Source organism: Boleophthalmus pectinirostris, unplaced genomic scaffold (assembly GCF_026225935.1).
Source record: "Boleophthalmus pectinirostris isolate CB_2022bp ecotype Guang Dong unplaced genomic scaffold, ASM2622593v1 HiC_scaffold_23, whole genome shotgun sequence".
Taxonomy (NCBI): domain Eukaryota; kingdom Metazoa; phylum Chordata; class Actinopteri; order Gobiiformes; family Gobiidae; genus Boleophthalmus; species Boleophthalmus pectinirostris.
Window position 1 is genome coordinate 13,952,411 of NW_026571207.1, and position 144,179 is coordinate 14,096,589.

At 38.2% G+C, this 144,179-nt stretch overlaps 1 protein-coding gene across 1 annotated transcript; it reads right to left on the reverse strand.

Moving 5' to 3' along the window:
• Window positions 1-940: 940 nt before the first annotated feature.
• ankrd50 (ankyrin repeat domain 50) lies at window positions 941-105,625 on the reverse strand. Its single transcript, XM_020917597.2, has 5 exons — window positions 105,441-105,625; window positions 102,188-103,209; window positions 52,965-53,197; window positions 3,061-6,581; window positions 941-2,923 (listed from the first exon to the last, which is right to left on the reverse strand). Exons 2-4 carry the CDS (start codon window positions 102,700-102,702, stop codon window positions 3,064-3,066), a joined length of 4,266 nt encoding a protein of 1,421 aa, XP_020773256.1. The 5' UTR covers window positions 102,703-103,209; window positions 105,441-105,625; the 3' UTR covers window positions 941-2,923; window positions 3,061-3,063.
• Window positions 105,626-144,179: the final 38,554 nt, after the last annotated feature.

Below are 144,179 nucleotides of genomic sequence, written 5' to 3' on the forward strand. Positions count from 1 at the left end.
TTTAAATTGAAATTTGAATAGATGAACAAAACTGATAACTGAGGAGAATGCTTTCTTATAATAGAGCCTTGTAATAGACATTTATCAAAGTAATCTATTTAAAGATGCAATATGTAACTTTCCAGGTGGAGAGTCCATTACCCAGAGATGGAAAAATAAATAAATAAATGTACTCCAGTAAATGTACAGTTAGAAAGATTTACTCAGTTATAAATACAAGTTATTGGTTCCACAAATGTATTTAAGTAAAAGTAAAAAGTATTACTCCGAGTAAAAGTTACTAGTTACTTTTTAACAGCTTTAACCAAGCTGTTATGCGTCGCTGTAAAAAAGAAGCCATGGATTAGAATGATTGGGAACATGAATTTAAATGTAATTAATAATTACAATTACATGGCTACAATTACGCTCCATCACAAGTACAGGTTTAAAAATCTACTAAAAATAAGTACAGTTACCAAAAAAAATCTACTCAGTTGCAGTAACGTAATTGTAATTAGTTACTTTCCAACCCTTCTCTTATTTGAACCCATTACTAGCCTTGAAAGTTCCATATTAAACAGCAGGGAATACCACCAGACAAAGTTACAGGTCAAGACATGTTGCTGAATAAATGCAAAATAATGCCATTCTGTGCAACATTTTGGGCATAGTGATAACATCTCCACAAAGACGAGATGACACTCCTCCACAAATAGTGCACTTTTAAATAATATAAAACCCTACAGTGTTAGCAAGAGACCTTCTCGGGCATAGCAAAGGAATTTCCACTTCTATAACAAAGCTTAGTTTCTTATAATGGCCTGGTAATTATGCACTTAGCTCAGTTAATGATTGAACCCAGACGTACTATTAACCATTATTGAATAAAGACACTACCTTCCAGCAGTAAAGCAAATATGTTTATTAAGCACTTTAATATACATCAGAAAATCCCACTTCATATAATACAGGAATTCTTTTTAAGATGAGACTTCAATGTACATGGTAAGCTATATACAATCCAACCACTGACAACTCAAAGGTGGCAGACACATCGGACAAACTTGATACCTCCATAAGACTGTACAGTATGTTTTCTCTCTTTTTGCAGATCTAATTCTGGCGTGATTTCCTTCCGTCATCCCTTCATGACCCTTTCCTAGCTGCTTTTGTCGCTCTGGAGCTTTGACTACGGCTTACGAGTGTTTGTGCATGCTATAGACATTTCGCTCCCCTCCCCAATATCCCAGAAATCGGCAAAAATAGCTCGCTGTTAACATTACGAAAAGCCTGCAAAAATATGACACAGCCCCGTAAAAGCTAGCACAGCTCCACGCGGTTCATGAGAAACAGATGTGGAAGTTCTCCCAGCCTCCCTCCCTCCGTCTCCCCAAAGGGTTAACTCCGGCTGAGCGAATATCCAGGAAGGAGTGTGTATAGACTTTGTCGCTTCAAACTTTGGCTTTGGAGCTCTGCCTTTCCAAAACCGTGACTTGTCTTGTTGGTTTGGGCTGTTTTTAGTTGTTCTTTTGTCATGCCTTCTGAAAATCTAGCAGGAATAACCGAAAATAACCAAAACTAGACTAAGCTGGGGCATCTTGCGTTACAGTAGGTTTAACATATATCTTTTTGCAAATATTATTTTTGAATCGTCAATAGGTTGCGTTCACGTTCTATAATTTGATGTTAACATAATTTCAGATGGAGGGCAGGGGCTTATGTAACTCAATGAGAGAATCACAATTTTGGAAATAATCCAAACTTATGATCTACAAGCCTTTTGAACCTGATTATTATTTGTTAGGAATTGGCTCCACAAACTTGCAACGTGGCTTAAAGTCCGTCCAACTGACAACAATCAAGTCTTTGGAGTTGAATCATAGGACCATTTTCTGAGGCTACTGTGACAATTTATTATTATTTTTCTCTTGTTTATTTACACTAACAGACAAGATGTTGAACTTTGTGCCAATTTTTGTTTCATGTGGATAGGCCCAGTAATTGCAGCGATATTACCCATTAACCAGGTCAACAAATATGACATCTGAATTCTGTTGTGATATCACGTGAATACAGCCTACTGTATTTAGCACCAAACTTTTGCAGAAGGTACACAATGGGTAATTAAATATATATTTTTAACACAGAAAAAACATAAAATGCACAACTCATAAAAATCCCACAGGGACAAAATGAAAAATTTTTAGTTTCAGTGAAGCCTCCCTCTGAGATACTCGTATTAAGTTGTAACACACAAAGCAAAAAATCAGGGAGTCTAAAAATAACTGCAGGCAACTTCTGAACACAGCACCATGGTTGAGTGTAATGCAACCCAAAATGCATCAAAAGTGGCTTGTTTCCAAAAAAAAATAAAAAATAAATATGCTTGCCTAAAGAATGTTGCCACAGCTTTTGTCACAATGCAGGTTTAGCACACTGATAAGGTTAACACAGATTATTTGGGGTCTCTAGGAAAGGCAGACTATCAAATCCATTAGCATGACATCAATTATTATGCCATGTTTTTGTCACAATGCACTCAGCGGTGCATTGCAGTCAGTGTCAAATCAAAAGTTGCCAAAAAGACATTAAATAATAAAGCATTGGTATGTTTCATCAGTTACTCAAATATGGATGGATACAACGATAAAACATAATACATGACTGTTGTCTTTTAAAAAGTGCATACACTGTTCATTAAATATCAATACATTAAATAAAAAGATGCATTTGCATGGATATATGAAGAAGGCTGCAACACATGTAGGCACATCGAAGTATCAGTTCACATAAGCCTCAGGCAGCAATTGTCTTCCCCACGGGTTTTCTCCAGGTCCCCCGCTGATGAGCACAAATGCAGGATTTTATGCAAATGAAAAACAGTTGCTTTGGCACATTCCCTCTGATGTCTGCACGATGAATGCATCCACAACATCTGAAACTGAAAGAATCATTTGTGTTAATGCAAATAAGAGAAAAGTTCTGATTTATTAAGACAGAATACAGAATAAAAAGCACAATAATAAAGTATGATGAACAATGTTAAGAATAAAGTAAGAGAATGAAAGTGCTTCTTACCAGCTATAAAGGTGTTTCCTTTTTGTAGTTGAAGCCTGGGTCAGATCCTTCTATCTGCAGTTTAAGAGCCTGTTTGAGGCTGAGCTCTGTCTCTCCGATGGGATAATTGTCCAGCACATCCTGGTGACCTCTGTTCTGAGCATTCCGGGGAACGGACACCCTCCCCAGGAAAACCTGATTACCCTGTAAGTGATAGTTTGGATTGGTCATGATGCCATTTCTCTTTTTCTCTGCCAGGCTCTGCTGCTGGATGAAGTACTGATCTTGGTTGGGCTGAATGGGACTGCCAATCATGATTTTACAATGAGGATCCTTCACTGCGATGTTTGCAACAGTTTTATTTAGAGCTATTCGCTTATCAAACTGAGTCATCTCATACTCCAGAACTTGGTTTGACCCATTGTTTTTGTTTTTCTTTTTGTCTCCCAGAGATGTTTTGCCATTTGAAGATGAAATTTTACTTCCCTTTGAGGCCTTATTAAGACCTGGTTTTAACTGTGACCAGTCAAAGTCACTGGCTGGCGAAGATGGCTGCTGGCCAATGGACTTTGTTGTAGAAGAAGGGGATACGATAGACTGTCTACTGCGACTGCGAGGCAGTGAGTGCTGCTGGATCTGTTCTGTGAAAGTCATTCCATGAAAACTGTCAATGGGCACAGTCTGAGCAGTGGCGGTGGAGGATGTGGTTCTCAGGGAGGAGTTCTTGGAGCTCTTTAGGGAGTTATTAGAGAGGGAGGATTTCTGCCTGTCGACAGTAGAGTCTGGAGACTCAGAGGGAGAGCTGAACGCATGGACAGGTCCATTGGTGAGACATCGGCCAGATGACTGCATGTCACCGGCTCCTGTGCTGCCTGAACTGCTAGATTTGATAGTGAGGGACTGCATTTTACCAGTTACAGAAGATGTTTTTTCTTCCATGGTATGTACAGGAGAGGGGTTGCACCCGTTCAGTGTTGAGGCTCCATATTTTTCTAGCAGTTTAATGATCATTGCATGGCCTCCTTTAGCTGCGACTCTCATTGCTGTGCGCCCAAACTGGTCAGCATGGTTTGGGTCAGCACCATTCTCAAGAAGGATTTGAACTACATCAATATGACCCTCTTGGGCAGCTATGCCCAGTGCTGTAGCACCCTGGTTACATGTGTGGTCTACCCGGGTGCCATTTTCTATCAGATACTGCACCACTTTGGTATGGCCTTGCCACGCAGCCGACTGGAGGGCAGATCTCTTCTCATTGTCACACGCATTTACATCAGCATGGTAATTAATAAGCAGACGCACCATTTCGAGATGCCCTTGCCAGCAGGATACATGGAGAGCAGTTCTGCCCTCTGTGTCACAGGATTCAACATTGGCACCATTTTCAAGAAAATACTCTGTCATGGCCAGCTGGTTTTCAAGTGCCAGAATGTAGAGAGTGGGGCGCCCATCTGCGTCTTTATAGTCTATATCAGCTCCATGGCTCAGCAGCAGCTCCACTATGTCCCTGTGGCTCTCCAGTGCAGCCACCCTCAGAGCATTCCTCCCATCATATCCTCTCTGGTCCACAGGGGATTTGTTTTCCAGAAGAATTTGAACACAATCATAATGTCCTTCTTGTGCAGATAATATTAACGGTATTCGACCGTCATTATCAACTTCTGTGCAGCGAGCTCCTTGCTCAATGAGGGCATCACACACCTGTCTGTGGCCTTCAAAAGCAGCCATGTGCAGAGGCGTCCAGCCTGCATCGTCCCTGTGATTCTCATCCAGACCTCTGTCCAGCAGAGTCCGCACTACTTCCACATTTCCCTGAGCAGAGGCAATACTCAGCACAGTCCTTCCCTCGCTGTCAATGCTGTCGACAGCTGCGCCCCAGAACAGTAATGTGTTGACGACAGAGGCATGGCCCATAGATGCAGCAGCCAGCAGAGGGGTACGGCCATTGTTGTCTGTGTGATCCACGTCAGCACCACCTTCTAAGAGCAAATCCACCACATCCACGTGTCCTTCATAGCCAGCCACGAGGAGAGGGGTCATGCAGTCTTTGTCACAGTGGTCAACCTCCGCCCCCCTTTCGATCAGGAGGCTTACTACTGAAGCGTGGCCCTTACTTGCGGGGACACAGAGGGCCGCCACCGAGAGCGCTGTCCTCCCATCCACATCTTCATGGTTCACTTCAGCGCCGTGGTCCAGGAGGTGCTCCACGATCTCCCTGTGCCCCATATACGCCGCCGCAATCAGAGCCGTCCTTCCTTCATTGTCCGCCTTGTTGACCTCCGCGCCATGCTGGAGGAGGTTCAACACGATGTCTTCATGACCGCCCCATGCAGCTGCCCTCAAAGCTGTTCTCCCGTCGGCATCGGCACAGTTCACTTTGGCACCAGCGTACAGAAGAGCTGATACAACTTCCGAATGCCCACCCCAAGCTGCAGACCTAAGAGCTGTCCATCCATCATGATCTGTGTGGTTTATGTTGGCCTCACAACCTATTAGGCAGTTGACGACTTTAGTGTGGCCTTGCCTTGCAGCGAGTGTAAGTGCTGTTTGTCCGTGGTTGTCTTCTAATTCCATATTTGCTCCTCTGGATATGAGCAAGTTCACAACATCAAGGTTTCCACTGTATGCAGCATTAGCCAACAGAGTTCTGCCACTTGAGTCATATTGATTTACAGAGGCACCATTATCCAGTAAAGTCCGTATAGAGTCCTCTCTCTCTAGGGCCTGCTGTACAATGCAGGAGGCGTGGTCGTCTTCGTTGTTAACATGAGCTCCGGCTTTGACTAAAAGCTGCAGTACTTCCTGTTCTTTTGGTATTGAGATAGACAGGGCATCTTTAGCAGGGGTGCCATTCCACACCATCCACAGAGCAAGATTAAAAGGTTCAATTTGCAGATTTGAGTTGACGAGGTGCAAAGCGAACTCCTGAACTTCGAGTGGTTTGAGCTGTTTGGCCCTGCAGGTGTAACTCATGGCTAACATCCGATGCCCTTCTGCTGCATTGCACAAGTATTTTTGAGTGCAGTGCTTGACGTCGAGCAACCACTCCGCAAAACTGTAGTGGAAAAGTATTTTTGTATTCCCCAATCCGTCCACCAAGAGTTTGGATAAAATGTCCATCTTTTTCTGAAAATCCTCCATGGTTAGTGTCATGTTTTTGGTCCAGACTGCATGGTACAGTTCTTTGACAGTGAGCGGGCGGCACGTTGCCAGGATTACATTGAGAATAGGCTGAACTTTGGCAAACTGTTTCCTGACAAATAGTCTCTGACAGAGCCACAAGTAGAGGCCGTTGAGGGTGCCAGGGATGTCACGGATTTCGCGCAGCATGATAAAGTTCTCCACCACTCCATCCAGGACGCGTTCCAAGTAGAGGAAACAGCCACTGCTCTTGATGTGGAGTTGGTTGAGCATCTCGGCGGTCTCCTTGGTTAGATGTTGTCTCAGGGCCTCCTCCTGGTCCAGCCGGTGGAGGATGTACTGCTGAACATCTTTGACGATGTAGGCCTTGCGCAGATCGTCCAGGCTGATTTTCCGGAAACCTTTGAAGAACAAAAAGGAGAGCATATTAGTTAAATAAAAACAATAAAACATAATAAACAATAATAATAAACAATATGACAACTAGGAAATACTAGGGTTGGGATGACACATGTTGACATAATTATGAAGTAATTAATGTTTTTTAACTGCTTTTTGGAACTGCAGCGACTTTAGAGGAGTAACTAAAAAAAAAACAAAAAAACTTTAAGCAAAAACTTCAAAATTCAGGAGAATACAAGAATACAGTGTAATATGTAGTATGATTTTATTATGGTAGTTTTACTAATTTGATTAATTTTAGATATTGCTGCTGTTTTGTACAAAGGCAATAATTATTTGTCTAATCTAAATAATTTATTAGTGTATTTGATTAAGAAAATTTGTTATAGATTACAATAAAGGTGCACTGTGTAACTTTTCTGGTGAAGGGTCCATCAATCGCTTGTCTCCGTAAGCGCTTTGTGTTGCATTTTTTGTATGAAAAGCACTCTATAAATAAAATTTGATTGATTGATTGAGATGTTGTCACTTCGTAGAGAATGTTTCACAGTATGGCATTAAACCTTCAGGGAGACAAAAACAAGATTAAGTTACAGTAAATTAACTTCTTAGTCTGGAGCATTCCAAGTAGAGCTGGTGATGGACCCCCAACCAAAAAGTTACATAGTGCACTTTTAAAAATGATTACTTTTCTCAAAAAGTTTGCTACCTAGATCAGAAGCAATTTTAGGACACAGATCTTACTGTTGAAAATAGTCCTTTCTAAGCTCCACATTCCTGAGGTGCTAGACAATCAGAAGCAAAGCAATGTCTCTAACGCTAGTGCAGCCCGGTGCATCTTTAATGACGAATTGCAACAAAACAAGTGCTGTGGGTTATCAGCGCACACAGGTTCCCACAGACATAATCCGCCCGGAGCTACAAAGAAATCTCTGAAAGAAAATAATTTCCTTCGACGCAGGAATCTGATTAAAAGTTCATTCATAATTCTCACTGACTGACTGTAAAGGTCGTTAGGCTCAGCAGGTGCAATTCTTCACTGTGAGCTAAATAAGAGTCAAATGGAGACCGAGGGAGGCTTAATTTCGCTGTCTGCATCTCTTCAATGGTCTGATACATCACCACGGCGACTTTAGAAAATGGCCTTGGAAAACATATTATCACAGTGGGTCCTAATGATTGGTCTTAAATGGTGGTGAGGTATTTCTCTAATGGGCATACAGTGACTATTATCTATGCGAAACCACTCGACTCTTGGTAGTCCATGACCCGAGCTATTTATTTAGCATATGATCATTTACATACGTCAGGGTTACCGGGACAGCCACTCACATTATTATGGATATGTGGTATATCAAAAATGCGAGTAAGGTTGTAGCATATTATTCAGGAATAAGAAAGGAAGCTTTTGAAAAAATCAAGATTTCAAACATGGATTCAATTACCTACTACTACTCATGTAACAGGAGCTTTTCCCATTTAGTTTTTATTTGAGATGTTTTCAACTGTATTTCTTGATTATGTTATTAAATTTTCATGAAGTGAAAAATAACAACAACTAAAAAAAGATTTGTTGGTGTGGATAGCGTTCTCTGCTGCTAAATGGAATAAGCGTTTACTTTAAAAGGTGCACTATGTAACTTTTCGGTTTTGGGTCAATCACCTTCTTATTTCTATGGATATGTCATTGCTCTGCCTGGAATATTCCACAGTATGTCAATAAACAGCTCTACTTTGCATTTATTAAATTACAAGTGGTTTTATAGCTTAAAAATATCTAGAAAAACAAACATTCTGACTGTGAGCGGAGTCGCCTCTCCACAGATCTGACCTGTAACTTGGTCTGTTTTTTTCTGCATGAAGATTTAATGTCATACTGTGAAACATTCCAGACAAGGCAATAACATCTCTATGGAGAAAAGCATTTGATGGAAGATCCACCAGAAAAGTTACACAAAGCACCTTTAAGTCCAAGATAGGGCCATTTCCTTGGAAAGACGCTACTGGGAGTCCTTCGAATTTAAAGTTGTACATCATTATTCATCTACAGCCTTAAAGGTGCACCATGTAACTTTTCTGGTTAAATGTAAGCCACCTGGTTGTCTCCATGGTGATATTATTGCATTGCCTGGAATGTTCCACAGTACAGCATTTAACTCATCTATCGTCACTAGAGCCGAGTATCATTAAGAAGTTGCTGATACGATACATACGTCGATACATAGGACATGATACGTACATATCTCGATACTGTGCACTTTCAGTTCGATACGATTTATATTTCAAATTGCTTCGAAATGGTTTAATAAAGAATAAAGGCTAAATCGCGGCTGTGATACTAAAAGTCTTTGTTAAACCACTTCTAGTGCAAAGTTAAAATGAAACACACATTTTTATCATCAAAACAGTGAAAATATCAAATGTGTCGCATGAACGAGTTTCCTTCCTCTGAACAAACAACAAAACTGCAGTTCTGTAACAAAATAAATGAGTAAAATAAACCACAAATACTCTTAGCGATATATATCGATACAGACCATGATATCAATACTGTATCATCACATTAAATGATACGATATATTGATACTTCGATATTTTTGCACACAAGCAAGTGGCTCAACCTGGCCAAATTACAAGATCAGATCATTCACAGTAAGAATGCATGTTCATTAAGTTATTTTTCGGCAATAAAAAGCCCTGCAATTGACTAAATACAAAACAAATGATTTTAATTCGATACTGTGAAACATTCCAGCCACAACATCTCCACAGAAACAACCACAGACCCCCCGCAAGAAAAGTTTCATAGTTCTCCTTTTTGCATCACACCATATTTCACATCTGAAAACCTCTCATACCTTCAACGCACAAGTCGAATCCGAACGCTTTGATTACATATTACATTTCCGCATGGATAATATAGCTCGCGCTCTTAGCCCGAGGCAGGGCTGTGTTCATGTGAGTGCCATTATGTGGGTAGAAGAAAAAAAGCCTGTTAAAAGCTATTCCGCAGAGGGGGCTAGCTGCTAACCACACCTGCACACCAGATAACCAAGCCAGATGAGGGTAGCTTGGGTTCCCAAACAGCCACTGACAGTTTGGACAACAGATGTAGGTAAACACAAGGGGACGCCGCAATGGGATTTCTTTATCATGGGCCTCTAGGTTTGTTTTAGATAAGAGCTCCTACACTTACGGCTCTGCGCAGTAATGGCTTTTTTTTTTTTTTTTTTTTTGGCGGGCCTTGAGGGTCCCACGTTATAATCAGACAAGTGATAAAAGACCAGCAGTCTACCACAGCGGAGTTTAAAAAGAGCGAGTATTGTGTCTCAAAATTTACAAAAAAAGAAGATGAGAAGTGAGCCAGTACTGCAGTTATTTGTCTTGGTATTATCGACGTTGGGTAATCACAAGGAAAACAAGCAATTCAAGTGAGGATGAAAAAAATGTATTATTATTATGTTTAGTATGTCAGTTTTGAGCCAAAAGAATAGATTTTTCAGTTCTACTCCCACTACTACAAATACCTCTACTGTTAATTATTACTATTGCTACTACTACTGCTGTTGCTACTAGTCTAATACTACTGCTAAAATGTTTACATGGAAAAGAAGGTTCAAGGTTCATGTCCCTATTACATGACACTACCACTACTACTAATATTTACTATAATCACTACCCAGTGCCTCCGCTTAATTTCATTTCTCTCCAACGACTAGGTCAGGAATCAGAATACACTAGACAGATTGTAGGAACCCCAGAAGTGCGAGTCCGGGTACCAGCCAATCAGCGAAGAGCCATACATTCAGTGTTGGCAATGGTTCCCAAGATCGAGGATTTAAAGCCGGAGCAAAAAGAATGTTCGGTGAATTTTATCAAGGGGAAAAACATTATTGCCCTTCTTTCTATGGGATTTGGGAAAAGCTGAATATTCCAGTTAGCCCTGTTAGCGGCGCATTACATACGTCACAACAAAATAGCAGCAATTGGTTAAATTGAAAAAAAAAAAGTACCCGCCTACAGTCGCGCGAACGAATCCTAATGCTGAGAAGTCAGAGGGTTTCTACGAAGTGACCGGCTGATGAATCAGGCTAACAGTTTAAGGCTGTGCAATTAATCGAATTTTGATCGCAATTTCGATTTGTGTGTCAAAAGATATCCAAACTCATGTAAACAATTTAAAGCTTAACAAAGGTTATTTTGGGATATTTTTGTATATAAATAAGTATAGAGATTGTAAAACAGCTAAATAAATAGTTTATTTTTAGATACATTTATATATTTCTATGCCTTATTTCATATCCATAGTATATTTTATTTTATGTTGTATACATTGGGAAAAAACATATTTGTAGTATATATATATTTGTATATTTATTTTCAATTTGAAAGGTTTGTGTAAATTATCAATAACAGTATTTTTTGAGAGAGAATTGCTGAATAAATGCATCGTGTAACAAAAAAAAAATTGTGATTTCAATATTGACCAAAATAACTGCGATAATGATTTTTTTCCATAATCGAGCAACCCTTATTACTACTGTTACTTCTACTGCTGCTGCTACTACTATCCACTGGTAAAATGTTTACATGGAGAAGAAGGTTCAAGTGTCCCCATTACATCCAAATGCATTTGATTTCTGAGCAGGCCTGGTTTTGACAGCAAGTAGAGCAGACCATACAACAAATGATAAAAAATATATATATCCAAATACTATTTAGAAGTGTTATGTTTCATCCATGAATGTGCACTACTCAGAACTATTATAATTCCTAGGTATTCATAAACATGTTTTGCTCTGATCTAGACTGTAATCACTAATGCATTAACGTATACAGTACATGGTTTGATTTTCGAAGGCACAATTCCATTAGGGCTATTGTCAGCGCACTACTCTTTGCTTTCACGTACTCCAGTATATATAATTCCAAACAAGGTTACTGGAGCGTACCTCTTTAGTAACGAGGTTTTAGACATTGTCACCAGCATCCACAAGGGACATTAAGAAATTTAGGTCATGCCATTTCAACCCTGTTTTCTATCAATGGTGCTGTGCTGTCTTTGGAGGTCAACAGAATAGAATGTAGGTTTAGGTCAACCTTTTGTTAAAACAAAATAGCATTTTTAAAAAGCTCATAATGGAAAAACAATAATAATAATTTGGATCATAACTGAAATTGCAATTGCAAAAAGTATTTTACATACTGGCCAATATGAACTTATAGTGGGAAAGAATAGATTTGTTGTTATTTTAGTAGTAATATTTTTGACACTGTTTCAGAAAAATGGTTTGCTCGAGGTTTTTGGGGGGTGGCAGAAAAAGCACCCATACCCCATACCCCCAATTCAAAGCAGGAGTTAGTGAATTGTCTTTTCAATTACAAATATTTGAATAGGTTAAATCGTTATGAAAACTGGATAATTGCACACTCTTTAGTTTTATCAGGCTCCTTGCAATAAAACAGTATCTACATTGCATTAAGAACTAAGGCTACAGGAGTAATTGAAATCGAAATGGCAATTTGAATGAACGTAATTAGCAAATCGCAAAGGCCACAGTTCCCGAAGTACCACAATTCCCTCCACAAACAGCAACATACTTTGTCTTATTCTGCATAAAAACTGCTGATCCTGTAGATTAGAGCTGTACAAACGTGTTCTGAAATGTGATTCTTGTATTAGTTTCAGTTTGTTTTAGTCTTTTTGTCAATTCTTCTGGTTAAATGTGAACTTTGCTTGTCAGAAAAATCTCAATTAGATATTCCTCCCAAATTGGCCCTGTTAAGAACCTAACATTTCCCAACCTTTACTTACTGGAACTGGAAAACAAATGCGCAAATCACCGAGCTAGCCTTTAGCCTCATTTCGCACATTAGTCTGCTATCTCTTTGCAGCTAATAACACTAAACGGATTTACGAGAGACATTACCGTCAAACTATGCAGTACAGCCTAGGTCTCCAAAACACTCAACGGAAACGTGGCTTTAAACTCGATCAGAGAACGCAGATACCAGGCAGATGGAAGAACAATTCAACCAGTTAACTTTGAGATTTATGGCGACGCCTCTGCTCCCTATCTGCTCAGCGTATGAATCTTCACAGGTGTCATTTAGTGCACGGCTTAGGCAGCTGTGCAAAGAATGTATCTAATAAAAGTGTAGCGCATTACGATCCTCTAATGTACACTGTATAAAAAGGCACTGGTAGTAGCAGCAACTCAGTGACCCCGGCTCCTCATTGTTCAGAGTGGGACTGTCTTTGCAGATAGCCCCTCCCCTCCGCAACTTTGTGACCTTCCGATCTAGTTCCCACACAACTAGAGCGATGCAAAACGGAGAGTAGTTTTGCAATTAAAAGGTTGCTGAATGTTGGGTGACTTTTATAGTTTATACAAATACTATGCTCTGATTTAGAGTTGTACTTATAACGCTACAGAGAAAAGGGTCATGGCTAAAACGACCTGTACTTGACATTGAAGTACACAGATCCTGTCTGGTTCTATCTCACAATGGCCAAGTTTACATGTTGTTTTTTAATTCTGAATTAATTAGGGATGTAACAATAACCAAAAAAAATTGTGGGGTGTCACAATATATCGAATTACAAGTTCCTTTGCTTAAATGTATTGTTTTGTAGTAGCAGAAGCTAATAAACATGGAGAACTACATATCCCATGATTCTTTTCGGTGCAGACAACATGAAGAAATATGTTTTTTACTTGAATTCTTGGGATTATGACAGTAATGATTCGCACCAAATCTTGTCAAGGTATTTTAAAGCAAAAAAGTGTCCTATCTACAATTATATTACCTCCAAAATATCGCAATAACACATATCGTGAAAAGTACTGAGCTATTGTTATCCCTAGAATGAAGTGTTCTTGAATTAATTTGGATATCCTTCGAATTTACATGAAATTCATTTACTGAAGGGTTCTGATTTCGTATTTATTCACGGAAACACACACTTCAGCTGCTACCAGTGTTTTTGTCATCTCGGTTTGTCGTTACGCCACGGACACAAACATGATACAAACTTTTTTTGCAGTTGTTGGATAATTAAGCAACAGCTCGGGAATTCTATCATCACACTTTACGTACAGTATGTGAGCTGAGGAGGAGAAGGGAAGAGTTTTCTTGTAATGGAGCTGTATTGTTTTGCCCGAAATGTTCCACAGTAAAACATTAAACTCAAAACTAAACTCATGAAACAAAAACTAGGCCAAAATACAGGTCAGATCTGTGGAGCGGTGTCTCAGTGTATCGTAAGAATACCTGTTTTTCAAGGTATTTTTAAGCAATAAAAACACCTGTAATGGAATAATAAGCAGGTTAAGAAAAGTTACACAATGCACCTTTAATGTTCAAGTAGCCAAGCCCAATATTGTAGTTGAACAGAAGGTCTATATCGTAAAAGCATATTAAAGGGTCAACATAAGACTGCTGTGTAAAACTTGCATCTCATAATTTAAGTGTTGCATTATCAGAGAAAAAGGAAGTGCGCTGGTAGCATGTTAGTTGTTTTTAGTTTTACCGCGAAAGCAAAACTCCGCTCTGGCCTTTCAAAGTTGTGAGTTGCAAACAATTTATAAAAAGAAAACGTTCTATTTTCACATTTTTAATGCGGTCAAAATAAAGCACAGCGTCTTTTATGAGTATATTCCAAAATGCTGGACTTAAACTGATCTTCTAGTTTGAGGGTAAATCAAGCCATAAAAATTACACAATATGGTAAAATACATAATTAGTATCTACTTTTTTTTTAAATGATTTTATTTATTTTAGGGTGTCTCAAAGTGGGCTCTATATCTGTAGCTATTGAACTTCCAACCTTCAGGTCAGGGGGCAAACTCAACCAACTAAGCTACAACTGCATGGATTTATTAGAACATTTCCAGCAACACAATTTTCAAAGTCTTATATTACACAAAATGGATTCTTCAGAGTTTTAGGCCATGTTATAATGTATCCTCATCAAAAACAAATCCATTCACACATGTTTGAGTAATCCTGGTGTATTCTCTGTCTACATCTCCAAAGCATTAAACTTTAGTTCAGTAGAAATTTAAACAAAACACAACTCCAGGTATGCTTTTGATGAGGAAACCACATTATAACAGATCGGAAAATAGTGTAATATGGGCCCTTTAACGTACTGTATATGCACCATTAGTCAAGCTATAAACCCACTGACCTCACTTCTAACATGTCAACCTTTTTCTTCTTATGTCACCACATTTTTCTAATCAGAGCAGTGGAACTTGATGAACTTGGGGTGACTGGGTAAAAAGAATGAAAGAAAAGTAAAGTCCCCAGACAGTAATTGTACAAAGGGCAGACATTGTGCTGGTGATGTGACTTTCTCATGTCATGGAGCCACATTCCCGTTCTGGACCCAATCTTTGTGGGACAGGAAACCCACCAGCACAAAGGGGAAGAGGCCATTAAGGGGGAAGAACCAGGGCGCATGGACTGTACAGTAGAGGGAGGAGCCACTTCTCACATACAACAACAAGGAAAGATGAAATATAGAAGTTGCACTCCGTTTTCCGGAGAAAGCTTTATCCATATACCAGGGTTATTTTCAATTATATTTTGAAATATAAATAAAAATAAATACTTTTCATATTGTAAAGTGCAATAGTGGACCATATTCAGGACTGTATGTAATTATTTAAACAAATTAAAGGTGTACTACGTGATTTTTCTGGTGGGGGTGTGCTACCTGCTTGTCTCCATGGAGATGTTACTGCTTTGTAGGGGTGTGCATTGCCTTGAGTCTGACGATACATATCATAATTCACATGTCACAATTCAATATATCCTGATAGATCCCGATAACAATTAATGATATATTGCGATTAATCAATAATCACTTCAAGAGAACACAGTTGTACAAAATATAATTTGTAAATTGTTTAAAATTATGAGAACAGTGATTGAAAAAGGCAGATTAAAGATTCCTTCTTCACTATTACACTAAACAGACTCTTGTGAGCTTTAAGCCATGTTAGAATGTTATTTCTTCCTCAAAAACATATGTGAAGAAATTATCCAAACGATTCAGGTGAAGGTGTGTGAAGTTTAAAAACACAGTGGAGCTCTTCCTGTATTACCATATGACATCACAAGATGGATCAGAGTGTTTTCTGTGTTTGTGAAAAAATGTGTGAATAAAACAAAACACAACTCCAGGTATGTTTGTAACAAGGAAAGATCAAAAAATAGTGTAATATGGGCACTTTAACCTCATGAGAGTGTAATCTGTCTTTAAATAAAAATTGTTTGCTAGTACTTTTTATAGTTATTTTTGCATTTGTCAGATAATAGATATATGTAATAGTTTTGACAGCTGCCACACCCCATTTTAATCCAGTATACGATCAAAAGAACATGTCTATCGATTTGGATCCATTTTGAATTGATTCGAGAATTGTGCAATGAAGTATCATGATATATCACAGATTTTTTTCTTACACCGCTACTGCTTTGCCTGGGATATTCCACAGTCTGGCAGTAAACTTGTCCATCTGGCATTCATTCACTTACAGGTGTTTTTATCCTTAAAACCACATTGAAAAACATCAATTGCTACTGTGAGCAGAATCGCCTTTGCACAGATCTGACCTGTAATCTGGCCCGGTGGCATCACTTGCATAAATCCATAGAGGTAGAAAAATGAATGTCATACTGCGGAACATTCCAGACAAAGAAATAACATCTCGATGGAAACAAGTATGTGGTGGACCCTCCATCAGAAAAGTGACACTTGTCAACATATATAAAGTAATAATATTTTAAATGAAATTGATGGATGAAATAAAGCCTGCTGGGTTGCCTGTTAGTGCAATGTTTATTTTTCTGTGTGATTCACAAGGCCAGGAAACCATGGCACAACCATCTCTCCTAAAAACCTGCCAAGGTCATCCTCATGTGGATGTTTGGCTCTGGATCCACTGAAAGAGAGCCACTGCAATAAGCATATACCAAGGATTTCATTAAACATATTTCCCCAGGAGATAATTCAGTACATATTTGCTTTGCTGTTTGATCATCACTACATCATTATAAAATCATTAATCTTACAGTAACAAAGCATCCCAACATCTCCCATTGCTTTATCCCATACAGACAGATGATCCTCTTGTTTTCCTATAATTTGGGGAAAATAGACAACTGCGATATTAATGACAAGATTTGCGATTGTGAAAGTCATTTTTGAGTGTCCAGAAAAGCACTGTATAAAACTGATGCATTATTATATTATTAGTAATCACAAGAATTCATACAGTGGCGTGCGTTCTGCTAATGAAACTACAGCACATCACATCAGGTTTGTGAAATTGTAGTGCATTGTTCTGTAGCTTTTGTAAGGAAGAGAGAGTAAGGAGGGTTTGAATAGGGCCTGAGAGAGATCACAAGATTATTCAAACATGCATTATGAAATACAACACCTTATCAGGCATGTTTTTGATGTTTACAAACTGCAGCCTTTGCGTTTTGCTAATTGTATCTGTTCAAAGGTTCATTAAAAGCCGATTAACCTCGCAACAACAATGACAATTGTTGTAACACATTTTTGGCTACAAGTTAGCTTCTACACACACACAGCACCAAAGTGTGAGACGCAATAAATTTACTTATATTTCTCCAACATAAACTGGTTCGACATAGTGCGCATAAAAAGGCCCAATTATGTAGATAGTTGCTTTTCCTTTTCTCGGGGGAGCCGAGAGTAGCGTGCATGTGAGGAGTTGCTTATGATAAACAGTTGTCTCCTGCATTCCACGCTCGCTTGACACGCCAATTATGAAGATAGAGAAAAGTCTGGAGGAGGACACAAAAGATTTGACTGTCGCGCCTCTGAAATACCGCCTCAGTGGAGATTAGCTTTTAAAAACACAATGGAACACTCAAAGCCAGAGACTGACGCTTTCTGTTCGGCAAATCATTCATGGGTTTTGGAGTCCTCAAACCATGTGGCAAATCTTAACCCACGGTGATGGAAGAAGCACTAAATAAGAATGTGCTTTTCTAGGAATTGGAACAATACTAAAAGATGTTTGTATCTATGTAACACTTCTGGTGTGAGGTGTGTGCTTGTCTACATGGAGATGTCCCACAGTATGTGTGTAAAATCCCTCTGTCGTTCAGGTAGAATCCAAGGCTTCAGTCCAATTTGTCAACTGGACAAAAGTTTATTTGGTCAAATATGTTTCGCAGCTCATCCAATCTGCTTCTTCAGTTCTGGTCAAAATGCTGGTGGATGCTTCCTTATATTTGCCTGAAGGGAGGAGCTAACTACAATGAAACTACTCTGAAATGAACACATCTACATGTTTACACTTTCTGTTTGGCCGATTGAACTTGCACTGAGTGTGGGGTCATATTAGAATAATCATTCAGGGCAATAATGGAGCTCACACCTCACACCATTCACACCTGGCTATCTCTATTGTTTTCTTTGCTAAGTTTAATGCTATACTGAACATTCTAAGCAAAGTAATAACATCTCCATGGTCCCTAGCACTTAGCGGGCCCTCCACCAGAAAAGTTACATAGTGCACTTTAATTCCAAAAGCTGACATTTCAAGTTGCACGAATTTTTGGATAGTGTACAGGACACCAGCTAAACGGCTCCATCAAGTTTTCGAGCAGTGTCCAAAAATGCCGATTTAGCATGTAAATGAAGTATAAACTATTGGCTACAAGTGTGTAATAAGTTTCCAAGGACAATTTAACTCCTGGCCGGACCAGAATAGTTTAGACTTGGCTTGAGAAGGAAAAGTTGAGTCTGGCGTATCGTCAACATTTGAAGTGTAGGGCTAGCCAGCAAGCAACAAATCCAGTAGAAATGCATGAATATAATTTAGCACATCTGGGGATACAATGCTATGAATACATTTTAATATTGTGACAGTTTACGCAAGGAAAACTGGACTCCACAGTGGAACAGCTGCAACATTATACACACTAACACATTCTAAAGATGATGTGATACGAAGATATGTCTATTGTTGTGTGTGGTCTTTAGTCTATAGGAGGCATGTCCAAACCAATTTTTCTTGGACCCCAGACAAATTGGCCCATACTGTTTGGTGTGTTCTATTTACAATGTAAACATGAATACAGGTCAAGAGGCTCATTCTATATAAACCCACTATTGACCACCAGTCTATGACCCTCAGTTGGGTTTCACTTTGGTGTGTGTTTTGATATACTGCCCTTGATGAAATCGCAAAAAACTCTTTCTGGGTTTGATTCATAGAAAACTTTCTCACGTTATGCAAAATTGGCTGAACTAGCTAAATTTGCCAAGTCTGTAGTTTGTTTACTTCCATGCCACTTCTTCAGACAGCCTCATAACGATTAGTGAAACGCTGTGTGATGTAAAGCTGAATTCCCCCATGCATGTAAAGCCCAACATGTGCACTAGTCCCACTTTGATGACCAAGTCTGACCAAGCTTTGCAGTTTGCTCAAACAGCACTACACAAGAACACAAGTTAACACCATCAGGTACAATTTATTTTTAGTAGTGATGGGAGATTTCAGATTTTTGTAATAAAATCCAGATCCTAAAATTGATTGAGACTGTTATCATCTTTGCTTGAACTGATCTAAAAATGAAATATATGAGAAGATAAACACAAATATAAGCAATGCATTAAAGAAACAGGTTGACTAAAATTTTTGACAGATTTTGAGAAACATAACATGAGAACATTTGTGAAACATTATCTTATGAGGGTTTGGTCAGAAAAGAGTTAATAGCTCTTGTGAAGCTGTGCTACAATGACAGAAAAAAAAATTAAAAAACATAAATCTAAAACTGTAATTCCAAAAAAAGCATATTTATTATAAAGTATGTCAAATCTCATCTCATCTCTCATCTTCCCATTGACAATCTCGTCTTTCATTTTATATTGTGGAAATTGTGTCTCATTCCTCCCCTAATGTCCATATATTTAGAATCTGCCCATCACTACTTTTTTAGGGACTTAGACAAACTTTATTGATCCACAAAGGAAATGACTTGGACACAGTCGCTCACACATCACAATACATTATAATAACAAAGAGAAAAAATATATAAATGGTGATAATTCTAAATAAGTAGCAAAAATAGCAAGAGACAGATATTAAATAATGTATATGTACAAGTAAAAATAAAATAAGTAGATGTCATAAGGAAAACAGTGCAAAGATGATATGATTGACAGGACATAGGGTTATCTGTTCCAAAAAGGTGAGTTGTCAACAGTTGTCAACATCACAAAGTTTGCAATAAGTAAATACATCAACTTTTTTCAGAGCATGAGAGGCTAGTTGAGCCTCTGAACAAAAGCAAATGGCAAACAAGCTACAAACGTCACATTCATGGGCGTGAGGGATCCAGGCCTCGTCACCAGCTGCTGCTCATTACCCAACTGGAAACTAGCCACCAGAGACGCACCGACGCACAAAAGAGGGACTGTTCGCCGTCGAGATTAATATTTCAGATGACAAATGAGGCGTGCGTGTATGTGTCCAACAGTGAGGGTTTGGGAATCACTGGGCTGAAGTTGCAAGATATGGGCAGAAGTTGTGAGATTCTTAAAGGGCCCACGCTACACTAGTTTCTGATTTATGTTATAATGTTCTTTCCCCATCAAAAAAAACACTCTGTAGTTTTGTTTTGTTTCATTCATTTAATGCACAAATCCTGCTTTATTTAGGCTGAGTTCTTTTCTCAAACAGAAAACACTCTTGTAATGCGGATTGTCATGCAGTGATACAGGAAGTGCTCCAGCGTTTTTAAACTCCATGCACCTTCACTGGAATCATTTGGATGCTTTCAGCTTTGGAATTGCCAAAAATTGCCAAAAAGATAGTTGCTAACATGAAAATTACTGCTTTCATGACAAGACAAGGTGGAACAGAGCATTCTGAGCTTTAGAGACGTAGACTAATAAACCAGGGTTACTTAAACATGTGTGAATGAAACAAAACACAACTCCAGGTAACAAACTTTAACTAAAACTCTTGCCTAGTTATTTCTAGTTTTCAAATTTTGGCAAAGTTTCAAATTTACTTCTTGCTTAAACATGGACAGAAATACAGAGGTAATTCTATGACTGTTACTTAGCAACCAACAAGGGCCAAAACTGGTCTAAATTTTGTTTTTACATTTATGATTAGACCATTAATCTGTCCAAAAAATGTGTTCCTTGTGTGTTAATTGTCCCTGCACTTTGGATTGAAAAGATAAAGGTATTTCATTTTTAGAACTCTTCTGTTCTTCCTATACTTTTGTACTTTTCTTTCAACTTTTTTCCAACCCCACCACCATAACTCGTATAAAACTGTGATAAATATTTACCACTTGCACCCTCCCACCAAATCAAGTAATTAGAAAAACGTGTAAAACCTCTCATATGAACTTTAAAGACAACAGAAACCCAAGCCTAAGTCAAAGATTCTTAAACGCGTGTGGGACAGCTGCATGCCTCCCCGCTCCTGAAAACACATGAACGCTAAGTATGTGCACAAGAGTCGTCTCTGGCTCTCTGTAAATAACAGCTCTCCCCCAGCTCACAGTGGTTCAGCTCAGACACACACAGCAGTGTTGTTTCATGACTCCCCTCTCAAGGCTGCAGGCACGCGGACTCAAGTGTCTCAAGAGTATACAAGCGAAGATTAAGAATAAGGCACAACATGTCAATCTTGGCATCATGGAGTACAGAAAAGAGGTGTGCTGAGAAAATGGGACATACGTAAGCACATTGGAAACAATTGATTCAGAAAACATTTAATAATTGTATTTAAATCTCTTTCAATCTTCAAGAAATCTCACATTGTTTTGTTTTGGCAACTGATGGTGATATGCACGGTGGAGTTATATTTTGTTCATGCACTTTCTTTTTATTAAACATATGTATACTTGGGGAATTTAGGTCCAAATCTGGCCTTGTTCCTATTATTGTTTAAAGATGCACTGCGTAACTTGTCTGGTTTAGGGTCCGCTACCTGCATTTTTCCATGGAGATGTTATTGCTTTGTCCAGAATATCCCATGGTATTACACTGAACATATCCATTTGGCATTTATTCATTATTAAATTACAATCTGTTGCTCAAAAATACAAGAATTCCTTCTGTGAATAGGGGCGACTCTCTGCAGATCTGAACTGTACTGTAGCCTATTGCTGTAATCTGCTTGTTTAGGTCCAGCCTCCATGAAAAGCTCAGGTGATGCCATGAGGCCAAAATTACAGGTCAGGTCTGTGGAGAGGCAAGCCTACTCACAGTATTTCTGAGCCATTAAAACCTGAATTTGAACAAAGACGTCAAACAAAAGAAAGTTACTGCTAAGGTAAAAACTAATGGTGACCTCCTTATGACCTCTTGTATAACTGAGAGCTGCATTTGTATAACTATATTTGTATATTTTATTTATCTACATTATTTGACACCAGTCTTGTTATTTTTGCTACTTAATTTGAATTGATTATTACCATTTATATTTTTGCTCTTTGTTATTAAATATTATAATTATATATTGTGATGTATGAGCTACTCTGTCCAAATAATTTCCCTTTTCAATAAAATATGTCTAAGTCTAAATAAAGAATAGAGGAACATTGCAGGCAAAGGGTTCATTTCTCCATGGAGACAAGCATGTTACAGACCCTGAAAAAGTACAGCTCCATGGCGTACCTATAGTCACTATATATTACATGGCCAGCCCATATCTTCACTCTTACATTTTCCTGTTTTCCTGAATCATGCACAGTTCACTCATTACAATGCTCCACTGCACTCACAGATTCTCATTTGTGCCTCCTCACAGGTCTGTGCACCTGCTGATATCCGATTAACAATGTCAGAATGATTAGCAGCACCCAGCCACAGCTCACTCCGCCTAAAATACAGACGCATAAGCTAGAAAGAGACATAAATTACATGGTGAATTTCAACTAAGATCAAACTTGATATATTGTTTTTTAAAAGTTGCCAAATAATAATGTGGGCTGTCACAATATATTAAATTATAAGAGCCTTTGCTTAAATGATTTGTTTTGTTTCAGCAATAGCTTAAAAACAGATGGAACTACATCGACCATGATCCTTTGCTGATATAGATATCAGTGCAGACAACGTGACTAAATAACTGCTCTTTATTACACAAAATGGTAAAAAAAAAAAAAAAAAACATATCAGGAGTTGTTTTTGTTTCATTAAAATGTTTGAGTAATACTTTATTATTAGTCTGTCTACATCTCCAAAGCTCAGAATGCTCTGTTTCATCTTGTGATGTCATGAAGCTGTAGTTTTCAAGTTAACATTAACCTTTTACCTTTTGTTCAGGAGAGACTGGTAATTCCATGGCTGAAAACATCTAAATGATTCTAGTAAACACATATGGAGTTTGAAAACACAATGGAGCATTTCTGTTTGAGAGAAGAACACAGCTTACGTGTGTAGGAAGGTTATGTTAAATATGTGTGAATGAAACAAAACACAACCCCAGCTATGTTTTTGCTGAGAATACATTTTAACATAGATCAGAAAATAGCATAATATGGGACCTTTAAATGAAAAACTTGTATTTCTACAGTTCTTTTCAGCTATCGCACTGAATACCGTGATACCATTGTACTGTGACATTTGTGTATCATTACATCCCTACTACAATCAGACAGTCTCTAGAACACAAAATAAGTCTCCAACTTCACAACAAATGCATTCTTTTTAATCCAAAGATACAATCATTTAGATCACAAAGTTTGTGTGCACTGATGCTTTGCAAAGTGGCCACCAGGGGAGGCATTAAAATGATTACAGTTGAAGAATTAATTTGTGTCAAGCTACAGGCGAGTTACAAGTGAGCGGCCGTGCCCGAACATGCCCCTTGTTGCATTTCAAAAGGGCTCCCAGTCAGACCTGTTGTGTGAATTCAAAAGGACAGATAAGAACGGGGGAAGGGTGAAGACAAGCAACAATGTCTTAACTACTGTCGAACTCGCTCTTTATTTAGACGGTTATGCCCTATACTGCACAATGTACCGCAATTAAATTGAAAAGCTGAATCTGAATTGGCACAGTTAGCAGATTTTATGTTTTGGGTATGAGCAGGTTCTTTATTTTTTAATAAATGAGGAAAAAATAAGTTAAAGAAAAGCTTACTTCAGACTAAAGCTCAAACTCAAATTCACAGAGGGCCAAAATTAAAAAGTGTCGTGGGCCAAACTAAGTATTTATTAAACATTTTCAACAACATCTGTATGTTTTCTCTTCTTTCAAGATATGTAATGTTAAACCTTTTCTTAGTAACATAAATGTTTAATAATAGTTTTGCTTAAACATTGAATCCTGAACAAGCATAATATAAACTAGGGATGGGCATTGGATGAGATTTTCTTAATCGATTGTCGGAAGAATTAACGATTGATTATCGATTAATCATTAACGTTTTTATATTAAAATGATCATCATTATTATTACTATCTGCAGTACTAATTTGCATAAATAAATTCAACTTTACGATGTATAAACCGTACTGACTCTAGAGCCACATCAATCAGTTTGACATTATAATGTGTTTAATTCAGTTTTATGCAACTCTCACAGAAACGAAACTTTAAACCGCATCGCTAATTTGCATAAACTAAGCGAAGATAAAACTGCAGCTCTTGTGTCGCTGATGCGGTCAATTTCTGTCGGATTAAAAGACATGACTCAGTGGAATACAGGTTAGTGTGATCATATTTGCGTTTGTCAAGACCAGGACACAGGGAGGTGGGCATTCGTCATCGACATTGCTCTACTCTCACCTGGCAAAGCTTTTTCCCACTGGACACCGAAACATATGTGCTGCTTTGTACACTGTGCACATGGACTCACACTTGTCCCGAACGCAACGGAAAGCGTGGAATTTCTTGTACAAGTCATCGTTAAATACGCATATGCACTTCAGTACGTTGCAGACTGACCGACTGTTTGTGTTTGCTCGCTCCTTCTGATGCAGAGAGACACATGTACGAACCCCTGTTTGGTCACGCTACGCACAGCAACCTACATTCGGTTTGTCGATTAAAATTATCGTAATCGATTAAATTCTTAATGATCAATTATCGATTAATCATGCCCATCCTTAATATAAACTAATAACACAATTTTAAATAAATAATGTCCTATCTGTAGCCGGTGGGCAGCTCTAATACATATTTGATATAATCTTGCCGGCCAAAAATAATTATATCACGGGCCAAATTTTGCCCCACGGGCCTGAGTTTGACATGTCTGATCTAAGTTTTCTGGTGGAGGGTCTGTCAAATGTTTTTCTCCACGGAGATGTTATTGCTTTGTCCAGAATGTTTCACAGCATGGTATTAAACCTTTCTATCTTTATGGACACCAAATGAGACCAAGTTACTGATCAGATCTGTGGAGAGGCAACCCCACTCACTGCCAGAATGCCTGCTATAAAACCACCTGTAATTGAATAAACGTGAGGTAGAGCTGTTTAATCTTATATTGTGGAACATTTTAAGCAGAGCAATGACGTATCCACAGAAACAAGAAGGTGACAGACCCTCAACCGAACCTTTAAACCTTCAACCTTCAACCTCACCCATTGCACAGACATTCATACACCAGTGTACGCAGACACCAGGGGCGACACTGGAGTTAAGTGTCTTGTCAAAAAACACAACAGCATTAATCTGTGGGAGCTGGAAATGCACCGTCAACCTGTGGGTCAGTGGATCTGACCCCTCAGCTAATGATGTTTACGTTGAGAGCGGGTTTCGAACTGCCAATCTTTGGATCAGTGGGCACAACCCTGTATTAGTTTAGCTGTCTTCTCTCAGATATTACTGCTTCGTGGACGTCTTTAAAATGTGCATTGTAAACAGAATCCTATATTTATAATTAGGGACATAACAATAATCAAAATATCGTGATATCCTATCGTCAGAGTTCTCAAAATAATATCGTCTACCATCACAATATATCGAATTAGAAGTCTCTTTGCTTAAATTAAGAGTTATAGTGCAGCAACAGCTAAAAAAGACAGAGGGAACTACATAGACCATGATCCTTTGTTCCATTTCAGTGTAGATTAGATGAAGAAATGACACTTCTAGACATTTTAAGAAAAAAAAAAAGTTGCATATTAACAGTTTTGTTAGCCTCCACAAAATATCGCAATTAATATCGTACCGTGAGATGTATATTGTGAAAATATCGTACTGAGAGATTTGGATTTTATTACATCACTAATCGTGAGCCTCTGCACCATATATTGAGCTTTCCCATGATATTGCAATAAACATCGTACCGTGAGGTTCATACTGAGACGATGTCGTATCGTGAGACTTGGATATCGTTACACCCCTATTTATAAAATATTTTTGCAAAACTAACCACAATATTACAGTCCTACAGACCTACTGCATGTTGTAATGTTGTCTGAACTTATGGCATAAATTAATAATTAAAGAAATGTTCTCATTTGATATCTCAATGGATTCTTTTTTTTTTTTTTTTTTCATAACTCGATTTGCTGTATTTTCTGCGTTTGCTGCTGCTGTATCTGCTGCCTTCAAACAATATAATTAATTGGATGATTAGAGATTCATTTCCACAGTTTTGATTCCATGCATTTCATCAAGACAATGTGGATGAAATAGAGTTGGAAATATGTATTCTATTCTTTTCATTTATAGTTGAATATCATGTGCAATATATTAATTATTGCATGTATCATCATATTGTAATATTGTTTCACAAGTCATGTATTATGTATCTTATCGAATCATGAGAAAACCTGTAAATCCCAGACAGATCTTTTGTCTAAAAAGTGCTCTAACTGTTTTTTTCAAGTCCATACATCTATACTGGTCTTATTTCGGTGCTAAAATTGTCGTCCACAAATCACCAAACTGCTAGCATCATTGCAATAGTCAGACATGCTGTTTTCACCATTCCAGACACCTAATCCAAGTGTTCAATTGCGAAGCTTTCAGTACAAGAACACCCTAATAATATGAATGAAATACAGGCACAAAGATAAACCCAAATTACTCCCAAATCCTCAATAAACCGTGATAAAAAAAAACACCTGTTGTGTGTGAACGGAAGAAATGATTGGGTCTCTGTGAATGCAACTGCTGATTTACTCGGTGTTCTTTGAAAGACAGGAGCTCATTAGACCGCTGACAGGAGCCTGAGTCATGAGGCGCTGCACCTGGCCACATCTGTGCCTATCCCACAATGCACCGGGGTGACTCGGAACAGAGATGTCACAGTATATCAAGGAGCTCCGTGCAGCTGCAGAGGCCCGGGAAGTCAGTGATTCCAAAAGAGGAGTCGGATAACAGCAGACTATTTTCCACATCTAACAGATATGTGAAATGATGTAACTGATACTGATAAATGAGCAGGACACAGAATGACCTCGTCTAAGGCGCGAGTCTCACTATGGTCGAAATGTAGCAGCCAGACTTTGATTCAAGCCGGTTGTTTCAGGTTGTACATAAAATGGTAATCATAAAATTATTGTGTCTCTATTTACTTTTAAGGGACACATATTAGTTACAATTTTGAATTCCCCAGGATTGTTACATCATAGGTAAAAATCTGAAGGTCTTTTGCGCTGTTCTTAAACTCATAAATCAATCATCAGCAGATGCTTTCTAAGAATTTCTGATGGCAAATTGTTTTACATCACATTACATTACAACTGCATACTTCTGTTAGCGTGTCATAAAAGTTCCTAACCCTAGTTCAGGGATCACCAAGATTTTTTTTCTCTGGGGGCCACATTATCGCCCTGTGATGGGGGCCGGGGTTGGGTAGGCCGTATAACAGAATTGTATGAGCCTGATGACGCAAATTATATTCTTAGAAAACTACCACACTTTCTTTAAATATCAGAGAAACTGCACGGTCTTTACACTGAACAAAAAAAATAATCGGTCATCCACTGTCCACTCCTTTTTCGTACTTTAACACGAGCCATTTTGCTGTTTGTAACTGCACTACAGTACTCTGTGAGTGCGTTTACTGTCACTGTTTGATCTCAAGTTTGTCAGATGACAAAAATTTGGCAGCAAACTCAGCGAAAATTCAGCAGCATTGCAATTCCCTCTGCTGCGCTAAGAGATAAGACAATAACAATATCTTCTTAGTGGTTAAAGCACTGACCACTAACTTTAACGCAAAGTTACACAGTTAATAATAATCATTTTCTGTGGGTAAACTGTATTGGATTCATATTGACAAATTTGTTTGTGCACTGTTATGACAGATGACAAATAAGAAGTTTTAGGTTTTAAAACCATGGTATAACTTAATAGAGGTCCAAATAGCATACAAAACATCTTGTGTAACTGCATTACAGCTAAAATAATACTGAGTGTGTTGTTGTGAAGAAGCAGCTTTTAAATTGTCTCCAACATCTTAATGGACTGATTCAATTTGCTTCAGTAAACATCGAGGAAAAATGGGAGAATCTATAACAAATGGCTGGATATAAAATATTTTCCCTCTATCAAACTTGTGTTCCATACATAGTCGTTTATAACTGGATAACGTATACAGAGAAACTGCATGCTCATTTGCCACATGTTAAAGAGCCTGTACCTGATTTTAATTTATTTATTCTTAGTCAAGATCATTTTCTTTCCATCATGCATTATATGATAAATTAAACTGTCAAATAAACAAAAACGAGACTATAAAATTCAATGTATTCATTTTTAAAGTATTTTCTTGGGTAATAAGTAACAGAAGCGACAGGGGTTGCTTTTTTTGTCCAATCAGGCACATTGTTACTAAGACTCATGGGAATCTAACTGTCTGAAACACTCCCAGACACTTGATTCTCTGTCATGATGCATTTTCAAGGGTGACAAAAAAAAAAATAGTAAGCAGAGATTGGAGAACTATATGGAAACAAATTATGGGACTTGTGGCTCCTTTAGGGGATCAGAATCTTTTGGATCTGTTCATTTCAAAGAGCCTTCTAAAAGACTGGCTGTTTTTATAATTGTTTATATGACAGAAACCAATATAAAATGGTTCAAACTGAGAGTGGGAGTGTGTTTACCCGCTGAAATTATGCATGATCTAAATACAGCGATACATCATTTTTTTAAACAAACTATTATTATGATGTCAAATATGTTTTTTTGTGCACAAAGCTCTCGCTCGTGTTGCCTGCCCTGCTTCTGTCTTAATTCTTGCGTCGGTTCAGAGGTAATTAGTATAAATATGAATAAAAATGAGAAAAAACAAGATTCTGTTCTTTAAAAAATGATCAAGTTTCAACCAAGTTTCGCATGTAGGAACCGTTCAAAGAGTTGACTCATTCACAAACACCACATCACAAACGGAAACAACTGCATGACACTATCGCAGACGGCTGTTTCTGTGTCACGGCCAAAAGACCTAAGTGAGTAGGACTAAAAGTTCAAACTAAAGCATGTTCCTGACTCACGTTTGAAATGGGGTACAGGCCTTTAATAGCAGAGATAGCAGTGCCTCCCTCTTTAACTGTCACGCTGTCTTCCAGATGATCATTCACCCAAAGTTCCTGTTTGAACAATGGCCCAATTTCAGTCAATTTGTACCCATGCTTCTCCTAGTCGTTACACTGGCTGACCCCACGATGCCTCCTTGTAAATCACCACGCCACATGTTTCTGTTCACCTGCACTGAGTTTAGCATGTCAGTCATGTTTTATTAGCCATCGAGCTCAACCAGCCTTATCTGGTGTCACGGGCCAGGGCCAAAATGTCTGGAAGAGTTCAGACCTTTTAACAGTGTGGAGTCGGAGGGTGGAGGTAACTGCGGAGTCATCCCAGGCATCCAAGTACAGAACATTCCGAATACCATCTAAATATATCGTAGTACTTTTGCCGTCTTGCATATACCATATCATCGATCAGGCTTATTTAATTGATTCAAACTAGAAATTGCTTAATAATCATACAATTTTCAAACTGGAACTCGCAACAACAATAGTCAATCACATTTTTGTAAAGATTTGAACTTTCTTCTTTAGAATAAGCACCTACTGATACTTCTCTTTATATGATGACGATGTCTGGATAGAAGACGCAAAAGTGGTGTTGTGTCTTCACTTTTTATTCCGCGTTTAGACAACCATTTTCGGGAGGAAATCTACGTGCCTATGGTGACGAAAGTGTGTGGAATTCGATTGGGTATGCATGCCAGGCGGCTAGGTGGTGACACGAGGTGGTGATGTATGTGACGTAAACGCATACATGACATGAACAGATCTGACCAGAGTTTTGCGTCTTGGGCAATGTAGACAGAAATGCTACGGCGGAGCATATTCAACTTTTCCACTCTGGAGGGTGGTTTCAGATTTTAGCACTTTTAAGCCCCAAAAATGCCATCACCATCTAAACAAAAAGCACTTTACGATAAAATATTTTGTAATTTTTACCCTCAAGTGTTCTCGTGTAAACAGGCCCCAAAAGCACGACTCTCTTACAAGCACTGTTACTCAAGTTAGACTGAATATGAGTTTTATTTTCAGACAGTCTGACCAGAAAAGGCTGAGTTGTTTGGAACTACAACAGCTGAGATGATTTGTGCTGTTAAACAAGTCTCTCACACTTACAATTACAGTCACAAGCCGCATATCTGCTTAAAATATCTTTAAAAAACTTGCATTCTTACAGTAAGCATGGTCGCAGCTCCACAGATATGACCTGTAACTTGGCCTTGGTTACTGCTTGTCTGTATGGAGATAAATCCAATGCCAGAACATTTCGAATGAAGCAATAACACCTCCTTGGAAACAAGCAGATAATGGGTCCTGCACCAGAAAAGTTACATGGTGCCTTTAAAATATACATGGAAAAAGATGACATAATATAGTTATATAGTATATAAATAGGGCCAATAGGGCCAAGGTTTTTTTTTTTTTTTTTTTTTTTTTGAGTTTACTACAGTTAGGCCAATCATCATCTTGAAGTTGTCTAATATCACATTGTTGGCACTTTTCATGAAATCCAATGAAAGTATGGGGGGCAGCTATTATGTTTAATGTGGGATAGAACCCTATGCACCCTTCATAACAACTACTTTTTCCATAATTCCCCAAAAATTAACAGTACCATCCAAACAATGCCAGGAATCTCATAATTCACACTTTTTCATTAACCAACCCATTCATTAAAAACTGACAAGTCTTGCTCTGTTTCCTTGCCCAGAAAAAAAAACCAAAAAAAAAACTGTCTATAAAACTTCAGACTGGGGCACGGCGCATACCGAAGGGCATCACCTGGCAATGAAAGAGGCCAGCACGCTCAGGCCGCCATTTTTGGGCATCATGTTACCATAGGAGCACAAGGTGTACCACATGCAGACACGGTAGACCTGTAATTTGCCACACTGTCAGACTGCGCCATGGTAAATTACTGCTCTCAGCCTGGATTAAGGTGTACAGTGCATCCAAAGAGCGGCTAAGCTTTCCACCTCATGAATGGTATCCTGTGCAGTGAAGTAGGAATAAATCAGATGATTTGAATGACAGGTTTAGACGTTTTCCTAGTTTATACTCAAAGATGCACCATGTAAGTTTTTGGTTGGGGGTCCGTCACCTGCTTTTTTCTATGAATATATCACTGCTCTCTCTTCAGTGTTTTACAATATGACATTATAGAGCTCTACTTTACATTCACTCAATTACAGCTGGTTTTATTGCTCAAAAATGTAGAAAACAAGCATTCTGACTGTGAGCCAGGTTGCCTCTCCATAGATCTGACCCGTATCTTGGTCTGGTTTGGGCTTCATGAAGAGAGAAATGTTTAATGCCATACTGTGAAACATTCCAGACAAAAGCAATAACATCTCCATGGAGGAAAGCATTTGACGGACCCTCCACTAGAAAAGTTACACAATGCACCTTTAAGTTGGTGGAATGTGATATAGTTTTACACTAATCAAGAAGCAATTTGTGAAAAAAAATTAAAATAAATAAATAAAATTATAGGAAGTATAGAAAGTTAAACTAAAACATAACAATGATATCACACTAGAGAGAATTTTATCCAAAAGTTGTCACAATTTATTTATTTATTTTATTTAATCTAAGAAACCAAATTTTTCCAGATAATTAAACACTGTTTCGACAAAATAAAGGTTTTTATTTATAATATTATTTGTCGTATATAATAATTTCTGTATATGGTTACAGAGTTTTGACGTAGTGTAGAACATTGTTATGGAAATCCCCTGTGTGATATCATGATTTCCAACAAGGAAGTGCTAGTCAAATTTCAAACTTAAAAGTGGCCAAACTGGGAAAAAAATTGTAAATTTTAACCACAAACATTATGATCTTAATTGTGTTTTAGTCAATTGTGTAGTCTGCCATATGCACTTTACAGTCCTTTCTACTGACAACCATCGCAGAGCTGGAGTTGTGTGTTCCAAAAAAAAAAAAAAAAAAAACACACAAAAGAAATTGAACTTTGTACCAATTTTTGTTTCACATGGATAGGACCATCAATAACAGAGATATTAACCATAAACCAGGTCAACAAATCTGCAGTTAAATGTACACAGTATGTACATATGTACATACACGTACATATGTACATACACGTACATGTACATATACATTTATGTACAAATGTACATATACATTTATATAATCATGCCTTATTTGACACCAATCTCTTGCTACCTTTTTTGCTTCTTATTTAGAATTTATTATTACCATTCCTATTTTTTACTCTTTGTTATTATATTATATTGTGATGTGTGAGCTACTGTGTCCAAATAATTTCTCTTGTGGATCAATAAAGTTTGTCTAAGTCTAAACAGCAAATTCGTACCTGTCCTCCAGCTCCATTTTGAACTATAGGGATTATAGGATGTTGTGAAGTCACGTCAACCCAGGCTATCTCAGAAATAGCAGGGTGTACGCAATAGAATATAGAGGTTTACAAAGTGTTAGCTGGTTGTGGAGGATTACTCTGAATCAATAGTGAAGATTCCATGAATAATTGGGTGCACAGGGCCTCCATTAAGCTCTTGTGCTGGTGCTTATTTGCTGGATAGGTTCTCAGGAGATGTGTAGTTTTGTCTGCTCATAGATACAAGTGCAGGAGAGAAGAGAACAAATTTGTATGTGTATTTTTAAAAGGAATAGGTGGATTCTCTTGTTCTGTTCAAGATCCAGAATCATAACATCAAATATTAGCTAATTTCACTATGTAATAGATCGATATCTATCTATGTCTATCTATATTTATATCTATAATTAATTTATTCTCATCTTTTTAGCTTTGATATGTACTTAAATATGCTTTCAAAAGATAACTACAAAAAAAATATATCTTTCTAATAATACAATTAGTGAGAATAACAGGGTTCCTCACAATTTGAGTTTATCCGCGGTTCATGGTGCAATAATATCACAATTTTGCAATACTTCATATACTGTGCATTATAATTTGGCTTCCACCAGAAATTTTACTCAGTGCATCTTTAACAACAGCATTTCTTTGTTAAATCACTACCTGAGCAGAAGCGCCTGTGTACTTAACCGTACTTGCCTGTACTTTCCATGTAAACACACTGACAGACAACGATGAGCCTGCTAACAATAGACCGCAATTACATCTTTTCAAAGCAAAAAATTGTGCCTTTTTATACTTTGTTTGGGCAGCGGCATTTAATTTCACTGTTTATTCCCAAACCCAACCTCAGTGTTCACAAACCTCCACATGCAGCCGTCTAATTGAACCCACAGAATGTCATTTAGAGGAGCACATCTCAGTCTCCCTCCACAGCAGAAGAAGAAATAAATGTCTGTCCGGCTTTACAGTGTTGTTTTGGTTGTCTCTGGGCCAGGCATTCTAGTCGTGGCTGTGCTTGAGGTCTAGCACCGGACCAAAAGAAAGCACACAAACACATGTTCAAAGTTTGGGGTGACCTTTCCGCGGCGGTCTGGCTCACCCGGATCCCATCAGCACTACCGGGACAAAGGGTGGTTCTCAGAGGTGGGGTTGAGGGTGAAGGGAGGGGGTGCTCTGGTCTTTTCGGGGGGTTTGTCGTGGCTGGCGGTAAATCAGGCCCCTTTCGTGGTAGGTGGGCATAAAAAGAGCTATTCATGACGAAGTGGAGGTGGGATGGGTTGGGAAGACTTAGTCAGCGGAGAGGCAACTGAAACCTAAACTTTGGAGTGGGTGTGAGCTGTATATTTTTAAAGGTCCTATATTAGGCAAAATTGGCTCTTTTGAGCTTTGAGCCATGTTATAAAGTTATGATTTCATCTCATTTTCTTTCTTTTATGCATGTTTGGGTAATCCTGCATTATTAGACCTTGTTATGTTATGCAGTGGTAGTTTTCATGTTAATTGCAACTTTTTAGCTTTCGTTTAGTAGAGACTGGGAATTCTAGGGCTGAATGACTCTAGTGAAAGTGTATGGAGTTTAAAAACACAGTGGAGCACTATATTACCATGAATACTGGCTCGAGTGTCCCCCTGGCTTGAAAGTCCCAGCTCGAGTGTCCCTTTCTCTCGGCTGGAACGTCCCCCTCCTCGCTCCGGGCGCTCCCTTCTATTGAGCGGCACACGAGTAACTGCTGTGCCCAGGAGAGGGGGGACATTCTCGCTAGCCTTTTGTAGGCCGAGTCAAGCACTGTGATGTATTGAGCTAGAAAATCAGCATTCTATATCCCGAAGCGGCACATTTTTTCAGTATGTAATATCAATATAATCCTCATTTGCTCGTAGAAGTTTACTATGAAATCGTTTCCCATGTCCTACAGCATTTGTAACTGCTGATATGGGAAGAAATATTGATTATTTCTTACCTGCTTGTCATGAATGTAATCAACTCATGTCAGGTGTCATGTCACGCAAGGGGATACAACCTGGGTGCTCATGCTTCCCAAATCAGAACACTTGCTTATGCTCAACATGAACAAATGTGTTGAGATATATTAATACAATATATATATATATAATGAAAAAAATGTGTGTGTGTGTTAGGGATGGGCATTCGATGAAATTTTCTTAATCGATCGTCGGAAGAATTAACGATCGATTAATCATTAACGTTTTTATATTAAAATGATCATCATTATTATTACTATCTGCACTACTAATCTGTATAAATAAATTCAACTTTACGACATATAAACCGTAACGACTCCAGAGCCACATCAATCCGTTTGAGATTATAATGTGTTTAATGCAGTTTTGCGCAACTCTCACAGAAATGAAACATAAAACCGTATCGCTAATTTGCATAAACTAAGCGAAGATAAAACTACAGCTCTTGTGTCGCTGATGCGGTCAATTTCTGTCGGATTAAAAGACATGATTCAGTGGAATACAGGTTAGTGTGACCAGATTTGCGTTTGTCAAAACCAGGACACCGTACGGGGAGGAAGGTGGGGACTCGTCATCGACATTGCGCGAATCTCACCTGGCAAAACTTTTTCCCACTGGACACCGAAACATATGTGCTGCTTTGTACACTGCGCACATGGACTCACACTTGTCCCGAACGCAACAGAAAGCGTGGAATTTCTTGTACAAGTCATCGTTAAATACACATTTGTGCTTCGGTACGCTGCAGACTGACCGACTGTTTGTGTTTGCTCGCTCCTTCTGAGTGTGGAGAGCTACATGTACGGACCCCTGTTTGGTCACGCTACACACAGCAACCTACATTCCGTTTGTCGATTAAAATTAACGTAATCGATTCCAGATTTTTTTTATGTATATAGACGAACTAACTTAGTTTCATAAAGAGTACAATTCAGGGGGACTTTCCAGCTGATGTCCATTACCACATAACACCCCAAGGTGGAACAGCGTATTTTCTGTTTGAGAGAAGAGCTAAATATGCAGGGTTTGTGTGTTAAATATGTGTGAATGAAACAAAATACAATTTATATTATAACACTGATCAGAATATAACATATGACCCTTTTAACTTTGACTTGAAGAATTTGTGGTCCTTGCTATGGATTTCAAAAGCTTAATATCGATGTCAACAAATATTGGTTATCAGCCACAAAAGCAAGATAAATATTGTATCAACTCAAAAAAAAAAAGATCTATGTCGAACCATGCCTAGTCCATAGACAAGGTACAAAAGCCAGTTACAAATCCTACATTCAAATAGATGGAGGTGATAGAATTAAGAAGGGCATCTGATGTAAAACCTTTGCTTGCTATTACTCATTCATGCCCAATTTAGTTATTGGCAACTGAACAGTGTTGGGAAGGTTACTTTTAAAATGTATTCCCCTACAGATTACAGATTACATACACCAAAATGTAGTTTGTAACGGAGTCCATTAAATTACGTAAAGTGAGTAACGTAATCTGAATACTTTGGATTACTTGATATTGTCATGCTTTTTAAAACTACATGAAAGTAGTGACCACATCCTGAAAATTCATGTTTGTTCTCTTCAAATTCTCTGTTCAGCCCAAGTCTCCATGAACAGACTTTTGTTTACTGTAGAGAAGACGAGGATCTTAACATAAGATTTAAGATTTATCTGCTCAAAGACAATAAAAAGACCAGACTTTACTTAACTATATTTAAAATATTATTGATAGAGAAATTATTTTTATATGAGATCACCTTAAATTATGTCCAGCCAATTGTTAGTGTCATATTCTTTAGACCTGGTTTAGTCCTGGTTTTAGTTCTGGTTTTAGTCCTGGTTTTAGTTCTGGTTTAGTCCTGGTTTTAGTTCTGGTTTTAGTCCTGGTTTAGTCCCGGTTTAGACCTGGTTTAGTCCTAGTTTTAGTTCTGGTTTTAGTCCTGGTTTAGTCCCGGTTTAGACCTGGTTTAGTCCTAGTTTTAGTTCTGGTTTTAGTCCTGGTTTTAGTTCTGGTTTAGTCCTGGTTTTAGTTCTGGTTTTAGTCCTGGTTTAGTCCCGGTTTAGACCTGGTTTAGTCCTAGTTTTAGTTCTGGTTTTAGTCCTGGTTTTAGTTCTGGTTTAGACCTGGTTTAGTCCTGGTTTTAGTTCTGGTTTTAGTCCTGGTTTTAGTTCTGGTTTAGTCCTGGTTTTAGTCTGGTTTTAGTCCTGGTTTAGTCCCGGTTTAGACCTGGTTTAGTCCTGGTTTTAGTTCTGGTTTAGACCTGGTTTAGTCCTGGTTTTAGTTCTGGTTTTAGTCCTGGTTTTAGTTCTGGTTTAGTCCTGGTTTTAGTTCTGGTTTTAGTCCTGGTTTAGTCCCGGTTTAGACCTGGTTTAGTCCTAGTTTTAGTTCTGGTTTTAGTCCTGGTTTTAGTTCTGGTTTAGACCTGGTTTAGTCCTAGTTTTAGTTCTGGTTTTAGTTCTGGTTTAGACCTGGTTTAGTCCTGGTTTAGCCCAAAATGTGAAAACAGGAACATACTGCAGTGTAATCCATTTATTTCAACAAAGTAACTGTAATCCTGAATACAGTTACTCATAATTTGTACTCTGATTACGTAACTCCAGTACATGTAATCTGTTACTCCCCAACACTGCTGAACAATAATATGTTGAGCTATTTTTATCCCACTATGCTAACAGTACCATTTTTATATTACAAATTACAATGCTAAACTCAGGAAAATTATACTTATTATACTAGATAGATGTTATACTGCCACTCATTTGGTTACATTCAGTACTTAGCTGACGCAAATGGAAAAGTTGGTTTCCACGTTTTATAAATATTGAGCTGGTTGTTTGGGATGTAACCATGCCGATTTATTCAAGTCACCACAAATTACCACATTTTGTTTATATACTTGATTATTTTATACTTTTTTTTTTTTTTTTTTAGGAATTGGTTAGTTTAACTTTTTCTTGTATTGCAACTATCCCTATAAGCCCAAGTATTCACCTGGATTCCTGAAAGTCCTCTGAAACTCACTTGAATCTATCCCAGATTTGGATGAGTCAACATTCTTCTCCAAGAACCCTCCTCAGAGTTCAACCACTTCCTCCAAATGTTGCTTTTATCCTAACTAAATGCTTTGGAATTTACAATGTCTTTTCGCTGGCCTGCGCACCATGCTTGCCGACCCCCTGAAACCCTAGGTAGCATGTGTCATCTTAGCAAAGGAAATGACTAAAACCTATTCCGTGCCACCTCTACAAAGTGGTCCAAGCTTGTGCATTCCTCAAACTAAGCCAAGAATACCACCATCTTAATTACACCACATTATACGGGATGTTTTATGGGCGCTTTTGTGCGGCTGGCTTTTTTTTGGCATAGTCACCCTAAGCCCCCTCCTCCCCGCCCTGGTGCCAGCCAAGTACCCCCTCCGGGACGAAGTACAAGAATTGAGATAAATCTGCCAAAGAATGCAAAATGATGACTGTGTTTTCATATTATGGTGTAACACAGTGAAGCTATGTGACTGTTTATGGGAGCTGTAATCTTTCAAGGCCCTTTCACGTGTTGCTGTATTGCTAAAAGTACTGCTTCACACTCAAGCAAGTTGTAAAGAGACAGTGAAGTTGTCTATTCTGTCATTGTGTCCTTAGGCAAGACACATCGCCTACACAGCCAAGTATGAATGTCAGTGGTGGAAGGTAACGAAGCCCAAAAGTTAAAGTACTTACTTTTTAGGTTAGGTTTTTATCTGTACTTTACTTAAGTTCAATTTACAGTGGATACTTTTTACTTTTACCCCACTACATTTGAGAGCAGGTATCTGTACTTTCTCCTTCACTACATTTTAGATCTGGATTGAAAAGTAAAAGGTTTGAGACCTGCAGAAAAAGAGACTTTTTCAGCGCATTTAATTTGAGTTAATGTCCCATCTTTGAGCAAACCAAATACACAAATACACAAAAAACAGCTAGAAAAATTAAGAAATCAATTGAATAGCTTAAAATCAACTACATGCTTTAACAAAATCCCTACATTTGATGCTTTAATTGTACTGAAAATGTCTGCAAAATAGTTTTACTTTACACTCTTAAAAAACATTTTTAAACAGGTATTTCAATAGTTTTACCTAAGTAGGTTTTTCCATATGATACTTTTACTTGAGTAATCTTTTGCCCTTGCATCTATACTTTTACTTAAGTAACAAAATTGAGTACTTCATCCACAACTGATGAATGTGGTATGTGTGAGTGTTAGTAGCGGTCGGAGGATGGCGCAGATTGTCAGCCTCGCTTCTGTCAGTCTGCCCCAGAGCAGCTGTGGCTATAGTAGCAGCATCAAGTATGGAGTGGATGAATAAAGCACAAAATTGTAAAGCATCTGGAAAGCACTATATACAACTAATGCACTATTATTATTATCTTTTGTTGCAAGGATTTTTAGCTTGTCTTTTAAAATAATTTGATGTCATTCTTGTTCTGTAAAGCACTTTGAATTACTTTGTGTACAAATTATGCTCACAAATAAACGCTTGCCACTCATATTAGTTGCACTTTGGCAGATGATTCCATTGCAGCAAAGTTGGATAGGGCCATAAAATCTGTGACAAACAAGAAGCAAGAAGAATCCATCTCCAGAGGGTTAAGAGTAGCTCGCTGGAAGACAAGCCAACTCTGCCAAGTATAAAGTTGATAGGAAAAGAAATCCACACTGAATATTGAGAATTTATTTACCAGTTTAAGGTGCACTTTGTTAGCTAGGCTGGAGACATGTAGTGCCTCGGCTCAATTTCATTACTCTCCTTCATTACTATGTCAGAATTGGAATACACTATACGGTTTGCAAGAACACCGGAAGTTGTAGACGGCGCATCGGCCAATCAGCAAAGAGCTGTGAAGCCATGACGTCAAACTCGTCGCACCTGTCTGAGTCCCTTTTGTACAGCACAACAGTAAACAAAGCAGTCAAGATGGATGTAGACAAAGCCATACATTCTGTGTTGGCAACGATTCCCAAGATTGAGGGTTAAAAGCCGAAACAAAGAGAATGTTTGGTGAATTTTATCAAGGGGAAAGACATTATTGCCCATCTTCCTACGGGATTTGGAGCATTGCATACGTCACGACCAAACAGCAGCGATTGGTTAAATAATAAAAGTACCCGCCTAAAGTTAAGGGAACAAATCCTAATGCTGCGAGGTCAGACAATTTCCATGAAGTGCAACCGGCTGATGAATCAGGCTAACACATTGTAGTTTTTTCTGGGGAAGTTTAGATAAGTTTAATGCCATACTGTGGAACATTCTAAGCAAAGCAGTAAAGTCTCCATTTAGACAAACACGTAGCTGACAATCCACCAGAAACATTACGGCCAAAGAGAGAGCCAACAAAAAATACTGTTGAAATTTGGCAGCACATTTAATAATGCAATCTCTAAACACAACACAGTCATAATCATGGTTAATTAGCAATATTATAGAACATTGTAGCCAACTAATCTAAAGTACATGAGGCATGAGAGGTATCCAAGAAGTAGATTACATTTAGAAGCCCCAGCCCCATTTCCAACCTCCCTTACTCCTTGCCCACCATCCTGCCTCGGGCAACGTTAAATTGGCACACATTCTACTGGCTTCCAACCTCAAAATCGCTGCCTAAGTGTTTCCACTCCAGTTGCTCCATGCATCTGTACCCACACTGTATAAGTAGAAAAAAACTTGCCTACACCACATGGGACATTAAGCTTACACTACATGACCCAAGAGTATGACCTGCATTCATTAAGACTCTGAGTAAAGAGTGGTTTCAAAGAGGAAGAGACTTAATCATATAATGTGAGTCAGTCAAAGATAATGTCCAACTTCTCCTCCTCCTCCGTGCACACAGAAGAAGTCTTTGTTTGGAAGGAATTAGCCAAACGGATGCTAGTATGAGTTTGGGCAGCAGAAGTTAAAATGCTTGCTTCTTCCTGCTCGGTCTCAAAGGTGTTGACAACTTCCCAGAGCACATTCCACGCCGAGAAACACACAGAAAATAACATTTGAGAAAGGAGAGAGGAATCTGCTCCGCAAGAATGAGTAGACGAATGCGTATATATGGGCTGTGAGTCAATTGAAAAACTCTGCACTGTTGGATTTGAATAAACAAGCTTTGTATGGATTTGCTATAGACATTCTTCTACTAGACTAGAGTAAATAGAAATTCAAAGGTTTTAAAAACAATTCAAAATAGCTACACATTTCTGCCAAACTAATTAGTCATCAGTAACACATCCAGACACACTTGTCAAAAGTATTGAAATCAAACAATACTAAAACTAGTATCAATACTAGATACTCATTTGAGCAGGTATTGATACTAAAAAAGCCACATTCACAAGACCGAAATGAACCTTTCCTGAATAGTTTTAGAATGATCTTGAGCTGTATCAGAACAAGTATAAGCAGGGGTGAGGTGGGTGTGGTACGCGGGGGTACGCAGGGGTACACAGGGGAACACCGTCCACCCACTTCCCCAACGTGAGATATAAAAAAATAACAAATATAAAATAGCCTAAAAACTTAAATGTCAAACCGTAGCTATTGGCAGTGGTGAAAACTTCATAGGCTCATGATATCTGCAGTACTGTCCTATAGTGACCTGCCACATGAGGGACCAGGACAGAACCAGGACCAAAACAGTTCTAAACCAGGAATAAACCAGAACAGAACCAGGACTGAGTGTCGGGACGAGCCCAGAGGTGCATCCGCGTAGACCGTCAGGTAACCGTACGAGACCGGCTAAGTGTAGCCAGCTCCCTGCTCTGCGGGCTTGGGGTTCTCTCGTTTAGTCCTGGTTCAGTCCTGGTTCAGTCCTGGTTTTGTCCTGGTTTAGTCCTGGTTTAGTCCAAGTTCAGTTCTGGTTCAGTTCTGGTTTGGTCCTAGTTTAGATCTGTTTTAGTCCTGGTTCAGCCCTGGTTTAGACCTGGTGCCAGTCCTGGTTCAGTTCTGGTTTAGTCCTGGTTCAGTCCTGCGCACGTGTTGTAGCCTATGATTCATGTTTTTTAGATAATTATGAACCTGCTGGCATTAATGTTAATAACATGATTCCACATCATGTTGAGTAAAAAAAAAAAAAAAAAAAAAAATCAAATATTACTGGGCTGGCACCTTTACGTTTGTACTGAAAGTGATTTATTTATTTTTTTAATAGGTAGGTGGGCGGGCGGGATTCATCACATCAATGACTATTATATACAGCCATGGACCTCTATGGAACCTACTTGGACTAGCCTAAAGCCTAAATATGCAGGGTCTGTGTGTTACAAAACAAAACAAAACAAAACTCCCGGCATGTTTCAAAAACATGCATGGAGGAAACATGATAACATAGATCAGAAAACTGTGTAATATGGGCCCTTTAATACATGTGATATTCCCTGTTTTCTTCTTTCTATCAATGTATATCTATATATGTAAAGTCAACAGTTAAATGTTAGGACTAGCTCATTTACAATCTATTACCACACTTGATCATGAAGTAGAGCAGACAAAGCCATCCCATAATATCGTCGATCACCACAGTAAAATGCCAGGCTACATCTCCCCAAATAAACTTCAGTATTGACTTCTGCAACTGGCTGAAAAGTTGTCTACTTTTATGGATGGCATCAAAACGTCGGACAAAAGCCACAACAAAGCCTGGGCCCAAATTGCCGTATTGATTTTTTTTTTTTTTCTTTCGACAAGTCCGAAATCTCCTCACCTTGTCTTTTCTTTTTAACTCCATTTTAAAACCACACAACAAAACATCAATTCCAACTTTGCCTCTTTGGAACGGCCTTGCGGTCAGCAGTCTGTCCCTTGCACTTTATTGACACTATTTTGACAGAACCGCAAAGTTCCCATCCAAAAGTACACTCGGAAAGCCATACCGCCTCCGCCCAGACAAAATAGACTTGGCTTGGCCTTGCTAGCACGGTCGCTGGCATTTGCGGCTTGTAAACAATATGGCGGATATTTTTAGTGACACTGCAGTTGAGTCGAAATCGCAATTAGAAATGGTGGACCATAATTTCCTCCACAAACAATAAAATATCATATCTTATTCTGCATAAAACTGTGAACCCTGTAGTTTAGATTTTGACAAACCATATGTATAAAGACGTGGACTAAGGGAGTGTGACGTCACCCATAGCTTACAGCTCCAGTCAAATGAAACTCACAGAGGCAAGCAAATCTGTGTATCATTCATTCATTTGTTTTTCAAAATAAGACCAAAAGTTCATTATTTGTCTCCAAAACCAAAATGAAAAAAAAAAAAAAAAAAACAAAACAAAAAAATGATAACAATTTCCCAAATATGCACAGAAATTGTCCGAATGTGGCGCAAAAGTGTCCGGCATCGCAGTTTAAGCCATGGAAACGGGAAGCGGCTGTTATGTTTTTTTCCATTATTCATTTAAACACAAAATCAAAAACTGAAAAAAAATCAAATTGTTATTGTTTTTTTTTTTTGTTTTTTTTTTTGATTTAGGAAACAAATAGTGAAGAAAATAGTCTTTTTTTTTTCTTATTTTTGGTTTTATTTTGAGAAACGAATGAACAAATGATACACAGATTCTAGCAGTTATGGGGCAAAATTGAAGCTGAGTTCCATGTTAGAAATAGGAATAAACATTTTGAAACACAATTGTGAAATCAAAACACCAGGATCATGCAGTGTGGGTTATTATGAAGCAAAAAAATTAAGGCCAACATGACGAGACTCACTGCAGCCGCTAGAGAAGAGTGACAATTTTTCAATGTAAAGGCAATTGGAGCCAGAGTAGGTGGAGCCGGAAGCACCCCTATGGCCAAATGTCCATTTATATATATATGGGACAAACTTTGCTGAAATGTGATTCTTGTATTAGTTTGTCAATTAAAATGTCAGTCTTTTTGCCAGTTCTTCTGGACGCATTTAAAATGTGAACTTTGAACAGACCCTTATTATTAAAACATAAATGTAATAATTATTTTCCCGAACTTATTATTGGAATTCTGTAATTTCAATTTGCTAAAAACTTACTCACAGACAACAAAGCTATAATAAAACTGTGTAGTCACGTTTTGTGCAGTTTTCTCTCACATTTAAGTCTTCAAATAAAGCATTATGTATATTCTATAGGTACTAGGGATGTAACGATATTAAATATCTCACGGTACAATATTTATTGAGATATTTCGAAGAGGTTAATATAATTGTAGATGGGACACTTTTTTGCTTTTAAAATACAATGACAAGATTTTGGTGTGCATTATTTCCATGAATTCAAATAAAAAACATTTCTTCATGTTGTCTGCACTGAAATGAATCATGGGATATGTAGTGTTCAATGTTCATAAGCTGTTGCTACTATAAAACCATGCAATTAAGCAAAGGAACTTGTGATTTGATATATTGTGACAGCCCACAATATTATTGTGAGACTTTTGACGATACGATATCATGATATTTCGGTTATTGTTACATCCCTATTAGGTACCAAGGCAGCCAGAACAAAATATTGGCCTGTGATGAGGATTTAAGGCCAATAGCCAATAAGCTAAAAGTGCAAATATCAACCCGATATACTGCTCTGTCTCTACTGTTTACCTCTCAGATTGCAAATTGTTGACCTGGTTAATGGTTAAAAAGTTTGTAGAGCCAATCCCTAATAAATAATGATACCGTTTATGGATGAAAAGTTCGTATATTTCTTTCAAAAACAGTGAATCGCCCATAAAGTTATAATGGTGGTTTTCAGATTCTATTGATAACATTGTACTTTACCTTGAAATATCCCAAAGGTAAATTCATAAATGTTAATCCTGATCCTGTTTTTATCAGTGAATAGACCCAAGAACTCACTGTATTACAACAAAAAATGCATTCAGCCACATTCACTTTAGTCTGTATTAAATAATCTAGGTATAAAATGTTGCGATGTCATCTGAAAACCCACCAATCTGCCCATGCCAGATCAGGACATCAAATACTAGGACATGAACGCAACCTACAATACATATTTCGCAAATCACTCAAGCTTGCTTTGATTCTGAGAAGCTCTATTTGCGATGCGGCGTGAATGAGACGTGATCAAGCCTATGCTAAAAAACTAATGGAAGAGAGAAGTACGTAGGTGAGTGCTTGTGGCTATCTGTGAAGAGGGAAAAAACAAGCAGTCTTCCAGAAGAATTTCCAGCGCACAACTAAAAGTGGAGAAGTGAAGCTAGACAAAACAGAACGCCACTAAAAGCATGGCCCAAGGAGGAGAGACTAGAGAGAGGGCTATTGTGGGTCTAAAGGAGTCTTAATGCACAAACTGAATGGGATCGGACCGAGGCTTTCAAAAGTGCAGCAAATAGGTTGACGGTCTAGAGTGTTTGTTGAAATAAGATAAACAAGTGGATTCAAGTGAGACATCATCATAATTTCACTTGTTTGTTGTAAGTAAGAGCTATATAACATGAGTACAAGGAACTTTACACTTGTTTAGTCTGGATAAATATGATTATGTAATATGTTTTTTTATGTGTTTGCTTGACATTGATTCAAAGATAATATTTAGGTTTTGAGATAATCTATTTCAATGTACAAAAAACAGACAAAAATTGATTAAACTTTCATTTTATCCTGAATGTGCATTGTGTATTTTCTGGTGGAGGGTCCTTCAAATGCTTTTCTTCATGGAGATGTAATTGTCTTGTCTAGAATATTTCACAGTATGGCAATAAATCATCTTAGAGACCAAACTCGACCAAGTTACAGGTCAGATCTGTGGAGAGAAACCCCCACTCACAGTTAGAATGCCTGGTATTTTTGAGCAGTAAAACCACCTGTAATTGAGTAAATGTAAGGTAGAGCTGTTTAATGTCATACTGTGAAACATTCCAGAGAGCAGTGACGTCTCCATAGAAACAAGCAGGTGACGGAAAACCAACCAAAAAGTTACATAGTGCATCTTTAAGTGTGACAAGCGACTCAAGCTCGATTTGCATTATCACTAAAACCATAATCTTGCAAAAAAGAAATGCGAGCGCAGAGTTTTGCTGTGATGGTAACACGAACGAACAACAACTAGCATGCTAATGCACACTTCCTGATTAAACACGTGCAAATTAGATGCGGACAGCCCACGGTGGACTTGTTTTGACCTCAACAGCTGCTTATACAATATATCTGTAATAGGCCAAGATGAATTGCGTTCAAATACATGTGAAAAAAATCAAGATACAGTGCCTTTAATTGAACTTTCCACTGAGTTATCCAGCTCAGACGACAACAAAGTACAGTAAGGTAACAAAACTATTCAAAACATTATTCAATTCTAAAGCCAAAAGCAAAATAGAGCTGATATAACACAGCCCCCTTTATGTCTTTATTTTAACCAAATGTCAGTTTACGACAAGATTAGAGGAGCTTTACTAAGAAAAGAAAAGCCACAATTTTATAATTCCATTTTACAATCCTCTTTTGAGTGTTCCTTGTCAACCAGCCAAAAGAAAACAATGCAGCATCTTAGTTCCAGCACTTAGTTCCAGCTCTGGTTGATGTTGAAACAAAGAGTGCTCAAATATATGGTACATTTACAACAAAACTATTTCGAGTGCCATAGTTTTCAAGATATTTTCCCAAAGACAAAAAAAATAAAATTCAACACCAATCACAATGAAAGCCTGGCTATCATCAAAGTGTCTGTCAAGATGAAAATTATCAGATTGTTTCAAGATTTAATTTATTTTTCAAAGTTTAACAGATAAAAAAGCCAGGTAGTTTATTTGGTAAGATGTGCAAAAGGAGACTGGGGCAATCACGGAGCTCCCTTCAGAAATACCTGTATGAAAGAGCTGGCAAATAAAAAAACGAAATACATATTTGCACATCAGTGATACCGATTCTCTAAAGGCTAAGCTGTCACCTCTCTGAAGCTTCAATACATTCTTACAACTCGCATAGCTGCATTCAAAAATAGGCTTTAATGCAAATCCCACTGAGAATAGATTGGGTTTAGGTAACATCAAAACATTACAAACGGTGCTTAGTTTAAAACTGAACTGGGTGGTAAAATTGGCCTTTTATCTGTAAAAATGCAGTTTATGCTTAATACCTGTGCTATAAAAAGGCCTATCCACATGAAACCAAAAATATTAAAGGGACAGTTGAGAATTTTGGACACAGGACCTCATTTCCTAGTGAGCCAGAGTGTTGGAGACGTGTGGAGATATTCCATCCAGTCCTTGTATTTGCTGAGGTTGCTGGTGCTAGGCTAGTGCATGTCAATGGCCATAGTTAGCCTGCCACTAAAAACAGTCTTACCCACTCCACAAAGCACCCGAAACAGATCTATTATTACGCCAGACTGTCGAAGTAAATGTCTGTGTTGATAGAATAATATTAAAAGTAAAACCAAAATGCATTAGAAGGATTTATGTCTGAGAAGCAGCAGTGAGTTGTACTTCCTGATAGAAAGCTTGGCAGCGGCGGACTGATAGATGAGAAAATAGTCCCTCAACATGCAACGATTCATGTGATGCAAGGTTAGTTTATTTCAAACATTATTCTATCAACACAGGCATTTATCTTGATAGTCTGGTGTAATAATATATTTACTTTGGGTGTTTTGTGGAGAGGATAAGACTATTTTTAGTGGCAGGATAACTATGGCCATTGACATGCACTAGCCTAGCACCAGTGACCTCTGCAAATACAAGGACTGGATAGAATATTTTAAAAAGTGTCTCCACATGTCTCCAACACTCTGGCTCACTAAGAAATGAGGTCCTATGTCCAAAATTCCAAATTGTCCCTTTAAGTCTTCTCTGTCAGCTCAAACAAAAGAAAGTGAAATTGTGCTTTTTACTAGTAATGAAAGGTGTTAGCAATATTCAAATACACATCTGATTGACGTAATGACACAAGATTAATATGTCAAATTTGTGAACTCAACACCTAACAAAAATTCTAATTTCAAAATATGTGAACTTGTGGTCTTTTTTATTTTTTTCAAAACCGTGAATCTGGCACAAATTTACGGACACCCCTCCATCTATAATTTCACCCAAATTGAGAATGCAATGCAAACTATCGAAGAGTTTCATAATGGTAAAAAACAAAGACATTGCCATAGCGATTAACAATTTAAAGCTAAAAAGTTTCTCTCAGAGTCACATTTAACAGGAAACTCATATTTGCATCCTTCTGCTTAATGTTTACCGGCACCATTTTGAGTACTTTTCACAATTTCAAAGATATTTAGTTTTGAATTATAAATGGCGATGACAACAGCGCAAATTTGTCATCACTCTGAATTCCTCTGGCTTTAATGTTCTGTAAACGCTATCTTAAAATGTTTAGGGAGGAAACACCAAGGAAATGTGTGCAGTGTGTGAATGATCCAGCTCTCTCGCACAGACTTTTGATGTTGAAGAGGATGGAGTGGGCGGCCATGTCTGAGCGATTTGGGAGTGGGCAGCTTGGATCACAGTTGGTTTGTGGAATTCGACGCGCGACATCCCACAGCACGCTCTGAGCAAGCAGTGCTGGGCTAGTGTCAGCTAACATCACGTCCGAGACACACTTAGGCTGATCTGACAACCAAAAAGAACTAAGGCTTTTTTATTTGCGACCGTAAGGTAAATGGCTAGTGGTAGTTGCCTAAAGGAGGTGGTTGGTCTTGGTCAAAACTGTTTTTACAGGATGAGAAAATCGGTTAAGGAAGACAAGACCTATTTCTTTCGGGACAATAACAATGACTGACTTGATTGTCAAAACAAACCACTTTAAAAGAGACCAGCTAGACCAGATCAGCTGAAAAAAAAAAATGTTAAAGCCATAGTTTGTCATTTGTTAGAAAATAAAAGCATGTTTAGTTTTGTTTTTTGTTTTGGTTGTGTTTATTGTATTGAAAGATATTGTAAGCGGGCTTGCATCTCCACAAACCTGACCTACTGGTGAAGGGTCTGTCACTTGTAGGTTTCTATGGTGATTGCTCTGCCTGGAATGTTCCACAGTGTGGTATTAAACCTTACATTTATTCAATTACTGGTGATTTAATTGCTCAAAAATCTCAAGAAAAACATGTATTCTGACTGTGAGTGGGTTCACCTCTCCACAGATGTGACTGTAACTTCTGGTTTGGTCTCCCATGAGGATAGAAAGGTTTCACACCATACTGTGAAACATTCCAGACAAAGCAATAACATTTCCATACTGAAGAAAAGCATTTGACAGACCTCCACAAGAAAGTTTTAATGCAAATGCACCTTTAAATAGAACAACTTGCCGTTTACAAAAATAAATTAACAAAATACAATACTAGAATAGCCAGGTTGGTGCCACCTAGTGCCTTTGCTCAATTTATTTTCCCTCCAGCGACTAGGTCAGGAATTGGAATACACTAGACGATTTGCAAGAACCCCGGAAGTTGTAGACCGTGCATCGGCCAATCAGCGAAGAGCTGTGAAGCTATGACGTCAAACTCAAGCGCCTGTCTGGGTCCCTTTTGTGGTACAGCACAACAGTAAACAAAGCGGTCGAGATGGATGTAGACGAAGACAGACATTCTGTGCTGGCAACGATTCCGGAGATCAAGGATTTAAAGACGGAACAAAGAGAATGTTTGGTGAATTTTATCAAGGGGAAAGACGTTATTGCAGTTCTTCCTACGGGGTTTGGAGCATTACATACGTCACAACCAATTAGCAGCAATTCGTTAAAAAAAGTACCCATCTATCGTGGAGCAAATGAATCCTAATGCTGCGAAGTCAGACGAAGTGAGACGGCTGATGAATCAGGATAATACTAGATAACAATAGCATCTGAATAATGATGTTACATAATATACATCTAATTCACAGACTTCCAACACAAATAAATGTAATATAATTTACATTGTAATTTACATCTACAATGGCTCATTAGCACACCCATAAACAAAATGTTAACTAACCCTACACTGCATACTAATCCTATAAAATCGTTTAGAGAAAAGCCCAGCTGGCCCGGCCTTGAACCTGCATCTGCTGCGGATACGATTACATAACCATTTACAAGGCGTTCCAAGGTCACGAGCGGCTCCCACACTAACCCAAAAAAAAAAAAGAGAAAAGGTAGAAAGGGAGCACCCACGAACTGTCCGCCCTCGCAGTCCAGCTTTGATTCATGCACTGCCAGCTCACCGGCGCGTAGTGGGCTCCGGGCCTGGCAGCGAGGTAAAACGGTATCATGGGATGTCCGAGCTGGGCGGGAGAGAGGGAGGGGTAGAGTGGTCCAAAGCGGTGACCCTAATCCTTATGGGCATGTCCTGATGTGGTACAGCGTTTTCAATTAGCACGAGCTGAATATGCATTATAACGGCAGAGAGGGAGCGCAGTGCAGGTGAAATAGATCATATTATATTGGGGAGGGGGGAGAGCAGCGGTTTGCCAGACACACGCTGTGAGTAAAAGTGACAAGTGCAAAGACCGGCTTGTATCACGGTGTCGACTCGTATCAGATCACAATAAGGCAGGGAGCTAACAAGTCTGAATGTTTTTGTCTTTTACACAGTTTGATTTGTTTAGGAAAAATTATTACATTACAGTAATAATACTGCATTACAAAAGCTGAACGCTGTAACATCATTAATGTCATTTTGGGGGTATTTGGGACCTCCTTTATGATGTGAATAAATATCGTGAAAAATACTGAGCTCAAAATTGACCCTTAACCCTTATTTGTCAGTTCCTATACTCTGCCTTTGTATCATGATCCAAAAATAAGGAGTCGTGCAAAGGCAACAGGTTTGTTTTGTTTGTGATTTAGGTAGTATTTTTTTTTTATTTTTATTTTAAAATCCAACCTCTCGCCTTCTCTTTTTTGCAGCCTTGGCACAGGGTTTTAACACATTAAATAAATATACCTTTGTATTCAATATATACTATACTTACATACACTTAAATTATCTTTTAAGTAAAAGTATTTAATGTATTTATTAGGGGTGTCAAATTATCGCGTTAATTGCGATTAATTAATTACAGTCATATTTAGCACGTTATGTTTTTTAATCGCGTTAATCTCATTTTTAATCTCTAACTTTAGTGTTTCTGTATGCGAGTTGCTTTATTATAAAACCTGTTTTTTATGTGTTGTTGGGACAACAACAACACACACACACAAAAAACATATTTATAAATTTTTTTTCACAATGGACGAGGTGGAAGAGCCAGTAGAACAGAGGCAGCAGTGCACAGGTAAAAACGCATTCGTGTCTTGGAAATTATTCTGCCGACGTGAAATATAAAAGAAAATAACAAATATAAAATCGCCTACAACTTAAATGTCACTGGTGAAAACAACCTGCATAGGCTCATGATGTCTGCACTACTGTCCTATAGTGACCTGCCACATGAGGGGGCACACACAAACACACACAAACACAACAAACACAAACAAACACAACACACACAACACACAAACAAACACACACACACACACCTTCATCATCGTCATTAACCTGAGAACGCGCGGACCACGTTTCCTTCCGTAGTTACTGCGGACACCGACGTGCTCCCGTGCGCCGCGTGTGGATCGTGTTTTCTCGCTACGCTGCGTAAACTGCGCTTCCTCCTGTGAGCCTCTAAACCAGAACTAACACCAAGACTAAAACCAGGACTAATCCAGTCCAGGACTAAACCAGGTCTAAACCAGGACTAAACCAGGACTAAACCAGAACTAACCAAAAAACTAAAACCTAAAACCAGGTCTAAACCAGGTCTAAACCAGGTCTAAACAGAACTAACACCAGGACTAAAACAGGATTAATCCATTCCAGGACTAAACTAGGACTAGGACTAAACTAGGACTAAAGCAGGTCTAAACCAGGACTAAAACCAGAACTAAAACCAGTGATCTCATATCTAAAGCATTTCTCTATCAATAATATTTTTAATATGGTTAAGGAAAGACTGGACTTTTTATTGTCTTTAAGTAGACAAAAGTTATTATGTTCAGATTTCCTCGTCTTTGCTACTTTACAGCAAACAGTTTCTTATTCATGGAGACTTGGGCTCAACAGCCAATTTGGAGAGATTTGTTAAACAATAAATGACTTTATAAAGTCACTTTTTTAAATCTATATCAGTCTTTTGATCTGCCACAATAATGTAATAATGAATTTAAATGAAAATACCTCAAATTGAAGGCTTTTCTCAGCAATTTTTAGGTGAGATTAAAATGAGATTAATTAGATTAATTAATTACAGATCATAATTTAATTAATCTCTAAATTTTTTTAATCGCATGACAGCACTAGTATTTATTCATATTGTACATACTATACTGCAAAGTAATGTCTGTCAAACTGTTTAACTGTGAAACTGTCGCCGCATGATCCTGATCAGCATTAGATAGGAAATCCAAAGGTCTTTTACATCATTTCAAACAAGCACAATGATGACTAGACCTTGGTGAGATGTTCTTATAATGGATGAAAGTCTTGTGAAAATCAAGCAAATAATGATCATGTCAGTTCCTGCCTTTTGCCTTTGAACGACTCCTTATTTTTGGCTCGTGATACAAAGGCAGAGAACAGGAACTGACAAATAAGGGTCAAAGGTAAATTTTGAGCTCAATATTTCTTTATTATAGCAACTAGTTGTGAAATTTTGGGAGCCCTACCTATTATACTTTTGTCTGGACAAAACAGAAACTTTGAAGTCATTTTTTCTCCATTTCACACTTTGGCGAGCTTCCTTTGCTTGCCTTTGTAGGGCAGCATACACATATAATGCAATGTCAGTCAGTCTCAGCTTCTTTACATTTCAAAACAACGCTATTCTGTTTTTTCTGTCTCTGTACACTGACTTTTTAAAGGTGCATTATGTAACTTTTCTGGTTTGGGTTTGCCCATGGAGTTTGCCCATGGAGATGTCATTGTTTTGCCTGGAATGTTTCACACAATGGCATTTAACTTAACACAGGATGCATGCTTATGTATTTTTCTAACAGTAAAACACTTGTTTCTGAATAAATGCGAGGTGGCTAAGTTTAATGCCATGCTGTGGAACTTTCAGAAGCAATGGAGACAAGCAGGTAACCAGTCTCCTACCAGAAAGATTACACTGCAGCACCATTAACAAATGTTCCATAGCCTTGCCGTAGTTCAACCAATCCAACAAATGGTGTTGTTAAAAGTGTTGTCAAAAGCATCAAAAATCAGATACTTAACTTAAAAACAAGTATCAATATTGAAAAAAAATTAATAAATAATCGCACAAAACTGGATACAATTTTACCTTTTACCTACCAGTTTCATCTAACCTAATCTAATCTGTCAACAAAAAGTTATTACAATTTTCATTTGGGTAACAGAATTGGTCGAATATGGAGTCTATTCTTTAGTGTCAAAATCAAGTTTGAAACTTTTGTACTGTAACAGCACTTTTTTTTTATAAGTTAACACAAACACATTAAAAAAAAGAAAAGAGAAACATTGACAACTAATAATAAACCAGCTGATAGAATAATCATCTCTACCTGTGAATAGTTTGGTTATGGCCTTGTTCTGCCTCCGAGCTGAACAGATGAGCAGGAGCCAGGGGGGCAGGAACTCGTGATGAGCAGCCAGCAGCTCTGCGATGGTCCTGGGTGAGGCGGGGGTGGTCCTCTGCTCCCCGTCCCCCAGCTGACAGCCCTCGTCTATGGAGTCCACCAGCAGGAAGAGGGCCTGCTGTGGAGGCTTCACACTGAGGAGAGGAACTAGGATGCATCTGAGAGAGAAGGACGAGAGGAGAGACGAGTGAGCCCCACCACCAAAAAGTCTGTGCTCATACTTGTCATGATTGGTTTAGTCCTGGTTTACTTCTGTTTTGGTCCTGGTTTGGTCCTGGTTTAGTCCTGGTTAAGTCCTGATTAAGTCCTGATTAAGTCCTGTTTTAGTGCTGTTTTGGTCACGTTTTGGTCCTGGCTTAATCTTGGTTAAATCCTGATTAAGTCCTGATTTAGCCCTGGTTTAGTCCTGGTTTGGACCTGGTTTAGTCCTGGTTTGGTCCATGATTTCTCCTGGTTTAGTTCTTCTAATGCTGACTTGGTCTGGTCTTGCTTAAGATCTGGTTTAGTCATAGTCCAGTTTTTTTCCCAGGTTTAGTGTAAATTTTAATTTCATTTGTGGGCAAAGGTGTGTGCGGCTAACCAACAAATCTAACAATGCTGACATTTTACCCAAGAGGATTGCATTTTTAACATCCTCCCTACTTTTGTCACCTCTCTGTTGCTGTCAGCTACAACCATTCCTATAAATGCACTATCTCTCTCACCAACATTTTAGCTGTATGCTGCAAGACTCAAACAATCGCTCATCTCCACTGCTGCAGCAGAACCATCAGCCTCCTCAGCCTCTCTATCTCATCACCACGTCTAGGCTTGTATAAATGGTTGGCTGGTGCAATTCCAGCTCCCACAGATGAATGCTACTGTTGTTTTGTCCTTGGGCAAGACACTTCACCCACCTTGCCCCCTGGAATCCGACCTTATCAAGAGTTCGAACTGCCAACATTCGAATCAGTGGACAAACCAAGCTACTGTTGTACATTATTTGAATGCAATTTCAACATAAACCAGCTTGCTTCTTCTCTTAAAAATCCAACTGAACCCAACACCATCCCTCACTTCGTTCCAAATCGCAAAAGAATTAAAACAGCTGGCCGTCTAGTCTAGTTTAAACGCAACAACATCTCCGACTGCGCATTCTCCGATCTGCCTCGGTCTCCTTCCTGTTAACCATGCTTATCTCCCGATGCTGCCTCCTGATAAATCTTGCCTGGCTTGACGCAACACCCCATGGTCGAGCTGAAAACCAGAATGATTTTCCTGAGGCACGCTGCTGTCAGTTCATCAGTCTCAATTGAGGGGAGTGCGTAGGCGTTTAAATACGAGCCCATCCAAAACGCATCTATTAGCAGGGCCACGGATATGAGCACTGAGGAAGCATTTGCACAAGACACCCTCATTTATAATTCACAAGGACTGTTTGACAAAAAAATAAAACGAATCCAACCGAGTGCGATGTTTAGCCTTGGGAGAAGGTAAAAATAACAGCTCCTACACAAAACTCCCGTTGCTATTAAAGGCAATGGGAGCTACTGACTTAAAGAATGTGAAGAAGAGAACAAGTTTAAAGGGCCTGTATCATATTATGCTTCCCCATCACAGAGTTGTGTCTTGTTTCATTCAGATATGTTTAACACACAAGCCTTACCTTGGTTTGGGGTGGTTCGGTAATAATAACATTGTAAAATGAGTGTGTAATTAAGAAAAAACATTTTCTGCACTTGGCCCATTTTATTCAACATCTGAGTCGGTATAGTCACATTTTCTTTGCGTTTTTGTCAATTTTTTTTTCAACTTTTCTGTATTTTACCTAAACTTTGGTGGGTATCAAATTGGGTAAAAATAGGGACAACTGGGACGATTTCTTGTATAAAACTGGGACAAATCACTGGTTTTGGATAAATCTGCTGGGACAGGGGACACCGGGCTCAAAAGTGGGAAAAGCTGGGACTGTCCTGGGTAAATTGGGATGTTTAGTCACCCAAAACAGAGCAATTTGAGTTTTGGAGATGAAGACAGACTAATAATAAAGTGTTACCTCAAACATGTGTGAATGAAACAAAACAGAACTCCAGGTATGTTTTTGAGGAGGTAACAACTGTTTAAAGCTCAGATCAAGGTCAATGAGTCAATTTTGCATAATATAGGACTTTTAAACAGTTTGCAGTGGTCCAAAGTTATTCCTCGCTTATCTAACATTCTAATTATTGACCACGATGACTTTAAAAGTGCTTTTCACAGCTTTCAAAGACCAGAGTGGAGTTTGGCCACAGACTGTAAAAAGAAGTGGACCAAGCGAATGTGACGTCACCCATAGAGTTCAGCGGCACTCAGGTGAATCAGACTTTTTTTTAACAAACAATATAGCGAAAAGAAAAACAACAGGGTCATGTAGAGCGGGTTAAAACGAACATTTTAAAACCAAAAGGAGATACCAAGAAAAGGGCGTCAATATTCTAATATAAGTCAATGGGAGCCAGAGTCAGAAGAAGCCGTTTATATATACAGTCTATGATTTGGCCGTCACGATGAAGCAAAAACGCAACTAGCATGCTAACTGTGTACTTCCTGATTATCGTAAAGCATAACCGCTTTATAACTAGATGCAGACCATACACAGCAAACTTATTTTGACCTCAAGAGCTGCTCATACAATATATCTGTACCGGGGAACGACACATTTTCCTCAAACACATGATAAAAAACATCGAGTTCAGGCCTTTTCATATTGATGTGTAAAAAGATTGCAGAGAGGTTTGGTATTGTGCAGTAAAGCTGGATAATTTCGTTTTTTAAAGTCGCATCAATACTCAGCCAAGTGTAAAAATGTAGTGCTTTAAATGCTACATTAACTTCTGTCGATGTGCACCACAAGCCAAGCGGTGTTTAACTTTATGGACAAGCAAATAACACACATTTCTTCTGAGTAATGTAGATGTATTTTATGGAATATCATTTTGTTGGCTCAAGTAAAATCCTGGATCCACTATGATGATGAAAACAGACAGGTACTGAAATAGACAGATGTCCATAATGAAAAAAATGGACCAAGTTATAGGTCTCATATTATGCTGCTTTCTGATCCATGTCATAATGTTGTTTCCTCATCACAAACATACATGACATTGGTGTGCACTTTCTGTTTCATTTCACAAGTCACACATTTAACCTGCAAATCCGTCATTATTAGTCATTTTTAGAAGTACTCCACTGTTTTTAAATGACATACACCTTCACTATTATCATTTGGATGATTTCAGTCCTGGATATTTCCAATCAGTCTCTACTAACCAAAAGGTAAAACGTCTAACTAGACAACTGTTGCTTCATGACATCACAAGGTGGAACAGAGCATTTTGAGCTTTGGAGAAGTAGACAGATTAATAATAATGGGTTACTCAAACATGTGTGAATGAAGAAAAAAACAACAACACAACTCCAGGTATGTTTTTGTTGAGGTAACAATATTATAACATGGCAAGAGTTAGTTTTTTGTAATACAGGACCTTTAATACTGAATTATCTTATTAGTTATAACTGCCTTTTTTCAGTGTTAGAAAGTGTGTCTAGATATGAAGTGTTTTGTTCATTACCAGAACCCTACATGCTGCAGCTCAGCTTTGTTCTTATTCAGTGTTTTGTCAACAGTAGAAGAGTGGGTGTGGTGCTCATAGTGGGAACTGAAACATCGAACAACAAAAACAAGGAAGTTGGATGCTTGCTAAGTGGCATTTTATCACCCTTATAATAAAACCAAGAGAATTGTACACGCTCAGATTTTGAGTTATTCTGGAATGCAGAGCCAACAACGCCCGCTGCTAAAAGATGGTTTGTGCAAAAAGAAAAAAGAAAAAAGGCTTCATTAATAATTATGATGTCCACAAGTTTTTCTCACTTTCAGAAAACTAACGCATTCTTTGTTTCCTAATCATTAACGACAATAGGTTTATAAGCACATGCACACCTTTCAGAGGCTAAAGCAGTTTTGCCGGCACATTAATGCAGCAAGTACTAGCATGCAAACAGAGCATTTCCTGATTTGTTGGGGATAAATTGCTTCATTTATTCATTCATCATCGTCATCATCATTATCATTCATCAGCCGGTTTCACGTCATGGAAACCGTCTGACCTTGCAGCATTAGGATTCGTTCGCTCGACGGTAGGGGGGTACTTTTTTATTTAACCAATGACTGTTATTTGGTTGTGCCGTATGTAATGAACCGCTAACGGGGCTAGCTGGTATATTAAGCTTTTCCCAAATCCCACAGGAAGAAGGGCAATAATGTCTTTTCCCTTGATAAAATTCACCAAACATTCTCTTTGTTCCAGCTTTAAATCCTCGATCTCAGAATCATTGCCAACAAAGAATGTACGACTTCATCTACATCCATCTCGACCGCTTTGTTTACTGTTTACTGATTGTTTACAGGCGCTTGAGTTTGACATCATGGCTTCACAGCTCTCCACCGATTGGCTGGTGCATGGTCTGCAACTTCTGCGGTTCTTGCAAACCGTTTACTGTATTCCGATTCCTGACCTAGCCGCTGGAGAGAATTGAAATTTGAGTGGAAGCACTAGGTGGCCTCAGCCTGGTTAGCAGTGTACAGCATCCACTTTAATTAAAAGGCCGATATTACGCATATTTTTGGTCCATGTCAAGATGCTGTTTCCTCATCGTAAACATACTTGGAGTTGTGCTTTGTTTCATTCACACGTTTAAAACACAAACCTTAGCCTGAGCTCAAACTCAAAACACTCATGTGGTAATACAGAAAGTGCACCACTGTGTTTTTAAACTCCATGCATCCAGCTCTGGAATGTCCAATCTCTGCTAAACAAAAGGTAGTTGTTAACTTGAAAACTACGACTTCATGACATCACAAGGTGGAAGAGAGCATTTAGAGCTTTGGAGATGTATGCTGAATAAACCTTTATAATTAGTCTAACATGTGTGAATGAAACAAAACACAACTCCAGGTCTGGTAAAAGCATTATACCATGGCTTAAAGCTCACAAGAATGCATAATATAGTACTTTAAGAAAGAAAATACTCAAACTGTCTGTTATCTTTAGTTACACTACAAGTCCAAGTATCAATTGTTTTCATATAGCAAGTATAAAATGAAACAGGTTGAGTGTAAGTGTCAACAATACTTTGTCTTATGTTTATTTCAGTGGAATCATTAAGCGCACCATTTTACTTTAAGGTTAACTTTCATAGCCTTAATTAAACCTAACCTGACCTCCTCTAGCACTCCAGCGGAAACAACGCAGCTTTAGTATTGTCATTTCCCAACACCACACGACCGATTTCAGCTCGACTGGCCATGATATTGCATCCAGAATCTCATTTTAATCTGGCAGTGGGTTCATTAAACATTTAAAAGTTGTAGAACAATTCAATTAATCCGCATGAAAACTCATCTGAGCGCCGCATATAAACCCCCGGGGCATCTGCGGCTCTTTTACAGGCAAAACGGGTCACCTTCTGCTCGATGGGACAGTGTCTTTAACTACCACTCCCCCTTAATGGAGCCCACACTGCTTGTAAGCTTGTCATAAAGTACTTAAATTTGGTTTTAATGAGGGTTCTTTTTGGATGCTCAACGGTCTGTTGCTAACCCTGTAGCTCCGAAAGCATTTTCCGGCTTTTTAGACATCTCCCATTTTCAGCGTGCATTTCAGCAAGTTCATTATCCTTAAGTATATGAGGAGTCGGCCTGGCAGGGAGGAGCGCTCACAAACTTACAAAGTATAAGGACGGCAATGTAATTTACAGTTCTAACTTTTCGTGAGATGTGGAAATTGAAAATGAATGAGTAGAGGCTTGAAAACAGCTATCACCTTGTGTTTAAGTCTGTTAAGTTACAGTTATGTATTTTAAATGGATACTAAACTTTGAAATCTGACTCGCTCTTGTTTTCCAACTATTAGCTTCACGACAAATATACAAGTGATCGTAACATACTATTCTGTCTGACCTTCTTATTTTACAAAGAGTTTATTGACCCCGTAGGGAAATGTGTAGGGCTGGGTATCATTAAGAAGTTGCGATACGATACATATCTCGATACACAGGCCACGATACGATACGCTTTTCAATAGAGTGCACTTTTGATTCAATACAATTCGATACGATATATTTCAAATAGATTCAATACGGTTCAGTGAAAAACAAAGGCTAAATCGTGGCTGATTCGAAAAGTCTTTATTAAACCACAAAGTCTGTGCAAAGTTAATCTGAAAAACTTTACTCAAAATTGTGAAAATGTCAACACAGCTGTAGCTCTTACACAAAATAATTGAGTAAAATATACCTAAAAATACTCTTGGTGATATATCGATACAGCAGCCCACGATATCGATACTGTATCATCACATTAAACGATACAATATATCGATATTTCAATATTTTTGCACACCCCTAGAAATGTGTCCCGCATTTGACCTATCCTTCAACCAGTGCCTCTGGGAAATCTGTCAGAAGCAGTGGGCAACCTCCGTCCAGAGCCCAGGGACCCCTCACTGTATCTTGAGGCTGGTTCTTGGTCATCAGTTTGGATTTGTCTATACTGTTCATGTTTTGATGGGGGAAGAAAAAGCCCATCTTCTTGCTGTGAGGTCATTATTCCTCCAGGGAGCCTTTTAGACAACATGACTAGAGATCGACAGCTCTTTCACAGCTCTTTTTGGCACAAACTTTTGAGAAAGCTGTGTAGTCTCAGTTATACATTTGTATTACAGTGTTAAAATAAAACTTAATATGTATTTTCAGCAGCAAATCAACCAAAACAAAATATCTGCCTGTAAGGGAGAGATTTAAGGCAGGTCAAAATATTGGCCAAATACATCGGACTATCTCTAAAACATGGTGCAGAATAATAAAACAGCTCGCCTTTACATGGACATGCTATGGAGTTAAAAGAATGAAATGTTTCTAGATCGAAAAGTTATGTTAAGTTATGGTTTTCAACATGACACGATTCGTTTTTAGCACCGGAATTCCAAAAGTTTGTGTTTCTGTTTTCAGTGAATTTCTAATGGCAAACAGAATCTCCCAATATTTGCCTGAAATACTGTTACAAGCGATCACAGAAAAATTATTGTTTTGAAGAGACATTTTCACATTTCAACTTCTCCTGTTACAATCTATTGAGACAACCCAAATATCAGTATTGAAATGTGGCTGAAATCTCATAATTTCTTTGAGTCAAACTGCAGAAGTTCACCAAAATGTGAACTGCTTGAAATTACTACTTCTATCCAACAGAAATTACTTTTAGTCCCAAAAACAAAACAAAAAAACTACACGCAATTTTGAACTCTTTGGATCGACAGTAAAACCTCTTCCTCAAAACAAGTCAGTACAACTCTGTCCACTTGTCCAACCACTCCATCAACTTCGCATCCGGGTAAAGAAAGTGAAAGCCGCCCCAGGAAAATCTTTCAACCACGATGATTCATGCTACTTCTGTCTATTCTCACACACACCCCATCAGCCTTTACTGCCCACAGAGAACCTGCAAGCACCATCTGGGAGCCCCGCCAAAAGGCATGTCCATCCAAAACACAAGTGTGAATGGAGACCTCTTTGCCTGAACAACGTCACACACTGAGACAATCAAATCCACTCTGACAGTGAGACAGACAAACAAAAGGTCATTCTTCTCTGGCAATTCTGCATTTTTCTGGGGCTGCCGAGAAATCAAAAGACAAAGATGGCGGACAAAGGGACGTCTGAAGAGCTTGTAGAGTAGTTTGTCAGAACTTAAGTATGTTATAATCTAGTGTTGTCAATTTTGAACTTGATTTTGATACTAAGGAATAGACTTGATCCTCGATTCTGATATCACGTTAAGAATTAAAAACACAAGTTCTTTGGATAAAAGAATGTGGTTTTTAACATTAAATAATAGTACTGTATTTTTCGGACTATAAGGCACACTTAAAATCCTTTAATTTTCTCAAAAATCAACAGCGCGCCTTATAATCTGATGCACTTTATGTATTAATTCTGGTTGTGCTTACTAACCTCGAACCAATTTTATGTGGTACACGGTGCTCAAAAATCTGTTAAAATATTTTAGTACGACTTTGGTAAGCTACGAAGCCGCACCGCTTGATAGATTTTCGGAGCATTACGGCTACCATAGTCAGAAGCCTCGTGGAGTCTGACAAAGTCCAACAGAAGCTGACTGCATCAGGACACAAAAAGTAAGCTGTTTTTTCAGTGCTATTTTTTATTTATTTATTTTTTTCAGTATAGTTTCAGTAACATGTAAACAAATGTGCACAAAGCTGCATTAAACACATTATTACTCAGTGTATATTTGAGTCCTCCTTGTACGAAAAAAAAAAAAAAAAAAAAACTACTTAAATTATCCACAAAGTCATAATACACATTCACAAAGACGGGGAGGCAACGCTGGGAGAGTTACGCCACAATCTGCCAATGGATCGTGGATGCCTGGGCTAAGTTATCAGTCTCAAGTGTCGTCCGTTTGTTTCGTTTAATGCGCCTTATAACCCGGTGTGCCTTATAGTACGAAAAATACGGTACTTTCTTTTATATTACCGTGTGTCCTTATATCTGTGTAATCCCTCAGTGGTCCAGGTAGGTCCCATAGTGGTCCATGGGCGTATACTAGTCTATGTGCTCTTACACTTGTTCTGATACAGCTCAAGATCATAATTAAGCTGTTCAGGAAAGGTTTATTTCTGTCCTGTGACTTTTTTTTTTTTTTGTATCGATACGTGCTCAAATGAGTATCTAGTTGTGGTACAAATGTTAGTATCTGTAAGTAAGTATCTGATTTTCGATATTTTTGACAACCTTAGTATGATCTTGACAGTATTTTCGCTTTGGCATATGGACAAGTGGAAGCCAAGTGTTAAGTCTAAAAAAGGAGGAGGTAAGGCGGTTGGAGGTTGGGAGTTTTTGGATGCCATCTGTTGTAAGCAGTCTAGTTGGGCATTTAGTGAACACGTCTAGAGTGGGCACATCAAAACTGGGCACCCTTCCAGTAACAGAAATGGTGACAGCTCATTTGATATCCTGGTAATTGAATGCCACAATCCCAAGTGGTGACACGCATGGCAAACATGCATCGCTAAGAGCTTGGTTGCATACATCTATGAGTATCACAGTTTATTTGTGGTCAAGATGAACCAATATGTTCTTTTTTCAAGGTCGATGTTGATACTGATTATTTAGAATACAGATTTCTACTTAATTTGGTGCTATAAAATCTGTTGTAAATATAAATTATAGTTTTACACCAACTGAGAAGCAGCTTGTGAAGAAAAGTTTAAATGTTTTTTTTTTTTTTTTATATTACAGGAATCTCACAAGGGAGAATTCTATCAAAAGATTTTTCTGAAAATTTTAACATGAATTCAACAAAATAAAGGTGTTTTCTCATCATTTTATTTGTCAAATAATAATCTCCGACTACTGTACATCATGGTTGCTAGGTAACAGTTATAGAGGTCCTTTAAAATGTAAAATTTGAAACATACAAATGATCAGACTGGGAGAGAAAGAGTCAAATGTTTTGTGAAATCTTAAATATAATGATCTTAACTGTGCTTTAGTAAAATGTGTAGTCTATCCTGTCATACGCACTACTGATATATTTGGGCCAATTTTGATTATTTTCACCAAATTATGTAGTTTAAATTTACTACAAACTCACCCCACGCCCGTTTTTCACCACAAACCAATAAGTCAGCTGTGTAGTCGCATTTTGTGCAGCTGTCTCTTCGTATTAAAGGCATTCTGATTGTGAGCAGGGCTGCTTCGCCACAGATCTGACCTGTAATTTGGTCTGGTTTGGTCTCCGCGAAGTTAGAAATGTTTAATGCCATACTGTGAAACATTCCAGACAAAGCAATAACAAAAGTATTTGACAGAACCTCCACAAGAAAAGTTAAACAATGCACCTTTAAGTCCAAATATCGGCCCGATATGTTGGTCGATCTTCAATTTGTAATAGCAGATTTTCACTGTTGGAAAAATGGAAAATATTGATGAGTCCGCAATGAATCGGGTGCTGTATAAAAAAGTATTATTGAGTCCCATTGAATAGGTACGTTCTTTCTGTAATAGGAGTTTGACATTTACATGGATTATTAATGTCCCACGGTGAAACTAAAGCAATATTTCAATTCGGCTACATAATGAATGCTATATAAAAGTATTTTCCCCCCGCTATTCACACTGTAAATCAATCAACAGACTTTAAATGCCATGTGGAACAGTCTTGCTCGTGGCAATGTTAAAATGACTATTAGTCATCAGTGCAAAAAAAGTGAGTCAGTGTTTGTTTTGGCGGAAAATATGCCTTGAAGAGTATGTTTGAAGATGGACATATGATTTCATGATAATTATTAGTGCTGTAGGCGTTTAGCAATTTAGTTGATTAAGCGGTCGATGGAGTTTCAGTCAACGAAAATTTCTACTACTTCTGTCTTCTGTTTAATTTTTAAAGATTTATATGGGACAGCAGCAAAATGGAGAAGGTACTAAGTGAGTAAGCAGAAGATTTGGGAGTTGAATCTACCTTTTTACATATATCATTTTTCTACATATATTGCTGTTTTTGCAAAGACTCCTGTGCAGCTGTAATCTTGTGAGTGCAGTTTGAGGCTAAGTTTATATGATGAGGGTCTGAACAGAAGACGCAAAAGTGGCGTCACTTCGTCACTTTTTATTCCGCGTTTAGACGAGCATTTTCGGGAGTAAATCTGCGTGCATACAGTGATGCAAAAGTGTCGATGTATATTTTTATGCCAGGCGGCTAGGTGGTGACACCAGGTGGTGATGTATGTGACGTAAACGTGTACGCGACATGAGCAGATCTGACCAGAGTTTTGCACCGTGGGCAGTGTAGACGGAAACGCTACGGCAGAGTGTATTTAACTTTTCCACTCTAGAGGGTGTTTTGTTGCATTTTTAAGCCCCAAAAACTCAGTCACCGTCTAAACAAAAAGCACTTCCGATTGGCAAGCATTCTCGTGTAAACAGGCCCTAAGTCAGATACACAGAGATGTGGGATAGTCTTGAGAGTTTCTGCCACTCCCCCTTTTTAGTTGCCTCATCGATTGGCAGGACATGTCTTTAGTTGACCAAGACTTTCCTTAATTCTAATAATGATTTAAATCTGTTTGAACATTTTCAAAAAAGCTCTTTTGTCATTTTAGGTTGTAAATAATAATAATGTGTTACTTTTCTGGTGGAAGGTTTTCTACTTGCTATGCCTGGATTGTTGCACAGTATGTTATATTTGTAGCCTACAATTTAGCTTCTCCGTGAAAGCAAGTGAAACCAAGTTACTGGTCAGATCTGTTGAGAAGCGAGCTGACAGCTGTAAGATTCCATGGTTTTCAAGGTGTTACTTTGCAATAAAACTACCTGTAATCGAATAAATTTAAGATTGATACATTTAATGCCATACAGTGAAACATTCTGGGCAAAGCAATCCCCATGAAGACAAGCAGGTCCACCCCATGAGAAAAGTTATAGTAGGCCACACTCGTAAACAATGAGACGTTAGCAAGATAAGCAATCAGTCTTTAGGTTAACAATGTGATAAACATGCTAGAAGCTGATAAGGTGTGTTTGACTATACAGTAGCAATACAGTAGCCGCGCGTTAGCTCAGTGGGTAAGATATGTTATCAGTGTTTGCATCTACTCAAGCTACTGCTAGGCCTGTCACTATTCCAAATTTTTAAGTGTGATATATTGCTGAAGTAAATACAGATTATCAACAGTAATACTGAAACTGAACCATAAAACTGAATTATTCACAGTTATTCCCAACAATTCTAAATGTGCAATATTGTTAAAGAATATGAACTGGAATAAACAAATAACAGAACACAACAGTTAAAGGTGTATTGCAAAATACAGTGATTCCTTCTGTGAATAGTTGTGACTCTCCATAGATCTGACTAGTAATGTACCATAGTGTAGCCTGCTTGTTTCCCACATGATAGAGGTTTAATCTATACTGTGGAACTAGACAACGCAGTAACATTTCCATGGAAACAGGCAGGTGACGGACCCATCCACTAGAAATGTTACACATTGCAACTTTTATATAGTGAGTTTGTATCTATAAAGTTTCATAGAAGTTCATAATTGAACAGCTCAGTACAAAAAAATAACCCATATTTTCCCACTAATACAAAGAAAAAGTACACACGATCTGCACTGACCCCCAAAATGTTTTGTTCAATTCATCATACTGTATATTATAAAAGATTTATCATTTTGGACAAAAAAATCATGATTTCAGGCAACACGATTTTGGGAGCGTCAAAGCCGAGTTTTTTTGCAGTGCTCCTAAAGCCCAATTTAAGAGTGAAGTTTAGTTCTGCTTCGACTCAAAGCACACTGCCGCCGTTACCTTGTCACCACCGATTTTGATTTTTGGATCTGCGTCAAGGTCTATGCACCGCAACGTAATTCACCACCACAGCACTAGGAGGCTAGGATTTAAACCTGGCGTTAGTGTAAAGTTTAACATGAACCATCTCCAATGCAACAGAAGCACAGAACAGACTCACCATCATCAGCACATCCTCTGTCGTGTCCTTTAGTCCAAAAGAAGCTGACCTCATCAGCGCACAAGGAACGAACTGTTTTTTTTTTTTTTTTTTTTTCCAGCGCTTATAGTTTACGCAAATTAGCCATGTGGTTTTAAAATTTGTTTCTGTAAAACGTAAACAAATGTATGCAAAGCTGCATTAAACACATTATTACTCAATGTATATTGAAAGAAAGGAAAGCGGAGCACAGGAAATGTAAAGTGGTGGTAGAGAGGACCACTCACAGCCCTCATTGTCTGTGTAAACTGGGCTTTTACAGTCCAGCGTCAGCCAGAAAAATCACAATTCAATTTTTTGTTAAAATCATTCAGCCCTAGTGTATATTGAATGATAAGTCAATATAGCATCTATTGTGGCAGGCCTAGTCACTGCTAATCAGTGATGGGAAGAAAATTTGAAAACATATTTAATTACAGAACACTGGATCCCTAAATTAAAATGTATTTTGTAATGTATTCCAATACATCCAATCTGAGTACTGTATTCTGAATACTTAGAATGCTTTTACATTGAGTTGCATTTAAATTATAGTGTAAAGATGCAATATAGAATTAATAACAGATTTATTTTTGTCACACCATTTTTAAAGTATTTCCTATCACTAATTGGAGATGCAAAAACCACCCGTGCTCTCACCACAAGAGCAGTGTTTTATATTTTTCTCACTGGTTATTTGCAGTTTGAAGCCTTCTTACATGATCAAATACCATAAAGAACTCTTCTCTGTACATGTTTTCTGTTACTTCCCAACACTGCTGATAATCATTACGGTTTTGGCTAGAAATTATTCCTGTTTTGAAACTTGTTTGCCACCAAATGCACCAACTGTTACAGAGTATATCAACTCAGCCTTCCAGTTCTGTCTCAATTTATTGCCATGATATTAAGCTGAAATGGCAAACTCTATATTAACTCTCCAAGAACGTCATGTGCAAATGTCTTCACTTCACACTGTTTGAGAGCGCTCCAGCCACACTCATCTCTCTACACCCACTTCCAACGCGCTCGCAACTTTTCATGAGAACTACTTTTGCTTACTCAGAAAAAAAGTTGGTCGGCGAGATGGTCCAGAGTGCATTTACATAAAGGCTTGTATGCTCCATCTGCGGTGAGTGTGTCTAAGTGATTGGATCTCCCAGCAGCTTTCACTCTTTACATTAAGGCAGTACACTCAGTGAGGATCATAAAAGGAACACACTGACCTTTTTCACAATGTTTATGGACATGTGGGCACGGGGCGGTCGCCACTGAAACGGATCAAACTGTTTGGCAAAGCTGTACGAAAATTGACTACGCTACATTCCTTCTAAAACTGAATTTGCATTAAGCTGTAACCTTGCTGATCTTGGGTTTTGACTTCATGTTTTTAGGTAGCGATGCATCGATCCAGCATTTTCAGTTCTGATACAGATATTAATACTTGGGATTTAAATATCTGCCAATTCACAATATTTACCGATACCAGTATAGAGACTGAAATGATACTTATTTCCTTAAAACACAGTTAACTTATAACAAAATGGATCCAATTGTGTTAAGCAACTGTTATCATGCCACATTTAGGCTAAAATCTGCCTCTAAATGGTTTTATTACATCCTTAAATGTCCATGATATCGGTAAAGCTGATATGATGGGACCGATACCCAATCCAGCTCATTTTTCAGTATCGGCGCCAATATTTGATTCCAGTATCGTTATCGGTGCAGCCCTATTTACAGGTGATATTTTGAGAACTTTTCAAATCCAAAAGGGTATGACACTTATGTATTGTCGCTATGGCAATTGTCCTACATTCTTCATAATTCTGAAGCCCATGGACAACCGAACTAAAAAATGATGAAATAAGAATAACTCCATTTGCTATTCGTGGGTTTCGCTTTTTTGTTCATAGATGAAATTTTGAAAACTTATTCCCATTCAAAAGAACGATTTATATTTAATTTTTTTTTTTCTTAAATTGGTCATTTAATACTATGGCAACTGTACAAAACCCACAAACACAAAAAATGAAGGCAACTGGGAGTTTAAAGGAAATTAAGTTACTCCAATAATTGCTGTCTCTGTGATTTGCTAATTGTGACCATTCAAATTGCAATTTTGACTTGTAGCCTACATGATACTAGAAACCCCCTTTTGTTTTCAGTGTAAATAAGCCCTGTCTTTTCCTTTAGCCCGGTCGATCCACTGGACGCCCACTCAGCATCTTTGCATAGGCCAAGCTCTTACAGCCGCTCTCACAACAGCTGATTCGTGCCAATTCAGAGTCAGCCATTTTTACCTTGCTCCCCTCTCAAAAGCAAACAAAGAGGCATTAAAGGTGCTGTACAGATTTTTACTGTCTTAAAAATGTGAAAAACAGTACTGGTTCACTTTAAACAGACTGCAGTGGTCCAAAGTTATTCCTCACTTATCTAATGCATTCAGAGCATCCTAATTATCCACCGTGATGAGCATGCTCAGACTGGGATAAGAAATTTTGCTAGTTCATTCAAAAGGGTTTGCAGTGGTCCAGTTATTCCTCATTTATCGTATGCATTACAGCATCTTAATTACTCACGGAGATGAGTTTGTGAGCACATTTGCTTGCAGGAGTTTACTATGAAATCTTTTTTTTTTTTTTTATTTCTTACTCCCGATGTCCTATTAGCCAGGCTGGTGCCACCTAGTGCCTCTGCTCAATTTAATTTATCTCCAAGCTGTAGCTGAAGTTGTAGACTGGGCAATAGCCAATCAGCGAAGAGCTGTGAAGCCATGACTGGATCCCTTTTGTGGTACAGCACAACAGTAAACAAAGCTGCCGAGATTCTGTTTTGGAAATGATTCCCGAAATCAAGGATTTAAAGCCAGAACAAAGAGAATATTTGGTGAATTTTATCAATGGGAAAGACGTCGTTGCCCTTCTACCTGCGGGATTTGGTGACCAAATAGCAACGATTGGTTAATAAAAAGTACCCACCTACCGTCGAGCAAACAAATCCAATTCAGACGGCTGATCAAACAGGTTAATGTCCTACAGCATGTGTAACTGATTGATCTGGGTTGAGTCAGAGAATACAATAACTAGCATGTTAACCGTGCACTTCCTTTTTCTCGGACAATATAATAACTACAGGCAGACAGCATGCAGCAGACATATTTTGACCTCAAGAGCTGCTTATACAATACCTGTATCTGTACTGGGGCGGGACAAATTCTGCTGAAACACATGGCAGAAAAATGCTATATCTTACCGCATACTCTTACTGCACACTTCCATTCTTGTTCTCTCTAACATCATGACTCAACTTAACATAAAACTTTTGAACTATTTGAATCGGCCATTTGAGTACAAAGCCTGATTCCGTGAGCTTTTAACATATGTAAAGTGCTCTGTGGAGTAGATGGGACAGAACAGAAGAGGAGGCGACGTTGGTAGGAGACAGATTCATTTTGTACTGAAAAGGCTTTCATTTAACTGATAAGCACTTCAACCTTGCAGTAATAAATTAGTTAAAGTCAAAAACATAAACGTAGCCATTATGTTCCATCAGTTCAAATGGCTGAGTGGAGAATTGGGCAGCGTTTGAAAAAATATAATTAAGTTCACAGAGTACGTTTCGGTACAAAATGTAATATTTCTTCATTACTGGCCCATTTATCTGAGGCTTTATGGGTTTTATATCTAACAACGCTATGGTGAGAGAAAATTGACTTGGAAATGGAGGCGGAAATGTCAGAACTTCTCTTTTGTGTCGTCTTCAGGGTTTTTAATGCAAATAGTTTTGAGATGTATAACTGGCATGCATGAATCAGTAATTGTCCTGTGTGGGCATGTGAGGCAATATTTTCACTTTCTCTTTTCTTTGTAAGACAGAGGAAAAGTTACCAGATTTATGATAAAAAATACAGAAAGCAAAAGCAAAGGCACTGTAGTTAGGACAATATTTTTTAAAATCCATTAGAATTTTTGTAGAAACTAAATCACAATTTTGATTCATCTACATCATCATCTGCATCTTTGGATTCTAAAACAAGTTTCTTCTTCTGAAAACTCACACTTCCTGTGATTGGTCAAATTGGTCACATCTGATTGATTAGTTTCTTTGTTTTGTTTTTTTTCCTGAGTTTGTGCCAAGAAGGAAACAATAATCATACATGTACATTGTAAACAACAGAAAAGCACATTTCTCAAAAAGGAGTGGGAAGAATAAAAAACTTATATTAACCCACCCCTGTTCATGACAGTTTAAAAAATGATGTGAACTTTACAAATATTTACATACAGCATAACAAATTTCATAATATCGTCGTACAAACTAATAATAATGATAAAAAGGCACAGAAGTTTATCGTTTATTATCGTATCAAAATAAGCAAAATGAGAATGAAGAATGTAAGGATTTTTTCATTTATAGTCGTACAAACTAATATACTAATTTACTAAATAAACCACAATGAGAATGAGAAAAATGTAAGGATTTTTTTCATTTATGGTTGTACAAACTAATAATAATATTTACGACGGCACAAAAGTTTTTCCTTTATGATTGTATCAAAATAAGCAAAATGAGAATGAAGAATGAAAGGATTTTTTTTTTTTTCATTTATGGTCGTACAAACTGATAATAATAATAAATGTATTGCTTATGATCGTATCAAAAGGAAAGGTAACGTTAAAGAAAAGCATGCGTTTAGTTAATAGTTGTGGTTTACTTGTGAAGACATCTCACTCAGAACATGATTAAAGCTGACCAATGGAACAGCAACAACCCACTACGAGGTTCTTAAAGTAAACAGGCTTCTCAAAACAGATTAATGCAGTAAAAAAAATCGAGAGCTTGCACTGAGTTAACGATCAACCGTGCACTTCAAAAACAAATACAGTAACACAAGTTTGTAAGCTTATGAGATAACTAACAACTAGGGATTTAACAATAAACGAAATATCGTGATATTGTATCATCAAAAGTCTGGCTGTCACAATATATCGAATTACAAGTTCCTTTGCTTAAATGTATTGCTTTATAGTCGCAACAGCTTCTAAACTTCGGGAACTACATATCCCATGATTCATTTCAGTGCAGACAACATGAAGAGATGTATTTTTACTTGAATTCTTGGGATTATGACGGAAATAATTCACTACAAAATCTTGCCAAGGTATTTTAAAAGCAAAACAATTGTCCTATCTACAATTAGCAAAATATCGTAATAAATATCGTACCATGAGATGCATATCATGATAATATCGTACCGAGAGATTTGGATATCGTTACATCCCTTCTAACAACTACAAATAATTGTGTGGAATATAGGGACTGCCTTAAAAATCTTAGTAGATCTTTCAAAAAGTCTATGGGGAGTGGGTGGGAAAGGTTTTGTTTAGAGAATACAGCTCCATTAAATAGACGAGCACAGAGTAACAACATCCCGATGTCACCATAGTAACACAACATCACAGGGAACAAATCACAATTAAACTTTTATTGCTATGTCTTATGCACTGTAGTTGATTTAAACAGAATACTCAACAACATCGTGAAAAAAACTTGGAAAAAGTCTGTTAAAAATCCCCACATCACATGTTCCCAGACTGCACCACTAACACCATTTGGCATTACAAGATCTTATGCAACTTCGTGCAACATTGAAAAACACTGTACAACAGAGAAAGAAGAAAAAAATAGCAGACTTGCATGTATTTTCACTACACTGTAAAAAATCTTTATTGCCACAGCCTCGCTCAAACAATTAGCAACCACTTCCAACTCCAGTCCCCACCTCAATCACAGTCAAAGTGGGTGTTTTCGCATTACATCATACAGTGACATCAGCACAGTAAAGCGGTGCAATCACATTTGAACAGTCCGAAAAGTGCTTATTTGAGCTATTCTTTAAGACGCCGGACAGTGAGAGAATTTGATCTCGGACTAATGGATGTGCTCGATCAATTCTGTTCAGGGACTTATGGCTAGGCGATGCCCCCAGCAGACTGAGAAACACTGCCGTAAAGTCTGCTGGCTCAGGGCGAGTTGGAAGTTAGGAGTGAGAGGCACGATTGTCTGGTACACAGTGACCTTGTTTCGGATTTGGATAGTGGTGGAGCTTCACTAATGACGAGCTTATATTTTGGGGATTTTTGGTAGGTCTTGTGACGCTGTTGATTATGAAAAAAAGCATCATGGGACTAGCAGCACAGTGGTCACATTATTTGATTCCAATTAATTTATTTTTGTTGTGATTAGGGATGCTGATATTGAATATTGGTGCTGATCCAGGAAAATTTGATGGATTGAGCATTTGTTCCATGATATCCACTGAACCGATAATGTAATGAGTAAGGTTGTAACAATATCCAAATATCTCGGTACGATATTATTACAATATGCATCTGACGGTACGATATTTATTGTGATATTTTGGAGAATATACTCTCATAATCCCAAGAATTCAAGTAAAAACATATTTCTTCATGTTGTTTGCCCTGAAATGAATCATGGGATATGTAGTTCTCGATGTTTATTAGCTATTGCTACTATAAAACCATGCATTTAAGCAAAGGATTTTGTAATTTGATATACAGTGACATCCCACGGTATTTTTGTGAGACTTTTGATGATACGAAATCACAATATTTCAGGTATCCCGGATGATTTGACGTGATGACTTTTGATGATACGAAATCACAATATTTCAGGTATCCCTAGTAATGAGAGAGCTTCATCATCTTTGAACTTATTAATACAAAGCTGTCACTTATTGGATAAAAAAGCACAACTGGATCAACTTTGTGCAGTTAACAGTGCTTTGATGGAAATAATATGCCTAGGGACGCACAATACAGATCAGTTCAGCCGATATCCTGATCGAACGTTTAATAAATCTATGTACAGGCTGTTTTTGGCCTAGAACACAGGTGTCAAACATAAGGCCTGGGGGCCAGATCCGGCCCTCCAAGACCTTTAATGTGGCCCTTGGGTGATTTTCTACTAAAATATTTAAATTTAAACGTTGAAATTTAATTTTTCTTAAAGTTTCAGGTTGTTCATAATATTATAATATTATAATAAGAAAGAGTTCATCAATTTAAAAAGATTTCTGTAATAGATTTGCATTTCTCTGCACAAATATTTTAACTTATTGTTATTTTTGGGGTTTATATGACATGAGTTTTCTGATCCGGCCCCTTTGGGATCAAAGTCGGTTGGATACGGCCCCCGGACCAAAATGAGTTTGACACCCCTGGCCTAGAACATCTGAACTTATATTCATACAAATCTGTTCAGTAGTTATTTGAAGGATAAATAACTGTTACAAAACATAATGGGATTTCTTGTGTAATCTGTTAACTATATTTCAAGGAAATAAGTGCTATTGTCAGTCCCTACACTGGTATCGATTAGTTATTGACAGATACTCAATGTCATAGTATTGATATTGGTATGTCTTTAAAATAAACAAATACACCTTTATTAGTCCCTACAATGGTATTGGTTAATATCAGGTATTGGTAGATGCCACAAGCCAAAGTATCAGTATCGGTATCAGAACTGTAAAAGCTGGAGCAAGGCATCCCTCGTTGTGATAACACTTGGATAGCACTATTTTATGTAACTATTCTGTTAAGTTTGTTGGCCAAGAGTTACGCATGCTTGTATTCTGATTTTTAAAAAATGGCACAGACAATCAAATGTGTTTGCTCTCTAAGTAGATAACATTAGCAAAAGCGCTCTTGAATTTTTGACAACTAAATTACATCCTCAAACTGCATTTACATTTTCTGCTGTTAAAGGCACTGCACGTGATAACAATGTCAAAAACAGAACTAGTTTTTTTAAGTAGCAGTCCAGAGCAATTCTTCACTTTCCCAACACATTACTGGCATTCCATTATTTACCAGCATGAGTTTACGAGGGCTTTGTACCTCTATTTTTAAAGTTTTGCTATCACAGTAACTACAATGCTAACAGAGCACCAGCCAAAGTTCCTGGTTTGTGGAACATAAAAATGTTTTATAATTACATTTAGACAGCACGCACCAGTCTCATTCTGACCCTTACAGCTGCTCGTTCTGTACTGGGGCAAGACACATTTAAAAAACTACAGTGTACAGTGATATGTTCTCCAAAGATTATATAGCCTGACAACAAAACAAGTCACCAAATGGTAACTGATGAAATGAATGTGAATACTCCCAATGGAAAACTATTAGTGATTTGCAGTAGTACAATCCTTCCTAACACCTTGTTTTTAATGTGCGCACATACTTCAGATAGCTCCTCTAAATCCCCCCACTCTGCGTCCCGTGCCAGAGATGAGGTGTGCATTCCGGGCCCGCTATCCAAAAGCAATCTGAAATTTCATCCTTTCGGACTCCCTCCCTCCACCCAAGCACACGACCATAGCTGCTCCCATAGCTGTCCTCCTCCATACACCAGGAAACTGCAGAGTCCATCAACGCCAAGACCAAGAAGTTTTCTATAGCAGCTAGAGTAAATGGTATTAGTGTTGTCATGATCCTCAAATTTCAAACTCCATTCTGATACTAAGGAACAGACTCGATACAGACTCGATACTCAATACTGATTCCGATACCACAATTATAATAAAAACACAATTTCTTCAGACAATAGAATGTAATATTCAACATTAAATAATAATACTTTCTTTTATATTATCATGTGCCATTATATCTGTGTAATCCCTCTATCGTCCAGGTAGGTTCCATAGTGGTCCATGTCATAGCTATTCAGGTTTAACTATCAGTTAGTATCATATTTCTGATACTTTTGACAACCCTAAGTTGTATACATCCATTAAAATTAGTCCTTCATTAAAATGCGCAACTACTGTAGTATTTTGTTGTACTGTGAATTTTTAGCTGTCAACACATGATTCACAGTGGGCTCTATATTTGCATTTTTTAAAGGTACATTATGTAACTTTTCGTGAGGTGTCAGCCCTACTTGCTCGTTTCCATGGAGATGTTACTGCTCTGCCTGAAATGTTCTAGTACGGCATTAAACTGATCTATTTTCGCAGTTCTTCAAGTACATGTGGTTTTACTGCTCAAAAATGTTTTTGAAAATCATGAATTCTTCCTGTGAGCGGGGATGCCACTCCATGGCATTATCATGAGCATTTAACAGCGTTCCCACTCTTTTTCACTGACTTCCATGACCTAAAGTGAATTTTCCATGATTTTATGGCACCTACATGTGTAGAATTGATAATACTTTTAGGGCTAAATATGAAATGTTAGCTCTTTCCTCTCACCACATGGTTTGGTATTATAGTTTTTAAACATTTAAAATACTGTCAGTGCATTATTTGTCGTCTCTCTTAAACAAAAGGCGCATACGTTCAGAAATAATCATAATAGTCTAATGATAACTTAACAGATCACTGTTGTTGCGTGAAAGAGATACTAAAATTCCATGACCTTTCCAAAACTTCCATTGAATTTACAAAATTCCAGGACTTTCCCAGGATTTCCATGACAGCGGGAATCCTGCCTTTAACAAAACGTGTGCATTTTGTGGTAATTGTTAAAGCTTTGCCCTGTGAAAGAAAAAAAAAGAGCCATAGCAGAATGCCATTTTAAATTATACAATAAGCTAATGAGATATTGTACAGGTGCTGTTATAAACATGTTTTGGTGCAAGGATGCAGATAATGTGTGGGTGTTTGAAAACATCAACAAATGTGCAATCATAACAAGGCCAAAATGAACACAACAGTTTTAACAATTTAGCTAAAAATAGAGTGGGCTAAAATATTTTCTGTCGCCATGACAGCAGCAATGTTAATGTGTGATAATTAATTGTACTGGGTGCATAGTGGTTACAGAAATCACTTTGCAGAATCACTTAGTAAAATGGGTTCACTTAGTAAAATGGGCATTGAGATCAAACATGCTGTATGTTGCCAAGTATGCAGGTGTATGACGACAAAGTGTGACGTACTTTCTTCCTCGGCCCTGGTTGTGTTGTATTTAGGAGTCAGTTGTTGTTGACATTTTAAAGTTTAATTTCACTTAAGACTGGGCAATAGGACAAAAAAATAAATGAAAATGGATTTTGGCTAATTAAAAAGCAGAAAAATGCTCAATATTAATTTCCTTGACATAAACAATGCAGGCTTTTAATTACTGTCATTTAATTTAATGAAGTCCAAACTTTACTCCAACCCACATGCTTTTACTGATAGATGATTTAAAGGCCCTACATTACACAAAATGGATTCTTGTGAGCTTTAAGCCATGTTAAAATCTTGTTACCTCACCAAAAACATACCTGGAGTTGTGTTTTGCTTTTTCAACACGTTTGAGTAAACTTTTATCAGCCTGTCTACATCTCCAAAGCTCAAAATGCCACCTTGTGATGTCAAAACCGTTACTTTTAGTTCAATAGTCATTAGCAATTCCAGGTCCAGGTATGTTTTTGCTGAGGAAACAACGTTAAAACAAGATCAGAAAACATCGTAATACAGTATGTGCTCTTTAAAATCCCCACTGGCAATTAGAATTTCAGTCCTGGTTGTATTATATTATTTAAATTCTCCAAATTTACTACTATTTTAACCAAACCATAACCCGGTCAAACAAAAAACAATAACTACAATGTAATCCACTACATGAATGAAGCTTCTTTTTACACAACCACCGCTGCAAAGCCCTCTGCTCCAAACCACATTCTTTTACTGACTGTGAACCTCCGGATTCAAAAGCCCCAACAATATCACTGACAATTAGAAATGACAGAAGTTTTATCTTGGTTTAAGTTTGATTAATGCTACAGCTCTAATTTCACTATCAAACAAAAAACATAAGCTAACCCATAAACCTTGGAATTTGGACGTTGGTAGATTCAGCGTTTTAAAGAAATTGTATTTTCCAGAGTATGCAGAGTCAGCAGCATACTTTTACTCCTACTTGAGTAATATTTACATTGAAGTAACACTCCTCTTACTATTATTATTATTTATGTTTTGATTTGTCTTTCTTGTTCTGTAAAGTTTGAATTACTGTGCTTTACAAATAAACTTGCCTTGCCTTGGTTATTCCTCCCACTCAGTCTACAAGTGACAAAAGCTTTACATTGACAACATTAAAAGATTTGAACATCCTTCAGAAATGATTATGTTTAATGTTTGCGTCTATACTTCAAATTATAAATCAGATATAAGGCAAGGCAAGGCAAGGCAAGTTTATTTGTATAGCACAATTCGTACACAAAGTAATTCAAAGTGCTTTACAGAATAAGAAATACATTAAAATCATAATAAAAACAAATCAAAACATAAATAATCATGAAGATTAAAATTAAAAAAGAGAGACATAAATTGGAGAGAACAAGTTAATCTTTCTTGTGTAGTTGTTTTCCCAAGTACTTTAATTTCCTGAATCACTACTTTGTACTTCTTTTTGAGTAGTATTATTTTGATATAATGATACTCTTACTGCAGTACAATTTTTGGCTCCTCTACCCACCTATGATCACAAACTGAACTCCCCATTACACATCTGTGGCCTTCAGACCCCCCACCAGCTATTCAACTGGTTAAAGTGGGACACAATTATTATAAACACCTTGTATGTATGCCCACACAGGCACGTAGGCACCACCAGAATGCTCTTTTCCGTAAACACACACACACACACACACACACACACAGAGGCCGCACTAGCATTAGCAGCGGTCCTGTGGTGTGGACACAAAAGCTGGCTGTATATTGCTGAGTCATCTTTGCAGGTCCCAGTAGTGCTGCCACTTCTGCTCCCTCCTCTCCTCTCCTCTGGACCTGATGCGTCACCCCAGGAGCCTTTTGTACGTCTCGAAAAATCCTAATCTGTGGTGAGTTCTTTCCACAGCCCTGCGCCACATGAAAAGAAAAAGTTCTGTTTTCGTTTAGGTCTAATAAGCAAGGACGGTTCTGATGTGACACAGTCAAAAAGTCAACGCCAAATTCAACTAAGTTTGTCATCAGCCAAAAAGGTAGTAATCTTGGATGAAAAAAAAAAAAAACTTTATTAACTAATGACTGTTTCGTTGTTACTTTTTCATACATTGCAGTACTGGATTACAAAGCTTAAGGTTCAAACTACACAGAATGAGTGAGAAAAATAGAACAATGACTCTCAGTGTGTACATCTGTAATATTTCCTTCTCTAATCAGTGATAGAAAATGCATAATGTTACGGTCCTGGCTCAAAGGACCGCAACAATTGAGGGAGGACACGACAACGGCGGCATTTTAACCAGCATACCGGCATTTATTATACAAACAGTGAAACAAACAGAAAGCTGTTTTTAATCCTATGTTGTGTCCTTGCACTATAATTTAAATGCAACTCAAAGTAAAAGTACTCCAAGTATTCAGAATACGGTACTCTGATTGGCCCATGTATTGGAACACACTGTGAAATACATTTTAATGCAGGTAATCAGTATTCTGTGACTAAATATAGTGTCAAAGTATTTTTCCCATTACTGTATACACCTTTATAGATAGGGCTGTCAGTAATTTACCACATACCAATCGATACCAAAACCAGTATCAGAAATCATCTGATTTACTATCTGTCTGTTGGTTAAATCAACTATTCTGTTAAGCCCAATAAGGCAGCTGCTGTCATGATTTGGGGCTATCCTAAAATGAATTCAACTGTGGGCTGTGAAAAAAAGTCTGACACCTGTCATTAAAACCAATAACAAAAAAGGAGTGTTATTTTTTCTCCGTTTGTTTTTCATTCAAACACAGATCTGAGCACTTTTCCTTTATCACTGCGAGATAAAGCCAATCCATGCCTTAGTGAAGGTCTGAAGTCTCCACAAAACCTCCATTTGCCGTTGCTAATCTCATCATCAGTTCTACCATGCTTTTAAAGGGCTTGAACCCAATTTTTGTCCAATGTATTAGTGCAAAATCAGTCTTACCCCTGTATAGACAATTGAGGTCAAAATAAGTCTATTGTCTGCATCTAATTATAATTTTATTGTTCGATAATCAGGAAGGAAGTTAGATTTAGCGTGACTCAGATTTCAACTCCTGTGAAAACATGAACCACATTTGTTTTTCACATTTTTAAGACAGAAAACCTTGAAGCATACAATGTTTTCTTGACAATAATACCTTTACTTGGTTTTATCTCAGTAGGATCTGAAAAACACTTTTGTAGTCATTTTCTTTGTGAAAGTTGCACCATTTTAAACCAATTCATCACAAAACATTGCAAAACAGCTTGAGAATAACAACTGCAACAACATTTGGAGTTTGATGAAGATGGAGTACCATAGAGCATCATGCCATGCGACGTCTAGACAGCAATCTATCATGGTTATAACAGAACCAAGTAAACTTCTGTATACAGCCTTCTACATCAGACACCTCAATCGTCAGTCTATCGCTTGTCACTTTGCAAAATTCATTATCGACCTTCTTGGATATTGCCTGCAGAACCCGAACTCTCATTGGTCTTCAAGAAAAAACCATCAGCGCATCTATTTCCTCCTCTGACAGAATTACACACTGCCAAGCAACTCCATGTCTCGTTCGCAAGTTTAATCTCAGCCTATTCATCATGTCTGAAGGCTGTGCCCTTTGAAAAGAAATAGAAAACTTGTCCAACTACATTTTTATAGGCCGTTTCTCCGCAGAGGTCAGCTTCTCAACACCTGGGTTAAAAGGCGGCTTCGGCCCTGTCAGCAGAAAATACCAATGCCTTTTACGCTTGACCCACGCGACGGGTTAATTCTGACCTATTTAAAGCATTGTCCTAGAGGTGCAAAGTTGGGTTAGGGGGCTGGGTGAAAAATGTGGACAGTCAAAAGTAGGTTCTTCTTCTCCAATCTAAGTTTCTAGTTAAAAGTAGGTTTGAACAATTCTAGAAAAATGTCCATGTGTGATTTGTGATTTGTGTTTTAATCATAGAATTCTGAAGGATTAACAAAAAGACTGAAATATGAACTAACAAATAAGAATCAGAATCATGTTTGTACAAATCTAAACTACCGGGTTAGCCATTTTTATGCAAAATAAGACAAGATATGAGGTTGTTTGTACAGGAGATTAAGCCTTAGTGATTTGCAAATTGGGTCCATTCAAATTGTGATTTCAGTTTGATTGTGATTCATCTTGTAGCCGTAGTCAAAACATCGCAGATAAGATAAAGGTCTACAATACGGATGCAGGATTAATTGCAATCGAATCAAACTTTGAATAGACACTAATCACAAAGCCTGCTATTTTTGAAGTACCATAATTTCCTTCACAAGCAACAAAATATCCTGCCTATCTGCACGATCTGTAACATGATTCGAAATGTGATTCTTGTGTTAGTTAATTGGTTCATAAATTCTTTTGGGTGCGTTCTTTTTTAATCTTTTACTGCCATGATTTTGATTTACTTTTTATTTGAATAATTCTTGAATATGTAAGATGTGAATAAGAAAAAAATTTTGTGCTTTTATTCTGGTAGTGAACAGATAGGAACTGTTGTTTTGTTCGGTTTCGCTGGACCCTTGTTAGAGACGCACGCCTGGTTGAGAAGCGGTAATGTGGCGTGTCAGCAAACCAAGTCAATTAAAGTTAAAATAAAGTGAATAAACTTGTGTTAAAAGGTCATTCTACCTCCAAAGTATGGGTCAGCCAGCGAGGTATGTTTTCGTAATTGTTCATGTCTTTATTTTGTGTCTTTTATATTATACCTTTCTACTTGTAATTCATGTTAATTATTTTAGTTTGACGGTGGCGTTGGTGATGTTGGTGGCATCCGAGGCATCCTTTAAGTCTCAAGATTGTACAAGCCACAATAAAGATTAATCAAGCCATCAGTAAAAAGAACTCTTTATTGACTAAACGAGGAGATGGTGTGATAAAATCTATGTTATAATGTTGTTTCCTTATCAAAAATATACTAGAGTTGTTTCATTTACATGTTTCAGCACACAAACCCTGCATATTTATGTTCTTGTCTGAAATAGAGAAGATTTTATTCCACCTTGTGATGGCATATGGTAATACAGGAAGTGCTCTACTGTGTTTTCAACTAAACTAGACTCATTTGAATGATTTTAGCCCCGGTATTGCCAGTAAAATGTAGCTGTTAACGTGAAAACTACGCTTCACGGCATCACAAGGTGGGACAGAACATTTTAAGCTTTGAAGATGCAAACAGACTAAACCAGGATTGCTCAAACATGTGTGAAGGAAACAAAACACAACTCCGAGTATGTTTTTGAGGAGGTAACAGTGTCAATTCTGCGTAATATAAGACCTTTAAAATGTGAACTTTGAACAGAATCTAAATCACAGTTCAAATCACAATCACAATGCTTTTCAGAAAAAACAAAATTCGATATTTTTCACCATCCACGCAGTCCTACCCCAGTCAAAACACTACTTGTACGAAAAAGGTCTCACAAGCCAACAACTGATGCGATAACCTTCGAGTGGCATTGACCAGACAGAGAAGTATCAAGTTTATTGTGAAAGAGTGAATGCGACTTGAACTGGTGGCTGGGCTGAAGGGAGGAGAAAGGAGAGCTGAAAGTTGAGACTGGCTTTTATCTGGAGAATAGCAGTCCGTGACCTTTGCTGGCAGGCATCTGTTTGACTAATGAATCAGATTACAACTGCACTCCAACTAGACAAGAAAACTTTCATCTCCAGACCGCGCTTTCAGAAACTTTAGAAGATTAGCTTTAGTGATGTTAAGTTGAATGGCCACAGCAGGATGTAGTGGGAGTTGGATACTATGCAATGAATTACATTTTGAAACAATATACATACTGTGATAAACAATAATACTTAAACTACTTTATGCCACTGACACAATAACAAAAATGCAGAGTAATCCCATGTATTATTAAAAAAAACATGAGCAACAACAAATAGATAGCAAAATAAACCAATAAGTAGGCATAACATTTATTTATCTGCATCTCAAATCTTACTTTTCTTCCAGAAAAATGACAAAAATCTCACTCTCTCACAAGAAATTGTAGGGCAGGGGTCTCCAACCTGTAGCTCGAGACCTTCCAGTAGCTCTCCACCTCCTTCCAAATAGCTCTCCAAGGGATTTCTGAATTATATTTATTGCGCTTATTGAATAAAATCTGATTAATTACTGTTGTAAATGTGTCATTTTGATGCCTAACTTCTGCACTAATAAATGAATAACGGTTTATGTTTAATAGGCATATAACTGTACCCCGTCTAAAGCTTGCCATAGCTCTTCTACTTTCTCAGTGTCTTGCAATCGCTAAAATTAGTGGCTCTCTGGCATTTTTGTTTGCTCATTGGAGGAAAAAGGTTGGATTCTCCTGTTGTAGGGGGTATTATGCAATCAGTTTATTTTCCCTACCATGTTATAATGTTTTTCCTTAATCATAAATATGCCTGCAGAGGTTTTAGATGTCATCCATGCAGGTCTCAGTAATTTAGCGATCTCTTCTGGGCCGTATTCGAACCTTCCTTAAGGTCAGCGGTAAGATTCAGTGCAATGCTCAGCCCACAAGCCTACGTCACCCATGCTCCCACATGACCATTCTCCACAGATAATACAAAACCATGATACAAAACTATGCAACCTGATAAATCTGATGCTATGTGCGGTAGTTTCATTAGTGGGATGCATGCTGATTGTGTTGCGATAGCCCTCTGAAGGGGCAGTGACTTTTTAATAGGTTGTTTTGGCGAATATAGCATTTTCAAAACAATAAATGTGATCTAAATACGTTATGTGTCAGCAGTTAATACTCCATAGAGGTGAACTATCCCCTCTTTAAGCAAAAGTTGTATAAAGTTACAAAACAGTATTGTACCACTGATAGTAATGTATGAGTGTGCTTCGCTCTGGTCAAAGTCGGGCTGGGAGATCTGCCAAAAAGATTAATCATGTTTTTATTTTCCTCATATTGAACAAGTCCTGAGTTATGATTGAATTTTAATTTGACATATTAAAAGCAATTAAATTGTCTTTCAGAATCAATTTCCTGAACATAAACAACACAAACTTTTAATCATTGCCAACACAAAAATAGCTGCATTTCTTCCTAAGTATGAACTCTGTTTCAAACCACTATGTTTTACCGACATGACTACTTGTAGACCTCCTGATTAAAAAGCTCATAATCAACGACTCATCAACTGAATCTTGACATTAAATCAAATTTTGTTAAAGGTACACTGTGTAACTTGCTGGTAGAGGATCTGCCACCTCTTTGTCTTCATGGAAAAGTTATTGCTTTGTCTAGTACGTCCCACAGTATGACATTAAACTTATCTATTTCCACTGAGACAAGCTCGCAATGCCTCCAGAGCAAGTTACAGGTCAGATTTAATAGCACAACAAAAAGTTAAAGCGTTAAGTCATGGCACAAAAGCTAATTTTCTTTACGATTTGGTGGTGTTGCATCCATTTTGGCCAAGTGCTGATAATTTGCTGAATGTCTCCACCAGCTCATCACACTCAAATCACAATGTTAAATCATGTCTAATAAAGCTGTAAGAGCAAAACTATGCAAAGTTGCTGGTAAACATTCTTATAGTCTTTCACTAAGGATGGGACATGATCTCATCCCACAAGATCTCGCAGGACAAAATTATCTAGTCTTTCCAAGTATTTACATTTGGACTGGACAAAAAAGTGAAATGCTAGAGTTGCACCTCCTGGAGAGCAGTACTGTCGATTCAAAACAGATAATGACAACAAACATAAAATATAATACGTTTTTTAAGTGTTAAGTCAAAATTGTGAACTAGATTGCACAATTACTTTATTATAAATCTTTAAAAAATCTCATCTTTCGTTCTCGTGGACAGTTTCTTGTGTCTCGTCCCACCATTATCTCCCACAGAACTTTTTAATACATCACTGACATTTTCTGCAGATTCTTAAAGATTTTGTAACACCTTTGAGCATAACTTTCTACAGTCTTTCGTTGTCACTGCAAATTCACGATCAAATGATTTATGTAAGAATACGCTGTTTACCATTTTGTGTTTTTATCATTGCTCAGGGGAAGATTATACATCATTTCAGTCTGATTATAGATTCAAACCTCACCAATCGCCCTTAAGTGGTCTCCAGCCGACTAGAAGTACATTCTGAAGTCAATCTGCAATTTCAAAGTTAAGTGCACCTGCAATCTAGATAAAAACTTGAGCAATTTAGGCTCTTTCAGCTCAAACTTTTCAGTCTATCAAAACCACAGATAATAAAAACTTATGTTGAAAGAGTGACTTGAAATATAGTGATGTTTTGGCGAGCAGGAACACTTATAGACAGATTAACAGCTCAATACAGCACCTTGTGAGAAGCAGCTATTGACCACCTCGATCCAAGGTGTCACTTAACTGGCAGTGGAGTTATTGAAGTTATAACACAAATGGTCGATGCTAATTGTTGTAAAGAAGTTACTGTCCATCAGACCAGATGAAATTATCTTTAAAGGCTTTGTACGCACACTTCTTCCGTGTATCCGAGCAAAATGTGTCTTATCACAGTATAGATATATTGTATAAGCGGCTGTTGTGGTCAAAATAAGTCTGTTGTATACTGTCTGTGTACTAATTATAAAGTGTTTTATTGTCCATTAGCATGCTAGTTGTTGTTAACATTACAGTCTCATCTCTGAAAGTTGTGAAATTCTCTCATAAACTCAATGTGGTGAATGATTAGGATGCTCAGATTGCATACGGTAAGTGGGGAATAACTTTTGACCACTGCAAACTTTGAAATTAAGTAGTTCTGTTTTTCATATTTTCAAAGGCCCTATAATAAGCAAAATCGGCTATGGTGAGCTTTAAGCCAAGCTATAATGCTGTCACCTCCTCAGAAACATACCTGGTGCTGTGTTTTGTTAGCCTGATTCATCAGCCGGTTTTACTTCGTAGAAACCGTCTGATCTTGCTGCGTTAGAACTCGTTCGCTCGACGGTAGGCAGGTACTTTTTTCTTTTATTTCATTATACACGTATGTAATGCGCTGCTAACAGGGCTAACTGGTATATTAAGCTTTTCCTAAATCCTGTTGGAAGAAGGGCAATAACGTCTTTCCCCTTGATAAAATTCACCAAACATTCTCTTTGTTCCGGCTTTAAATCCTTGATCTCAGGAATCGTTGCCAACACAGAATATATGGCTCTTCACTGATTGGCTGGTGCCCGAACTCGCACTTCTGGGGTTTTTGCGAACCATCTAGTGTATTCTCATTACCTAGTCGCTGGAGAGAAATGAAATTGAGTGGAGGCACTAGGTGGCGCCAGCCTGGCTAGTGTTTTGTTACATTCATTACATTAACAAGCTACTTTTTAAAAAGTATTATCCAAGTGAAGGTCTATGGAGTTTAAAACACAGTGGAGCACTTCCTATATTACCACTTGACATCACAAGGTGGAACAGAGTGTTTTCTGTTGGACAAAATAACTCTAAACAGCCTAAATATGCAGGACTTGTGTGAATGAAACAAAACACAACTCCAGTTAGGTTTGTGATGCCGAAACAACATTATAACATAGATCAGAAAATAGCGTAATATGGGATGTTTAAAAAGAGAACAAAGTAAAGATGTAGATCTTGTTGAAAAAGTACTTAGTAGATTTGTTAAGTTATTGCCCCCTTTTTTTGGGTCACTTTTTGTACATTCTTTGTTTCTAATTACGGATTTGGTCATTATTCCACTCAACCACTCAATAATGATATGCTTTTCTTGAGTGTTTCTAAATGTGTTGTTGCTAAGTGATATAACAAATAGAAAAAAGTTATAATTATTAGAACATGGGGATCTTGTGTGGTTAGTGGGTGAAGCTTTGAAATTGCCAAACTTGCCAGTGCTTTTAAAGTATTAATTGCATGTCATTATCATCTGGGCACTGCTGAATGTCTGTTCATTTGGCTCCATTATAATTTTAATGTCGAATCGTTTCACAAACGAAATCTCAAAAATTAAATCTAAAATCCATTATTGTGATATGATTTGCTTTTTACAATCATTTATTTGTTGCAATTAGCACCCAACATGGTTAACATTTTATAGCAGTTAGATTAAAGGGCCCATATTACACCACTTTCTGATCTAAGTTATAATGTTGTTTCTTCATCAAAAACATACCTGGCATTGTGTGTTTTGTTTCATTCACACATTTATCACACACAAATCCTGCATGTTTAGGTTTTATGTCTTCTCTCAAAATGAAAACCGTCTGTTCCACCTTGTGATGTGGTAATACAGAAAGTGCTCCACTGTGTTTTCAATCTCCGTATACCTTCACTTGATAATTTAAAACCTGGAATTGCCAATCTCCACTGAGCAGGGGTGTAGTGGGCGTGGTATGCAGGGGTACGCTGGCCACCCACTTCTCCCAATGTGAAATATAAAAAATAACAAATATAAAATAGCCTACAACTTAGATGTCAAACCGTAGCTATTGGCAACAGTGAAAACAACCTGCATAGGCTCATGGTATCTGCAGTACTGTCCTATAGTGACCCATGACATGCTTCTGTAAACTACCACTTGATGAAATAACAAGGTGTAACAAAGCATTTTGAGCTCTGGAGATGTAGACAAGACTAATAATAAAAGATTACTCAAAAATGTATGAACCAAAACACAACTCCAGGTATGTTTTTGATGAGGTAACAACAATATAACATGACAAAATTTGAGCTCCATTGTGTGTTGTCTGCATCTAAATGGCACGCATTTTATTTTCTACCATAATCAGGAAATGCACATTAGCATGCTGGCTGTTTTGTAGCTTTATTGTCACAGCAAAACTTTGAACCACTGCATTTTTAGGACATTAGAAGTCAGGTACAGCGCCTTAAACCAACACTTGAGAACTTGTATGGGAAAAGTACACATCAGCCTACCACTTAACTATTATCATTATGATCGCATTATCAAAAGAACACTGGGCTTAGCTGTTAATGTATGTTGCAATTTTTCTAAGCATCTGACATTTTAAATCACAGCTCGTGGGTGTGTTCTTATAGGCCTTTATAATCCTCTTAAAAGTATCATAACTTCAAACTTTAAGAGTGGTATTATGTGAAATAGATTTTTGGGGGCTTTCTGCCATGTTTTAACATTGTTCTCTCGTCAAAAACAAGGCTGAAGAGGTTTTAAATGTCATCAATGCATGTTTCAGTAATTTAGCAATCTCTCCCGGGCCCTATTCAAACCCTCCTCATGATTAGCTGTAAGATTCTGTCCAGTGCTCCGCCTACAAGCTTACGCCATCTACCGTTTTGTTCCTTGTTTGGAGGAAGGAAACTCTTTCAGGCAACACATTTGAAATAGTCACTGTTTTGACGATTAAAATGGACGGTTTCATATTCACTTCGCACAAGTGGTTTAACAAAGACTTTTAGTATCACAGCCATGATTTAGACTTTGTTTTTTATTTAAACTGATTTGAAATATATCTTTCTGAATCTGTATCGAGATATGTATTGTATCGTGGTCCATGTATCATATCGGCAACTTCTTAATGATGCCCAGCCCTAATTGTGTTGTGATAGCGCCCTGAAGGGGGACTGATTAAGCACAGAGAGCAAAGGAAGAGGAGACTCAGAATGCCAAAAACTAAAGGGACACTTGCAAAACATGTAAATATGACGTTTTCAGAGAATACAGCATTTTTCAAAACAATACAAGGTAACGCGGTGATCTAAATATTTGGGATGCAACAATCACCAAAATATAGTGATATCGGATCGCCAAAAGCCTCACATTGTCTCAATATCGTGGGCTGTCACAATATATCAAATTGCAAGTTCCTTTGTTAAACGCATGGTTTTACAGAAGCAACATCTTAGAAACATACAGAACTACATATCCCATGATTCATTTCAGGGCAGACAGCATGAAGAAATATGTTTTTTACTTACTCTTGGGATTATGATGGAAATAATTCACACCAAAATCTTGTCCAGGTATTTTAAAAGCAAAAAAGTGTCCTGTCTACAACTATATTAGCCTCTTCAACATATTGTAATAAATATCGTACCGTGAGATGCATATATCCTGATAATATCGTACAGAGAGATTTGGATATCCTTACGTTTCTACTAAATATGTGTTAGCAGTTAATACCCCATTGAATTGAATTTAAATATCTCCTTTTTAATGCAAGCTATACACTGTACAATCCTTCATATACTATGCTGTGTTCAACTGACTTCTGCACCCCTCTGTGAATCTTTATCCCTGATGCAAATTAGGGGCTGTAATGTTGGAATAATAAGCGTTTTACTGGCCTTCTTTCCCTCTCTTTTTTCGCCTGTTTTTTTCTCGCAGTTTGCTGCCAAGACGATGTGTGCTTTGTGGAATCAGATAGTAACTTGAACAACAGGGGAGCCATAGAGATTTGTGTACAAATGTGCTTGAGACGCTTTTACACCTGAGAGATGGCGATAAAGCAATAAGACAGCAGAGTGCGTGGAAGCCAAACAGAGCATGGGGTGAGGACATATGCTACAAAGGCGATAGTTGGAGATTTTGTAAAGCAATTTGACACTTGGCTGATGCAACAGGTAATGATTAGGGCTAGGGATGGGCATGATTAATCGATTAATCGATAATTGATCATTAAGAATTTCATCGATTACGTTAATTTTTAATCGACAAACCGAATGCAGTTTGCTGTGCGTAGCGTGACCAAACAGGGGTCCGTACATGTGTCTCTCCACACTCAGAAGGAGCGAGCAAACACAAACAGTCGGTCAGTCTGCAGCGTACCGAAGCACAAATGCGTATTTAACGATGATTTGTACTAGAAATTCCACGCTTTCCGTTACGTTCGGGACAAGTGGGAGTCCATGTGCACAGTGTATAAAGCAGCACATATGTTTCGGTGTCCAGTGGGAAAAAGTTTTGCCAGGTGAGAGTCGCGCAATGTCGATGACGAGTCCCCCCGTACTGTGTCCTGATTTTGACAAACGCAAATATGGTCACACTAACCTGTATTCCACTGAATCATGTCTTTTAATCTGACAGAAGTTGACCGCATCAGCGACACAAGAGCTGTAGTTTTATCTTCGCTGAGTTTATGCAAATTAGAGATGCGGTTTTAAGTTTCATTTCTGTGAGAGTTGCGCAAAACTGCATTAAACACATTATAATTTCAAACGGATTGATGTGGCTCTAGAGTCGTTACGGTTTATATGTCGTAAAGTTGAATTTATTTATGCACATTAGTAGTGCAGATAGTAATAATAATGATGATAATTTTAATATAAAAACGTTAATGATTAATCGATAATCGATCGTTAATTCTTCCGACGATCGATTAAGAAAATTTCATCGAATGCCCATCCCTAATTAGGGCAGCAACTATAGTCAAGGAACCATTCACCCATACACCAATGACTGCGATTATCAAAATATTATAGTGGAGCTGTTAAGGACCAAAATAGTGCCCAATTGTTAATTTTTATGGTACAAGCATGAAACTTTGCCAGATTATTAACAGCCCTAGGACCAACATTTCTGGATATGGAACCAAGCCCAAGTCGACTCTGGAGCCGAGTACAGCGCATGTCACAAAATGGCCGACATGGAAACGAGGCGGGGAGCTCAATTACTGCTTAAACCTTCTTTTTTGGAAAATAATGTTAAATTATCATATAGGTTATAAAGAAGAATATGTATCAAGATACTAGCTACTTTCAATGCTGTTTTTAAAGTGAAAGTAAACATTAAATAACAACAACAACAACAAAAAAGCTACTAAACTAATGGTGTTTTTTTAAAGGTGCATCATGTAACTTTTCTGGTCTCCATGGAGATGTTATTGCTTTGTCTGGATTGTTTCACAGTGTGGCATTAAACTTTTCTATCTTCATGGAGACTAAACAAGGCCAAATTACAGGTCAGATCTGTGGAGAGGCGACCCCGCTCACAGTCAGAATGTCTGTTTTTCTAGGTATTTTTGAACTATAAAACCACTTGTAATTGAATAAATGTAAAGTAGAGCTGTTTAATGTCACACCGTAGAACATTCCAGGCAGAGCAATGACATCTCCATAGAAACAAGCAGGTGACGGACCCCGAATCAAAAAGTTACACAGCGTCATTTACTACTTTAATAGTGTCATTTACTGTTTCTAGTGCTTGTTTGGTAATTTTAGAGCAAACTAGGTAAATTAGCAAAAGAATCTGAGCAACAATGTGTAAAAATGAGAGTGTGTGAACTCTAGTGGCCTCTGTGATATCAAGTACTATGTGACATCACGTAGAACTGCCCTGATTACAGCCAGTTTTTTCTGTTTACAAATCCCTGGCTGTAGGAGTGGAGTTTGTAGTGTGGATGCCTGTCAGATCAGTCACGCTGTTCCTTATACCCCCTAGCCCCGCCCCTCTCTCCTTTAGTCCTCCAGGTACCACTCAGTTTATCAGCGCTATTTGAAATGTGTTTGTGGGTGGAGTTTAGGTGTTTAAGTCCCACTTCAAGGCAAAAGTAAAACTTCATGAAAATAGTTTTGTGTAGGTTTGATCTTTCTAGTCTGTTATTCCCCCAATGGTTCAATCAGCTCTTCTGTGAGTACAGTACAAGTACAGTTACATAGCAAAACATCTACTCATTGACAAGTACTACTGCAAAACTTGTGCTTGAATAAAAGTATAAAGTATACCCATAAAAAACTACTACCCCATTTTCATACAGTCCATTTTGTGTCATGCACAGTTCTCGGCTCCAGGGTCGACTTAGGCTTGGTTCCACATTTAGAAATATTAGTCCTGGGGGTGTTAGTAATGTGGCAAAATTTCATGCTTGTACCATAAAAGCGAACTATTTTGGTCCTCAACAGCTCCACTATTAGGGATGTAACGCTATCCAAATCTCTCGGTACGATATTGCGATATTTTTGAAAGGCTGATATAATTGTAGATTGGATACTTTTTTGAGTTTAAAATACCTTGACAAGATTTGGTGTGAATCCTTACTGCCATAATCCCAAGAATTCAAGTAAAAAACATATTTCTTTGTCTTGTCTGCACTAAAATGAATCATGGGATATGTAGTTTTTTATATTTATTAGCTTTTGCTACTATAAAACAATACATTTAGGCAAAGTGATCAAACTTGTGATTCGATATATTGTGACAGCCCACGATGTTACTGTGAGACTTTTTACGATACAATATCACAATATTTCGGTTACTGTTACATCCCTACAAAATACAATTATAATTTTTTTTTTTATTGTCAACAAGTCATGATTAATCGATAAATCCTTGAAGTTCTCGTCATGTGTTTAAAGAGTTAGTCATGTTTGAAATGTCTAGTCAAATAGCCATGTAAGAGTACCACGCCAAAAGTCAATCATTACCAAGAGACAAGAGTTCAGGCCATCAACTCCAACCACAATTTCTGACACAGACTCCCACGTACTCCCATTCAATATAATAATAAAAAAGTATACAATATGGACCACATCTAGGGTTGTACCAATATGAAAGGTCTTACAGTTGTTGTGAGAATAACGATCATACCAAACAAAAGTGATACTGTTACCTTTTTTGTACTTTACTCTTGTCTAATCGGTTATCATTACTCAAATATATGACCGGCTCTACGAATACTTTTTCAGACTTTCTGAAAGATAAAGTAATGTTAAAGATTTTTGTGTGTAGATTGAAATTATTTATTTTTGGAGGGTCAAATTCAAGATTCAAGTTTTAATTCTGGATTCAAGCAGTAACTCTAAAGTCAAAATTATGTAGACAAACCAGGAGAGCGTAAATTTTGTGTCAATTCTTCCCATGCTATCATATAATTTGCTGGATAAAGACATATTAAAACAATGAATATGATTAAAACAAGAAAAAACAAGGTTACAAGGATGCACCTAAACATGACATAATAATTCTATTTCGGTAAAAAAAAAAAGTGCAGCACATCCTCTGTTTTTCGGTGTTTATTTCTCTCAGGCTTCCGAGGTCAAACCTTCCGTCGGAAAACTTAAGAGCGGCCAATTTTGGAAAACTTCTCCTAATCTTTTCATCAGCATTATTACTGTACATTCATTTACACAATAGTGCAAGAATGACAAGGCCCCAAACCAACGTTTTGCCAGTATTTTCTTCTCTTTTGCTGGCTTGCCAAATGTCCCTTGCACTCAGTCCAGCACATAGCAGAGCTCCACTGCGAACCCACACACCTCCTCTCCTGGCTCTACTTTCTGTTTACATCCCTTTCGATAACCTGCCTTTTATCTGCGAGGGTCAGACCACAGCCATCTCCAGAGACTACGTGATTACGAGCAGATGACAAGACTTTGCTCACTTCCTTGGGAACTAGCTCTATTCAATAAGTCGTGTTGACTCGGGCAAGCATTTCAACGATGATTTACCTAGCTGAACGTTTGACCTACTTTCTCTACCCCCTCTCCCGTTCAGCATGTGGAGGGATACAGTGCAATGAGCGTCACCAGATGGCCAGACGGAACAGAGAAACGTGAGCAAGGGTACGCGCCGCTTACATTCCTGAACTATACAGTGCAGACTGGCCATGCCTCTAACCTAAATGGTTGCACGGAGGGAGAGACAGCCCCCCGGTTTTTAAAAAGCAACCGCCTACAATAACACTTCGTCTTGATTGAGTTACAGGCCCCGGCACGACACTGGAGAGTCAACTGTACCTCAATCTTGGATATATTTACTGCTGCAAAGTCAGAGAGGTCATACAGGGCTTTAAAACATTGGCATTAGACGACACTGGCAGGAAGTTGAGATGTAGCTGTACAAAAAAAGTAACTGTACAAACAAACTGACCACGAACAGATCTTGTACAATGGACAAAAAGGAATTGTACTTGAGGCGGTGGAATGAGTTCAAACTTTCCAATCCCACTGATTTAAAGATGCACGATGTAACTTTTTGTTTAGGAGACTATCACCTGCTTGTTTCTATGGATATGTCTATATGCTCTGCCTTGAATGTTCAAAATACCTTTTGACTGTGAATGCCCTTCCACAGATCTGGCCTGTAACTTGGTTTGGTTTGGTCTCCATGAAGATTGCAACATTTCATGCCATACTGTGAAACATTCCAGACAAAGCAATAACAGCTTCATAGAAAAAAGCAACTGATGCACTCTCGACTAGGGTCCAACCCATCGGGCGACATGGGCACTTGGAAACATATCAGCAATCGGCCAAAATGTATCCGATATGGCCCGATAGTCCACGTGGGCATTTAATACCTCGTTATAAAGTTTAGACTCTATATTATGTCCATTTAATCCAATTTACAGATAGATAAATGTCCTAATATGTGTCGCCTCATCAATATTTATCAGCGGAGTAATTTGTCTGTGTCTGTCTCACTTGCACTTGTTTACAAAGTCCATGTGCACAACACTAAGGTACTGCTTTAAACACTATTGTGTCTGATCCATGATTCTGACTAGAAATAAAAGTGAACTACAGTGCAGTTTAGCCTATAAACAAAACTACTGCTGTTTTTATTAAACTTACTTGTGAAAATTTGTGTCTGAGAGGTGTCTGTATGAGCGGTGAGTGTTGCAAATGTGTGAGTTTTGAAGATACTTTTGGTTCTTTCTCATTGGTTAGCACTTAGCTACTGTAAGATACCACACATAAACAGCCTGTGTGGTACCTTAAGTGACTGTGTGGTACCTTAAGTGACTGTGTGGTACCTTAAGTGACTACAGTGGCTGTACACATGTTACTGGGCCTGCAGTGATATGTAAATGAGCTGTGAATAGATGTGTGAATGATCGTCATATACATGCACATATAATTAATTACCACGACGCACACGCATTTACCGCTAAAGGCTGATAGTGGTAGTTTACTTACTGGCTTTACTGGCTAGAATTGTGATGCAAAAATGCCACTAGGCTGACATACTGTCTTTAAATATGACTGTAAAGAGGCAGAATAACAATAAAGGTAGCCTAAACAAACCCAATTTAACATCCAGTAGAGTCAGGCCTAAGTTTTATAATCAGTTGAAGATTTACAGTGAATTTTCACATCACTAAATATATCGGCTTCTATATCAGCTATCAGCACCTCCAACTCCCATTTTATCAGTATTATACCGGCCTCAAAAAAAATCCATATTGGTCGGGCCTTACTCTCCACCACCTTTAAAGTAATCAAAACTCAAATCTAGGCCTGTGCCGATAATGAACACATTGACTTATGCTTCAATATATGAAAGCGGGAACAATATATTTAGGGCTTAATATTTATCATGTGTAATTTTTCTTTGTAAAAGTGGGGAGATTTGAGAGATTTTTGTTGTAATACAATAAGATTTGAGCTGTAGAGGATTGAACAACTAACTTCTATGGCTAAATATTGGTTAATTTTGCTTTCTATTTGTTGTAGCTCGGGCCTTTTTAAAGATACTGTCTATTTAAATATGGTTTACTGGGATTATCTTGCATTATTGTTACTATGTCAGTGGTAAAATAGTTTCAGTATAATTGTTTATCGCAGTACATCTAGTCAAATCTGACATTTAAATGCTCTAAAAAATCTTAAAACTTAATTATTCTTGCAGTTCAGTATTCACTTGTTATTCATGGATTTGAAGCTATGGGAACAGTCCTCTATTACCACCGCAATTAAGTAATTCAGATTCTTTATTAATTGAACCTTTATTTTATCAGGCGAGACACTGAGAACAAATCTTTATTCACAATGTCAGCCTGCGTATTCAAATCAAAATATTATGGCTTTGTAATGGCAAGAGTCCTCAAGAAACTTTCCAATAAGGAGTAATTTGCCTGAAACCCATGAATAACAGCTCTTAATACAAAAGCAGATTTTATGCTATGAGATATTTTTGTAATGGCAACTTTCAAGGACTTAACATGGCCAAATGTTCAGTGATAGTTCCACCATATGTCGTGTTGTGATTAGTGTTCTCATGGAAACCGTCAACTTTGGGTTTGCAATCCAGAGGAAAATATGAATGTATAGGATGTTTCTGTTCTGACTATGGCTCTCAAACATATCTCAAATCCAGTACTTACAGATTCAAAAACTAGTACTGAAACTAGATATTCATTTGAGCAAGTACTGACACTGCAAAAAATCACGTTAACAGGACAAAATTTGAGCTTTCCTCAACGTTTTAGTATGATTTTGAGCTTTAGAACTAATGAAAGACCTCATGCTAAGATGAGTAAGTGCTATTATTTTACATAATAAAAAAAAATTATATTATATTACAAAAAAAAGTAGCATTTTTTTATGGAATTATCAGCATCAAGTATAGAGTGAATTTCTTAGTATCGGTTAGTATCAGGTTTGAAATTTAGTATTGTGCCAACACTAGTTCTGACTCCTGCACTGAAATCATAACATCTGATTTGCATTCTGCAGTCTGTCTTTTGTCTACCGTCTGCATTCCCACCCACTGTGGACCTGAGCTATCTCCACAGTCTCCCATGTTTGGCTATGACCCTGAAATGCAAGAGTCACCCATAAATCAACCACAATGTCATGTCATGTCCTACTGCAAAAAAACATCTCCATTATTCATAATGGAAATGATGCAACTACGTTTACATCATGCACAATATTGGAAGTTTAATTTAATGTTGGGGATCATGCACAATATATCACAATATATTTCAGTGAAATGCTTTAATAACATCGCAGTTTATTCAGGTTTAGAAACAGATTTTAAATAACATTCTAGGTTTTGTGCTCATTAGTCACCAAGTAGCTGATTATGCCTGTGCCTGCTTTTTCGTGAAGTCTATGGAAAAAAATCAATGAGACATTTACTACCAGAACCAGGGGGTGGGTGGGGACTGTTGAGCTCCATGGAAGGTAAATGAAAATAATATGCAAATTTAGCTTTTTCAATAAAGTTCTGAAGTACAAAGCTGCTTATTTTCACAAAACATGACAACAGAATATCCCTTCACTTATATCCCATTTTGAATTGATGTCTCTAGACAGAGCTCCCCCACTGCTGCGTATCGTGACTTTTACCACGCTATAACACAATAACCCCGGGCTTTTGAGATGACCCAGGTACTGCTGTCAATACTTCAAATCTCTTTGGACGTGCCCTGTATTCTGTGCCAGGAGCTGGAGTGCAGGGACTGGACCATAGCTCATGTAAACAAGTGTATCTAGCCACAGAGAGGAGTGTGTGAGTCATCCACAATTCAAAGCTCTCTTCCTCTCAAGTCTGCAGCCACCTGAGCTCTGCAGCCACTTCAAAATAACTCAAGCTTTTCTTAAATCAGGAGCCAAGCCAGGACAGCCCCACACAACCTGTGTCACCGGGGGGCAAATTCAACAAAACCACCATGACCAGGGTTGCCAGATTTACAGAGAGCAACAAACGACAAAGCCTCAGGGAAAAAAAAAGTTTGAAACAAGCTCAACCTGCAAGCCTATGTTACTCATGCTCTATGATTACAACTTCACAAACCTGATGTGATGTGCTGTAGCTGGCTGTAGTCGGATGTGCGTTGACTGTGTATGAGATAGCGCTCTGAAGGGGGGAGTGATTTATTACAGAGAGCAAAAGGAGGTGGGACTCAAGAGCATCCAAAATGAAAATGAAACTTGAATAAGCACAGTAAAGGGTAACATGGTGATCTAAATGTAGTTTATGTTAGCAGTAAATACCTCATAAACGTGTAATACATTTCACTTTAAACATTGTATCACAGTTGAACGAATGCTAATGGGATTAAGAGCATATTTGGCATCTGCTGGTTTAAAACTAAAATCGACTGTTAACAGCCTGTATTTCACTCATTACTGGGTTCATTATAGAAAAACTGAAAAACAAAAAATAATTGCTATTTTATGACATGAAAGTGCAGCTTAGAAACAAGCCCAAACAACTGCAACCAGTGACTGTCAAATTTGGTAAACGAAAAAAAGGAAACCCAAAGTCGCTATAACGAAGCGGACTTGGCAACTCTGGGACAAAACCAACAAAACCACCATGACATCAAGTAAGTGGAGAGGCCGTGGGAGGGGAGGGTCTGTGGAGGGGGAGGGACTGTAGCAGGAGCATGAGCAGTCATAAAAAAGTCAGGGGGGGAGGGGTAAGCCAGGGTCAGGAGGTGAGGGGGAGGGGTCCGATGTGCATTTTACGTTTCAAGGCAAATGGAGTTCCTGGATTTCTAACACCTACATGCACTGAGCCAGGACTAAACCAGGTCTAAACCAGGACTTGAGTGAATTTTAACCAGATCTACACTAGGACGAAGTCAGGAAAATTTGATATAGCCAGGTAAAACAATCAGAACCGCATAATGTGCAAAACAATACTGAAGCAGGTCAAACCAGGTCTGAGTCCAGGGCTGGGAAAGTAAGTAAGTAAATAAATAAATAAAAAATAATCACTGTGTTCAATATTTCTATGAGACTTTTATTTACAATTTAAAACACAAAAATAGTCAAATTTATTCCTCCAATGTCTTTTAATGATGTTCACCAAGCCACTATGCATTGCTTAGCAAATGTACATTTTTGACTATATAATTTTCACAACATTAAGGTTAGGGTTAAGTTTAGGAACAGGTCATTTGATTAAGATTAAACCTTTGGGACAGGTATGTTGGCAGAACAGGATCTTGGCAGAGCGGCATTGTAGGAAAAAAATGACTCTTTAACTGACAGATGATTGGCTGTAGACTTACATAAATAAACTTCACTATTAGAAATTACCAGGGATGTAACAATAACCAAAATATTGTGATATTTTGTCAAAGTTCTCACAATAATATTGTGGACCATCACAATATATTGAACTGCAAGTCTCTTTGCTAAAATTAATAGTTATGGTGCAGCAATAGCTAAAAAAAGACAGAGAACTACATAGACCATGGTCCTTTGCTCCATTTCAGTGCAGACTACATGAAGAAATAACAGTTCTAAGCACTTTTAGTCTTAGTGCTTTGGATTAAGTCTTGTCAAGTCATTTTAAGAGGAAAAAGTATCATATTAACAGTGTTGTTTGTAAGCCTCCACAAAATATCGCAATAAATATCGTACTGTGAGATGTATATCGTGAAAATGTCGTACCAAGAGATTTGGATATTGTTACATTCCTAATCATGAGCCTCCCCTCCATATCGTGAGCTTTCCCATGATATCGCAATAAATATCGTACCGTGAGGTTCATACCGTGACAATATCTTATTGTGAGACTTGGATATCGTTACACTTCTAGAAATTACTATATCACAATTCAAATTTGAATGAATTGTCCATCCCTATCTAAATCAAGTCTAAACCAGCACTAAACCACGCATATATCTTGACTAAGCTAAACTAAACCAGGTTAATCAGGACTAACCCAGGCACACTACGCTATAGTTCTATTTTCCATAATAACAACGCAATAAATAAAGCTACCATTTCATAATAAGTGTCTCTGTAATGTTTCTCATCATTGAACACATCTGGTTGAGGCATGTGTAGAAGGCATCAATCATTATAATTACCAATGAGTGGGGGTCAATAGTTTGAGTTACACGATATTATCTTTAAATAGAAAGAGTCACTCCACATCGCGCCAATTCAATCAAATCCTGACACACGGCGAACCCCAGAATTGGTTCCTATAATAATCGATTGGACAAAGGCGCCAGGAACCAATTGCAATTCACCAAATTTCGCCATGGCAACGCTAACAAACAGTACCTAAGATGACACAAAGGCTAAACGTATTAGCCAAACGTAGCTATTATGAGCAGTTTCCATTGACCTCTTTGCATAAATAACTCTTCATTTTGGTGAATGTCTGTGGTTACATCTGGTGAGCAGATCTGAGCCTGTTTGCCATTAATAGAGTGAACCCAAACTGCAGCATAATTTAATAAGACTGGGGTTATATAGTTTTAATGGTAGCACTAAAGCTGTTTAATAAGTCAGAACATTTGGCATTTGGAATATTGCTGACCGATGCCAACAATAATAATGATTTTTTTATACTGCTGTTGCGCATTGTATTCATACTAGTTCACTAAACACAACATACTGTAGTTCTTGAAGGTCCTATATTAACTTAAAATGGTCTCTTGTGAGCTTTAAGTCATGTTATAATGTTGTTACCTCATCAAAATACCTGGAGCTGTGTTTTGTTTCATTCACACAAACTTGAATAACCCTTTATTATTAGTCTGTGTGCATCTCCAAAGCTCAAATGTTCCACCTTGTGATGTTATGAAGAGGTAGTTTTCAAGTGAACAGCTCCTTTAGCCTTAAGTTCAGTTAAGATTGGAAATTCCTGATCTAAAATCATCCAAATGATTCTAGTGAATGTGTTCGGAGTTTAGAAACACAGCGGAGCACTTCCTGTCTTACCACATGAGCGTTTTCAATTTGAGAGAAAAATACAACCTAAATTTGCAGGGCTCTTTAGGTCAAAATAAGGGCCTGTCCACACAACGTTGTTGGTCGAAACGGTGAAGTTTGTATTCGTCTTGGCCTTTCGTCCACCGAGCTGGCGTTTCAGGTGGATAAAAACAGTGTTTTTTGAGAACAGGTTCCAGAGTGGAGAACACCGGTGTTGCCTTGTCGTGTGGACAAGCAAACCAGACCCTGTCATCAGCAGGGTCCTTTGATGCTGTGAAAGCTGCAGCCTCTGTCTGCAAGACCTTTGCTGAAACGGGACAGGTGTATCTTACGAGCCGCTCCCATTGTCTAGCAACTGAGACACGCTGCCAGTGCTAATGCTAAAAACACGCACCACGCAGATTAGACCAAGTTATTCTAATAATTCTCATCCAAATCTTATGGGTAAAAACGAAAACTTATGTTTAACTTTTGCAAAACAAAATGGCTATATTTCTGCGATACAACTACAATAAGCTAAATTACCTTAAAGGAAAAAAAAAAACGGTGATGAGATACGCATTATTAAATATTATTATCATTGTTAACAGCACCACATACAGGTGTGGCATATGTATTACATTATTTTCACTCAGTGCGCCATTGTCATCTGGGCGTGAATATTTATTGATCCAACACGTGTGGACGCAAATTTTTTTCAGCCCATAAAAAAAATTAAAAAATCCAGGAACGTTGTCGTGTGGATGCAGTCTAAGTCTGCTGAGTACTGTCTGCATCTAATTAGCATGCTAGTTGTTGTTGGCTTTACTGTCACAGCTCTTCTCTGATCTTTGAGAGTTTTAAAATGCACTTATAAACTCATCACGGTGAAAAATGAGGGTGTTCTCAATTCATAAAGTAAGTGAGGAATACTTTTGATAAACTGTTTTTCATGTTTTAATGATTTATGATCAGCCAGTGCAAACAGAGAAAGGCAGACAAATAGAGAAGACAGAATCGGCATTTTGATAAACAGAAATTGAGAAAATGTTACTGAATAAAAAAAGTTGCTATTCCAGCCCTCCACTTGTTGGCAGTAGAATGTACCACAACAAGAAACTACATGATTTGCTGAGTGAGCGCTGGGAGGGTTTGGGGTAAAATACTTGATAGATGATTGAAGGTTTGTCGTAGCTGTGGGAATATGTTTCTTAATTAACTGATATGAAATAGAAAGAATCTGCTTCAGTTTGTAACAACTTGCCTGGAGCTGTTCCATCAAAACAAGAGGACCATCAAAACACCCGCACAACAAAATATTTGAGTGTTTGTGAATTCATCATTGCCAGCATTGTTATAATCAACTCTCCCTCAACAAACTGATTTTTCTTCTCCTCTTCTCAACATTGAAATCCGTGCAGTCATGTATTTTAGCAGCAGCAGCAGCAGCAACAGCAGTATTAGTAGTAGTAGTAGAAGTAGTAGCAGTAGTAGTAGTAGCAGCAGTAGTAATAGTACCAGTAGTAGTAGTAGTAGTAGTAGTAGTAGTAGTAGTAGTAGTAGTAGTAGTAGTAGTAGTAGTAGCAGTGGTAGTAGTAGAAGCAGCAGTACTATTAGTACTAGTAGAGGAAGTAGGAGCAGTAGTAGCAGAAGTAGTAGTAGTGGTAGCAGTAGTAGTAGAAGCAGTTGTAGTAGCAGCAGCAGTAGTAGTAGTAGCGGTAGTAGTACCAGTAGCAGTAGTAGTGGTAGTAGTAGTGCAGTAGTAGCAGCAGCAATAATAGTAGCAGTAGCAGTAGTAGTGGCAGTAGTGGTAGTAGTAGAAGTAGTAGTAGAAGCAGTAGCAGTAGTAGTAGTAGCAGCAGTAGTAACAGTACCAGTAGTAGTAGTAGTAGTAGTAGCGGTAGTAGTACCAGTAGTGGTAGTAGTGGTAGTAGTAGTGCAGTAGTACCAGCAGCAATAATAGTAGCAGTAGCAGTAGTAGTGGCAGTAGTGGTAGTGGTAGTAGTAGTAGTAGCAGTAGCAGTAGCAGTAGAAGCAGTTGTAGTAGCAGCAGCAGTAGTAGTAGTACTAGTAGTAGTAGTAATAGTTATAGTAGTAGTAGTGGTAGTAGCAGTAGCGGTAGTAGTGGTAGTAACGGTTGTAGTAATAGTAGTTGTAGAAGTAAAAACATTTTATTTAAGTGTGGGGCTGTAGTCAACTAAAGAACTTCTTGGTCGACTGATGCGTGGGACTTCATGCAAAAACTAGTATAAACTATTCAAAGAGAAAAGCACTGAGAAATGTTGTACTAAAATGTTTTAAAAAAGAGATTAAACTCATGAATCACTCTCAGATCTTCAGCTAACTCACTCCATAGCCTTTCTATTATTTTACAATTCCAGGTCTAATCTAGGGCTAAACCCTAGAAATGATCCAAACGGAGGACATAAAAGTGGATACAATGAACTGTAAATTAGGACTACAGCCCTAAATTATTCCTCAACAAAGTCAGTGCAGTCATGTCTTGTAATAGTAGTAGTAATAGTTGTTGTAGTAGTTGCAGTAGTAGGAGTAGATGTAGTAGTAGTAATAGTAGATGTTGTAGAAGTTGTAGAAATTGTAGATGTAGTTGCTGTAGTAGTAGTTGTTGTTGTTATTGTAGAAGTAGTTGTAGTAGTAGGAGTAGTAGTAATAGTAGTAGTAATTGTTGTAGGAGTTGTAGAAATTGTAGATGTAGCTGTTGTAGTAGTAGTAGTAGTAGTTGTTTTAGAAGTTGTAGTTGTACTTGCTGTATAAGTAGTACTAGTTGTTGTCGATGTAGAAGTAGTTGTAGTGGTAGTAGTAGTAGTTATTGTAAAAGTTGTACAAATTGTAGATGTAGTTGCTGTAGTAGTAGTAGTTGTTGTTGTAGAAGTAGTTGTAGTAGTAGGAGTAGGAGTAATAGTAGTAGTAATTGTTGTAGAAGTTGTAGAAATTGTAGATGTAGCTGCTAGTAGTAGCTGTAGTAGTAGTTGTTGTAGAAGTTGTAGTTGCTGTAGAAGTAGTACTAGTAGTTGTCAATGCAGAAGTAGTTGTTAGTAGTAGTAGTAGTAGTAGTAGTAGTAGTAGTATTAATAGTAGTAGTCATTGTAGAAGTTGCAGTTGTCGCAGTAGTAGTATTAGCTGTTCTTGTAGAAGTAGTTCATGGTAGTAATAGTAGTAGAAGCTGTCGTTGTAGAAGTAGTTTGTAGTGGTAGTAGTAAGATCAGATTTTTGTGTGTACAAGTGTACCTCTTAAACGCCTCTGTGGGGTTCCTCTCACACTCCCCGGGTTGCAGCGCGCTCTGCACAGCCGGGTCGCGCACCTTCTCCTCGTAACCCGGTAGTAACCCGCTGCCGCAAATCTGAGCCACGAGCCCCCTCACGAACCCCCCCACGCACAGGGTATCCGAATCGTCCGCTCGGCAAAAGTGGAACGCCAATCCCTGCTGGTTCAAACCCCGGTGGGTACCTTGACCGGACGCTGGCCAGAGCAGCTCTGTGCACAATGCTGTCTTTCCGCTACCTGGACCACCTACCAGCAGCACCCCCCATGAACCGGTGGTCTTGTTTGGGTTAGCAGAGGCAGGAGTTAGGGTACCGGGTGTAGTGGATGGCCCCCCGCTGGGAGCTGGCGGTGGGGGTTGCTTATTAGGAGTCAATCCGGTCAGGCTGTTGCTCTTTTCCTGGAGGCAATGCTGGATCTTATGGAAAACCCACTCCCGGCAGTAAAAGCGCTTCCCCTGCAGCAAACTGGTCTGAGCCATTTTCGATATATATGGCCAAGATAGTCCTCTTCTTCATAGGACTGGGTTCATTTTGCCCTTTTCACATTTTCGACTCCGGTAGAGTTTGGCAATAAAAGCGAACATCCATTATGTCAATGACAACGGGGCGTCCTTGTGTTTATCTTAAGCTTGTGTGTGTGGCAAAACAAAACCCGCGTTGCACACTGCTGGATAACTAGGTCAAAATTACAAAAATTCAAGCCAGACCAACTTTTTCCACGGCACTTTCAGAACTGAGCGCTCCTTGTTGGCAGTGGAGGACAGGTTTGGCATGGCGGGGGGCATAGCAGGGCACCGGACTAGCTAGAGCAGACAGTAGCCAGCGCCCAATACGATTAGCCATGGGGAGATGGGTAGAGATTTCCGCTGATGCATTTCAGATGGTACCGTGGCGACAGCGCTGGGTTTCCATTACATTAGAGCTGAGGTTGCCAGTGCGCAGTCAGTCACTCCAGAAGCATCCCGGGCTCTGGTCTGGCTCCCTCCCTGGAAAGTGGAGAGGGAAGTGAAAAGTAATTAGGCAAAAAGACAAGCATGTTACTGGCAAATCACGTCGCTGCATTTCAAAATATTGTGGATTTAAAGGGTTGTGTACTGCATATTAGAACTGCACGAGACCGTATTGGAATTTATATAACATGCAAAATAAGACGAGAAACTCTTACCGTCACAATATGTCATTTTGAGAACTTTTCACATTTCAAAACAATTAAAATATTTTGTTTAAGCTATTTTTTCATCATCTGCAACACTACCACTACAACAACTACAACTACTAAGACTACTACTGCTACTACTAGTACTACCTCTGCAATATAACACATTATTGTCATGACTGGCCATCTTAGAATAGGACCAATTAAAGTATTTGTTATTTTTCATCAATCTGAAACTCTCTATTTACTACAACAACTACTACTATGACTACTACCACTACTGCTACTACTACTACTACTGGTGCTTCTGCAATATAACACGTTATCATCACAAATGGCCATCTTAGAATAGGATCAATTACAGTATTTGCTATTTCTTCATCATTCAAAACTCAATAATTACTACAACAACTACTACTATGCCTACTACCATTACTGCTACTTATACTACTAGTACTACTTCTGCAATATTACACATTATCACAATGACTGGACATCTAAGAATAGGATTAATTAAAGTATTTGTTATTTTTCATCAATCTGAAACTCTCTAATTACTACAACAACTACAATTACTATGACTACTGGTACTGTTACTACTACTACTAGTACTACTTTTGCAATATAACACATTATTATCATGACTGGCCATCTTAAAATAGGATCAATTACAGTATTTGCTCATCATCCTAAACAGTACCACTACAACAACTACAACTACTATGACTACTGCCGCTACTGCTACTACTACTTCTACTACTAGTACTACTTCTGCAATATAACACGTTATCGTCACAAATGGCCATCTTAGAATAGGATCAATTAACGTATTTGCTATGTTTTCATCATTCTGAAACTCTCTAAGTACTACAACAACTACTACTGTGCCTACTACCACTACTGCTACTGCTACTACTAGTACTACTTCAGCAATATTACACATTATCGTCATGACAGGCCATCTCAGAATAGGATCAATTATAGTTTTGATTTTAAAAAAGGTAATATACGTTTTGACACATTGCAAAATGTATTTAAACTAAGACAGGAGCAATAATAATTAATACTACTGCATATTTTCTATTGCTTTTATCTGCAAATACATTAGCTGGAATCTTGGCAGGGGTCCGTGCAGTTTCTCTAACCTAGATTCCCTTTCCTTCCTATGTAGCTCAGAATGCCTAACAATCCACATCCTCCAAAAAGGTGGTGTGAAGACAAAAAAAAAAAAAAAAAAAAAAAAAAAAAAAAAGCCTCCTAGGACCCGCTTGCTTCCTGCACTTACATGTGTGGAACTAGTTAGTCACTCCACCGCAAAAGCTTTGACACACTTTTGATTGGGAGTATTTATGACAGGGGCATTAAGGATACACTGCTCGGTGCCAGGATCCTTTAAACAGACGAGGAAACGATAATCATTAAAAATCAATATCGTTTTGACTTACAACTCCCGTAATAACTGCTTACTACTGACTCGTTCCAATAGCTGGAGCGAGTCCAAATCTCGCCAACCTCCCCATGCCGAGGAAAACGCACGCACAGCAACAGTGTTCTTGGCGACTTTGCGACGATTGGCAAATAGCACAAGGTTTTAACACTGGGCTGCTATACATTTCTACCTTTGTGTCCTTCTTCCTAACGCGCCCGTTCACTCCTCTGCTCTCCCCGGCTGCAACCTAACCTAAACGCTTTCAGAAAATCTCCACCAAGGTTGTGTCGGGTTTTTTTAGTTTTTTTTTTTCTTTTTGGAGAAAGGCGACAGTGCATTGAAAAGCCAGTGACTGAGTGGCCAAGTCTTTTGTATAAGCGCACACTACACCTCACCCATTTCAACAGGGGGATACAGTTTACACCTATGGGGGTTTTAAAAAAAGAAGACCGAATGGAGCAGCCAACACTCCGCGCATTCAGTCCCCTAAAAAGACGCAAACAAAAGCGCAAGAGCTACATGTTGCCGCCGGGTGGAAGCGATTCTACTACAACTAACTTCAATTCAGCGCATTCACTGAGCCCTTGCACTCGTTTCCTCGCTGTTCAAATACTGCCTTTCCCCTCTCTCACCTCTTTGCCGATCCCTCTTGGTGCGTTTGGGGAAAGCGTGAATGTAGTCCCCGTATCCAGCAGCCTTTTTATTCCGAAATGGCAAAATCCCGGTGCAAAATTCGACAGACGAAGCCGGCGCTATAGAAATTCCACATTAGTTGATTGAAGCGGCTTCATGGCTTTCTTTGGGTCGGTGTTTTCAGTTGGTGTCGGGCTCCTCCTGCACAGCGAGCCGACTGGTGGTGACTCTCCGCCTCCCCAAACGCTCGCATACATCTCTCGCTGCATGCAGAGCGAGCGAGCAGCACGGAGCAGCGGGCGGCGAAAGGCCTTATGGGAGTTGTAGTTCCAGGTGCTGTTAGTGTTGATCGATTGAAGGTCTGCTGAGGTGGGGATGTGCGGGTGCCCTTGATGACTTCTCTGCGGAGGTTATGTGTCCAGAGGCGCTCCGTGAGGAACAAGGGACTCAAATATGTTCTCTTGTTCATGCTGAGGATCTGTTTGCATCACTATAAAGGCATGATGTTTTATATTAGCCTACTATTAAGTCATTTAAAAATTAAGGTACATAATATATGAAATATTTATAGATATAAATTAATCGGCTTATAGTCTAATGTAAAAATGTAGGCTACAATGTAACTTTATTAAGACCAATTTAATTTGAGTAATAATTCCAAAGGAGATATATTGTGCTTCAGTCTGCTATAATCAGTGACATTGGATAGGGTTGTGCAAAAATATCAAAATATTTATATATCATATGGCATAATGTGATGATACAGTATCAATATCGGGGGCTGCTGTATCGATATAACACCAAGAGTATTTTTTGGTATATTTTGTTAAATTATTTTGTTTGTTGCAACAGTTTTGTTGTTTGTTCAGAGGAAGGAAACTCGTTTATGTCACACATTTGAAATTTTCACTGTTTTCATGATTAAAGTGTTGTGTTTCATATTAACTTTACACAAGAAGTGGTTTAACAAAGACTTTTAGTGTTACAACCATGATTTTGCCTTTATTTTTTACTGAACAGTACTGAAATATATCGTATCGAATCAAAAGTGCACTGTACTGAGATATGTATTGTATCGTGGCTTATGTATCGTATCGGCAACTTCTGAATGATACCCAGCCCTACTCGTGGATCATTATGTTAATTTAAACATTTAAATTCGTAATATGGATCTTACTTGGTCTTAGTAAAAGAAATAAGGCAGCTGACTTCAGCATTAGAAAACTGTTGCCTAATGGGAGCTGCCGTCTCTGTAAATGTTATCACAGCTGTGCAGAATCCTACGCATATCACCATTTTTAAAAAATAAATAAATAAATTGGAGAATGAAGTTGGTACAGAGCAGTGTGCGTATGCTGGTGACAGTGAAAACGGGGGTTGATCACAGCAATGATGTCTTGAATACACAAGTATAAAGATGATTCAAATATGCATGAATCATTCTAAATACAACTTCGAGATGGTAAATGAGAAGGGAAAACAACTAAAACATGGACAAAAGCTCTAAAAAGTCGATTTTGCATAACAGGCCCACTTAATCTCCTACAAAGCTGTTTTTGGAGTAGGTCTACAGCAACTGATAACTGCTTTATATACATTTAATTTCATACTTATTTTATCAGATTAATATTTCTTTCCAAATATGGCGGGCTTGAGTTAGTGGTGCTGCTTTTTTTCGAGGGTAATAAGGACTGTAGTGTCTCTAAGCACCATCTTGTGCCCAGTGCAGTTACTGTGGGCTGTGTGGTTAGAAAGACCTTCTGACTTACAGTCTGTAGAGAGGCTGTGTTAAAATAACTGTGTTTGTATTTGTATTTGCATTTGTATTACAGCGTCCTCTGAGTTTCCATTGCATCCATGACCTTACACTTATCATTTGGCTTTGAAAGTGAGTATGCCAACTATAAACTCAACACAAACATCCACATCATGTCTCCACGGAGAGCTTAACATTGTTTACACCTCTTCGTGTTTTTATTTGTCTCCTTCCCCTGGTGTCATTCCAGTCTCTTTTGATTTGAGCTTTTGATCTGAAGAGACATGGTTTTTGTCGACTTTGGAAAATTGAGAATAAAATAGCAACATTCTGAAATTACACCTGGAGCTAAAGCAACACGTCATGTAGGCGAAGCTGCATACACATATACATGCATATAGGCCTATATTTAAAAGTGTCAATTTACACCAGAGACGTCAGAGCTGCTCCTACACAAGCCTATGGATGGTCTCACAGTTTCTTAAAATAAGCCACTGTTTTATAGTACATGCGGGTCAGATGAGGAAGTAGGTTTTAAAACTCAACATCAGTTTTTAATAGTTTTCGTTTTGCATTGTAATACCCAGGCGTGCTTGCGTTGTGTTGTGTGCTACCTAATCATCAAAGTTTTGGTTACTGCATGCCTTTTTGCTTCTTAAGTTTTCCTTATTCAATTGGGAACTGAAATCATTACATGTATCATATTTCTCCACTTAATTTTTCTCAGACCATCATGACTCATTCCCTGAGAGCCTGGATGTGACCCATGGTATCTACACAACTGCAGTATTTTCAGACAACTTATTTGTAAGAGTATTCGAAGATACATGCTTATTTCCAATCTTTCTCATGTCGAAAAGTCTAGAGATGCACCGTTGACTCTGAAAAATCTGAACTCCAATCTAATTTGAACATTATGTAGCATATTTACACTCATTGAACATGCATACGACATTGCTGGTGTACATCGATTAAGATTAAAAGCTGTTAATATTACTTCTTTGGTAGAAATTGGTTGAAACAATTTGGCTTTCTCAGGGGATAGGTCTTGGATGGGGTGCACTCTGGCCAGTAGCAGGTTGTTTAAAGTTACACTATTTTCTGATGTATGTTAGAATGTTGTTTCCTCATCAAAAACATACCTGAATTTGTGTTTTTTTTTTTTTTATTCACAGAGTTTGAGTAGCGCTGTTCCACCTTATGATGCAATTAAGCAGGAGTTTTCAAGTTAACAGCTCCTTTTACCTTTTAGTTCAGTAGAGATTGCCAGTTCCAAGGCTGAAACTATCTAAATGATTTTATTGAAGGTGTACGAAGTTTAAAAGCACAGTGGAGCACTTCCTTTATTACCACATGACAAGATGGAACAGAGTTTGAGAGAAGAACAAAACCTAAATTTGCAGGATTTGTGTGATAAACATGTGCGATTAAAACATGTCTTAAAGCTCACAAGAGTCAAATTTGTGTAATATAGAAATGGTCATTGAAACTGTTCACATAGATCCTAGAGGGGGCAAAAAAAACAAACAAAACAAAAAAAAAAAAACTGCTGCAGCGTGAGACCTATTGGATCGATGCCCTGAAATCCACCCAATATCCTGACCTAAACGAAGAGATAGACTTCAGTCCATTCCCCTAAACCGGTTGTGTGCTTTCCTCAAATTACTCTCCAGTGTTTTATTGTCAATATATTTACTTATTGTAATTCAGAGTGTTTTTAGGTTTAAACAGGGCAATACTGTGGGTACTTCTGTCCACATATACATCTTTATCTTCATCTCTTACTCCTTTAAAAGTGCTCAGTGGGTGGTGTGCCCTGATAAAAACATATTGGCATGTCTCATGAAACCATTAAAGGACTTTTATTCTAATTCCAACAGAGTGCTTCAAACTTTTTGCCCACTTTTTACTTCATCAGAGTAAGTTTTTACATTACAAGCTTGTTCACCTTCACTATCTGTTAATTTGTGTAATATAGGACCTTTAAAGTTCGAGTTCGTATACTTGTTTTTCTGTATAAATTATTCTTGAATTAGCCACAATGTAAATAGAGCACTAACCAAAACCAGAGATGGCCCAAATCTCCTCTTGGAAGAAAATCTAACCACACTTTTCCAAATAACTTCTCTATTTGTCCAACATCTTTTTCGATATCAGAATGCCACCCTGAAATACAACTCTAACATATAGTGAGTTATATTTTGTACTTTTTCGATTTCCTCCAGGAAGCGATGAGGCCCGGGAGGCTCATAGGCTGCTGCGTTTTGATCTAACCTGCTGGCGGCTCATCTTATAACTTATTTATGACTCCCCATAGACGCACCTGGGAGAGTTCCAGTGCACCTGACTGGGTTGTAATCACCAATGTTCTGAAAGCAAAGATGTCCAGTGTATTTCACCCACATGGGGATGATGGACCTGGTGCATGCGGGGTTTGGGTGGAGGAGGAAAAGAAAAACTTAAAGGGTTTTGAACCATGAGGTAGTTTGAACTTTTAGCCGCACCCACTTTGTCCTTTTTGTCATTCAGATATTGCACCATGACTCAGAAACATGTGTCTAGCATCATTTCATGTGGTTTTGTGTTTATAGTTTTGTAATCCTTGCCTACTTTGAAGAAGGGGTATTACACTTCTGTGGGGTATTAACTGCAAACACATTACATATTTAGATCATCATGTTGACCTTTTATTGTTTTGAAAATACTGTATTCAAACAACATTTTAACATGTTTAATAACCTGTTTCAAGTTTCAGTTAAATTTTTGATGCTTTGAGTCCCCCGTCCCTTTGCTCCCCACGCTAAATTAAGGGCGAAGTATAGCTCTGCGTCAACTCAACGCACACTGCCGCCGTCGCCTTGTTGGCACTGAGGTCAATGTACCGTAAAGTAATTCACCGCCACAACGCTAAGGGGTGGTGAGTCAGGAAATCGCATGAACTCGGTGGAGTGTTTACCTGCTGGTTACTGTGGCGACCGGTCATTGAACAATGGCGACTCAGCGGAAGAGGACGCTGATGGAGTTGTAGCTGATAGATATCGAGGAACAAATGCTTCTGGTATAAATGTTGAAATAAGAAACGAAAGAGAAGACATAGATGGTCGCTCTTTGAATGAGTCAAGCAGAGCGGAGTACCAGAAATGTATGAAGAGTGGATGTAGAGCGGACCAGTCGCCTTTATTGTCTGCGTCGGTTTCCCTTGCTATCTGCATTGTTTCGACACGTAGTTAGAAAATTTCGTAAGTGCCAGTCAATGCTGTGCATAGGGGTTCACGTCGCTGTGATGTAGACGATTTCACGCTGGAACATAAATTGTCCTCTTCAGAGCTATCACAGCACAATCAGCCGCATCCTGCTAATGAAACTACTGCACATTGACTCTTCAGGCATTTTTAAAATAAGGGAATATAATATAGAAAGCTCCAAGAAGGTGATTTTGCATAATATCACCTCTTTAAGCTTTTTTTTTTAATCTTGAGAATGCACTATGACAGAGAATCAAATGTGTGGGATCATGTCAGGCAGCTGATTCTAGTGGCTAATGTGCCTGATTGGACAAAAGGAGGTGACCCTGTCTTTGGTGTCTACTTTAGTTTATACTCAACAATTAAATCAGGTACAGATCCTTTAAAGACTAAAATGATCAGTTGATGTTAATAGTGTAGATATGAGATGGAGATATGTCCTCTGTAAGTGGGGATTATGGCGGTGACAGATGAAGAGAGTGAGTGTTGCTTGAGTCAGTGAAATGTGAAAGTGACTAACAAACAAGCACAAGATTCACACATTACATAATATTGCAGAAAACAACATCACCATAAAAGTCAAGTTGGTGCTGTTCTGTCCTTGGGCAAGGCACTTCACCATCCTTGTAGCCTAGAGAGTTTCGATACACTCATGAATGTATGAGTGCCTGAGAACATGCCATATTACGATATTTTCTGATCTATGTTATAATGTTGTTTCCTCATCACAAACAGTATCTGGAGTTGTGTTTTGTTTTATTCACACATGTTTAACACACAAATCCTGCATATTCAATCTGAGTTCTTCTCTCAAAGTGGTAATACAGGTGTGTTTTAAAGTCCATACACCTTCACTAGAATCATTCGGATGATTTTCAGAAATTTGTCAAGTGACCAAACCCACTTTGTTTATAATGTTCTACAAGATGGCATGAAATGTATGCATGTATCTCCAGGGATGTTATCTCTAAGCCAAGTTAAAGGCCAAATCTGTAGAAAGGCAAACCCTCTTACACTCAAAACGCTGTAAATAAGTTTTTATTGCTGGAAGTTTCCTGACAACACAGCAACATCTCTATGGAGACAAGTATGTGGTGTACCCGCTACAACAAAAGAGCAACTCAAAACGATGCACTTATTTACACAAGGGTTTAATTTTTCAAAAGTAGGTTAGCTTGATTTTCTTTCTGTACTGTGGCCAGTCTATATTAAGCTATTGGCCAAGTACTTCACTAAGAGCAAACAGAGTGTTACTAATATATGACTCAAACATGCTCAGGGTTCATGTACTCTGAATGTATACGATATATGTGTTTAAAAATGTGTTTTTTAGCTGCTACATGCTTTCTGACATCATGATCTAGTCAAATATATTTTCTTTCTTTCGGTTTGATAAATTAAATGTAATTATAGCGACAGATTTGCAGCCACATCAAGAAAACTATAGCATAAATTCAGCCTGTATGAGCAAAATGTTTGAAGACAACTATACTTATAACCATTTCTTTTCATTGTCTCTCAGTGCAAATTATGAAAAGAATGAGAAAAATGCAGAGTCCTTTAAGGTTAATGGAGACTGTTAAGATGGAAGTGTTTATTTATGGATGAGTCGGTCCTAGTTTAGGTAAGGTAAGGTTGAAAAATTTGTACTCTGCTTTGACGTCTGCCTTGAAATTTTACCATATGGTCTGCACATTTTATCTACATGTCGGCAAGCAGGTGACACCAAGAGGCCAAGTTAGATCTATGGAGTGGCAACCCTCGCTCACAGTAAGACAAAGAACAAACCACAAATTAAATAAATGGCAAATGGATATTTAAAAGGGACAGGCCAGAATTTTGGGCACAGGACCTCATTTCCTAGTGAGCCAGAGTGTTGAAGACGTGTGGAGACACTTTTTAAAATATTCTATCCAGTCCTTGTATTTATACAGAGGTCACTGGTGCTAGGCTAGTGCATGTCAATGGCCATAGTTATCCTGCCACTAAAAACAGTCTTACCCACTCCACAAAACACCCAAAGCAAATCTATTATTACACCAGACTGTCGATGTAAATGGCTGTGTTAATAGGATAATTTTAGAAGTAAAATTAATCTTGCATTTGAAGGATTTATGTCTGAGCAGCAGCAGCGAGTTGTACTTCCTGATAGAAAGCTTGGCAGGGGCGGACTGATATCACCTAGCATCTATCAGGAATATACATCGACAGTCTGGCACGTTTTTATTGGCAGGCTAATAGAGATGCCCGGATGGACTACTTTTTCATCCGCAAACCGCATCGCAAAACTCATCATCCGCCCGCTATCCATTTGCAACCACAGTTTTTCAAAACCGCAACCGCCCGCCATCCGCTCGGTCTCCTCCCATTTGCTCCGAGTTCAGAGTTTTTTATTTGAGTAGTGAATCCGCCACCCGCCCAAATTTAATTAAAATATTATTTTTCGTCACGTCATCTGCCACGGAGTCCGCGGTTGTAACCGCAATCCGCGCATCTCTACAGGCTAACTATGGCCATTGACATGCACTAGCCTAGCCCCAGCGACCTCTGCAAAAACAAGGACTGGATGGAATATTTTAAAAAGTGTCTCCACACGTCTCCAACACTTTGACTCACTAGGAAATGAAGTCCTATGTCCAAAATTCCAAACTGTCCCTTTAAATGCCTTTCTATGGAATATCGGATGCAATAACATCTTCCATGGAGACAATCAGGTGGTGGATCCTACACTAGAAGTCTTGCATACTGCACCTTTAAACTCTGTTTTCTGAAATGTTATAATGTTGTTTCCTCAACAAAAAACAAAGCTGGAGTTTTGGGTTTTGTTTCAATCACACATTTCACACACAAAACCTCAATATTTATTGTGTTCGTTTCTCAAACAGAAAACACTCTGTTCCACCTTGTGATGCCATGTGGTAATACAGGAAGTGTAAACATTTAGATCATTTCTGTCCTGGAATTTCCAAACTCTACTACTGGTAAAAGGAGGTGCTAACTTGAAAACTACCACTAGATGACATCACAAGGTGGAACAGACCATTTTGAGCTTTGGAGATGTAAACAGACTAAAATAAATATTACTCTAACAACTTTTTTTTTTTTTTTGCTGAGGTAACAACCTTATAACATGACTTAAAGCTCACAAGAATCCAATTTCAGTAATATTATGTAGCACCTTTACCCTGCCATGACATAAGGAGAATATTCAAATCCATACAAAAAATAAAAATAAAAAGTCTAAATGTTCCTAACTCTCAAAATAGCACTCCAGTTGTCTTTTATCTATACAGCTTAATTCCCTATCAAGGTCTGAAAGTAGCACTGCAAGCGTTATTGGGTTTGTAGTGGGCTTTAATGCAATAATATGCTAGTCCCTGGATTACTGGGGATGCATTCTGATGTGTAACCTGTGGTGCTAATCAGAGCTGCAGAGAGAGAGAGGCGCCCCCCGCAGGCTCCCAGCGGATAAACAAATCTATATATCGAACTGCGCTGCCGAGTAATCACAAACACTCAACCACCTAACATGATACTTCATCTGCTAATGCCCACCGCTCTGCATGGGAAACAAGTATTACTGCAATGCCTTAAAGGTCCTTATGAGCTTTAAGCCATGTTAGAATGTTGTTGCATCCTCAAAAACATACTTGGAGTTGTGTTTTGTTTCATTCGCAAGTTTGAGTAATCCTTTATTATTAGTCTGTCTACATCTCCAAAGCTCAAAAGGCTTTGTGCCACCTTGTGATGTTTACAGCTATACACTTTAGATTTTGTTTAGTAGAGACTGACAATTCCAAGACTGAAATCATACAAATGATTCTAGTGAAGGTGTATAGAGTTTAAAAACACAGTGGAGCACTTCTTGTATTACCACATTACATTATTTTATTCATTTATTTATTTATTTTGAGAGAAGAACTCAGCCTAAATATGCAAGATTTGAGTGTTAAACATGTGAATGAAACAAAACACAACTTCAGGTACTTTTGTGATGAGGAAACAACATTTTAATAGATCAGAAAATGGAGTAAACTAAATGAGTCTTTAAACTAGACTGATCTGCGTATCAGCTTTCAATCATGTGAGAAATCAGTGACTCTAAATGCTAATGTATCTGTTTAATTGAACTGTTAATTGAGTTTTTTTATTAGAAACCACACAAGGTGATTGCATTGATTTTTAGGCGTTCATAAGGATGTGTGTTCAGACTAGTAATGTGACGTTTGTGAAAGATTCAGCTATTTTGAACGGTTCCTTAACGTGAACAGATGGATCTGGGTCTCATCTTTTAAAAGAACAGAATCTTTTTCTTTCCAAATTGTATGCATTTTTACACTGATTAAAGCTGAACTAACACAAGAATCAGAAAAGAAGCAGAGTAGAAAACACAAGTAAGAGCTTTGTGCACAAAAAAGAAAAAAACAAAACATATTTGGCATCTTAATAACAGTTAGTTTTTGAGTAATTATCATTTTAGTGCAAAGTTTTATCTAGAATTTCATCATTTCAGTGGGTAAACAGGCTGCGTGCTCAGTCCTGTGCTCTTCACCCTACTGACACACGACTGCACAACAACCTACAGCAACAACCACCTTGTGAAGTTCGCGGACCACACATCTATGGTGGGGCTCATCACCAAGGGCGACAAGACTCACTGCAGGAAAGAAGTAGATCTGGTGCAGAGACAACAACCTCCAGCTGAATCTCAGCAAGACTAAGGAGATTGTTGTTGACTTCCAGAGAGGCCACACTCAACACCCTCCACTGACCATCGACAGTGCTGCCGTGGAGAGAGTGAGCAGCACTAAATTCCTGGGGGTGCACATCAGTGAGGACCTCTCCTGGACCAACACTGCATCACTGGTGAAGAAAGCCCAGCAGCTTCTCTACTTCCTGTGGAAACTCAAGCGGGCAAGTGCCTCACCACCATCATGACTACAGTCTACAGAGGAACCATTGAGAACATCTTCTCCAGCTGCATCACTGTGTGGGGCTGAAGCTGCACTGACCATGACAGGAGAGTGAACACAGCCATTGGTGCACACAATCTGTTCAGCCTTCTGCCCTTCGTAAGGAGGTACAGCAGCCTCCCTTCCCGCACCACCAGACTCACTAACAGCTTCATCCACCAGGCTGTTAGGATACTGAACTTTCTCCCCTCTCCATCCACCAGGCTGCCAGGAAGCTATGTTTGGGAATGACTTTCAGTTCTTCATATGTTTCACATGAAAACTGACAATAAACATTTTTAATATGAATTTGAGAGTTTGAAGCATTTTAAACTAATCTGAGCCTTGGTCATTCCTCCCTCTAATTAGTTGGTAGTTAAAAGAGTTGGCTTCTGTCATGTAATTAAAGGTGCACTGTGTAACTTTTTGGTTGGGGGTCTGTCACCTCCTTGTTTCTATGGATATGTATTTTCTCTGCCTGGAATGTTCCACAATATGACATTGAACAGTTCTACATCTGTGGAGAGTCGCCTCGCCACAGATCTGACCTGTATCTTGGTCTGGCTTGGTCTCCATGAAGACAGAAAGGTTTAATGCCAGACAAAGTAACAACATCTCTATAGAGAAAAGCATTTGACGGACCCTCCACCAGTAAAGTTACACAATGCATTTTAAATATAAAAAGAGCCAGTATTTTGAACAGCTCTTTAACGTGAACTGAGCCAAAAGATTTTAATCCCACAAAGGAGCTGAAAGTCCCACCACTATTTCAGACTCTTTATTTTAAATTGACCAGGCATTTAGTCATGTTGTTTCCATTATTTCTTTCTACTGCTTGGAAACGAAAGCATGTTTTTGGGACACCTACTCAGACTTACTTTTCATACTTTTTTTCTTCAGGTCATTAGATCTGTTAGAGTCATGTCACTAATTTGACATTCCAGCATGTTCTTGTGTCATAAAACTTGAAATACTAAAAAAAAAGAAGAAAATAAATCATTAAAATAAACAAAAACAAAATGTGAACTTAGCCAAAATGTGTAGACCTTCCTTAAAACATGAAAATCAGAACTAGTTTGCAGTGGTCCAAAGTTATTCCTCACTTCCCTTATGCATCCTTAACATCCAAGTTATTCACCATGATGAGTTTATACACACTTTTCACAACTTTCAGAGGCCAGATAGGAGTTTTGCCTTGCCTAAATGGTTTCTAATTTCTGAGGCAGGAAAAATTTTACTCAAATATACATGGGGGAAAAATCTGTTAGGGCTTTTAATTACAGAGAAATTGGAATTGTGTAAAGCATGAATGGTTTACCCACAATACAAAGAGTTTTATTTTTAAGGCCCTGAGTATTCTGGAGCTCTTTGTTAAAAAAAATAAAAAATAATATAAAACATACCCAAAGGTGAGAATGGATCAAATCTTCCATAAATAAAACAAAATATACACTATTACTACTAATGCATATTTTCTCAAATGAATAAGTCCTTGAAACTGCTTCAGAAATATGCCTGCTATACACTCAAAATCCACTGTGTACACATTGCATTATGCATGATGTTGGCAGCTCGTAGATCCAAAATTATTCTGCTCAATCTGGCAACCATTCCATTACCAGCGGGATCCCAGTTACTAGCTTTCTACACCCCACAGGAAAACTACAAAAGTGAGCGTACCATGTTTTCACACCACGTTTTATGGCCAAATATTAGCAAACCCCATTCTCCAGGGGGCTCAGTCAACACAACTATAACATTGTCCATGCTTTTGCACACAATGTTATGTTTATTCACTTAGGTTTATTCAAGCAGTTTGCATTTTTATAGTGTAAGTCTGGGTTTTATTACAAGTATAAATATGTCGGATTAAATATGAATTAAGTGGGCCATATAAAAGTACTTGACATCCAAATACAATTTGTATAGAAGCAGCAATGTTGTTCCCAAAGTGTTATATCCTTGGTATTTCCAGTAGTAATACCCAGTGCCTCAAGACATTTGTTGGAGTGAAATGAATGGTTTGAAACTGCCACCAGCAGGCTCTAAAGGGTGAAGTATAGTTCTGCGTCGACTCAACACGCACTGCCGCCGTCGCCTTGTTGCCGTCGTTTTTGATTTATGAATCTGCATCGAGGTCTGTGCACCGCAAAGTAATTCACTGCCAAAACGCTAGAGGGCGACGATATCTGTCCATTCAAATATATACGGTCTGTGTGTATGACCCGCAGACTTATAATCTCTGAAAAGTTTAACATGAACCCTCTCTAACATAATAAAAGCACAGAACAGACTCACCATTAGTACAATATCCCTCTGTCACAGAAAGAACACACATATTCCACTGAGTCGTGTCCTTTTTAAGTCTGACAGAAGCTGACCACGTTAGGGCACAAGAGCGATCTGTTTTTTGAGCACTCAGTTTATGCAAGTTAGCCATGCGGTTTTAAGTTTCATTTCTGTAAAACGTAAACACATATGCTCAAAGCTGCACTAAACACATTATTTCTCAATGTATACTGAAAGAAAGCCAACAGGAAATGTCTACAAAGTGGTGGTACTATTTTAGCCAAAAATCAATTAGTTTTTCTTTTTTTTTTTTTTTCAATTCTCTTTTTTTTTATTTACTCCTTCAAGGCAGTTATACAATTTGACATATTATACAATAAAAAAAGAGAGAGAGAAAAAAAAGGGGTCCTATATATCCATACATGTACACATACATACACATGTACAATCCTGTGTACATACATACACACATACACACGCACGTGTATATATATATATATATATATATATACACATACATATATATACACACACACACACACACACACACACACATATATATATATATATATATATACAGTCCCTGACAAAAGTCTTGTCGCTTATCCATTTTGTAGAAACAAAAGCTTATAACCTGACTTTAAATTAATCGATTGGTTTTAGAAATGTCTCATATGAAAGCTAAAAACCCTCCCAAATTATGCTCAATATACTAAAAAAAATTTGCTTCACTGAAGAAAGATTGATCATTTAATGAACACAGAAAGGTCAGATTTTGGCAAGACAAAAGTCTTGTCGCCTTGTCATATGATGCACCCAATCCTAGATTACAGCCTCACCTGTGATCAGTTACTGATCAATCAGTTAGTGGGTGTGTATAAAAAGAACCCCAGCACACCAGACCTTCACATCAACTGCAACTTGACCTCTGACAACATGCCTAAGATCCACCCTGAGCCCAAAGCCTTAATTATCAAGAGGCTGAAGACCAGATCCACTGCTGAGGTGGTGACACCTTCAATGTGTCTCAGCGTCAAGTACAAAGAATAAGAAAAAGATCTGAAATGACTGGAGATGTTTTTGACAAGCCCAGGTCCAGCAGACGCCGCAAGACAACTGCTCGGGAGGACCGTTTGTTGATTCAAAAATCCAAGGCCAGCCCCTTTTCCACTGCAGCAGAGCTCCACCAGGTCTGGTCACCTCAAGTCCCTGTGTCAACCACAACAGTTTGTAGAATTCTGTCTCGAAATGGCCTCCATGGTCGAATCAGTGCACAGAAACCAGCACTAAACAAAAGGCAATTACAAAACCATGTGGCATTTGCCAAGGCCCACAGCCTGCTAAAAGGATGGACACTGGAAAAGTGGCAGAAGGTGGATTTCTCAGATGAATCCTCAGTTGAATTACATCACAGTCGCCACAAATATTGCAGGAGACCTACTGGAGCCCGCATGGATCCAAGATTCACCCAGAAAACAGTTAAGTTTGGTGGCAGAAAACTCATGGTCTGGGGTTCCATCCAGTATGGGGGTGTGCAAGACATTTGCAGGGTGGAAAGCAAATATCAATAGCCTAAAATATCAAGAAGTATTAGCTACCTCTTACATTCCCAACCATAAAAGGGGTCAAATTTTGCAGCAGGATGGTGCTCCATCGCATACTTCTATCTCTACATCAGAGTTTCTCAAGGTGAAGAAGATCAAGGTGCTCCAGGACTGGCCAGCCCAGTCACCAGACATGAACATCATTGAGCATGTCTGGGGTAGAATGAAAGAGGAAGCATGGAAGACAAAACCAAAGAATCTTGATGAACTCTGGGAGGCATGTAAGACGCTTTCTTTGCTATTCCTGATGACTTCATCAACAAATTGCATGAATCATTGTCGAACCGCATGGATGTAGTCCTTCAAGCTCATGGAAGTCATACAAGATATTAAATATGGATCTCACAGCACCACTACTTAATTCACTGACGTTATGCAACATATTTTTGTATTTGAAGTAAATTATTTGTTCAATTTTCTGTAGGCGACAAAACTTTTGTCTTGCCAAAATCTGACCTTTCTGTGTTCATTAAATGATCAATCTTTCTTCAGTGAAGCAAATTTATTTTAGTATATTGAGCATAATTTGGGAGGGTTTTAGCTTCATATGAGACATTTCTAAAACCAATCGATGAATTTAAAGTCAGGTTATAAGCTTTTGTTTCTATAAAATGGATAAGCGACAAGACTTTTGTCAGGGACTGTATATATATATATATATATATATATATATATATATATATATATATATATATATATATATATATATATATATAGACATACATACATATATATACACGTGCGTGTGTATGTGTGTATGTATGTATTTATTTTCCGCACTGTAGGGCACTCTGGATTATAAGGCGCACTGTCATTGCATGGTCTATTTTTGAACTTTTTTCACATAAACCACACCGGACCATAAGGCACATTAAAATGAAACACAACAGTTAGATAAGTCAGTCAAACTTTATTTAACGCGTTCACAATAACTCTCAACTTTGTTCAGTTGTAACATGTAAAAAAAAATACTGTCTGAGACTGATAAATTGTTAGTGTATTCACAATAACTCATAATTGTTCAAACAGTTGGGCATTTACAGCTTCCAGCACACTCACAACCCTCTCGTCATTATCCGAGTCAGTGTCGTTACTGTGACCTGGCAGTTCAGTGATGATTCCGGTCTTTGTGAAAGCTCGGACCACAGTTGATACTGATCCTTAGCCCAGGCGTCCAGGATCCATTGGCAAATCGTGGCATAAATCGTTCGGCGCTGTCTCCCTGTCTTGGTAAATGGGTGTTCGCCTTCTTTCATCCACTGCTCCCACGCAGCTCGCACTTTAACTTTATAAACGCCTTGAGTTTAAAGTCAGTGTTGTAAGCGTGTCTCTTGACAGGTGCAATTTGATATTAAAAGGAATCACAGTATGTATTACTCCGCAATGCTCCTGACCAGTGTTGTGCAAGTTCACACTTTTCATGAACTAGTTCAAAGTTCAGTTCACATTTGTTCAAAGTGAACAGTTCGCGTTCAAAGTTCACGATTTTAATTTTGAACTAGTTCAAAGTTCAGTTCATTTTATTTTTAGGTGAGACATGTAAATGAAAGGCTGCATTTATTTTTCAAACTGATTTCTAGTTTACAACAACTTTACAAGATCCACTGTTGGACAAGTGACTTTAAAACTGTAATGTGTTATTTATGACTTATTACTGTCATGTCAAAGTAATTTGTTACATTACAATATTACTGTATTTAAAATGTAAAACATTACACAACTATTACAGCACTTTTGAGTTACTCTCACCAAAATAACTGTAAAGATGCAAATTTTTGCGCCGTATATGGACTAAACCAGGACTGAATCAGAACTAAACCAGAACTAAACCAGAACTGAACCGGGTCTAAACCAGGACTGACCCAGGACTGAACCAGGTCTAAACCAGGACTAAACCAGGTCTAAACCAGGACTAAACCAGAACTGAACCAAGACTAAACCAGGACTGAACCAGAACTAAACCAGAACTGAACCGGGTCTAAACTAGGACTGAACTAGTACTGAACCAGGTTTAAAACCAGGACTGACCCAGGACTAAACCAAGACTAAACCAGGACTGAACCAGAACTGAACTAGGTCTAAATCAGAACTGAACCAGGTCTAAACCAGGACTAATCCTGGACTAGAACTTGGAATCTAGGACCGCCCCGAGCGCGATCGGGCGTCATCTGCGTTTAGCTCGGTGGAGCGCGGACTTCTGCATCGGTCCTTTCGCTCAGGATCACGGTCTACGCGGGCGGACCTCCGGCGTTTCACCGCTGCTGATATCGCGGTGATTTTAGCAAATTTGTATGAAGAAAAATTAAAAACCCACCACTTCAATCCAGGTTACAGGTTAAAAAAGCATTGTGACGCGCATTACTGACATTTGTACCGAGTAAAATATTATTACTTTTTTCCCTATAATGCCGAACATTACTGCGTTAGAGCAAAAAGCAACACATTACAGTAATGCATTACTTTTATAACGCGTTACTCCCAACACTGACAATATATTAACCATAACCACTATAGAGTGGAGCAGCACGTCCTGTGCGTGTAGATTTCAGAAAATAGGATCCATCCTATTTTTTGACGCTCTATGTGAGCGTAGGCGCGTGTCCCCGTCAAAATACAGAGAGCATGAATCTATTGTTGTATTTGTGCATTTACCATCAGCACATCGTGCTCCCTGGGCAGCTGCCGGTGGAGTCGCCTTCGCGTTGACACACGGCTGTGGTTTTGTGAGGTTAAGTGCGAGCAAATCGTCACTCATCAGGTGAAAACAAATTCCGACGTTTAATTGAACGCCAACAGTGACGTACGTCGTTCATCACACATAATTTGAACAAATTCACGTTCAAGTTCTTGATTTACAAAAGTGTTGCGTTCAGTTCAAAGTTCACTGAAAAATGAACGTGTTCAATGAACGCGTTCTTTTGAACTCGTTCATGCACAACACTGCTCCTGACAACAGTAGCCGTAATGCTGCAAGTGGTGCGGCTTTGTAGTTTACTAAAGTTGTACTAAAACACCCGAATAAATTCATAAATAAGGGGCTCTGGATTATAAGATGTGCAGTTGTTTTTTGATGAAATTAAAGGCTTTTAAGTGCGCCCTATAGTGCAGAAAATACGGTACATACATAAACACATACATGTATACACATATTAATTTGTATTCTTAATGTGGAACTTGGCTCGAAGCTTGCCCTGGAAACACTAGCCTTGTGAGCTTCATTTGACTGGAACCGAAAGCAGCAATGAGTGACACATTCAATTACAGAATTATATTGTTAAAGAAGGAAAAAAAAACACAAAAAAAAACAGCAACAATAACTTACATCAGTGGACTCACCTTTCCAACAGATGTGACCTGTAACTGTAACATATCCATCGAGAAGCTCCACTAGAAAGTTACATAGTGCACCTTTAATGTAAATCTCAAGCATTAATATGTGTGTAGTTTTTGCACACGAGGTCCAAATATAACTTGTATTGAAACCACAATGTTGTTCCAGTGTGCTGTTAATGACGCGTTTCCAGATCTGGTGCTAAGTGGTGTAACTATGACGATGTGATGAAAACAGCATGCCGGATGGTGGGGGAATTTTTACAGTGACAATTTGGTCAGCAGCTCCGGTTTAGAACAAGACGTCAAGACAGTGTTGGATAAAGCTATTGTTCCTAATGAATGCAAAACAAATAAAAACAGAAATAGAATGAATCAAGCCTGCCCAACATTCATGAGCACAGTTATACAACAGACTTATTTTTACTGTTCCAGCACCAAAAGAAAGGAGCAATTGTCGGAGCGTTGTCTTGGAGCTTCTCAAATATAGAGACTAATATTACACTAACTTAGCTAATACCATATTGATAGGTTTAGCACTCGGAATTCTGAGTTTTGCAAATCACTCTGGAATTAAAGTCTGGTAAAAGCTGATGGCTGAAGTGTCACAACGGGAACAAGCTGAGAAATCAAACTTCTGTGAAAAAGCCCACATTGTGCCATTTTCATTCACATGTTTAACACACAAATGCTGCATATTTAGGCTGAGTTCTTCTCAAACAGAAAACACTCTGTTCCACCTTGTGATGTCATAGAGGAAGGGCTCCACTTTTTAAACTCCATACACCTTCACTAGAATCATTTGGATCATTTCAGACCTGCACTTGCCAATCTCTACTCAACTGTAGGTAAAAGGAAGCTGGTAACTTGAAATCTACCATTTCATGACATCACAAGGTGGAATAGAGCATTTTGAGCTTATGGAGATGTAGACAGACAATAAAGAATAAAGGATTACTCAAAAAAAAATGCGAATGAAACAAAACACTCCAACATTGGGTATGTTTTTGATGAGGTAACATGGCTGAAAGCTCAATTTTGTGAAATATGGGACCCTGAAATCTCAAAAAGTACAGATTTTTGTGCTTCAGTCAGCATGTTTTCAAAACCAAAATGAAAAAACAGATAATGATTAGTTTTTTTCATTTTTAAATTTTGTATTTAAATGAATAATGGAAAAAACGGATAACGAAACCGTTTCCCGTTTCCATGATTTAAACTGTGATGCCGGATTTTGGCGCCGCATACGAGGACTAAACCAGGACAAAACCAGAATTGAACTAGGACTAAACCAGGTCTGAGTCCCGGTCTCAGTCCTGGTCTGGTCCCGGTCTGAGTCCCGGTCTCAGTCCTGGTCTCAGTACGAGTCTGTCCTGACACTCCTGGTTAAGTCCTGGTTCAGTCCTGGTTCAGTTCTGGTTTAGTCCTGGTTCAGTTCTGGTTTAGGACTGAGACCAGGACTGGACCAGGACCAGGACTGTGACCAGGACTGAGACTGGGAGTAAGACTAGAACGGAGACTGGTTTAGACCTGGTTTAGAGTTGGTTTAGACTTGTTTTAGTCCTGGTTCAGTCTTGGTTCAGTCCTGGTTCAGTCCTGGTTCAGTCTGGCATTGCAGTTTTACTCACGGAAATGGGAAATGGCCGTTATCAGTTTTTTTTCCTTTTTTCATTTAAACACAAAATCGAAAAATGAAAAAAAAAAAACTAATCATTATCCGTTTTTTTCATTTTGGTTTTGGAGACAAATAATGAAGATGAAAATATGAAATATGAAATATGAAATAGCTGGGTTTTTTCCTTATTTTTGGTTTTATTAAAAAAAAAAAAAAAAAAAAAACTAATGATACACAGATTTGCTAGCATTACCATATTTGTTTTGGTTTGGGCTCTTCACCTCAGACTTCAAAGGTTGTGACTGCCCCAGCACAGCACCGCTCTTGTGCTCTTGAGTGTTACACCACAACAAAACTGGTCCAACCCAGCAGTCACAGAGAAAGAGGCGTAAGAGGCATTCAACTGCACTAGAGTCATTCAACTGCACTAGAGTCATTCAACTGCACTAGAGGCATTCAACTGCACTAGAGTCATTCAACTGCACTGGGCAAAAAACGGCAAGACAAACCTGAGACGTATTGAGACATGTAGTCATTTTAGATCAGCTTCATTCAGTCTCATTCACTTTCATAGTTTGGTTCACTATAGTAAAAACCAGTGTTGGGGAGTAACGGATTACATGTACCGCCGTTACGTAATCAGAGTACAAATTATGAGTAACTGTATTCCGTTACAGTTACTGTTTCAATGAGTGGTAATTGGATTACAGTTACTTTGCTGAAATAAATGGATTACAAGGCGGTATTTTCCTGTTTTCACATTTTGTGCTACATCCCATTTATTTATTTTTTTATTTCAGTAATTCCACTCATTGCCGGAAACCCAAACAGAACATGGCAATAAGAGCGATGTAAACGTCATGTTAAAGTTGGTGGTGTCAGTCACACAATGGAAGCAGCAGTGCATTGGTATATATAATATATATATATATATATATATATATATATATATATATATATATATATATATATATATATATATATATATATATATATATATATATATATATATATATATATATATATATATATATATATACATATATATAACAAATATAAAATCGCCTACAATTTAAATGTGAAACAGGAGCTACTGGCACTGGTGAAAACAACCTGCATAGACTCATAATATCTGCACTACTGTCCTATAGTGACCTGCCACATGAGGGGACGCGCACACAAACACACACAAATACACACCTTCATCATCGTCATCAACCTGAGAATCCGCGGACCATGTCTCCTTCCGTAGTTACTGCGCGGACACCGCCGTCTCGTGCGCCGCGTGTGGACTGTGTTTTCTCGCTTAAACCGCGCTTCCTCCTGTGTGCCTCTAAACCAGGACTAGAACCAGGACTAAAACCAGGTCTAAACAACATGACACCTAACAGTAGGTTGACATAATTTGTGATCTCATATAAAAAATAATTTCTCTATCAATAATATTTTTAAATATGGTTAATGAAAGACTGATCTTGTTACTGTCTTTTAACAGACAAAACCTCTTATATTAAGATATCGTGGTCTTTGTTTCTCTACAGTAAACAGTTGCTTATTCATGGAGACTTGGGCTCAGACAATTTGAAGACAACAAACAATAATTTTCAGGATGTGGTTGCTACATTCATGTCGTTTAAAAAAACATGACAATATCAAGTAATCCAAAGTAATCAGATTACGTTACTCACTTTAAGTAATTTAATGGATTACGTTACAAACTACATTTTGGGGTGTGTAATCTGTAATCTGTAGGGGAATACATTTTAAAAGTAACCTTCCCAACACTGGTAAAAACTGGCCAAGCTTCATTGTAGTGTTTCATTGTATTGTGAACGAGGCAAAGAACCTGTGAACGACACATTTCCTCAATAAATATTTGAAAAAACATGGTTATACATATGTTAACAACTTTATCATCATTATTATTATTATTATTAGTAGTAGTATTATTATTATTATTATTATTCTTAGTAGTAGTAGTAGTATATAGGTACAAAGTGTCACTACAAAAACTGAAGTACTCATTTTTGATACTTAAGTAAAAGTACAGCTACCAGAGCAAAGAAATACTTATCATATTTTTTGGGCTATAGGGTGCGCTCTTAAGCCTCCAACCCCATCAAAAATTGACTGCGCGTCTCGCAATCCAGAGCGCATGAGATACTCGAATCCACTCAGGTGTCCCAGCACGACTTCGGTAAACTACAAAGCGACCCCACAACGAAAAACACCCGCAGTCACACTCATCACTCCATGCGGACGAGGAATGGAACGGAGGAACGAACCGAAAAAGCGAGTGCAATGTGCCACTTCTAGACACAACTGAACAACTGAGTCACTGCAAACACGCCAACAATCCAGCGGTCCCAGACAGCACCCTCCCTACACGCCACAACTGAACAAAGCCAAGAGTCACCGTGAACGCACCAAACAAAGTCCCACTGACTCATCCAACTGTTGTGTTTTGTTTAAAGTCCTGTGCGGTTTATTTGTGAAAAAATTTTGAAATTAGACCGTTCCATGACAGTGCGCCTTATAATCCAGAGCGCCCTATAGTGTGTAAAATACAGTACGTAAAAGTATCACATGAAATAATCTACTAAGGTGAAAGTATTAAAGTACTTTAAAAATGTACTTCAAGAGAAAAAAGTTAAAGTATTTTGAGATCTAATAAAGATTCAGATGTAGTGATTTTGATTAGCACAAATCTTTGTCAAAATCACTACATCTGAAACTTTGAATTCTGTTCAACAGAAACAACTGAATCATTTTTTTTATTTTTTTCTTGCTGGTTTTCTTTGTATATTTTTGTTTGCTTAAACTACACACTCAGTCGGTGTCAGACAATAATAAAAAAGACTTGAAAAAAGACTGTTCAAAATGTAGTGAAGTAGAAAGTACAGATACCTGCTCTCAGATGTAATGAAGTAAAAGTAAAAAGTATCCTCTTGAAAATGTACTTAAGTGAAGCACAGATAACTAAAATGTATACTTAAAGGTGCATTGCATTATTGTATTATTGGTAGAATGTTCCATGATAGAACATTAAACATATACATCTAGTATTTATTAATTATAGGTGTTTCTGTAGCTGAAAAAATACAATAATTCCTTCTGTGAATCGGCACGACTCTCCACAGATCTGAATTGTAATGTTGCGTAGTGCTGTAACCTGCTCATCTCCCTCATGATAGAAGTTTAATCTATACTGTGGAACATTCTCAGCAAAGCAGAAACATTTCCATGGAGACAAGCAGGTGTCAGGCCCTTCACTATAGAAATGTTACACATTGCACGTTTAAACACAGTACTTTACCACTATTACTTCATTATGTTGCACCAATTCTTGTTAAACAGAGAGGAGTGTGGTCAGTCTAACAGCGCCTTAATTCCACATGCTAGGACACATGCCCATAGTACAAATACTGCAAGGCAATGGGATCAATACTTCTTCTTCTTGAATGTTAAAGTGTATAACAGCTCTTTGCCCAGCCACTGAATAGTCACTGAGTAAAACATAATAGCCAATCACACAATCTGAAACTCTTTAATTTGCAATCACGGCATACGTGATTTTCCTTTTGTGCCTTCCTAACTATGCATTTAGGTTTGTTGTGGAGAATGTGAAATGACAAAATAACTCTAGCCCGAGATCAGTTTGTGTTAGGAAGGTCGGCGATAAGCTGTGTGATGAGGTATTGAAGTTGGCGTGTACCTTGGTAGCATTCACATCGCATTATCGGGGTCATTTATTTATATAGAGTTATGTGGTGTAGAAGCTGGGAATGGTGGGGAGAAGCGGGGGTGTACAAGTTGTATTACAATTCTGTGATGAAAGCTGTAAACATTCAGAAGATATAATCAATTTTGAAAGTCTTAAAGAGCCTGTACGCTACTTCTCCTCATATACTAGAGCAAAAAAATTTCTTGCCTCAGTACAGATATATTTTATAAGCAGCTCTTGAGAACTAAATAAGTCCACTGTGTACTATTTGCATCTAATTATAAATGGTCACATTTTTATACAGCACTTTTCTACCTTCAAGACGCTCAAAGTGGTTTACATCAAGGAACCACTCACCCATTCACACATTCATACAGCAGTGTATGCAGAAACTGAGGCTGAGGGGGGTTAAGTGTCTTGCCGAAGGACACAATAACAGCATTCATCTGTGGAAGCTGGAATCACACACACCGGGCTGTCGGTCAGTGGATTTGTCTGGTCTGATCTGTCCAATAATGTTTATGTTGGGAACAGAATTCAAACTGCCAACCTTCAAATCAGAGGATGAACACAGAAAGTGCATGCTAGCATGCTAGTTAGTTAGCATTATCATTAGCTAGTTATTGTTAGCATTACCATGATGGTAAAACATGCTGCTTTGGCCTCTGAAAGTTGTGAAAAGTGCTGATAAACTAATTGTGGTGAATAATTAGCATGCGCAGAATGCATAAAGTAAGTGAAGAATAACTCTGGGCTGCTGCAAATCCATTAAAATGAAATAGTTCTGTTTTTGTTTGTTTATTTTATGCTGTCTAATTGCAAAAAGTCTCAGAGAAAACTGCTAAAAATGCAGAAACTGGGTTAAAGAATCAAATATTTGATTCCAGGGAGACCTCAGAAAGACCTATTCTCTCAGTTCTGGTTCATAGACTAATGGAACTAAAGTTGTTTTAGGATCAATTATTTACAATTTTGGTTATGAATTTGGAATGAAGAGATTTCTCATTGCAGCTGGCAGCATCGTACTGCATGGTTGGGTGAGTTATCTGTGAAAAAGAAATCCATGAAGCAACTATAGTATGAGTGCCTGACAGCCACAGGCGCGGTATATATTTAACCTTCAAAATCCCACCTTCAAACTCCAATATTATGTTCCAGAGTACATGTGGGGAAGGTATTTGGCTTTTCTGGATTTGCTAGTTATCCAACTTGAGCAAACAACTTTATTTAATGTTTATGTGCCACTTCTGCTGTTCACTCAAGAAGGATTTTGATACTAAAGCACTACTCCGTGCATATTTTTAAATGTATATAAAATGCATTGTAATACAAAGTACAAACTGAGGCACTCAAAAAGTACAAAATAATTAAAAGCCTTTAGTACCACATGGCAGATAAAGTTAAAATACGCCAACGTGTTTCGGTCCTTCGGCCTTCATCAGGGCAAACTGAGTTTGTGTTTTAACTTTATCTGCCATGTGGTATTAAAGGCTTTTAATTATTTTGTACTTTTTGAGTTCCTCAGTTTTTTGCTACTTTGTATTTGAGACTGGTCCCTACACTGAAGAGCACCAAAAGAACAATTCTGCACATTTTTTGCATATCCAAGTAGCCCTCCTGCCCCCAAAGCTTTGCATTGTAATACAGTTGTATACAGAGAAGATCAGGGAACCATCTCTCTATACAACAGGACCAGCTCTTCACCAGAGGATTTTATATTGTGCACATCACATAAAAGAACATTTTGCAACTAATATTTGTGTCACACTCACATGAAGGACAACCACACTCTACATTTAAATCCAGTGTTGAGAAGTAACTGAATACATGCACCAAGAATACATATTCTGAATAATTTTTGAGTAACTGTATTCTGGTATTGTTACTTTTTCATTTGGTGGTATTCAGAATATAGTTACTTTGCATGGGGTGTTCTTGATCTCACAATTTAGGTTTCAAACTGCACAATATTAGTGAGAAAAACAGAAAACATGGCCCTCATAGCATATGCATGTGTAATATTACTTTCTCTGATTAGTGATGGGAAACACACAACAAACAGTGAAACAAATAGAAAGCTTTACATTTTTCAATCCTATATTGTATCTTTACACTATAATTTATGTGCATCTCTGTGTGAGAGTAATCTGAATACACTACTCAGGCTGGACTATGTATCAGAATATGTTACAAAATACATTTTAATGTAGGTATTCAGTATTCGGTAGCTCAGTACATTTTCTTCCCATCACTATTTAAGTCCTGCTCATAAAAGCTAGTTTATATTCACTGTCACTGCAGTGATCTTAAGGTAGTTGTTAAGTCGTTTTAGCAGTGATGATGAGAAAGGTTGCGCAAACTCTTGAGTTAGTCCCCGCTTTGCTATTTCTACTGTTAAAGACATGTCACTAGGCAACAGGAGCTTGATGCAGACTGTCAAATCTGATTTCCTGTTGATTAGTTGAACATAGCATGTTGGAACCTTACAATTTCTGGTTTCGGAGCAGTGATCCCAGAGATGTCAGAGGGGCCGTGACAAATAAACATTTTAGAAAAGTGCCACACAGGCTACGCCTCCCTGAACTCCTGGAGAGGCAAATCAGACCTCTGTGTGTGCAGCCAGAGTAAAATGCAATTTGTAACACAGGAACAAAGTAATTTTAATTGTTTTAAAGGTGCACTGTGTAACTTTTCTAGTGGAGGGTCTGTCTCCTGCTGGTCTCTGTGGAAATGCTATTGTATCTGGACAGTACTGATTAAAGCTATCTGTCACAGTTGGAACAAGCAGGTTACAGCACTACGCTACATTACAATTCAGAAGGAGAGTTGTTCCTTTTCACAGAAGAAATCATTGTATTTTTGAGCAAAAGACACACCCACAATGAATCAGTGCTACATGTATATATTTAATGCCAAACCATGGAACATTCCAGGCAAAGCAATAGCATCTTCATGGAGATAAGCAGGTAGCGGACCCTCCAGAAAAGCTACACAGGGCATCTTTAAAGTTCATTTTACCCTATGATGTGAGTACTGATACATGGTACATAGCTTCAGGTTGTGTTCATGTTCTAAAATGTCATGATGTTATAATCTTAGAGAGTAGGCAAGGGCCTATGCAACTCTAGTGGAGATTTACTGTTTTTGAAGGAAAATGTGGCATTTATGGCACTTGGCACTCATGGCTTAAAGTGCTTTCAGCAGACAACAATTATGACTTGAATCGAATGGAGTTGAGTAATGGGACCACTTTCAGAGGAGTTTGTGAAAAATATTATTTCACTTTTGTTATTGTTGTTTTGTTTATATATAATAACAGAGACGCCTTTGTACCATTTTTTTTGTTTCGTGTGGATAGGCCCAGTAATTATAGAGATATTAACCATAAACCAGGTCAACACATCAGCAATCTGACAATCCATCCATCCATTTTCTTTCATTTATCCAGGGCCAGGTTGTAGAGGCAGCAGTCTAAGGGACTCTTAGACTTCCTTCATCCTGGACACTTCCTCCAGCTCTTCCGGGGAGACCCCAAGACTTACCCAGGCCAGCTGAGGGACATAGACAATCTGGCAACCAGACAGCAAATTCCACCATAGAATTCAATCTGAAACTAGTTTAAGGGGCCCATATCACACTGTTTTCTGACCTTATGTTATAATGTTGTTTACTCATCACAAACACGCCTAGAGTTGTGTTTTGTTTCATTCACACATGTTCAACACACAAACCCTGCATATTTACCCTGCATATCCTCTTCTCTCAAACCTTTTTCCACCTTGTGATGTCATGTGATGTGTTAAACTCATACATTTCACTAGAATCATCTGGATAATTTCAGCCCTAGAATTGCTACTTTCTACTGAATTAAAGGTAAAATGTAGTCGTTAACCTAAAAACTACCACTACATGACATCACAAGGTGGAACAGAGCATTTTTAGATTTGATGGATTAATAATAAAGGGTTACTCAAACGTGTGAATGAAACAAAACACAACAATTCTGGGTATGTTTTTGATGAAGCAACAACATTATAACATGGCTTAGAGTAAATTTTGCGTAATCTAGGACCTTTAAAATTGCCTTTGTAACTTTTCTGCTGCAGGGTGCGTCACTGTTTCTCTCCATGGTGATATTGCCTGGAATGTTTATCTCCTTTATCTCTACAGAGACAGTGGGTGATACCACAGGGCCAGATTACATGTCTTATCTATGGAGAGGTGAGCCCACTCACAGTAAGACTGCATGTTTTAGGTCAATAAAAAATAAATGTAAGTTGGATAAGTTTATGGACATTCCAGAAAAAACAATAACATCTCCATAGAGACTAGCAGATGGCGGACCTTCCACCAGAAAAGTTATACAGTGCAGCTTTAAATGTTAATTAGCACTTTTTGGACAACCCTTTAAACACTCACAGAAGATGAAGCACCACTCTCCTCTGTCATCTCTGTGTGTGAGCGTCGCTTCTGTCTGCCACTGCCAAAGACACCTCCTCCTCCAACTGTGAACAATCGCAGTTGTAACGTGCTCTTTCTCCTCTCTTCTTCCTCACTTCTCCACCGCAGACTGTCAGCAGGGACATGAATATTTCACAGTGCTTCTGGAGTTAGTTCCGGTCCGTGGAGCCCAGACGACCCTGTGGACGAGCCTGTAGCTGTGCAGGGGGGATGGCCATAAGTTCATGACCCGATCATAAGAAATAAAGTCAGTCTGAAGCAATAGGGCCTAATGACTGTGTTCCTGTTGGAAATGGACGAAGTGAGGGTTAGAAATTTGATATACGGGAGTAATAACACCGCTGAGAGCAATAGGAGCTGTTCCACTTGTAATCACACTGGTGTTGTGTTGGTCCACTGTTTATTGGGTTGTTGGCCACTTGACTTTTTGCCCTGTGGAGATATTGTTGATTATCACCAAGCTGCTGTACGGTGAGTCAAGTTAGAGAAATTATGGTTACTTATGACAGAGTATTGATAGTTTAATCTGTCTTCTTGCTTCTAAATACAAAAAAAAAAAAAAAAAAAAGACTAACTCTTCTGCTAACACCCTAACTTCACCTTTCTGCTATTGTTCTAGTCGTCGACTAATGCAAATTTTGGTCGACAAGACACCACCACAGACACACAATACAGGGACTACAGCCCTACTGTAATGCACACTTTAAGTATCTACAGAACAGTTTTGCATGAATATAAGTTCAAACATCAAGAGACGTTCATGTGCCTTCATCAGTCAGTAGTCTTATTCCATGGATTATAGCCTGAAAAAGGATCTAAGGCCAATTCCAGGTCCAGCATTTTTTCTGGATCTGACAAGATCTGACAGATCTGATGTTTAGTCCTCTGGATCTGCTTCTCCGGCCTCCTGCTGGTGCCCAGAGTCAGGACTAAACAAGGGGAGTCAGAGTTTCAGGTTCATGCAGCTAAAACCTGGAACAGTCTTCCTGAACATGTGAGACAGACTCTTCTGTGACGCTGTTTAAATCCAGGCTCAAAACATTTCTGTTTAACTGTGCAAATAACTGAAAGGTTTTCATTTCGCACTCTTCTCTCCAATTTATGTCTCTCTTTTTTAATTTTAATCTTCATGATTATTTATGTTTTGATTTGTTTTTATTATGATTTTAATGTATTTCTTATTCTGTAAAGCACTTTGAATTACTTTGTGTACGAATTGTGCTATACAAATAAACTTGCTTTGCCTTGCCTTGCCTTCTCCATAGCAAGGACTTTGAATGATTGATGGATGATTTAGTTTCAGGAAAACCTTCTGAACAAAGCATTCATAGAAAATTGGAAAATAGAAGTAGGCTATTCATACACCAGACGCCCCATGGTCCCAGAATCAAACCCTAGACCTTTGATTTTTTTTCAGCTACTAAAACTCAACGTGCTTTAAAATGGACCATTTAAATCAGTGATATTAATGAACCAGAATTCAAACCCTTATGTTTTCCAGTTCATTTTATATCATATAATATCCATAGCTGTTTACCAAGTGTGCTACCCGGCACATACAAAGCAGAAAATTACTGCATCCATTCTAAACCTCCTGCATTTTTGGTTTTCTTCTATAAAGATTTTACTTATAAAAAAGCCCCAAAAAATTGAAATTAATTATTAAACTTACCCTTTTACTTTTTCAGTTTAAAACAATTCCTTGCAACATCCATTTCAACCAGTAAAATAGAAAAAATAGAAAAAAATAAATAAAAAATTCCAAAAGGAGCAGCACTTCAGACTGAACACTTCTCAAGTAGCACCCGCTAATCCACTCTCACCCTCAAATACGTCTCTGCTTAACCTCTGACCCCATCAAACCCATTAGTGTCACAACCTCCATTTGAGCATAACCTTCTCCAACTGCCACTTCAGGTAGTGATTTACGACCTTACGGACACCCCATAAATCTTATACAGTGCCAATTTCAACAAAATAATATCAATCTCTCCGTGAGTATGAAGTAGCCTACTGTGCACAACGTAATTAACCACGAGTTAGCTGTCCATCATGCTAGTAGCAGCTCAGATTAGATTTATAAATGTATAGCTGATTTCTATGCAGGCCAATTTGTCATTTTGTAACTTCTGATATGAAAAGACCCTGACTGTCTTTCAAATGGCTGACATTTTAATTTGCGATCCCACTTCTGCGTCGACAGATTGCATTTCCTTCCGCAAGTAAATACCTAAAGCTGATACAAGACTAGTGGCATATTTATCGGGGCGTCTCTTTGAAAACGTGCTCAAAAACAACATTATTTGATGCTTTTAGAGCGGCTCTGGCCTTGGAGGAGTCATCTGGAGTGAATCATGAATTTGCCTGTCAAGAGCTGGCGGTGTTTGGAGAACCAGGAGGGTGCCTGCGAGCAATTGTCCGCTCTGACACGGGGAGAATAGTAGTTTCTGTTTGGACCACAGGCATCAAGGAAAAGGAAGATGTCTGAAAATGTGACAAGTTATGTGGTACAGGTTCCACATGGCTTATTCAAAGTGACTACCCAATTTTGTTGATTTTAATTGAATATAATGGTCAAAACAAGACATATGTAATTAATTAAATAGCTTTTTTTACTGTCCAAGAACCAGGAAGTGAGCTGTTAGCATGCTAGTGGTTGTTAGCTTTACCGTGACAGTAAAACTCAACACTGGTTTTTGAAAGTTTTTAAACTTATTGTAATGACTAATATGCTAACCTATGACTTCAGTAATCCTTTATGATGAGTCTATCTACATCTCCCAAGCTCAAAATGCTCTGTTCCAACTTGTGATGTCACGAAGCAGTAGTTTTCAAGTTAAACAGCTACCTTTTACCTTTACCTTTAGTAAAGATGGGCAGTTTTAGGGCTGAAAATATGCAAATGATGCTAGTGAAGGTGCATGGAGTTTAAAAACACAGTGGATCACTTCCTGTCATTTTTATGGCTGGGTTATATATTGAATTTGTGGGATAATTGCAACAGTTATTAGATTTTATATATATATATTTTAACTGACCAGAAATGTGCTGAAATGTGCCTTCACACTTGTACACAAACATCATAATCGTGATTTAAATTGGAACTAAACCTGAATTTAAACCTGAACTACACCATACCATGACTAAACCAGAACTGGACTAAACAAGGACTTGAACTGGACCAAACCAGTTCGACATCAGGGCTAAGCCAATCCCGAGGTTGCATGTGTGAATGTAGCCTGATTTGTTTTGGGCATGTTGCTTCGGGCGGCAGTAAGATTGTGATGTCCACCAATCTGTAATCCATAGTGTTGTTGCGTTTTTGGGCAAGACACTTCGCCTCCCCTTTCTGTATACAATATTTCTCAATGAACGGTTTCCTGACTTATAAATGTGCTCATTTGCTCTTTAGTTTTTTAACAGAAATTTGTCTTGTTTTGTTCTGTCATAGTCAAAAGGACTGAACCACTATTTGATTTGGTTGACCTGGTTTTACTGCCAAAACAGATCCACCTTTCTACTTTTCTGGGGATGTGTCAACGGCCGCAGGCAAATTCCCACCAGTATGCATTTGCATATCTACATTTTGCATGTTCAAATAGGGTACCACCTGCTCAATCTCTGGATATATTTAACCTCACTTATGTACTCTGCAATTTTTGATGGTGCACTCTCTTAGCTTAAAGACTTGTGTGTGCGTGTGTACCGATGTTGAGAAGAATACGTTTATTTACAGAAGAATGAATACCTGCATTAAACGTTCTATATTACACAAAACTGACTCTTGTGAGCTTTAAGCCAAGCTAGAATGGTGTTACCTCATGAAAACATACCTGAAGTTGTGTTTTGTTTCATTCACATATTCCATTGTTAGTATGTTTGCATTTCCAAAGGTCAGAATGCTCTGTTCCACCTTGTGATGTCATGTAGCAATAATTTGCAAGTTAACAGATACATTTTACCTTTAGTACAGTAGAGATTGAGAATTCCAGGGCTGAAATCATCCAAATGATTCTAGGAAAGGTGAATGGAGTTTAAAAACACAGTGGAGCACTTTCTGTATTATCACACGACATCACAAATTAGGGCCTATATTATGCTATTTTCTGTCAATGTTGTTTTCTCATCACAAACATACCTGGAGTTGTGTTTTGTTTCATTCACACATGTTTAACACACAAACCCTGCATATTTAGCAAGTCCTTCTCTGTGTTTTTAAACTCCATACATCTTCCCTACAATCATTTAGATATTTTCAGCCATGGAATTGCCAATCTGTACTGAACTAAAGGTAAAAGGCAGCTGGTAACCTGAAAATTACCGCTCCATGACATCACAAGGTGGAACAGAGCATTTTGAGCTTTGGAGATAAAGACAGACTAATAAGGATTACTCAAACATGTGTGAATGAAACAAAACACAACTCCAGGCATGTTTTTGATTAAGAAACGGCAATCTAACATGGCTTAAAGCTCACAACAATCAGTTTTGTGTAATATAAGACCTTTAACTTCAGTAACATTTTATGCATATTGTTTTGTAATTTTTGTAATGTCAGGTTATAACCAAGATAGTTTTCTTAGTTGACCTTAGGACTTGTACTTTCTTTGATGTGAAGCTGTTTCTGAATCTACAGATAATTACAGTTGCTAAGAAACTTAAAGTCAGCCTTTGGCTATATATACTTGGACTTGGATACTTGGAACCTGGATTTTTATTTCACATAATGTAAAGTTTAAATCCAGGTTTTGTTAGTTTTTCACCTACCTTCACCTGCAGGTCCAGTGTGTTGATGAAGTCACCAATTAGCCTTTGTGGAGGCTGGAGGAAGACCGGGGCCGTGGCCTTTGAACCATGAGGTCATTGGTCATTCTGCCAGCACGTGCGTGTAGGTGTGCATGACTGCAGGTTTGCTCAGCAGCTCGGATAATTGAGCTACTTTTTGCAAAGGTCAGGGGAGAGCATATTCCCCATTTTAAAGCACCCATGCTATCAACAACAACCTTGACCAAAGTTAACATGGGGAGGTACATGCGTGTGGACAGTGGATACTTGTTGGGTTTATTTCTGGTTTATTTCTGGTGTTATAAAGCGTGAGATGATTGTGTACTGGGCCAAGTGTAAACAGGCTTTCTTCACCTGACAATAGCACTTTTTCATCCTGTAATAAAGGAGATCTTGTGAGCTTCAAGTAGAGAAAATACCAAATCCACATGTCTGGTAATAAAACCCTCAACAGTCTTGGTGTGAAGTAAGAGCTGTATAACCACTCTGCCACTGTGCCATCTGTAGTTGCCTTGTCAGATCTGTAGAGAGGCAATCTCCCTCAAAGTAATCTGTCAAGAGATTTTTGTGCTTGGGTTATAAATGGACACATAGTGACATAAGGTTAATGCCATACTCTGGAACTTCCCAGGCAAAATCTTCATGAAGAACAGTAGGGCGGCAGACCCCTCACCAGAAGTTATACATGTAAATTCAGAAGTTAAAGGGCCCATATTTCGCTATTTTCAGATCTATGTTATTGTGTTGTTACCTCATCAAAAATATACCTGGAGTTGTGTTTTGTTTAATTCACACACAAACCCTACATATTTAGGTTGAGTTCTTATGCCAAAAAAAGGCACTCTGTTCCACCTTGTGATGTCATGTGATAATAGTGTAAGTGTTCCAGTGTGTTTTTAAACTCCATACATTTTCGCTGTAATCATCTGGATAAATCAGCCCTGCAATTGCCAATCTCTACTGAACTAAAGATAAAAGGTAGCTGTTAACTTGAAAACTACAATTACATGACATCACAAGGTGGAACAGAGCATTTTGAGCTTTGGCGATGTAAACAGATGAATAATAATAAAGGGTTACACAAACTCAAATGTGTGAATGAAACAAAACAGGTATGTTTTTGATGAGGTAGCAACATTATAACATGCTTGCTAATGTGTGCATTGTGTCACTATGGTAACTGCTGCACATTCTGCGAATAGAGACACATGTAGAACACCCCTAACATGATGTCATTGCAAAGTATCAATAAAACCTCTACGAAAACGAACAATTTGCATACCATCTCCAGAGTAGTTACATAGTGCATCTTTAAATGAATATTACATAAAACATTTGCAGATTTAAATGACACCTTCTTGATGAAATACTCCCGTCAGAATAGGGTTTAGATATCTAATTACTTCTACAGTCACCTTTATGACCACTGGAATAGGTTGTGGCGGGGAGCAGCAGAAGCAGCAGTCTCCAGCAGTAAACTTCCCCATAACGTGCTTGTATGCCATAAAACACATTATAAACCTCCTGTCCCGGTAAAGAGAGTTTAACTATAAAGTTTTGTTTACTGTAAAAAGATATGCGAGTGCGACCCACTTAAATAGCCATCTTAAATCTAAATGTGCAGGTTAATGGTTGTGCACAGCGGAGGGGGAGTTGTAATTTCAAATGAAAATCAATCAAGTTATTGCGTTTCCAACCAAGTTTTATATTTTGTGTTATCGTGCTGTCACTGTAATGTATTTTGTGATGCTAACTGCTTTTTACCACATTAAATGCCGCCCCTGTGCAAGTGTGATGAAATAAAATGCTCATAGGGTACATGGAGGCAATGTTATGCAATAAAACACTTTGCAACCAAAAAGTTCTGTGTTTTTAAAGGTGTACTATGTAACTTTTGTAGTGGTGCATCCCCCAGATGTTTTGCTTTGTTGGAAATGTTCAAGAATCACATTAAACATGTACCTCAATGGAATCAAGTAGATGGCGCTACTAGGAGAATACTCAGATACTTCTTTAACAAATAAACATTTTATATATCCATCCATCCATTTTCTTCCACTTTATCCGGGGCCCTGTCGCTGAGGTAGAAGTCCAAGCACTCCTCTTGACTTGAAGGAGCAGCAGCTCTACTCCGAGCTCCTCAAGTGTAACTGAGCTCCTCACCCTAGCTCTAAGGGAACGCCCAGCCACCCTGCCGAGGAAAATCATTTTAGTCGCTTGTATCCGCGATCTTGTTCTTTCGGTCGTTACCCAAAGCTCATGACCTTAGGTAAGGGGAGGAATGTAGATTGGCCGGTAAATCAAAAGCATTGCCTTTCGGTTTGTGGCCGAGTGTGAAGTGTTTGGGATGAAAATCAGCTCTGCCAAATCCGTGGCCATGGTTCTCAGCCTGAAAAATGTGGCTTGCTCTCTCCAGGTGGGTGGAGACTCCTTGCCTCAAGTGGAGGAGTTTAAGTATCTCGGAGTCTTGTTCACATTTTAAATACTGAACTCTCACATGTCGACATAAAGTTTCCACAAAGTACTTAAAAAGAAATCTGGAAAAAACTACAAAAAAAATATTGTTGGGTGCTAACTTGGAAATAAAAAGTGAAAACCAAAATTCTGAACATTCTCCTTGGCGATAGACACGTTTTATGCCAAACTCTGGAAGATTATAGGTAATAGAACAACATTCCCATGGAAACAAGCCCACCTACGGGCCAAATAGGAGTCAGCTTTGTGGAGGAGAAAGCCCGCTCAGAGGATGCATGTTTTTCATTACAATTCATTCATTTTAGTCTTATTATTGTGTTGTTTCCTCATCACAAACATACCTGGAGCTTGAAAACTATCACCACTACATGACATCACAAGGAAGAACACAACATTTTGAGCTTTGATGATGTAGACAGTCTTATAATAAAGGGTTACTCAAACAAGTGTGAACACAACTCAGGGTATGTTTTTGGTGAGGTAACAACATTATAACATGGTTTAAAGCTCACAATAAACCATTTTGTGTAATATAAGATTTAATTATGACTCAAGAGACACATTTGTCTTGGGTTAGAGTTTGCACAAGACAATACAGCTGCTTAACATATACTGGGTGAAATATAATTAGGGAGTATTTAGTAGGATTTCCAGGGTTGTGCATGACTTGAAGTGTAACTAAACAGAGTCTGACAGAGAGACACACAGAGACAGTTATCGTTGTGAAAGTTGTCACAGACACTACAAAACAACAAGAGGTGCTAGTTAAATGCAGACCTTGAATAAAGCCATAGTAAACACACGTTTCTATACTCAGAATGACTGAGATCAAAAGGTTAACTGTTCTTGTTGTAAACACTTCATGTCTTTTATTCTGCAGTCAGTAAAAACACATAGATCAGGTTTTCAGTTTTTTTTTTTTTTTTCAAATTTTTACATGATTTGATGGCATACTAATCAACCAGTGGTAAATGTTTGTCTTGTTTGTAAAAAGATTACAGGGACAATTTACACCCAAGGAAGGCAATTTTCTGGCAGTTTCAACACTATTTTAACAAAAAATTAAGGAGTTATCATTTATAAATAATAAATTCTAAAATTATTTGCAAATAAGACACATTTTAGATAAAAATCTTTCCGATTGGCTGAGTATGGAGCCAATGACGTACAGATGCAGCAGACTCTGGAAAGTAGAACGTGACTGAAAACGACTTAGGCAGTTATACTATGAGACCTCCTGCAAAGTTTCCATGATACGGGGGGAAAAACAATTCATTTCACACAATCCAACACTCTCTTGCATTCATTCCCTCAAAGTATTTTCTCTGGAAGGTGTTCTGTCACATTTGCTGCCACATATGTGGAAATATGAAACATTTATATAGTGTTGCCCCGGCCTAAACTCTACAGGATCCATATTGGACCAATCCTGAGACTGCCTAAAGGGCACAACATTGTACTTTTGACATCTCCTCCAACAGTTTTCATCGAAAACACTTCAAACTTGGCCAACGAACACTAATCCATCACTAAACAATCATTTATCAATTAGAACAGAGCAATTTGAAACTATTTTCAAAAAAATTTTCTGATTTCAATCGCATCCCTAATCTAGTGTTTGAACAAACTAACCCACACATAGGGCAGGATATGGACATTCCATATTTGAAAAAAAGAAGACTACAAAGAATGTGGGAAAGAAACATCAGGGAGAGCTGACAGATTACCACTAGAAAAGTTACATAGTGCACTTTTTAAAAACATGGCCAGTGACAGTTATAGTGCTATTAAAAATCATTTTCACCAAAAATGTGTCTTCACAGCTGTGTCCTCTGTCCAGGTCACCCCATGTATGATAATGAGTGATCCTAAATCCAGCCGTTCAATTTACAGGTTTATTTGGAGAGGTGTGGTACTTTTTAATGAGAGACACTGTAAAGATAGTGGGTGGGATTAAAATGCTGAAGCAGAATTAGCATGGTCAGCACTAGGGGTACTTACAGATTGGAGCTCATTAGTGGAGATAGCCCTTATAGAATACATTAATATTTCATATCTGAGAGTTTGAAGATGAAAGGTTTGGGCATAGCGGTTCATGAAAATGGTTTTAATAATTTAATAATTTGAAAACGTGTTTATATAGAATTTATAAAGCTCTTCTGTTTGGTGAAGATTCTGAGTGGAGGGTGGTGGGGTTGTGCGTATGACAAATTAGTAATTTTTCAACAGTTAACGTCATTATATTTCAAGATTTTAATAAATAAACTTCCTTTTATCTTTAGTTTAGTACAGATTGGCAATTCCAGGGTTAAAAATAACCAAATGATTCTGGTGAAGATGTATAGAGTTTAAAAACACAGTGGAGTGCCTCCTAAATATACTAAATGACATCACATGAGTGTTTTCAGTTTGAGAGAAGAACTAATAAGCCTAAATATGTAGGGTTTGTGTGTTAAACATGTGAATGAAACAGAACACCAGCTCCAGGTATGTTTTTTGATAAGGAAACAACATTATAACATAGATCAGAAAAAAGCACAATATGGCCCCTTTAAAGCAAAGTTTAATCTAACAAAAATGGGATCTTTGCTTGTAAATTATCCTTGCTTTTAGGGTGGAAATTCTTGTGTTGATGATCATCTCCACTTCCTGTATTTTTGTACTTTTTCTCAACTTCAACCAAGTGATAAAAACAATAAAACCTGTCTTATGCTCTTTAAGCCACCACTATCTCTTTAGTTCTGGAGGTGTTGAGTTGGCAGTGGTTAGCACAGCACTATCTCTTTATGACGTGCTTATACTTCACCTGTTTATTTCTGCATCTGATAATGATTGTGTCATCAGACGACTTCAACAAAAGACACATATCTATTGTCAAAAGTCAGAAATACTGGGTAAACAGGACCGGAGGATAGTCCAATGTGTTTGTTTTCTTCCTGACTGCTCACCAGTGGTTTTCCTCAGAGTGGGCACGTGAGGTTGCTGTGACGTGTCTGGTCAGCTGATGTCCTGCAATAAAACATACATTGGGGAAACAGGGAGGGCGTTCAGTATGAAAAAGGAACATAGGACAGAATGTGAGAAGGAAACAGTGAAGGTGTGCACACAAGCAACAAAACACAAAGTAGAACACTCAAATTTCTGACCACTATAAAAGAGAGAACCACATTATGGACTGGGAAGGAGGAAATATTTTTGTGACAGAGGACAACTAACACCGTTGCTGGATTAAAGAGGCAATCCAAATACAGAAACGTGCCCATGGGGTTATAAACCAGGACAAGGGGGGCATTTTTACTCTTGCATTGTCCTGAGGAAGTCAGACTGCAGGCGGTGCTGTCATCCTGCCTCCTCCAGTAGGAAGACCGTGCCAAAACCTGTATAAATTAGATGACCAGGTACATCACAGCAACATCACGTGACCACTCTGAGAAAGACCACTAGTGAGCATTCGAAACTGTCATGTATGAAAACAAACACTTGGTCTGCAAAAACAACCTAATTAAATAGGACTGGGGCTAGTACAGTCCCCTGTGGAGTGCTAATGCCGGGGACAACAGTCTATGACATGCAATTTCCAAATTGGACATATTGATATCTTCCAGTGAGGCATTTATTCCAGTCACCAGATGTAATTCCACCCCTGTCTCAGCTGTAGAGACTGGATAAAGTTAACAGTTTAGGAACTGTATGTAGTCTATGCTATTACAGTTTTTTTTAAAAAGGTATTTGTGTTTAATTTATTAAATGTACAATGCAAATTAACAAGATAATGCAAAAAAACAAACAAACAAACAAAAAAACAACAAAAACAAACAACAAAAACAAAACTGACCTGTAAATATGCAAGACTGTAGCCCAAGCTAATTTCCCTCCTCAGTCCCGTCCGAGCAAACCCACATAATTCATAAAACATGACAAAAGATACAATTGTGCTTTCACGCTCATAAAGTTTAAAACAGAGGCATGCAAACTTACATTAATATTAAATAACAGGTCAGACACATACTCCCTCTCACTGTATACACACGGCATTAACCTCCATTTACAGATCTATATATAAATACAATTATAGCCCAAGGCTCATATGCAGAAGACACTGTTTAAGTTGAGATGTGTGGACATATTTGATTGTTGCTGGGGTTTAGGTTATGAGGGTTCAGATTAGAGAGTCTCCTAAGGTTTAAACCAAATGGATTTCAGCGTTGAAACTGCCAACCCAAAAGAGAGACTAACTTCAGAACCAAAACACTAAATTATAATTTAAACAACATAGCCAGCCTGGTTTTGTAACTAAGAATAAATCAGCATTAAAATTGTTATGGGTAAACATTATATTTGAGTTGAACAGGTCTACTTATTAAATTTGAAAAAAGAAATGCCTCACCATGCAGTTACCCTTGTTCAAATAACACAGTAACAGTACTAGGGGGAGTTTTTGTAGTATATTTGTAGTTAGTTTATGAATAATGTATACTTTCACTAAATTTATCTCTGCTTGT

Coding starts and splice junctions, on each gene's coding strand:
- ankrd50 (XM_020917597.2), bottom strand. CDS start 102,702: ATGGCTCAGACCAGTTTGCTGCAGGGGAAGCGCTTTTACTGCCGGGAG. Junction 53,198..102,187: donor CCCACAGAGGCGTTTAAGAG/GTACACTTGTAC, acceptor CTTCTCTCTCAG/ATGCATCCTAGTTCCTCTCC. Junction 6,582..52,964: donor CATAACCAAACTATTCACAG/GTAGAGATGATT, acceptor TGTTCTTCAAAG/GTTTCCGGAAAATCAGCCTG.